General features: G+C 45.4%; 1 protein-coding gene across 10 annotated transcripts; it reads right to left on the bottom strand.

Moving 5' to 3' along the window:
• Positions 1-3,244: 3,244 nt before the first annotated feature.
• Positions 3,245-111,386, bottom strand: LOC137311025 (solute carrier family 45 member 4-like). Of its 10 annotated transcripts, none has more exons than XM_067978476.1 (9): positions 111,107-111,386; positions 109,602-109,895; positions 52,303-52,839; positions 36,220-36,408; positions 19,114-19,293; positions 15,837-16,924; positions 11,640-11,739; positions 8,093-8,304; positions 3,245-7,481 (listed from the first exon to the last, which is right to left on the bottom strand). In XM_067978476.1, the coding sequence occupies exons 3-9, from the start codon at positions 52,529-52,531 to the stop codon at positions 7,122-7,124; spliced, it is 2,358 nt and encodes a 785-aa protein (XP_067834577.1). In that variant the 5' UTR covers positions 52,532-52,839; positions 109,602-109,895; positions 111,107-111,386; the 3' UTR covers positions 3,245-7,121. The 10 variants fall into 10 exon arrangements, with proteins under 10 accessions (XP_067834577.1, XP_067834578.1, XP_067834587.1 ...); XM_067978477.1 differs by lacking the exons at positions 109,602-109,895; positions 111,107-111,386 and adding exons at positions 63,432-63,567; positions 87,810-87,885; XM_067978486.1 differs by lacking the exons at positions 109,602-109,895; positions 111,107-111,386 and adding an exon at positions 87,791-87,901 and having other exon boundaries at positions 19,114-19,206.
• Positions 111,387-144,179: the final 32,793 nt, after the last annotated feature.

Raw genomic sequence — 144,179 nt, forward strand, 5'->3', positions numbered from 1 at the left:
ATTGCTATACGGACAATTTAATTTGTTTTTATTAATTGTTCCTCTCACTTTATTTTTAAGAGGCATTTTGTACTCATGTTCTATAACTGTATTTGTTCCCAGACCATTTGTGTTACTCTTGGTCTGACCTTTACTCTCATTTTCTATTTCTTTTATCTTCACACTTATGCTGTTTTTTTTATTCATTCATGGGATGTGGGCATCGCTGGCAAGGCCAGCATTTATTACCCATCCCTAATTGCCCTTGAGAAGGTGGTGGTGATGAGCCACCTTCTTGAACCGCTGCAGTCCGTGTGGTGAAGGTTCTCCCACAGTGCTGTTAGGTAGGGAGTTCCAGGATTTGACTCAGCGACGATGAAGGAACGACAATATATTTCCAAGTCGGGATGGTGTGTGACTCGGAGGGGAACGTGCAGGTGGTGGTGTTTTTCCCATGTGCCTGCTGCCCTTGTCCTTCTTGGTGGTAGAGGTTGCGGATTTGGGAGGTGCTGTCGCAGAAGCCATGGCGAGTTGCTGTTGTGCATCATTTGGATGGTACACACTACAGCCGTGGTGCGCCGGTGGTGAAGGGAGTGAATGTTTAGGGTGGTGGATGGGGTGCCAATCAAGTGGGCTACTTTGTCCTGGATGGTGTCGAGCTTCTTGAGTGCTGTTGGAGCTGCACTCATCCAGGCAAGTGGAGAGTATTCCATCACACTCCTGACTTGTGCATTGTAGATGGTGGAAAGGCTTTGGGGAGTCAGGAGGTGAGTCACTCACCGCAGCCTCTGACCTGCTTTTGCAGCCACATTATTTACGTGGCTTGGCCAGTTAAGTTTCTGGTCAATGGTTACCCCCAGAATGTTGATGGTGGGGGATTCAGCAATGGTAATACCATTGAATGTCAAGGCGAGGTGTTGGACTCTCTTGTTGGAGATGGTCATTGCCTGGCACAAACGTTACTTACCACTTATCAGCCCAAGCCTGGATGATGTCCCGGTCTTGCTGCATGCAGGCAGGGACTGCTTCATTATCTGAGGGGTTGCCAGTGGTGCTGCCATGGCAGACTGAAGTGCAGGCAACCATCCTCCAGAACATTACTTGTGGCAGAGGGCAGTACATATCCGCTGCTAGACTCACCTCAGCTACCACAACCACCTTGCACTGTTGTATGCAAGCAGATAAGTGGCCCTTTAGTAGAGTCCTACTGCTGTATCAATCTCTTTATGAAAGCAATCCTAGAGGTTTTTAACCACATAGAATTCACTACAGGTACTATGGATCCTGGACCGCCATCTTGAATCAGTTGGCCCTTCATCCACAAACATTTCCTCAGTGCTGCTGTGAGATTCCTCATCAATCGCACTATGATCTATACTGCTGTATGATTTGGGTGCTGACAATTTGTGCTGTTTTTCCAGTTTTGGCTGCTGAGCAAATTTGCTTGTGAATTTGAAATAGAGACCATGCACGTCTGAAGAACTGGAGGCCCTGGGCAATAGATTATAATCCTATTTCCAATTGCATCATATTCAAGCAATTTCATGTTTGACATCTGCTTTTATAGACCCTAGGACCATTCAATGCTATTTACCAGTGGATATATTGAAGTGGTTTTGGTACAGTCATCTTCTGCAGAATACCACACATCTTTCCCCTTTGTTTTTATTAAAATAATTTTTTTTTCCAGGGGTCCCTGTTCTTGGCCCAGATAATCAATATCAGAGAAATTTATAGACGAATGAGAGCTACACTGCAGCCAGACTCGTTTGTATAGCTTGGCTATTCTGGTGAAATGCAAAATATACTAACTTGTGACTGTTCACTGGACCTGGTTACCACATTGTGAAATAAGACAGCCTTGTGATGAAACAATGGGCCATAGATAGTGATGGGTGAGGAGCAATGGTGAGACATATTTATGATTAACTAGATACCAAAAGGCAGTTAACAAAAAACTGGAACAGAAACAGTGGAGACACAGGAAATGAGACGTTCCCAAAGGTTCAAGATCGAGTCACATTTGAAATAAGGATAGCATGCAAGGTACACCCAACAGGGTATTACTCCGGCAACTAAATCAGAGGATTTCCCCAAGGGATGTACATCAGAAAGAAATAGGCCTGATTCTCCCCTCCGTAGCGGAACAAGATATTGTCTCCTTGGGAAGGTACAGCACCATTCTGCTGCTGTCTTCAGGATGCTATGGTTTTTTAAAAAAAAAGTTTAGGGTAGCGATCAGTGCAGCACTAGAGGTTAGTGCTAGCAAAGCTCTTTAAAATGAACACAGTTTGAAATTTTCCCCAATCAATGCTAATATAATCCAAACTGGTTAATCAGAATTTAGCAAACCAGGGTGGTAAACCCAGATGGTTCCTTGATGAGAAATTAAGGTGAAAGGTTAAGAATTTGTCAGGGTTCTGATCCTAGCAGTCTTACAGTAGGATGGGTTAATGGTGTATTTAAGATCAAGGATGTCAGATGAGAATTAAGGCCTGAAAAAAGGGCTCAAAAAGGACTTGCATTTATAAATAGACCTAACATACTGCTCAAACATCTTAAAAGCACTGTGTACAGTGAATTGTTTTGAAGTGCAATGACTAAGTGAGAAGGAACAAGGGTTGGAGGTAAGAAGTGTACACTGTTGGATTTGAAAGATAAGAAACCCAAAAGCCATGGGTTGATCAAAATCTGGTTATTTGACCAATGCTTTGCAAAGGACATGAAAAATAAAACCAATGAATATAGAGAGAATCAATATGATTTAATTTGGAAGGGGGGGTGGGGGGAGAAATGATAGATATGGAGAAGGAAGAACAGAATACAGCACCAAACTTCAGCCAATCAACAGCCAGAAGATGAATCATTAATTGTAGCACAGAGAGATTTAAAAGGGAAATGAAGTTACAAGAAATAAGATTACAATCGAGGTGCTCAGTTGATAACATAAACCAAAATGGAACAATGGCAACCAGTTAAGAATTATGATCTGAACCTTGACAGCCTGCAAATCATTCCAAGTTATATTATATAGATTGTAAACTTGATGGGGTAATTTGAGTTTTGTATTCAGGGCAACTGCCAGTGCACTTCAGGTCACTGCGTAAGGGGGTTGACATTTGTGATGCAGCTACTGCAAATTCATCACAAAATAATTTGGTCGGCTACTCTCGATTTTAAAGGGAATCTGCATTGGTCAGGCATACAATGAACTACCTAACTGAAGAGGTAGTCTGTAGTGGAAGTAAGTGCACACAGACAAAAATAAGTTTCACTGAAATTTTTATTCTTCATGAAAGAGAATATATTGAAACACGTATATGGAAGAATAGATTCTTTTCTCATTTTCTTTTAAAATCAACTGAGTACACAGTTAAAATGGAAAGTGCTGAACATAGTCACAGTCACTGTTTCATGCAATGACTCATTTTAAATCCCTCCAACAAAAAAAAGCTTGAAAATATAGAAATAAAGTCTATGCCATTAAGTCACTCGTATCATTCTATCTTAAACATTCTTTGCTTACATCCCTTTTTAAAAACTAAAGCACATGTGTTTAACACATTTAATATTTCCACTCAGCAAGAGCTACTAGTGCCCCAACTTAATAAGTTGATTTAAAAAAAGCAGTTGTCTTTTGGCCAGTTCACTATGGAACCATATTTAAATTGAGATGCCTTTATATAGCGATTGGTACAAATGGGAGGCATTTGATGTTTTTCCTCCTCCATTCTGTCTAAGTGCAGTTCAATAGTTACAAGGTGACACTAGCCTCCTAAAACCATGGATTTCTTAATATAGACAATTTTGGTAATCCTTAAATATACAGAAAAGAAACACCATGTACATGCTGTGCAAATTTGGAGCAATCACTGTGTCATTTTGGCATATTTCAGTTATGTTTTGTTGGTGGATGGGTCAAATGCAAGATCTTTGCTACATTTTAACAAAAGTTGGCAAGCAACCAGCCCATTCGCCACAATTATGAGGATTTTTAAAACAAACAGATGTGCTAAAAGTATAATTGCTTTAGCTGTAGATCTGAATGTGCAGAACATAGAGCAAACACTACAATTATATTTGGGACCTGTTCACACAAAATAAGTTATACATTGATCATTTTGTCAACTGGGCACATCATACAGGTGGTGTGACCAAGCACAATTCTTTGTATTAAATAAAGTGAACAAGTCATACCACTGAAACAAATTAAGATCTTAGTCCCTGGTCATTGTTAATATAAATAAAATTAAACTTCTTGTATTTTCTGAACAGCTTTTCCCCCAATTGACACAGAACAGACCTTTCTACAAATTGCATTGGAATATTCATAAAATACTGCACTTTCCCATTATCTTCATCCTCAAAGTCTATTATAGCATTTTTGTTTGAACAGTAAGTAGTTCCACTTTTGCTGGGAATGGGTTAGCAACAGATTTAAAACTCTGACAAGTTCAGAAAAATCAAAGACCCATTACATTAATTTTTTTTCCATACAAATATAAAATGAAATTTGAAACTTTAAAAATCCTTGAGGATAATTACCTCATCAGAACAGTTCAAATATAAACTTCACCCAACACAAGTTAACATTTTGTTAGAACAGGTCTGCTAAGTTCAGTAGTATTTTAAAATACAAAAAATAATTAATTCACAATATAATTGCAAAATAAATAGGACCTTGAAAAATGTGTTTTAAAAGTCTTTGATCTAAAACTGTGCAATTTTTTGTTGGATTGCCTTAGCATTCAAAGAACTAAGCATACTACATTCATAGAGTTTTGATTTAGTAGTCAACATCTTGATGGTATAAAACCAGTATGTTGAACTACGGAATTCCTGCAAAGTTCCTTCCTTTGCCACTTGTTGATGTCTATTTGCTTTGGTAAGATGGTGCTTTTGTTCCAAACACATACGTCCTTGCACTGCATCCACACTTCAAGTACTAATAATGGATTTACTGATGGAGTTCAGAATAGATATTACATACAATGCCATTATTATTTTTCTGGTGATGACACAGCACAGTTTCTGCATGCATTCAGAAGTCTATTTTTACAACAAAGGTAGGTAGATAAATTATTGCAACATTTGTTTGATTCGTCTGCTCGCAACAAGAACTCAGTGGTAAGTCTCAGTTTTTTTCTTCTTTTTCTTCATCACTGAGAAATGTAATTCAGAATCATTTTCACAATCTAAAACTGAGCTGAGTAAGGTCCAGGCTAAGTCTGGAAATATCAAGGCTGTGGTGAGTAGTTCTTTCACCCCTGCATTGAGAAGAGCTTCTGTACAACAGAAATGTCACTATTGTATGCCACATTTTTGCTGTCCTTTCCTGATAGTAACAGGCAAACTTAAATCCACCTCAGAAATTGTATCTATAAAAATCAGGCCACATTTAGTTTCTGGCTGCTTTGGCCCGAGCTCAATTTTCAAGACTGGCATTTTATCATGTTTCGTGAACTTTCATCCAGTGATAAAAATGCAACCCTAATTGGGCTTCTCCAATCTGTTTTCCTATAGCTATCATTCTAGGCGTTAAAACAATTCCCTCCATAGTAGATGATTTGCTAACCTGTTACTTCTAGCGCTATAGTGCTGGGATTGCCAAATAGAAACACCTTAAGTCTGAATTGCAGTCTCAAACAACATTTAAGCTCTGAAATCCTCATTGGGGGAGGTGGTGCAGATTTGACAGGCTGAAAGATGGCAGCCCTTCCCTGTGGAGGGAAAACTAGCAGGGCCAGACCCATCCTGTGGAAATGTACCTCCTGATCATAAAGCAGCTATGAGAACAGTCTTGGATGAAAGAGGAAAAAAATATATAATTAGAACATACAGAACTCAGCCATCAACCTAGCAAAGCAGAGTATGGGAAGTTCAGCACAAAGGCAGCAGATCCTTTACACAAAGGAGTGAGGATCTTGGAGGAATTTGTACACCATTTATATTTTCAGGGCAAGTTCTTTGTTTAGTCTTTGTTGATTTAATCAGTTGTATTAATTTGTAGCATTCATGTCAGATGTTTGTTCTTTGACTTAAAAGTCAACCCCAGGAGAAGATATGAAAAAAAATGAACATACAGCAAAGTTGGTATTCAAATTTAAACACTGCTTCTGCTTTCAAAATCTCAAACAACAGAAAACCTGGACGGTTGCTATCTAAAACAAAGATACTTGATAGATTAGGTTCAATATTCAGAGGCCAACAATTCTAGTTGTATACACAAATAGCACAAGACAGTTCTCAGTCATTTAATCAGGGCTTATTATACAAAATTTTATCTTGTCCAAGGACATTGCCCATTTTATATAAAGTTTTTTTTGTGACACCATAAAGTGTTTGGTGTACAGGTTACCACAAAATAGTTAACAGGGCAAGCCACTTCTAAGTCAGCTAATGATGTGCATCCTACACGAGAAAATTTGGTAGCTCATTATTTCTTACATTTTGTATGATGAACAAAGATGTTCATGGCCTAGTTGGAAACCTACCTCAAAGATATACACGTAAAAGAAAAACAATTGCATAATGCAGTTTAAAAAGCTTTAAGTTGCCCAGGAAAATAAGTTGGATCAGTCGTCTACATTTCCACACTAACAAATTAATGGCAATTTTGTTCCAAATGACCACTTTAACATTCTATTTATTTGTTAACCTAGGTCAGAACTTTTAAAGTTTCAATCAAGAGTGCCAGCAATGGTATAAATGCAGACTTAAAAGTGGCTTTTTAGGAAAGTGATTTCTATATTACCGCAAAATAGAATTTTTTTTTAAACTAACTACAATATGCTATGTTTGCGCAGTAATCAAGACAATTCTTTGTATGTACCAAAAATCTGCCTATTCACTTGATGCCTCACTGTAGCCGTTGGTACATAAAAGAAGCAAAATATGTTAAATTTGTTCTGAAGATGTTCATTTTTAAAACTTATTAAAAAATGTTACTCATGAAAATGTTTTGTTTCATAGTACACATTACCAGACAGCTGGGGCAGGCTTTTACCAGAACCTGATGTGGTTAGTTTTTGCTCTTTTTTTTTTGCAAAGTGGGTTAAGACTGCAGAAGAGAATGGAGGACAGGAAATTTGTTGCACATTTCTGATCATGCAATTTCTGGAATGTTTCGCTAATGTGTCAGTTCAAACAGCTGATTCGATTTCCACTTCAGAGATGGTGCCTTTACGCGTCAGCTTCAAAACAACTGGCTTCCCCTTATTTTTCCCACTGCTTTCTGAAGATTCCATAAGATTCTCTCTATTCTCTTCCTCCACTGGGTCCTCCTGATTCCCAGGATATATCACAAGAAATAAGGCAGACAAAAAGCCAAGAAATGAACCAATGGATGCCACAATAGGGATGACTCGAACTGAACCAACTGCTTCCACCACACTACCCAGTGCTGATGCTACCAGTATTTGGGAAATATAAACTTGACAGGATAGGATTGCGCAGTCTATCCCAAAGCCCCTCTTGGAGTTTCCAGGACTGTGATTTCTATACTGCAAAACAAAACAAAAAAGTTTGACTAGTCTTGATAATGAAGATCCCAACATATAATTAGAATTATAACAATCAGCATTGTAACATTAAAAATTAGGAATAAGGTGAAACATGTTAAAATATTGAATTGCTCTCAAACTCACTAATTGTATGCTTTACAAGAGTGCTAGCCCTTTCTCTAAAGGCTTTACAAAGAGAAAAAGTAATTCAAGTCCTTTTGTTTGAAAGCACACAGAAATTTAGATTAGTGGGATATTGGACATTTGAAAGTATGCCACACACTTCAACACAGAGATTAGTCTGCCTTTCATGGCTCATTTAAGTCACAGGTTTGAAAGTTCCCATCCCAATCTATGCCATTCTGTGTACCTGGATGAGAGAAGTGCACTCCGTTACAACGCAGCATCTGGAATGATAACTGACACTGCTAGAATAGGGGACCATCTTCGCTCAAAAGTAAGCAAGGCATACACATAATTAATTATGCTGTAGTTGGATCCCACCTTTAGTCTACATAATTTTAAGAATTTATGCTACCAAGCAACTCACTGGCTGACACAGTGGTGTCAATAGACGCTCCGCAAAAAGAAACTTCAAACATGCTGCTTACCATTTTCATTTCATGGTATTGTCCAAGAAGAGCATATGGACAGTACGAGATACTCATGGACACTATTCCCATTGTACTGATCATTATCATCGACACGTAAACATTTGGAAAAATAGCCATCACTGCAGTACCAATCGAAAACCCTAGTGTTCCCAGTATGTAGATAACTTTAATGCTCAAATCGTAGTTGTCCAGGTACTTTTGTAAAATGGCTGCCAGGAAAAGAAAAATAATCAAAGTTTACAAAAATAAATCAGTGATTTAATGAGATGTTTAATTGCTGGTATAAAATTAGTGGAGTGAATGGATTTTAAATCAAGAGCTGCAAATATCTGAAAATAAATAAATCACTATTTTCCCATCAGTTAATAATTTGGTTTATTTTAGTCCAACATTCCAAAAATACTCTAGATCGTGTAAAGTGTTCTCTCCCCATTTTTACACAATAGCCAAACTCAACAGGGTGGAGGGAGAAATTGCACACATGGCAAACCTACCGACTTTGCACACTTCAGATTGCTGCAAAGTAGCAAACCAAGTGCATCTCACTCATGTGGGCAAGCTAACTAAAAATGCAGGGGCACATCCACATTCCATAACTAAGGGCCCGATACTAGGAGGGTGGCGGGTTCGCAGCGGGGGGGGTCGACTGGGCGCGTGGGCAACGCGCCCAGTCAAATCGGGGTGCTCCGCACGCAATCGCAGGCTAATTGCAGCCACTTACCTGTGCTTCCTGGTTTCGCGCTGGAAAGCTGCGCAGCGGGTGGACTGCGCACGCGCAGCATAGGCTGTCAGCTGGAGGAGCCCTATTTAAAGGGGCAGTCCTCCACTGACTGATGCTGCAGAAAATAGGAAAAATTACAGCATGGAGCAGCCCAGGGGAAAGGCTGCTCCCAGGTTTAATGATGCCTCATTCCAGGTATTATTGGATGGGGTGAGGAGGAGGGGGAGGACAGAGATCTCCCCCCCGGCGGGCAGGAGGAAGCGGCCTGGCTCGAGGTGGCAGAGGAGGTCACCTGCACCACCAACATATCGCGCACCTGCATACAGTGCAGGAGGCGCTCCAATGACCTCAGTAGGTCAGCCAAAGTGAGTACACTTACTCATTCCCCTACACTCCGTCTGCCACATCACCGCCCCACCCCACATCTCCTTCTGCACTGCCAACACTACTCTGTCACATTACTCCTCACACCCACTCAAAGCTCATCCTCATCTTACCTGCACTTACTCACCTCGCCAGTACACATCCCACCACTACCACTCAACCCAATCCTCATACAATCTCATGGCTCGCTCTCTTTCACGGTCAGCCTCACTCAACCTGCCACTACCTGTGCTGCAGCCACAGGGCCTGCATCACATATGTGCAGTAGGAAGCATAAGGCAAATGTGTCATGAGCATGAAGGGGATGCACAAGGGTGTTTGAGGGTTTGTCATGGTGTTTACCTACATTTAATTGCTGATCAACTCACATTACATATTATATTGTCACCACTACTGCCACGTCTTTGCAAATCTTGTCTGGTTTGTGCAATAATGCCTTTTCTTGAGGATCACAATGAAGACCCACACCTGATGCCACCCATTGTGTCACTGCAGAGTGGGTGTAGGTGAATTCGCAGGGCTCTTTTGTGCAGATGACTGAGAGACTTCGGCGATGTCCCCGGTGGCACCCTGGAAGGATGGGGAGGAGAAGTTGTTGAGGGCAGTGGTGACTTTGACAGCGACAGGTAAGAAGATGGCGCTCGGGCCAGCCGGGAGCAGCTCGGCATCAAGGAGGCTGCAGATGTCCACGACTACATGTCGAGTGACTCTGAGCCTCCGTGTGCACTGCTGCTCAGAGAGGTCCAGGAAGCTGAGCCTCGGTCTGTAGACCCTATGGCGCGTGTAGTGCCTTCTGCGATGCATCTCTCTCTGCCATTGCCCTCCCTCCTGCTGTGCAGGTGGATGTGTCACAGCACTGTGTTGTGGGGCTCCACGTGTCAGAGGTGGACGCTGTGGCTGGTGATGCTGTTCGTCCTCAGAGGAGGTCATGACTCCAGTTACGGCGGCCCCCATCCGGAAGATGTACATTTGAGGGGGTCCGCAAGGTAGGTAAATGTGCCTGGACACTGGGGTAAGTGTGCAAGTTGGTGAATTTGATTGTTAGGAGGAGGGTGGTGGAGGCCAAACTTTGTCCAAAGTGACAGAGTGGCCTCCTGCAATGAGTGAGGGTCTCCCCCCACCTGTCAATTGGACCTTTGCAGCTGCCACAGGCTGATGGCTGCAACACGTCCATTTGAACTGGGAGTGCTTCCCCCAGTATGGGAAGCAGTCCCAGTTGTTTGGAAAATCCCACCCCTCCTAAAATATCATGTTAATCAGGTCTGTAAACGACTTGAAGTACCTAAATAATTACCTTAAGTGGCATCCCGCCGGCTTTAATTGCCGGCAGGTGTCCCACATGCGGGGGCTGCACGCGCATGTTAGCGTGTCACTGGGGAACCCGGAAGTGGGCAGGTTGGAGCCGGGCTCCGGACCCGCCCCGGAAATCCCCGATTTTCGCAGTCCCCCTGCCACGAACGCACCCGCTCGGGGGTGCGAAAATTGAGCCCTAAGTGTTACATTTTGCCCCTTAGTCTTCAATATCTGTACAACTTATTACTGATTGAACATTGAAGCAAAACTACTGAACATATTATAATTGGCATTTTTTCCACAAGTAATAACTACTCAATAAATAGCTAAATTTATACATTTTTAGAAAGCAATATCTGCATGAATACATTTTGTCCCCAAACATCTTTTGTCCAAAATATTCTCTCCAAAACAGCTTACTCATTTGGAAAGTTCAGCAGCTCCTCACTGAGATAGACACCTTTGATCAACCAAATAAGTTATGGCTCTTTTAGATTATAGGCAAGAGATGTCCTGGCTATCTTGGCAACATTGCAAACCCCCATCCCATTAATCTTAAATTTCATTTAGACTCCAATACCCCTCTATTCTGCATCAGAGCTATTGCTATAAAGTCAAGAGAATCAGACAGTAACTGAATTCAGAAACCGTATAAAAACCACACACTACTGATAATGAATTCGAGTGCATTTACGCAGGTTTTAGTACTTTGCTCCTCATGCCAAATTGGTCCCTGCTGTGCTAAAAACAATACCTCCTTGTTCATTGCCACATTAAAACATCCTCTTTAACAAAACACATTTTTTATGGCTCCCAAAAGCAGTATCACATAGACAAAGGGACAATCTACTGTACAGTTATGAAAACATTGGGTATCATTATGTCAACACTAAAGGGTACAACAACTAATCTCCATTCATGACCTGCATATTGTTGCCTTGTGGCCTTTCACCTACAGCTCAAGCATTTTTTTCAAGTTGACGACAGTCTAACTAGTATTAAAATGTTCTTTAAACAAAAAGTACCTGATATAATCATGCAATTGATTATATCAAGTGTGCAGCAAGACCTTGGCATTAATATAAGGACCGGATTTTATGGTAACCTTCATAGCCTGGTTCTGGCACAGTTAGCCTCAATACTAACCTGAACAGATGGCAGCAGTAACAGCATAAATAACAAGTCCCCAGCATCCCATCTGCACGCCAGTGTTATAGTTCAAGAGCTCGGTAGAATTGGAAGGACCCTGGAGAAACAAATGGTTATTTGAAGAATGTTTGATTAGGCCAGTGACATCAACACCAACAACTAATATTGCCATATTTGTCTCAATAACTGCAATGTTATTAAAATTTCAAAATACTCCATTCCTACATTGTTTTGGTCGGGGTGGGGGGGGGGGGGCAGGGAGAAGGGAAAAGGAAAGAGAAGGAATGCCAAGGCCAGAGGCAAATCAACTTGTCAGGAGTCATGATTGAGTGATGTGGCAGGGGAAATCAATCTTCAGATGACTGCTAAGTGTAGCATGTGGGCAAGTTTAATTTTTATCTGATGACAGGACCAAGATTTTGAGTATGGCTGAAACCTAGCACAAGATGAAATTTATTCTTTTATGTTTATAAACAGCTAAAGTTTTTGCTATGCATTTTGTTTATCCACAATAACATTTTATGTTGACTATAAGGATACACACACAATCCAGTTTTAAAAAGTTAGTTGAGCAATTTTTTGAAATTCAGCTCCTATAGACATCCATTTCTGTTGAAACTTTCTGGTCAGTGTTAGATGCTCACATGTAGAAAAAAAAAGTCCATAATTTTTGTCCCCCAAATGAGTTGATTGTGGGCTGGTAGTTTGAGAAATGGATGCACAATGCTAAAATCAATTAGACAAACACTACTATATATAAAAAAGTTAGAAAACACCAGTTTCCCGTGCAATTCTTATCCAAGTGTTCAGCTAGAATCTTCTGAGAATGCATTGTATGTTAGTGAGTCACTTATTGAAATAAAAAATAAGAGAATAAGTCAATCTGTAATGCTCACTAACACCTCCCCAAGCTGTCAAGTCATAGCAATATCCAAAGATGTCCAAGATATCACTGCTGCTTTCTCATTTCAGTAATTGTCTAAACTCTTTATTTTGGGTGTTGGAGTGGGGAAGAAAGACTGAGGTTAAAAAAAAGGAGAACGCAAATTAAATGTCAGGTACGTTTGAGTGAATCATTTCAGATGTTAGAATGTCCGAAGTATTAAGTTTATTTCACCCCTTAAAGAAAACAGGAATATGCAGCAGGCTCTGCGCACTAAGTTGGGATTTGAAAATCAGAAGTTTAAGAAAACAGAACAAGGATGCTTTGTGATAGAATGAAAAATTGTGTACATCTAATGTGACCTTAGCACAAAGTATGCCCATTAATTGTTTTATAGTTTATTTAGTTGATGTTTTAAGAGCTTGGATATTGTTAAAAGTAAAAGGTCAAGTCACACATTTGCATTTCATCCTGTTTTCTTAAATCATGACTGCTTCATACTCTGGCTTTCCTTATGCTGCAAAATTTAGGATAATAGAAGCTGAAAGATTAGTCATTGGTTATAAAAACAAACCTATCGGAGTCCAAGTGAGGGTGGAATAATACTATCCCAATTTGTGAATTTATACCCATTCTGAAACTGTGGTCAGGAGAACCTTTAAATCATCATCATCTGAAAACAGTACTAAAGTTTTCCAGTCCTTATTTACAAACAACATTTTAGCTTCAAGTCAAATCTGAAAATTAAGCAGCCCTTTCTTGAATCTGTACTATTTCCATAAACAGCTCTGACTGAATTAAAACATGGTGGCTTCATCAAAATTTTCTATTGAGGTAAAAGGGAACTGATTGAGTAGTTGACAAGGAATATAAAAAGATAGAAGGAAGGGGCAGAAAAACAGGAGTAGAGTTGACCATTGCAGTTGAAAAGCTAGCAATAGCATAATTGACCAAAGGGTATCCTTCTGTGCTGTCATTTCTAAGATTCCTATCTCAACTTTTTTAATCCGGGTCTTCCTTGGATAACACACCCGCTTTTCCAGCAGACTGAATTTTACACATGTTATACTTTTTCATTATAACCTTGCTACTTTATATTCTCGGTAAAAGAACAAACCATCCAATCTACTTATTTCTAAACCTATGTAGAGAGCCTGTGGAGTTTCATTTGACTTGTCCTCAGTAACATAACCGGATGTGAAAGAACCTAGAATTTCCATTTGAAATTATGCAGCTTGAATTTGGTTTTGATTAAAACCAAAACCTATTTAAAAATCAGATGAATGAACACCTACCACCAAGCTACAATGATGGGGGTTTCATAAATAGGACTAAACAGAAGATTTTTTTAAAAATTACCCTCCTTCCAAACAGTGGATATGCTAAAGAATAACATAAGCAGTTAATACTAGGTCAATTAATTCCATTTAGAAGATGATTCTACAAGGGAATGGGACTAAGCGTTCAGCTCTTTCAAAAGCCAGTACAGGTGCGATGGGCTGAACGGCCTCCTTTGGTGCTATAAATTTCTGATGCTGTGAAATCTAGATGATTATCTGGTAAACAGAATAGAAAGTTATAAAGATAAACAAAGATCAAATACTGTACTGCTCATGCTGTAGAAAATATGGAATCATCTACAGAATCTAGTTAGTCACGGTCATCTAATCTAGATGGTTAGATTTGTACTCTGGAGTATTCTTTGGGAGTGAATTATAGCAAGGCCAAATGGTTTTAACTCCACAATACTGTATATTCTGTTTCACCTGTTGGAAGAAGCAGACAGTGGGCAGAACAGCCATATCTTGTTCATACTTGATATTCTTATTATACAAGAACAAAGAAAATGGCTAAATTAAAAATTAATCATAGAAAGGTTACAGCATGGAGGGAGGCCATTCGGCCCACTGAGTCCGTGCCTGCTCTGTGCAAGAGCAATCCAGCTAATCCAACTCCCTATCCCTGTAGCCCTGCAAGTTTTTTCCTTTCAAGTACTTATCCAGTTCTCTTTTGAAGGCCATGATTGAATCTGCTTCCACCACCCCCTCAGGCAGTGCATTCCAGATCAGAACCACTCGCTGCATAAAAAAGCTTTTCCTCATATCACCTTTGGTTTTTTTGCCAACCACCTTAAATCTATATCCTCGAGTTCTTAAACCTTCTGCCAATGGGAACAGTTTCTCTCTATCTATTCTGTCCAGACCCTTCATGATTTTGAACACCTCTATCAAATCTCCTCTCTATCTTCTCTGTTCCAAGGAGAACAACCCCAGCTTCTCCAGTCTATCCACGTAACTAAAGTCCCTCATCCCTGGAATCATTCTAGTAAATCTTTTCTGCACCCTCTGTAAGGCCTTCACATCTTTCCTGAAGTGCGGTGCCCAGAACTGGACACAATACTCCAGTTGTGGTCGAACCAGTGTTTTATAAAGGTTCATGACTTCCTTGTTTTTATACTCTATGCCTCTATTTATAAAGGCCAGGATCCCATATGCTTTTTTAACTGCTTTCTCAACCTGCCATGCCACCTTCAACAACTTGTGTACATATATCCCCAGCTCTCTCTGTTCCTGTACCCCTTTTAGAATTGTGCCCTCTAGTTTATATTGCATGTTCTTCTTACCGAAATGTATCACTTCGCATTTTTCTAAGTTAAATTTCATCTGCCACATGTCCTCCCATTTCACCAGCCTGTCTATATCCTCTTGAAGTCTATCACTATCCTCCTCGCTGTTTACTACCCTTTCAAGTTTTGTGTCATCTGCAAATTTGGAAACTGTACACTGTACATCCAAGTCCAAGTCATTAATATATATGAAGAAAAGCAGTGGTCCTAGTGCCTACTCCGGGGAACACCTCCCTCCAGTCTGAAAAATAACGTTCACACTGCTGTTTCCTATTATTAGCCAATTTTGTATCCATGCCCCCTTTATTCCATGGGCTTCAATCTTGATGACAAGCCTATTATGCAGCACTTTATCAAATACCTTTTGGAAGTCCATATACACCACTTCAACTGCATTGCCCTCATCAGCCCTCCCTGTTACCTCATCAAAAAACTCTACCAAGTTAGTTCAACACGATTTGCCCTTAATAAATCCGTGCTGGCTTTCCCTCATCAATCCACACTTGTCCAAGTGACTGCTAATTGTGTTCCGAATTATCATTTCTAGAAGTTTCCCCACCACTGAGGTTAAACTGACTGGCCTGTAGTTGCTGGGTTAATCTTTACACCCTTTTTTGATCAAGGGTATAACATTTGCAATTCTCCAGTCCTCTGGCTTCACCCCCGTATCTAAGGACAAACTTACTTTTGGATCTCCTCCATAGATAACCTGCCCCATGAAGTCTGTGTAGAACACTGCAGCTCCAATCACTGAAAACCAGGTTACCAGGTGGCATATACAGAGCCTTAATAGCTCCTTTGGCATTTTCAGCATGGACAACCATAGAAGCTTCACAGTAGTCTCAGTCTCTCCTTCCTCACTCTCTGTATCACTGCTCGAATTGGTCACACCACTCTGGTTACGTTGTCTCTGTCGCTGCCTTTGTCTCTTCTGTAGATCGTACAGGTCATTCATGCTGCGTGACGATTTGATCAGCACAATGGCATTGGCACGACGGAAGCGGTAACGGTGGGAACCCATCTTGCCATAGTATGAGAAAGTGTGAGATGGCTGCCGGTAGAACATGTGCCTCCGTCTGCGCATGGAACTGCAGGTCGATGGTTTCATTCCAACCCTGCTGGTGTTATGGTTGATATTACCATTAGTCACGTCATCAGCAAGTCCGTTTGCCACTTTGGAATCAGTCTTCAGATCATCCTGAAAAACATCTTCAAACTCATGTTCCCTGAGCGAAGCAGACACGTGATTGAACCTGGATATAATCTCCTGATTGTTACATTTGGGTAAACTTGCTAAAGAGTTACACAGGCTATCACATTGGTCCTGAAAAATGGAAGGTTCAATGTCTCGCAAAAAAAACAACTCTGATTCAATTTCTATCGTTGCATCAGGCATGTGCAAAACAGAGTCACTTTTGCTACGTCCAATATTTACATCCAGGAAGTCGAGATTGACATCTTGTGCCGAGCATGTTTCATCAGGGAAGGCTGAAGCAGCGCAAGGTCCTTCCTCGTGGAGCAGGTCAGGCCGAGGGAGGGGTGGGAGGCTGTCATTTATTTTAGCAGTTGAATGTGTCTCAGTTTCATCAATGCGGTCTTGTTGAGGGTTATACTGCTCTTCTTCAATGCTGAAAAGATGTAAAGCAACAGACACAGAAAAGATGATAGCTGCAAAGAAGAAGAGGACTTGTTGTTGGGAATTGAAGATCTGGCCCAAAGCAGTCTGTGTCCAATCTAAGCCACCCAGCATATAGCCAACAGCTCCACCCAGCCCTAGGGAGAAATTAGAGGTGAAAACCAAATTAGGTTCTTAATCTGCATCTATAAATCACTTTTTTTGAATGATTTTAGATCCCTTTTAATAAATGCAAGTTCTATTCAAAATTACAGGCAGTCTCCTGATACAGTTAAAATCACTCACGGCTTGTCTACAAGAGGAGTAGGAACTTTAGGACCATACAGAATCTGAAAAGATTGTGATCCACCCCAAAAGTTCAAAAAAATACCATAAACTCTTATATTCAATTAATTCTTCCAAGAAAACAGCCAGCTCTCTCCTGAATTAGTTGAGGCAACCATACATTTAGGCAGTCTGTGTCTCTGGATTAACAATGTTGTGGTTATGTCAAACAATTTATTAGGCGTCAGTGTATCAATATCCTTTAGATTCTTGAAAACTTTGATGAGGTCTCCTGTGAATCATCTTTCCTCCACAGTAAACATCTCCAACTACCTCAAGTTCCCCCTTGTAGTTCAGGTGCCTAATTCCTGTCAGTTTAGTTGCCCTTCTTAGCATCTGCTTCAAAGCCAGGATTTCTTAACTGCAGTAAGGTGACCAAATTGTAGACAATACTCTAGCTGGGGGGTGAACAAATGTTCTATGCCTCTTGATTTTATTAACTTTTATCCACCAATACTCCCACATCCCTCTTCTATGTTGGATCCTCTAGTTAAGAAAATACAAGCTTTTTAAAAAAAAATCTTTGTGGGCAACATAGATGTGTACACCATAGTCTCAGAGGCCACATATAAAGTATAAAGCCGTATTCCTACATACAGTGAAACCATTTATTTTCATATATCTCAAGATGCCGATCTATTTAGAATTTAATCTTTGAAGCAACAGTGATAAGAACAGCCATTGCCAAACCCCAAGGCCCACAAAATTCAAACAGGATAAACTAACAAATAGGAAATATAAACATAAATGGGTCTGAGTTGCCTGGGCATCAACAGTTGGATTATCAGCACTTGAAGGCCCCTATCTGTAGCCCGTACACTGCAGTTTTGGTACACCAGTTATAGTCTACTGTTCAATTTGTATTCCTACTGCTTTTCCCCAGTCACATGGAGCGATAATATATATGGGGTTGGGGAGGAAGAAGGTGATACGTTTAATTGTGCGCAATTAAACATGTGCTTGCACATATATGCAGGGTTCTCTACCTTTCTGGCTAAGTACTATTTTACATGCCCAAATGATTGGTGACCAAGGCATTGAATTTTTTTTCAAATTTAATTAAATTCAAAGGGTCAAATACAGGCCCTTGTTTAGGAAACAAGTTGAAGAAAACAAATAAAAGCCCAAATGTAGTCAAATAACATGCATTTAAAACCTCACACCCAACAGTGCAAAAGATTATTTGTTTAAACAAAAATCATGACAGAAGAACATATGCAACCAGAGAGCGGCTTCACTTCCAAACAGAAGTGAAATAATTTACCCCAGCACTTTAGAATCACCACGCAAGCTTTGGCTAGCTGAATATTTAGGACAACAATCTCAAATAACATGCTCCCACATGGACCTTGAGGGATAATTAATTTCCACTGTCCTACCTTGTTCTATGCATTTTTCTCCTGTCACTCCCCCATCCAGTTGTGCAAAATCTAGTTGGAGTAGCCACGCTGAATTCGAGTTACATCGAAACTACAGCACAGAAACAGGCCATTCGGCCCAACAGGTCTGTGTCGCTGTCTACGCTCCACAGGAGCCTCCTCCCTCCCTACTTCATCTAACCCTTATCAGAATACCCTTCTATTCTTTTCTCCCCCATGTGATTACCTAGCTTCCCCTTAAATGCATCTATGCTATTTGCCTCAACTACACATTGTGGTAGCATGTTCCACATTCTTACCACTCTTTGGGTAAAGGAGTTTCTCGAATTCCCTATCTGATTTATTAGCGATTATTTTATATTTATGACCTCTAGTTTTGGACTTCCCCACAAGCGGAAACATTTTCTCTACGTCTACCCTATCAAACACTATTATCTTATGTTGCGGTTTATTACCTTATGCATGCATACCATTTTTGCACCTGTGCGGATCAATTACATAATCCATATCATAATCATGTAAAGTTCATGGTTTCATCAAGGTCTTCTCCCCCTCACTTTAGAGGTAAATTTAAAACAGTAAAAACAAGTAAACTGAATGAAAACCGATTATAAACTACATACCTGCAGAAAATGCATGGATATTGAGTGCCAGATCTTGCTCTTCAGTGTCTGCCACATCCAGCAAGTAAGCTCGGATTGGTCCCTCTGTTGCATCTGCGCAAAAGTCCAATATTACTACACCTAAAACAGTCAGGACTATACCAATTGGCTGATGGTCAGGGATGTCTCCAATGGCTAGACCTGAGAAACAGAATTTCTAAAAATAAACAGGACTGCCAGAAACATGTTTGTACTAAAGTTACTACACAACATCCGAGTTGGGAACTATAGGCCAGTTAGCCTCACATCAGTAGTAGACAAAATGCTAGAATCTATTATTAAGGACGTAATAACAGGGCACTTAGAAAATCATAATATGATTAGGCAGAGTCAACACGGTTTTATGAAAGGGAAATCGTATTTGACAAATCTTTTAGATATTTTTGAGGGTGTAACTTGCAGGGTAGATAAGGAGAAAACCAGTGGATGTAGTATATTTGGATTTTCAAAAGGTGCCATACAAGATTAGGGCTCATGGAATTGGGGGCAATTTATTAGTATGGATTGGTTAATGGACAGAAAACAGAGCAAGAATAAACGCATCATTTTTGGGTTGGCAGGTTGTAACTAGTGGGGTGCCACAAGGATCAGTGCTTGGATGATCCTTGATGAAGGGACAGATTGTAATGTATCCAAGTTTGCAGACGAAACAAAGCTATGTGGGAAAGTAAGCTGTGAAGAGGACACAGAGTTGGCAAAGGGATATAGACAGGTTAAGTGAATGGTGGCGGATGGAGTATAATGTGGGGAACTGAAATTATCCACTTTGGTAGGAAGAATAGAAAAGCAGAATTTTTTTTAAAAAACTAAAATGTTGGTGTTCAGAGGGCTTTGGGTGCCCTTGTACATGAATCACAAAGTTAAAATGCAGGTACAGCCAGCAATTAGGAAGGCAAATGGTATGTTAGCCTTTATTGCAAGGGGGTTGAAGTATAAGAGTAAGGAGGTCTTGCTGCAATTATATAGGGCTCTGGTGAGACCACACCTGGAGTGCTGTGTACAGTTTTGGTCTCCTTACCTAAGGAAAGATATACTTGCCTTAGAGGCGATGCAATGAAGGATCACTAGATTGATTCCTGGGATGAGGGTTGTCCTATGAGAGGTTGAGCAAAATGGGCCTTTATTCTCTGGAGTTTAGAACAATGAGAGGTGATCTCATTGAAATGGGTAAAATTCTTAGATGCTGAGTGGCTGTTTTCCCTGGCTAGAGAGCCTAGAACTAGAGGTTTCTCAAGATAAGGGGTGAGCCATTCAGGATTGAGATGAGGTTGTGAATCTTTGGAATTCTCTATCCCAAAGGGCTATGGATGCTCAGTTGTTGAGTATATTCAAGACTGAGATAGATAGATTTTTGGACAATAAGGGAATCAGGGATATGGGGATGGGGCAGGAAAGTGGAGTTGAGGTAGAAGATCTGCCATGATTTTATTGAATGGCAGAGCAGGCTCGAGGGGCCGTATGGCCTATTCCTAATGTTTGCAAAGTGGATATATTTCTATCCCAAGCTCCATTATCTTAAAATGCTGTCGCGAAGAAAAACCAAATTTGCTTAGGAGTCAAGACTTTCAGTAGAGGTGAAGGTTTAGGCCTGTAACAGACTACATACCAACATTGCATATCTTTGCATTTTAAGGTAAAAATAATCACTGGTGAAACATTCTATTTACTGTACAGAATATGGCTCAACTTTCAAAATGCTTTCAAACACAACATACACCATTAAGTGTCAAGCATAGCATTTTGTCCTTTTGAGTATTTTTTTAATATTTAGATAGGCAGCAAAACCATTTGTTTAGAATTTTGTTATGAAGCTATACCCCATATATTGGTCACTACTTCCACCATTAGTTGAGGCCCACATTTGAATTGGAAAAGGCTTACCGTCCACATATTTAAAAGTTCATAGACAACAAAAGGATTCTGCCAATGGTTGAGAAGCAGAAGCCATTAGGAAGCAAGATGATTCACTTTCCCCATCCGATCAAAAGTCCCATTCACACTGGAGAGGCAGAGCAAGTCTGCATCAACAGCACCCAAATTCTCTCTGCTGTACATATGCCAAGTAGAATTTGTTTTGCACCAACCAGCTTTTCTAAATTTGCAAATTTTCATTATGGATTAAAAAAAATTTGGGTTGAAATACTTTCCATTTTAGACTGAATGGATAGTCATGTCAAAAATTAAAAATGATAAAGAATGAGGTTGATCAATAACCCATTTCATACTGAAGTGTTGCATCAAGCTTAGACAGAAGGGAAAGATAACCCTTGATTAAAAAAGGAGAAAATAACATTTATATATTTTATAGAACTTAAAATTGATCCATGCTGCTTTGAATATAGGCAAGATTAAAAACCCAAATAATGTGTCAAATCCATAACTGGTATAAAGTGAGAAACCCAAAAGTTACACACCTTGTAGTATTCTCTTTACTATTTGAATGGAAAAATCAACATAGCATAGCTCAGACAGCCAACAGGAAGAACCACAAATATAAGTGCTTTTAAGATGTTTGACATCAGGAATAATGTCCTGGAATTTGCTGAAAAAACTGTTGTGAACGACGCTCGCCATTATTAATGTGCAAATTGGCCAGCAACTTGTGGCAAGGAAGGAGATACCCAGTGAATTGCGAATCGCACAAGTTGCTGGATGATTTGCGCAGTTCTGCTGTTAGCTTCGCGAAAACATCTCGCCCTTAACCTCTTCATGAGTTTCAAGCAGTTGCTGGATTTGCACATTAATTGCTCATTAAACTCAGCACAGACAGTCCAGTAATTAATAGCACCTATTAATGACATGATAATTGTTAATGACTGCCAATCAACCTCTGGCTCAGAAAGTGAACAATTAACAGCATGGAGTCTCATTCCATCAGGCAGTGAATTGTTGGAGATTTTAAAAGTGTCAAATTTAAATTTTTTTTTTCTTACTTTTCCTTTCTGAATCCAATCTTTCTTGCCCTCTTTCTGTATCTGATTTGACAGGGACAGGCGCTCTGGCTTTGGTTGCCCTAACTTTTCCCCTTGTGGGAATGTACCCGAACCATCTCCTCTTTAAAGGCCGTCCATTGTTTGATTACAGTTTTGCCTGCCAATCTTTGATTCCAATTTACCCGGGCCAGATCCATTTGACATCCAGATTTGGCCCGGGTAAATTGGAATCAAAGATTGGCAGGCAAAACTATAATTGAACAATGAGCGGCCTTTAAAGAGATGGTTTGGGTACAGTCTAGGTACATTCCCACGAGGGAGAAAGGTAGGGCAACCAAAGCCAGAGCTCCCTGGATGATGAAAGAGAGTAAGATGAAGCAGAAGAAGGGGACATACGACTGATATTGGGATGTTAATACGAGCGAGAACCAAGCTGAATACAGAAATTACAGAGGAGAAGTGAAAAAGGAAATGAGGGGCAAAGAGAGTATGAAAATAGATTGGCGGCTAACATAAAAAGGAAATCCAAAAATTTTCTATAGGCATGTATATAGTAAATGGGTAGTTAGGAGGAGGGGTGGGGCTGCTTAGGGACCAAAAAGGAGATCTACGCATGGAGGCAGAGGGCAAGGTTGAGGTACTAAGTGAGTACTTTGCATCTATCTTTACCAAGGAAGATGTTGCCAAAGTCACAGTAAAAAAAAAGGTAGTTGAGATACTGGATGGGCTAAAAATTGATAAAGAGGAGGTACTAGAAAGGCTAGCTGTACTTAAAGTGGATAAGTTACCCGGTCTGGATGGGATGCACCCTAGGTTGCTGAGGGAACTAAAGGTGGAAATTGCAGAGGTACTGGCCATAATCTTCCAAACATCCTTAGATACAGGGGTGGTGCCAGAGGACTGGAGAATTGCAAACGTTACACCCTTGTTCAAAAAAAGGGTGCAAGGATAAACCCAGCAACTACAGCCCAGTTTGACCTCAGTGGTGGGGAAGCTTTTAGAAACAATAATCTGGGACAAAATTAAGAGTCACTTGGACAAGTGTGGATTAATAAAGGAAAGCCAGCATGGATTTGTTAAAGGCAAATCGTGTTTAACTAACTTGTTTTGAGTTTTTTGATGAGCAGGAGGGTTGATGAGTATATGGACTTTCAAAAGACATTTGATAAAGTGCCACATAATAGGCTTGTCAGCAAAATTGAAGCCCATGGAATAAAAGGGCAGTGGCAGCATGGATGCGAAAGTGGCTAAGTGACAGGAAACAATAGTGGTGAACGCTTGTTTTTTGGACTGGAGAAAAGTATACAGTGGCGTTTCCCCACGGGTCGGTACTAGGACCACTGTTTTTTTGATATATATTAATGACTTGGACCTGGGTGTAAGGGCATAATTTCAAAATTTGCAGATGACAAAACTTGAAAGTGTAGTATACACTGAGGTTGATAGACTTCAAGAGGAAGTGGAATGGGCAGACACATGGCAGATGAAATTTAACAGAGTAGTGCAAAATGATGCATTTTGGCAGGGAGAATGAGAAGAGGCAATATAAACTAAATGGTACAATTCTAAAGGGGGTGCAGGAACAGAGACACCTGGGGGTATGTGCACAAATCTTTGAAGGTGGCAGGACAAGTTGAGGAAGCAGTTTAAAAAAAAATACAGGATCCTGGGCTTTATAAATAGAGACAGAGTACAAAAGCAAGGAAGTAATGTTGAAACTTTATAAAACACTGGTTCGGCCACAATTGGAGTATTGCGCCCAATTCCGGGCACTGCACTTTAGGAAGAATGTGAAGGCCTTAGACAGGGTGCAGAAAAGATTTACTAGAATAGTACCAGGGATGAGGGACATGAGCTATGTGGATAGACTGGAGAAGCTGGGGTTGTTCTCCTTAGAGCAGAGAAGTTTAAGAGGTGATTTATTAGACGTGTTTATCTAAAGTAAACTGTTCCCATTGGTGGAAGGACACAGAATTAAGGTGATTGGCAAAAGAACCAAAGGCGACATGAGGAAAAACTTTATGCAGTGAGAAGTTACAATCTGGAATGCGCTGCCTGAAAGGGTGGTGGAGGCAGATTCGATCAAAAAGGAATTGAATACTTGAAGGGAAAAAAAAGCAGAGGAATGGGACTAACTTGATTGGTCTTACAAAGTGCTGGCGTGGGCTCGATGGGCCGAATGGCCTCTTTCTGTGCTGTAACCATTTTATGATTCAATGAATTCATCCACTAATTCAATTCCTTCTCCGGTCCTTCCTCTAGTTAAGGAGATACTGTTGGTCCCATCGTTCATGAAGGTCCCAGATGCCCTGTTTTCACCGCACTTCCAGTGGAAAAAAAAATTGAGCTGAAGGGTGCAGGAAAAAGTCTAACAGGGCACGCAAATTCCAACTCAATAGGTCATAAGATCCTCAGGCTCTTTTCCCACACAACTATTCTGTTCTTCCGAGAAGTCCAGCAAAAGCCACAAAACAAGAAAAGGTAGTGACAAAAGCCATAAATAGCAAATACAAAAAGGTTTCTCTGATTGAAACACAGAATGGAATTAGTAGGGTGTTTTAAGGGTACATCCCCTTGAAATAGATCTACCTGAAGGCAAATCCATCTGCTGGAAGTTCAAAAAAATATTGAGTGAAAAATATGAGGATTGCTCAAAACAACAAACTTAAGGTGTGCTACTCCCTTAAGTAACCCATTTAAGGTTTTCCCAAGACATGACTGTACATTTTCTGATTCAGTTGAATCACATAATTTGCCCTGTTGTGCTCTATTGGAATCAATCTCAATATTGCTCTGGTATTTGTAATTTTTGGCAGGTCTTCCAATTGTTCAGTGACAATCCTACCTGATGTGGAGATGCCGGTGATGGACTGGGGTTGACTATTGTAAACAATTTTACAACACCAAGTTATAGTCCAGCAATTTTATTTTAAATTCACAAGCTTTCGGAGACTTCCTCCTTCCCTCCTAACTTGGTGTTGTAAAATTGTTTACAATCCTACCTGAGTAAAGGGCAGCCGAAGCAAGTCTACAGATACACTAGAAGCAGGAAGCCAGAGGCACAAGACTGCTTTCAAACAGCAATGATTTAAGGTAATGATGATTTGCAAAAGTCCCGTATCCTACAGAGTTCAGTCCAGATAGTTGAAAGCCATTTTGCCCACAGTTTAGAACCTGGCCAGCCCCTGGTGTTAAGATCAAGTATTTGGGAACAGGTCACATCTGAAGAAATCCTGTAACAAGCATCGTCAAAGCTGAATGTTCAGCTACTTGGGAGAATAGGGGGCAGGTAACTGGCTTGTTCACAGTCAATAGTACAGGTTAGCTACAGTGTACTGTGTGTCCATTTCTAGACCTATCCCTTTCATTAGGCAGGAAAATAAGGGATATATGAGGTATGTCATGGAGACAGAATCCAAGTACCACTACAGAAGGTGTCTGCATTTCAGTGTTGAACAACATGGGAGCATGGTTGATAGATGAAGACAACAGGCACTATTCACCTGCAGAATACAGAAGATTATTGGTTATACAAGCGACTATAGGTGAGATTTTTATGGCTGTAACATTTAATCCATCCTTCATACAACCTTTGAAAATAATTTCAACTTTTTGATTGGGAGAAAATGTCCACATTCTCCCAACTAAACCAAAGAGATTAGGAAAAACTTTAAAAGAAATACAATTAAAAATGGCTATTATTTTGGAGCACTGAGGGAACAATCCTGTCATGTCGTCTATAGGTTTCAATGAATTAATTTAATGCTTTTGTTCAGGTGGGAGGCAAAATGACAAAGACAGAAGAGAAAAAAAATGAAGATATCTACAGACAGCACTAGCATAATACAAGTGAGGCATTAAGGTGATGTCAACAAGCTGAACTTTTTGGTCTCATTTCTTTGGGGGAAGGGGAAAGGAAAAAAGTTACAAAAAGGTAAAAGTAATTAAACCATTTGATTTCTATGGAATTTAAAATAAAAATAGAATATTGGGGTCCTGACACATCTGCTGTAAAAAGGCCAATCGCTTTTGTCTTTCCTGTCATGTGATACTCAGCAGAAGTACAATAAAACTAATGTCAAATATAGAGATTACCTATCAGCTGCTATTTTAAAAAACATCACAATAATGGAACGAAGAGACACCCAGAGGACTGGTGCCTGTGCTCCAATTCTGAGCACAAGTGATAATACTTGATACTATCAACAATTTAGGGTGGAATCGTCATTTCACAAAGCAAACAAGATATATCCTAGGCCTGGAATTTCCTGGGTTTAATTACGATGTAAGAACAGTGTTGCGCTCCCCCCCCCCCACAAAAGAAATTTACATGTAACTGATTTACACCGGTTGTATGGTGAAACATCACTACATGCGAATTTCCTTGATTGTTTCAGAGACACGTGTGCCAAAACCATCTGCCACTCATTTACATAGCTTTGCACCTACGCGGAAGATCAGCTCAAGGGAGTTTCCTGCATTCAAGTCAGTAATGTGCTGGTCCAGGTTTATCTCCAAAATCTTAGGTGACTTTGGGTCCTGCTGTGCCTGATATCGACATAATGGCGGCATCTCATGCCTGAAGATTTACAATTTTTTTTTAAAAAGGACACATAACTATTGATGTTTCCTTGTTCAAAAATACCATTTTTATTTCCTTCTAAATAAACAATTTTAACTTATAGAAATTGCAGTGTCTGCCTTAGAGACTCAAATACAAGTTCTCCTCCAGTGCACATCAGCTTATTTAAATGAACATTCAACCCGAATAGATAAATTGCAAGATCCAGATCATTCTCCATAGTGCACCCGTGTAATTTCTAAAGAACAGTGATCATGAAGTTTTATTTTACCACTTATGTTTTGTAAATAACTAAAGCACTACTGCAGAGCTGTAGCGTTAGAATCACTTATTTCTTCGTTATTATGTGATTTGCTAAAACAGAGATTGATGCATTGGGTAGCAGAAATTTTGCAAGTATGTATCAAAAAAATAAATATTGGTCCAATTTGGCAACACGATCATAAAAGGTGGCTGTAGCTTCTATTCAAATATGCTTTTCTAAAAATTTGCATTTGTACTTCCTGGACATAGTGAACATTTAATTTATTAGCAAGTTTGATTATTTAAAACATGTTAGCATACAGGTGTATAGTTTTGATCAACTTTATTAGGATATGACTAAAACAACCATTAATAAAAGCCTCTTTCCAGCCATGCATGATATCACTGAATTTGCACTCGTTTTACACAATTTTTACATTGTGTAGACAAATGAGCTCCACGGGAAATTTGCACATGAATTACAATCGGCAAGATCAGCACAGAAACCAGTGTAAATTTCAGCGTCTACACTCTGTAGCCTGCGAGCAGAGTTATAATAAATGGATATGTTGAGGGGCAGGGATTGATAGATAGGCATAAAAGGGTGAGGAAATTTGGGCATCGCATAATTGAGAGACACACTTGCACCAGAGTTTTCCTGATCTTTTACAATGGGTATTTGCTTTACGCTCCAATTACACATACCTCTGGGCGTAAATACACAGAAGATTTTACCCCATAGTCTATTCCTGATTTTTCAAAGTACATTGTTCTGCTTAAAATTGTGACTTATCCAATAAGTTGAATTAAGTAATACAAGGTACATAGCAAAGTGGGAAATTAGTGCTTAAACAATTGAATTATCATCGGTTTTGAATAAAGCAACTTGAATGAAGGGTAGACTTTTCTTTCAAGACTATTCGATACCCAATTGCCATTATTTGTAATTGCACTATTCAGACTGAATTTTGAGGTGAAGGCAAAATTTCACAAATTATCCTCTTGCTGGTCATAAGATGTAACAAGGTAGAAGTCCTCATAAGTTACACATACCTTCATATATGTCAACCTATAAAACAAGCAAAAGCTGATATCTTAAGAGCCATTTTATAGCTAAGACATGTGCAAAAATAAGCAAGTTACACAAAGTGCAGTTGGATGCAGATTTTTTATAGCTTAAGCTGCAGAAATGCAGCTGAAGATCTGGAGGCATGTTCCTCCCAAAGACATTTTTGATTACACACCGACATTTTCCAGAATTGAATCTATTGTAATTTTGCATTTCATCCCAAAATGTGTTTCCTGGAAGGATAACAGACATTAACATAAAAAAAAAGCTGCTCAGACATCTCAATTTTACAGAATCTAGTTTCTTCCACTGGTATTTAACAGTAGACCAAGTTGATTATTAATTAGTTGTCAACTTATATCAACACTATTAGTTTTCAAGGTTAGTTTGAAGCTCCTGTTTTGTTTATCCTAGTATATTGAACAGAATTCTACTGCATTAGATTTCATTTAGCAACCAAAAAAAACTGCCAAGGATTCTTCCACACTAGAATGTTTTAGGTCTTTGACTAAACTACTTTGCATGCAAATGAGGGAGAACCTTCCTCATACTACAATTACAAATTGAATTTTTGGGTTTAATTTTTAAAAATTAGTTAGCTCATTTGGGTGAAATTCCCTAAACTCATACTGTGATTTTAAAATTTATTTTTACTTTATTTTTCTACCCATCTTCTCAATCCTCCCCCCTAAAAAAAACTTTAAAATCCTGTACTTTCCTTCTAGGCCTAGCTCTTACTGTCCATTTTGGATGTGAGAACAATGTTTGGAGATAATGAGCCAGTTTTGTCCTGTAAATATAAAATGCACTGCATATTGGGGATTACTGTAGTTGCATCTTATAAAAGGTTTCAGTTCAGAAATTGACATATCTTTGGTTAGCTTACTAGTGAAACCTGTAAAGTTGTATTGAAGTCCTTATAATTACTTTATTTTCATTTTTAAAAGTATCTAACCCCTCTAGAATAAATCTTTGTCCAAAGAGCAGAATTCCAATAAGTTCCAAAAACTTGACAAAAGCACCAAGTGTCAATCAACTATTAGAAAGTGAATCTTATGCTTCACTACTAATTCTACACCTGTAACTTCCATTCTCCTTCAGCAACTTCTAATTCCATCTTGTGTACTTCAGTTTTTATTCCTTGTTGCAAAAAGAGCGCAATTAAATCTGAGAATGTTGTGTCCTGCTGCATTTTCAGCTAACTGTCTTCAGGCCTATATTTCAGGCAATTTGAGTTGTTAGTTTTTATAGGGGGATGTGTCATCTTTTGCTAGTTTTCTAGGTTGGCATGTATGTTCTCTAATAACAGTTGTCTAGTCTTCTAGTGAACTTCACATACTAATTTTGTGGTTACTAAGTAGGAGGAGGATAGGGGCTAGTTTAAATTTAAATAGAGCGTGTGCTAATTGCTCATTTTACATGAAAACCTATACATAATCATTATTCATCCAAGTCTTCTATTTACAAGCAATGTCAAAAACTGTACTAAATATCAGGAAACGGCACTAAACTTGAAACCACGTCAGTCTTAGGGATTGGTGGAAGAAATTCAAAAGAAATAGACATATCATGGCTCATGTAATTTAAAATATTTTTTAAAAAGTAAAATATTTAACAATTTTTAAATAGTAAAATTACAGCAATATGTTTGGTAGCTGTATTTTCTTTATGCTTATAGTATCTGTATTGAGCCATAGATTTGTTGGCATTGTAAAGTACAAAACCTTTTCGAACAATTAAACCTGGAAAACATTTACACCCTAATATACCCATGTGAGTGTACCTTAGAGTGTGAAAATTTGACTGTGGGCCACGCAATCCACAAGCTTACTTCAGCAGTTTCTTTCCCCACCCCTCTTGTAATAGCTTACCCTCTTTTCTGTCAAAAGATAAAGCAACATGTCTGTGGGGGCGAGCAGAACAGTAACATTTCTTTTGAAAGAAAATATTTTACATTTTATAGCTACAGTATCTTCCAAAACCACAGCTAGGGACTTTATCAGTAGAAACATTTCCTTGAGAAAGGGGTGGGGGAGGCAGAGAAACTTAGCTGGGAACAAAGTGGAGAAATAATATTTGGATACTGCCATTCATACTTCTGCACATAAAAGAAAGTGGGTCTAGTGTCAACTTGGCTCAGTGGTGGAACTGTCACCTCTGAGGCAGAGGTTGTGGATTCAAGTCCTACTTCAGGACTGGGCACATAATCTGACAATTTACTGCAGTACTGAGGGAGTGCTGCATTGTCAGAGGTACTGTCTTTCAGATTAACTAAGGCTCTGCCTGCATGTTTAAGTGGTCACAAAAGATCCCATGGCACTTTTTAAAAAGGAGCAGAAAGTTTTTTTTCCCAGTATCCTCAACCAACACCAAAGTAGATTAATTCACTTGTCTGTGGGACCTTGCAAATTGGCTGTCATATTTGTGCGCCAAAACAGGTGCGATGTGCACTTCAAAAAGCAATTCATTTGTCCATCGCTTTGGAACATCTTGAGGATGTGAAAGATGCTATTATAAACACAGTAAGTCTTTGTTTTAGTCTACCCTCAAAAGTATTCAAATGACCCATGTATTCCAAAATCTGCAGCACAGTGGAAATATTTGCATACCCAAGTATTAGCCTACAATTCATACTTGTAGTGCACAGGGTGAAATTGAGCCCAATGTTCGATCCTATTTTATGTTCATGTGTTTGTACAATGTGTGACTTTGGGATTGGATACAGTGCAGTCCTTTTTCTGTGCCAGCTGTAAACATTGGGCCTCTTGCAATAAGAAATACTGCAAAACAAATTCAGCACAATGTTTAAGACCCATGTAGATTCTAAGACAGGTATAGTAAGTAGTAACTAGTGATTCTTTTTCTTCTGGCATCAGACTCTGTGGGATGGCACAACTGAGAGCAATACTGGCACCTTGACATTATCTCGATAAACATATATTTGTCTCATTCTTTGAAGTATTAAGTATATGAAGACAGTCATCCAGTGGATATTAATTTTAAGATTTAATTAAATCTTTTAAAATGGCTTTGTAAGGATTTCCCATTCCAACCTAGCTGCTCATATCTATGCCAAACTCAGCCACAAGAATGGGACAATCCAATTCACTTGTCCATAAATGCAGTGTTCTCCTGGTGAACTGGGCAGCAGTTGAACTTGTGCCGTTGTAGTACTAGAAGTAGACATCTATTCTATAAGTGCTAGAATTATAGAATACAGCACAGGAACAGACTATTCCACCCATCTACTGTGTGTTCATATTTTACTCAACGCAAGCCACCTAATTATACGCTCCTTACCCTTTAATATTCCTTATTTTCAAGCAATTATCCAATTCCCTTTTAAAAGAATTTATTGACCATCAGAAGTGGTCAGTAACAGAAAATCCCACATTCTAACCATCTAAGAATTTGTTCCCAACTTTTCCTTTACCTTTTAAATCTTTACAATACCTCAATATCCTTTTAACATTCTGCAAGAGGAACACCTTCTGTTTAGCTCAGCCCACCTAATGAAGCTTGCAACACTGAACCCTTAGAGCAAGATAACACTTGAAGCATACATTTACATTCATGTGTAGATAGGTCATCCACCATTAAACCTGAATTTCAGTGCCAGTCACATTGGGACTGATTCTTACCCACAGGGAAAGTAATTCTAACCCATTGCAAGAGCAATAGACAAATACTTCAGCTCATTGGTGCCAATGCTGCATGAAAAATGCTTGTTCTGTTAAAGTATTTTTTGCACATATGAAAGGGTGTTTATTCGTAAGGAAAATTAGTTTTTTTTCTTCTGAAGACCAAAACAGGAGGTGGCTTAAAGATTTGAATCTGATAAGAGCAGTGTTCCAATAATAAAGGATGTGGATCTAAACCCCTCTGACAACTGCTTGGGAATTCTTTTATTAAAGGAAAACAACAGGAAACATTTCCTCTGAATTGCTTCCTACCATTTTTCTCATGTGAAAGGTTGGATTTATGGAATTCCCAAAGCGTGTGAATGAATCAAACTGAAAACTACCAACTTGATGCATCAATTTTGTGATTTTTTTAAAATGAAACTATTTAAAATTGTAGGGAAGTAAAACGTTTCCACTCGGAGACAAATATCTAATCCTCAATTTAGGAAGAGCATCCATTACAATGTTATGCTGATACCTTAAATACTTCAACTCATTTCCTCTCTGTAGGAATTTAATGTTCTAAGTCTAGAAGTGGCTTCATTTGTTGCTACGGGAGTTGATTTGGACTAGTTCAAAAGGCAGAGCAGAATCACAGAACCTTACAGTACAGAAGGAGGCCATTCAGTCCATTGTGCCGGCTCTTTAAAAGAGCTGTTCAATTTAGTCCCACACCCCAGCTTTTTCCTTATAACCCTGCAAATTTGTCCTCTTCAAATACATGTCCAATTGCCCTTTGAAAGTTCCTATGGAATCTGCTTCCACCACCCTTTCCAGATCTTAACCTAGTGAAAAAAATTCCTCATTTCCCCTCTAGTTCTTATGCCAATTATTTTAAATCTATGACCTCTGGTTACTGACCAACAGTTTCTCCCTACTTGCTCTATCAAAACCCCTCAATTTTGAATACCCCTATTAGGTCGCCCCTTAACTGTCTCTGCCGAGAACAATCCCAGCTTCTCCAATTTTGTCACACAACTGAAGTCCCTCACCCCTGGTATCATCCTGTTAAACCTCCTCTGTACCCTGTAAGGCCTAGACATCCTTCCTAAAGTGTGATGCCCAGATTTGTACACAATACTCCAGTTGAGGCCTAACCATGATTTGTATAGGTTTAGCATGACGTCCTTGTTTTTGTTTTCAATGCCCCTATTTATAAAGCAAAATATCTCATACCACTTATTAACTTGCCCTGCCACCTTCAAAGATTTGTGAATATGCACCCCCCTCAAAATAGCACCATTTAGATTATACTTCCTCTCCATGTTGTTCTTCCCAAAGGGCATCACTGCACACTTATCTGCATTGAAATGCATCTGCCATGTAACTGCCCATTTCACCAGTCTATGTCCTCCTGAAGTCTGCTACTATCCTCCTCACTATTTACTAGGTTTCCAAGTTTTCCATCATCCGCATAGTTAGAAACTGTACTCCCTACAAGGTCTAGGTCATTTATATATAAGGAAAGCAATATTCCCAATACAGACCCCTGGGGGACCCCACTGCATACCCTTCAGTCAGAAAAACATACGTTCACCATTACTCTCTGTCTCCTATCCCTTGGCCAATTACATACTCAAGTTACCACCATCCCTTTAATCCCATGTGTTTCTGTTTTCCGAATAAGTCTATTATGTGGTACTTTATCAAATGCCTTTTGAAAGTGCATACATACACAACATCTACTGCACTACCTTCATCAGCACTCTGACTTCAAAAGAAGTCAATCAAGTTCATCAGACACAATTTGCCTTCAACAAATCAGTGCTGGCTTTCCCTTATTAACCCATCCTTCGCCAAGTGAGTTAATTTAGTCCTTGACAATGCAATGGTCTCTAGTAGTTTTCCCACTGCTAAAGTTACACTGACTGGCCTCTAGCAACAAGCTTATCCCTCTCCCCTTTTTTGAATAGGGGTGTAACATTTGCAATCCTCCAGTCCTCTGGCACCATTCCCATGTCCAAGGAGGATTGAAAAATTGTGGTCAGCGCTTCTGCTATCGCCATCCTGGTTTCCCTCAGCAATCTAGGATGCATCCCATCTGGACTGGGTGATGTTAACTGAGTAATGCCAACCTATTTAGCACCTCCTTTCTATATTTTTATCCTATCCAATATCTCTACTCCACCTCCTCTACTGCAACATTAGCTTCATCCTCTTCTTTTGTGAAGATAGACACAAAGTACTCATTCTGTACCTCGGTCATGCCCTCTGCCTCCACAAGATTTCCTTTTTTGTCCCTACGTGGCCCCACCATTCCATTACTTTTTATATGTTTAAAAAAGATTTTTGGGTTCGCTTTTATGTTACCCACTAATCTTCTCTTCCTTGTATCCTTTTTCAATTTCCCCCTGCACTCTGTATACTGCCAGGTTTTCTACTGTACTCTGTACCTTGCTTTTTTCAGCAAGGGAGTCAAAGGATATAAGGAACAGGCAGGAAAGTGGAGTTGAGGCCAGAGTCAGATCAGCCGTGATCTCACTGAATGGCGGAGCAGGCTCGAAGGGCCAAATGGCCTACCCCTGCTCCTATCTCTTATGTTCTTATGTTCCCCTGCTCTTTCTATACTATTCTTGATTGTAGCTGTTTGTCCCTCCTAGTTTTCTAGTAGTCAGCAATACTATGTTTTTTCTATCTTGGACATCTTTGGATTAATTTCCAATTTGAGGTGAAACAAAACTCCCATAAAAATGGAAAGATGTACCATGGGTGTGAGCGGAGACCCAAAATAGGGAAACGAGTCAAGACGTATAGAAGTCCTTGAAGGGAAAAGATAGTGCCTTCATCACATGTGGAGGAAGGGAGAGGAAAAGGACAGAAAAGGGTTTTGTTTGTCTCTAATCTCAATAAGATTCCTGAATTCAGGTCGGTTCTCAATCATGGATTATCAAGCTTACTTCACTTAAAATTCTTAACCAATAGCATCAGCACCTCAGTCTAGACTGGATTAACACTATTCAAATTGTCAGCATCATTGCTCACTAAACCAACTAGTTTGTTTTGGGTGTACATTTTCTATTGTAAATTTTTTCAAATTTGGTGCTCCTGTCAAATATCTGATCAGAAAAGCCCATTTTCTACTAATACTAGGATTTTACTACTAAATTAAGCTTTGACCACTATTTAGTCTAAACAATTCTTAGTAAGTCCATGAATATGTTATGGTACAGGGTTGTATGACAATTTTACATTACTTTGAAATTTTACACACAAGGCAAGGATCTATTATTGTGGAAAAGTTTTAATTTGCATATTGACAAACCACTGTTGCTCTCCAGAGGAACTCACTGCGTAAACATGACTTCCACACTATATCTAGCATAGTCAAGTTATACAGTGAAAACAAAATTCAACATTTAAGGAAAAAATATTAAGTGTATTTCACACTGGTGACAATTTCAGATGCTGACTGACCTGCTGTGTACATCCAATGTTCTGTTTGTATTTGACAATTTTACATTGTAGTTTAGCAATTACAATATTGATCAAGTGCTATTTGTTTGCTTTTTAAATCTGTCGTAATCGATTTTTTCTTAGGTCCTTAGCAACCACAGAGGAAGGTACCACGATATCTTTTTTAAAAAAAAGATAATCCAGGTATGGGAAGATATGCCAAACGGTTAATAAAAGTTTTGTTTAGCCTTATTTGGATCTTCTCAACTACTTGTCCCTTGCTGCAAAGTCTTTCTAAAAAGGGAAACTTGGACTTCCAAAACACAGGTCTTTTTATGACCTTTAGTAGCAGAGTAAATTACTGTTTTCGAAAAAGCACTTGTAGCATTTTAAGCCTAGTGGTCCAATATAGAGAAATAATTTGCTTTCAGAATAATTGAGAAGCTACTTCTTTCATTACTGCCACCCTAAGACCCACAGAGACTTCCTTGCCAAAATGCCCCCCTGGAGTCTCTACACCAAGAGGCAACTCATCTTCTATTTTTAACCAATACAATTAATTCCCTTTTCCCCCACGCCAGAGACTTCTGTCCTCAGTCTCAAACTTCATACAGACCCACCATTACCTGAAGTAGTTGCGATTACTGATAAGGACCACATCCTAGTTTCCCAAACCTGATGTCTAAAGGCGGCAAAGCTCAGACTACAGTATTTAAATTTGATATTATAGAATCGAATTGTACGTATGGGAACCAGAGGCTTTTCAGTGGGTTATAGTTCCTATTATCTTAAAACCATTTGCTGACTGTGCCTGGAAAGGCTAGAGCTTCTCTGTTCTGTTACTAAAATATATTCAACAAGTGCACAACTGACAGATTTTACACTTCAATATTTGTTGTCCATTAATCCACATTGCATTCATAAATACAGCTGCTTGCGGGATTCACAGAAGATATTCTTTCAACTTCATATAGGCAACAAACAAAACACAGGTTTCAAGAGTAAAGTGAGTGTTATGCTTCTTCTGAGACTTCTAACCAATGTTTAGACATTTTTTGGAATTATAATTTTCAGCCAATTTACTTCTGAATTATTTACAATGCTCTGAATACAAAACAATACTTACAATAACTACTAAAATAAGTGCAAAAGTCCCATATTTACCTATGAGGGAGCCATTTAAGAATAGTGCAACCCCAAAGAGAACTCCAACACAAAGAGCCAAGATGAAAGGCCGCCGGCGGCCCCAGGTCAAGGTACAGCGGTCACTAGCAGAACCTATCAGAGGAGTGAAGATCAATCCCAGGATTGGGCTAAGGAACCAAGTGAGACTGTAGTATTGTTCTGGAAGACCTGTAAGAACAAAATGAATCTTCAGATAAAGATGTCTTCTGTAAGCAGAAGCAAACTATTCAGAGATAGGAGTTACAAGCAATATCCTTATTATAATTCAAGATTACATAATTCACATACTGAAGTTATGTGTTTGGAGCTCCAAATGAGCATCTCCTGTTGTAAAGAAAGCGTGAGGTTAAGATAAAAGTCTGGCCGTAATATTGACTTTAATAACTACAAAATTTAACTTTAGCCCCCACTTTCTTTAGGACAGGAGATGCTGGCAATGCAAGATGTATATGTCTGTTTCAGATGGTGGGCGGGGGAGGAAATGAGGGAGAAGGATTGAAACTTGTGTTGGAAGCCCTCTATCGGAACAATGACAGTGTTGGCAGGGTAATCTGCACTCTTGGCATCAGCCTGCTGGATTCTGTTCCACTTTGCCAGCTTTCATTTCAGATCTTCCTTTGCCCCCACTGCCTCAGCTATTCACACACTCGACATCTCTTAAATGTAGAATTTCTTTTATCATTCTTCTGCTCATCATCATCTCGTGTATCTGCAGCCATTTAACCATCTCCTGTTTTCCTTTAAGCACTTTACAGGTCATTCTACTTCTTCTCTGGTACGAGTGTGTGAGTGAGTGTCTTTCCCTTCCCATTATTCAGTTTCTTTGTAAATTTTTTGCAGTTCTGATGAAGTGTCTATGCCTGAAATATTACCTCATCTACCACAGATGTCAACCAGTGAGCCCAAAAAGCAACCCATCAACAACCCACAATTCAGCCTCCATGGCTGGAGAGATTCTGGACACAAGAGGAAGATGGTGATCACCACAGCCCTCGGACATCACTGCAGGAGATGCATCCTTGACTTAACCATCTTTAGCTGTTTCATCAGTGACTTTCCCCCCCCCTTGTAAGTGATGGTCCTAGAAATACAACCTAAAACCCCAGTTCCCTAGGTCTTTTTTCTTGTTCTGCTACCTTTAAGGGGTACTTGTGCATGCTATACATATGCCTAGTGTTTCTTACACTGGCAGATATTTAATGTGGAAAATGCAGTCACCTAACTTAAGTTGGCCTACAATTTACCGACCTGAATTACTAACCTCTGCTCATTTTGCATCAACATAACCGAAAGAGCCTCGCCATCGTTACTGCAATTGTCTACGATCCTTTTTCCTAATGCCCATTTTACTACTCCTGCTTTTGTCCTTGCTTTAAAAAAATTCTCCTTATTTTCTTGAGAATTAAAATTTGATAGGAGTGTTCATTTATGAATATCCCTATTTGATCATTTAAGTTGCATCTTGCTATGAGCCCTTTTTTCATGCAGATATACTTCCTTGTTCAACAGCGATTTAGGAAAACAAATTTATCACTTAAGATATGAAATTAATTACATACTTATATTCCCATCCCTCATGACCAAAGAGCTAATAAAGTTTTCTATACCACACAGGGGTCAAGAAATGCAAATCCACATAAATTCTACACCTAATCAAGGCTGAGCATCACTAAATTCATGATACCTCCCTTTGTAGTACCCATGAAGGCTCCAGGTCAGGTTATAACTCAAATGATGGGCCAATGAGTCTTGTTTAAACACAGGATAGATCCAAATATGAAAATGGACTTCTTTGTTAAAATTGTTTTAACTTTTACAAGGACAGAACAAGCATGACCCTAAATGGATTAACAAATTAAGTGAAATAATGAGGGTAGGACCATAAAAGATGCAAACAAACAGGATGAAACAAGGTAGTAAATTTTTTGAATGACTTATTTCCTTCAAGTATTCACCAGAGAAGATGAGCAACAATCTCCTCAAACATAGATGAAGTGGGCAAAAAGTAATGGCTTCAATATAAAATGAGATGGACGTCGAGGGGTTAAAAAGGGCTCAAACCAAAAATCCCCAGCGACAGATGACATTTATCTGAATGCTTGGGTGAAGATTGGAAAGGCATCGGCAATTATGAGGTAATCAGTAAGACACTGGAGTGGTATCTAAATTATAAACATCACAGCCTGTTTACATTCAGAAAGTATGAGAAAATAGATGACAGCAATTACACAAAAATTATTCTTGTATAAAAGAATGGAATTGATTATTTGTAGCATAACCATCCACTAACAGTAGTCAACATGGATTCAGAATGCGAAGATCCTGCCTAATTGATCGCTGACTTCTTTAAGTGACAACTGAAGTGGGGTGTGGAAAAACTCAATACGGAATAGTTCCACATGATATGCTACTAGGCAAGATCAAAGTTGTGGATTCAGGTTAAATCTTGGGAATGGATAAGAAACTAGCTGGATGGTAGAAAACAGTGGATACTTGTAGAAGAGTTGTTGGGCAAGATCATTTTTTCATGATATCTTTGAGGTTGCCTCATTCCACACAAAATTTTAGGGCTTTAGGTTTTTATTTCTGTTTGAAGCTTGAGCTGAACACATGTGAAAATAAAAGTCCTTAATGTGTTCTATATATTACCAGCAGTTTATCAAAAAACATTTTTTGGAAGTCTTTCCATAAGTCATTGTACATAGTAATTTGATGGAAATGGAACATTCAAAGCGATCAAACAGAATCAAAGGGAAAGTCTAATCTTTTACAACAGGAAAGCAGTGGGATTAGTTGAAATAGCCTTTCTCACAACAACATACACAGGATAAATGACCATATTGAGCATCAATTCACTGATTGAAAACAATAATGTCTGCATAAATTCCACACTGCAGGAAAACACTTATTGTGTTTCTCCAGTTCACAGAGAATGACTTGAGCTCAAACTGTGACAGCCTACTCATTACAAAAGTCTGGCCATTCACCCTCACAGCTTGGTCAGAACAATGACATAATTTCCTTTGGCCACAAGAAAAGTTGCTTTTCCTGTTGCCCCCTAGATAAATGGCAGGTGGATAGTTCAGTGCTACTGGCCATGAATACAGCTAGTAATCTGAACAGGAAACATATGGATGCACCTGCTAGTGCGATATACAAAGTGGCAGAAGCATAGGGCATTTATAGGAAAGAATTATTTAACTACACTGAACTTGTTTACTTAAACTAACTGTTCATTCTTTGATGACCCAATTGTACATGGAGAATGCCCAACATATTCAAGTGAAGGCATAGAACATGTTTCACTTGAGGCCTTCTACTGGTTTTGCATCAGTTCTTCTGAAAAGACGACCTCAAGGCAGGCTCTTAAGTTTTTTGTTTAGACCATTAAACTAGTCGATTCAAATTCTCTCAAACAATTTCACTTGGCAAAAAAAACTACAGATGCTGGAAATCAAACAAGAACAGAAAATACTGGAAATACTTAGCATATCAGTCAGCATCTGTGAAGGGAACAGATGAGATAACTGCCCAGATTATCCTAGGGACTTGCACCTTTGAATGGCACGTCTACAGCGTAGGGACCCTTGAATGGTGTAAAAGAGGAAATTGTCAAGTAATTGACTTAAGCCATTAGTTGTGTCACTCCATATTTTCCTGGAACTTATGCACTGCTCTACTGTTACGCTTGCCAAAAAGTGAGAACTTAATTCTGGTGAGAATGAGGAACTGAAGGAAATTAGTATTAGCAAAAAAAGTATTAAAGAAATTAATGGGACTGAAAGTCAATAAATCCCAAGGAGCTGATGATCTACATCCCAGGGTTTTGAAAGAGATGGCTATAGAAATAGTGGATGCATTAGTTGTCATCTTCCAAAATTCTATAATTTCTGGAATGGTTCCTGCAGATTGGAGGGTAGCAAATGTAACCTCACTATTTAAGAAAAGGAGGGAGAAAGAAAACAGGGAACTACAGACCTGTTAGCCTGACATCAGTAGTAGGGAAATGCTAGAATCTATTATAAAAGGATGTGATAACAGGACACTTAGAAAATAACAGGATTTGGCAGAGTCAACATGCATTTATGAAAGGGAAATCATGTTTGACAAACCTATTCGAGTTCTTTGAGGATGTAACTAGTAGAAAAGGTAAGGGGGAAACCAGTGGATGTGGTGTATTTGGATTTTCAGAAGGCTTTTGATTAAGTCCCACACAGGAGGTTGGTGAACAAAGTTAGAGCACATGGAATTGGGGGTAATATACTGGTATGGATTGAGAATTGGTTAACAGACAAAACAGAGCAGGAATAAACTGGTCTTTTTCAGGTTGGCAGACTGTGACCAGTGGGGTACCCGCAGGGATCGGTGCTTGGGCCCCAGCTATTCACAATCTGTCAATGATTTAGATGAGGGGACCAAATGTAATATTCCCAAGTTTGCTGATGAGACAAAACTGTGGGAATGTGAGTTGTGAGAAGGATGCAAAGAGGCTTCAAAGGGATATAGACTGGCTAAGTGAGAGGGCAAAAACATGGCAGATGGAATATAATGTGGAAAATGTGAAGTTATCCACATTGGTAGGAAAAACAGAAATCAGTATTTTTTTAAATGGTAAGAGATTTGAACATCAACATTTCCCAAGGGACCTGGGTGTCCTTGTACATGAGTCACTGAATGCTAAAATGCAGGTGTAGCAAGCAATTAGGAAGGCAAATGGTAAAGTTGGCTTTTATTACAAGAGGATTTGAGTACAGGAATAAAGATGTCTTACTGCAATTATATAGGGCCTTGGTGAGACCATACCTGAAGTAGTGTACAATTTTGGTCTCCTTACCTAAGAAAGGATATACTTGCCATAGAGGGAGTGCAACGAAGGTTCACCAGACTGATTCCTAGGATGGCGGGATTGTCGTATGAGAGATTGAGTAGACTAGGCCTGTATTCTCTAGAGTTTAGAACGACGAGAGGGGATCTCATTGAAACATACAAAATTCTTTTCGGGCTCGAAAAGATAGATGCAAGGATGATGTTTCCCCTGGCTGGAGAGTCTAGAACCAGGGTCACAGTCTCAGAATAAAGGGTAGGCCATTTAGGACTGAGATGAGGAGAAATTTCTTCAGAGGGTGGTGAATCTTTGGAATTCTTTACCCCAGAGGGCTGTGGAGGCTGAGTCATTGAGTATATTCAAAACAGAGATAGATAGATTTCTAGATATTAAAAGGTATCAAGGGATATGGGGATGGTGCAGGAAAATGGCGTCGAGATAGAAGATCAGCCACGATCTTGTTGAATGGCGGAGCAGGCTCGAGGGGTCGGATGGCCTGCTCCTGCTGCTTATGTTCTTATACCACTGCCCAATTAAAAATCAATGACAATCATGATTTTCTTGGTTAATGCTAGTTTTCACACTACTGCCACTTAAGACTTAAAAATAATGGCACTGGAGGGCCCTAGGTAACTGGATAACGGTGTGAGTCATAGCTCGGAGATCAGTTAGTTACCTTTAAACAGTTGGCCTGAGCTCCTAGAGCCTGATTTCTAACTGAATGTTGCCATTTGAAGATGTTAAATCATATTAACAACTTCACTCTCCGTATCTCTCAAAACTGGAATAATTACATTTAAAAAAACAGAAACACATGACACCTTGGTCAGGGTCTCCAGTTCCTTACTGGCAATTCTATTTTCCAGGAACATCAAGATGATTCCCAGGGACAACAGTGGCCATTATTTTAGATGGCATGACCGATTCCACTTCAGATATGAGTTTGAATTATGAGAAGGAGGGGCTGCTGAGAGGGACTGAGTACTTCCAGCTTAGTGAGCTGATCAAATGTATTCATCTGAACGTTGGAAGAAAACTGCCATGTTGTTTCTGATTCGCTGCCCTGCTCGCTGCAGCGATTCTAATTAGAAATGCAGGAAAACTATGGAGGAAGTTATCGACCTTGAGATCGGCAGCCAAATTATTATGTATGCCGCTGATCTCGCTGTTGCAGGCAAATCTGGACAAATGTTTCAGGTGTAGACTGTTTAAAACGTTAACTTATCTGTTTTCGTCTAGATTCTGGTCGACCTTCCAAGTGTTTTTGTTTTTATTTTAGCGCTTATATGCTATGGAAGGAGGAGATAGGACCATGGGATTGTCTGCCCTACTTCAAGTCTGTGAATGAATATTGCTAGCCCCAGAATTTCTACTGAAAATGAAATCTAGTCATTGTATAGTAAAGGAAATTCACATTAAATTGGTCACGAACCATGGCCCCAATTTCTTGTGCATGACAGAACAGAAAGTGCATAATCCTTTCCTCCCCCTCCCTTGCAAAGGATACTCCATCTTCAGCTCACAAAAGTTTCCCTGGCCATGGATGAATCAGCACATACCACGGAACTTGATTACTCCAGGCAATGCAGAGTACCTCTGGCTTTTATTATGGTCCTTGGGGACTCCAGATAAATGCCACAGCGGGGGATGATAGCCACAGGTAATTTAGTAAATAAAAAGTTAGCCGCATGCTACGAGAGGCTCTCTGCAACCAAAACAACTGATGGAGTTCTTTGAAAGTCTTGGCTTCCTGGATAGATTCCCTTTGCAAGGCATGCATGGTAGGGTTTAGCACTTGGGACTTCTTTCTTTTGTTCTGCATTAGTGCTGATAATGACTGGGATCAAAACCAGATTTGAATCAGGGTAACTCCAACAGTCCTAAAGGCTTCTGTACTCTCGTCACATACTGAAAATTGGACTACTTATTGAACCCCAAGGCTGAGTGGGCTTGTGACTAACGCTAGAAATGGTGCATGAAGCCCAAGGATCATTTTATCTTTTTCCTAACCATGCAATACAGAATGCTGCTCAGCTAGTCTTTCTTTGAATGCTATAGTATGCTGCCTACGTTTTAGTCCTTGTTTGACATGCAGACATGTACTTCGAGTAAGAACTTTATCTTTAAATCTGGAATTGAGATTCAAAATCCTTATTGGCAGGAGACTTGCAGCAAAAAATGGTTGCATCCTACACTTTCATAGAACTTAGAACAGGCTTCACACTTAAGTCATACAACACTAAGGCATCATGCAGGTCCTGTCCACTGATTTCAATCTGTGGTACTTGATAAAATGCCTCAAAACAATCACTGGCCACTGCAAGTCTTCTGGAAATTAGACGTCTTAAATGGGCTGTTTTGCAGGAAGTTTCGGCCAAGTGAAAATTTACAGCCGAAGGAAGAATAAAACTATGTAGAACCGGTCCTAAATTAAAGGGTTCTATAAAAGATACAAAACTGTCCCTAACCCACTGTCAACAATTTGCAAAATGAAAAATACTAAGCTCAGGAAACTTTTGGTTAAATCAGTGAAACTGTAAAAACATAAGCAAGCACATTACTAATGCTGGAGGAGTGGGAAGGTGACAGAGGGAAAATGTACTAAAAATTATAGTTTCCCACCATTCTCAGGGTGTTGTGTAGAAAATGGTCTTTTAATAAAAATGACTCATGAAGAATAAAATCCCAAGGGGAAAAAATGCTAGTCAATATTATTGACATGCTACCAACATGTACAGTTAGCTAGATTCAAAAAAATGAAACAGCAGACCCATTTCACTGAAGGGTTTTAACCAATAGACCATGCAAAATGTAAATCCCATGTAAAACGTAAATTCAAGAATATATTTAGACAAATGTTTCTCAAAACAGCAATAAACATTAAACAACAGGATAGCATTGTAGGTTATAAGTACAGAATTTGAAGTCATGCAATTTTAAATTTGGTCCTTTTGGAAAGATTACACTTCTAGTGTAATCACTACTGCACATTGGACAATCCTCGATCATGGCTACACAGCTTTTCAGAATCAGTGTTAGAGTGAGAACAACAATACCTGCAGACTCAGCCTTACTGCACATTTACATGTTGGACTACAGGGTTCGAAGAGAATGGTTGCTAAATGCTAGAAATTCAAATCACATCCATTAAAGAAAATGTTGCAGTAGTGAACCACTTCATCACAAGAAGGGAAAACTAATAATCCATCAGCAACAAGCCAGTATACCAATTATCAGAATCTATGCAGTCATCTGGAACGTGTTAATCGCCTAACAAAAGAATAAAGACAAATGGTCATGAGAATGGAGTAAATTAATTCGAAACTTCTCAGATTAAAAAATGGATATTGTAATAAGTTACACTGTTAAGTGACACCCACCTCAACATTTGGATTTTCAACAGACCAACCAGACATCACTTCCTGACAGAGGAAATTATACCATTAGGCAATATCAGCCATTAATATGGCCTCGAGCACAGACATGGAGACAACCCAAAAAGTGGTTTGGGGAGGAGTGGGGTAGAAAACAGAACTCTGCTCATCTGTAGTCCTGAGCACTTTTCCCCACACTAAAATCAATTTGTAATATCTTCCTGCTAACTTGAGATAAAATCATTTGCTAACATGTTGGGATTTTATGCTAGAGATTTCATTCTGCTTCAGTGTCACTGACCACTGCCGTAAGTGACCTTGACCTATGAACTGGTGTGGTGCTTTACTTGTTAATAACTAGCTAAAAAGGTAACCAGCAAGTCAGTCAAACATATTACCCTTGCCACTGTATTCTGGCTTACTAGAACCTTGTCTTTAGTAGGCAGATGAAATATAGGTCATCAGACCAAGGCTCAGTCTTTAAACTAAATTTATTTAACAAACATTAAATCAACAGTACTCAGTACAAACAGTATATTTACAGTAGTTTACAAACTCTGCTACCTCCTCAAACTGTCAAGATGTATTTGCTGAGCTACTTCTCAAACATATTACCACTGAAGCACTGGTGCTCATTTAATGCAAAAGTCACTGATGCAGCTCAGTCTTGCTGTTGGCCTCAAGCTGACTGAGGAGATGCTAGTCCCAGACAGCACTTGGAAGCTCAGCAATAACGCGGTCTTTGATAGCTGCTGGACACTATGCAACAGATTGACATTAATGGCTGCATTCAAATGTATATTAGCATATTAACTCCTTTTTGTTCAGTAAGATTTCAGCAGGTCCCGATTGATGTAGCCACGGTTAAGTGATCAGATAATGGGACCAACTACTTGATACTAATAATATAGAAATGGATATGGATAGTATCATAGTAGGTACAGCACTGGAAGCAGCCATTCGGCCCATTGTGCCTGCTTTTTGAAAGAGCTATCCAATTAGTCCCATTCCCTTGCTCTTTCCCCATATCCCTGTAAATTTTTTCCCTTCAAGTATTTATTTATCCAATTCCCTTTTGAAGTTACTATTGAATCTGCTTCCACCAGCTTTCAGGCAGTGAATTCCAGATCATTACAACTCGGTGTAAAAAATGTTTCCTTATGTCACCTCTGGCTCTTTTGCCGATCACCTTAAACCTGCAACTTCTGGTTACTGACCCTTCTGCCACTAGAAACAGTTTCTCCTTATTTACTCTGTGAAAACCTGTCATGATTTTGAACATCTCTATCAAATCTCCCCATAACCTTCCAAGTTCTGAGGAGAACAACCCCAGCTTCTTTATAAAAAAAGGTATAGCATAACATCCTTGCTTTTGTACTCTATGCCTCTTTTACTAAAGCCCAGGATTCCATATGCTTTAACCACCTTCTCAACTTGTCCTGCTACCTTCAAAGATTTGTGTATGTGTAGCCCCAGGTGTCTGTTCCTGCACCACATTTAAAATTGTACCATTTAGTTTATATTGCCTCATTCTTCCTACCAAAATAGATCACTTCTCACCTCTACGTTAAATTTTATCTGCATATGTCTGCCCATTTCACCAGTCTGTATGTCCTCCTGAAGTCGTACTATCCTCCACATTGTTTACTACATTTCAGAGTTTCATGTCATCGGCAAACTTTGAAATTATACCCTCTATACCCAAGTCCAGGTCATTTATATCAAAAAGGAGCAGTGGTCCTAATACGGAGCAGTGGTCCTAATACTGACCCCTGGGAAAACCACTGCATGGTTCCCCTGTGGGAGAAACTAGAACTAGGGGGCACAGTTTAAAAATAGGGGGTCTCCCATTTAAGATGGAGATAAGGAGAAATTTTTTCTCAGAGGGCCGTGAGTCTGCAGAACTCCCTTCCCCAGAGAGCTGTGGAGGCAGGGTCATTGAATATTTTTAAGGCCAAGTTAGATAGATTCATGATTAACATGGGAGTAAAAGGTTATAGTAGGTAGACGGGAAAATAGGGTTGAGGTCACAATCAGATCAGCCATGATCTTATCAAATGGCAGAGCAGGCTCGAGGGACAGAATGGCCTATCCTGCTCTTAATTCGTAAGTTTGTGTACTTCCCTCCAGTCGGAAAAACAACTGTTCATCACTACTCTGCTTTCTGTTCCGTAGCCAATTTTGTACTCATATTGCCACTGTCCCTTTAATCCCATGGGCTTTAATTTTGCTAACAAGTCTATTATGTGGAACTTTATCAAATGCCCTTTGACAGTCAATATACACATTAACCACACTATCCTCATCAGCCCTCTCCATTACTTCAAAGAATGATAAACATAATTTAATAGGACAAAGTCAGCATGGCTTTACAAAGGGGAAGTCATGTCTGACAAATTTGCTTGAGTTCTTTGAGGATATAACGTACAGGGTGAATAAAGGGGAACCAGCGGATGTAGTGTATTTGGACTTCCAGAAGGCATTCGACAAGGTGCCACATAAAAGATTATTGCTCAAGATAAAGAATCACTGGATTGGGGGTAATATTCTGGCATGGGTGGAGGATTGGTTATCTAACAGGAAGCAGAGAGTTGGGATAAATGGTACATTCTCGGACTGGCAACCTGTAGCCAGTGGTGTTCCGCAGGGGTCGGTGCTGGGTCCCCAACTCTTTACAATCTATATTAATGATTTGGAGGAGGGGACCGAGTGTCACATATCAAAGTTTGCAGATGATACAAAGATGGGAGGGAAAGTAGAGAGTGAGGAGGACATAAAAAACCTACAAGGGGATATAGACAGGCTGGGTGAGTGGGCGGAGATTTGGCAGATGCAATACAATATTGGAAAATGTGAGGTTATGCACTTTGGCAGGAAAAATCAGAGAGCAAGTTATTATCTTAATGGCGAGAAACTGGAAAGTACTGCAGTACAAAGGGATCTGGGGGTCCTCGTGCAAGAAAATCAAAAAGTTAGTTTGCAGGTGCAGCAAGTGATCAAGAAGGCCAACGGAATGTTGGCTTTTATTGCTAGGGGGATAGAATATAAAAACAGGGAGGTATTGCTGCAGTTATATAAGGTATTGGTGAGACCGCACCTGGAATACTGCATACAGTTTTGGTCTCCATACTTAAGAAAAGACATACTTGCTCTCGAGGCAGTACAAAGAAGGTTCACTCGGTTAATCCCGGGGATGAGGGGGTGGACATATGAGGAGAGGTTGAGTAGATTGGGACTCTACTCATTGGAGTTCAGAAGAATGAGAGGCGATCTTATTGAAACATATAAGATTGTGAAGGGGCTTGATCGGGTGGATGCGGTAAGGATGTTCCCAAGGATGGGTGAAACTAGAACTAGGGGGCATAATCTTAGAATAAGGGGCTGCTCTTTCAAAACTGAGATGAGGAGAAACTTCTTCACTCAGAGGGTAGTAGGTCTGTGGAATTTGCTGCCCCAGGAAGCTGCGGAAGCTACATCATTAAATAAATTTAAAACAGAAATAGACAGTTTTCTAGAAGTAAAGGGAATTAGGGGTTATGGGGAGCGGGCAGGAAATTGGACATGAATTAAGATGAGGTTAGGATCAGATCAGCCATGATCTTATTGAATGACGGAGCAGGCTCGAGGGGCCGATTGGCCTACTCCTGCTCCTATTTCTTATGTTCTTATTAACTCAAATTAATCAAACACAATTTTCCTTTAACAAATCTGTGCTGGCTTTCATTTATTAGTCCATACTTTTCCAAGTGACTATTAATTTGGTCCCAGATTATCTCTAAACATTTCCCCACCATCGACATTAGTCGATCTGGCCTGTAATTGCCAGGTTTATCCCTTCCCTTTTTTGAACACGGGTGTGACATTTGCAAACCTCATATCGAAGGAGGATTGGAAGGTTGCGGCCAGAACCTCTGCAATTTCCGTACTTCCCTCAGTAACCTAGGATGCATCCCATCTGGACTAGGTGACTTGTCTAATTTGAGTACTGACGATCTCAAGTACTTCCTCTTTATTTTTATCCTATCCAATAATCGCTACTACCTCCTCTTTTACTGCTACAATAGCAGCATCTGCTTCTCTAGTGAAGACGGATGCAAAATTATTCATTTAGTCTCCATAAGATCTTTTGTGTCCCTAATCAGTGCCATCCTTCCTTTGACTACACTTATCTATCTGGTATCTAAAGATCAGAATATTACATTCAGAGCAGTTAAACTGTCAGCTAAATTATGAGGCAGCATTACCTGCATTATTTCATTTAACCATATTTCACTTAACATTTACCAGGATAGAAGAAACAGCTTTCCAGCATTGTTCAACCCTTTTCTATTGTTGAAATGCGATAGGTCAATGCAACTCTATTTCTATAAACACGTCAGCACAGTCACACTAAACAATGCTAGGAACTAGATCTTCTACTTTTCCCAGGACAAGGCTGAAGAAGTCCAGGAGGATGGTCTTATGTATTTTCTCACGTCTTAGCTGAGAATCAACAGTTTAAGTCTACATTTTGTAGGTCTACATACACCCAAAACACAAGAGGAAGTTCTGGACAAGCCTATTTACTTCTGTTTTGAAATGTTTTGCTTGAAACAGCCTAAATCGACCTTGAGTTGTAAATAAGTAAATAGATGATACGTTACTTAATAGTGGGAGGTTGCAAAGTTAAATAAAGATTCTTTTACTTAAAAAAAAGTGGAAAAAATGATACTTGTAAATACATTTTTGAAATACCATTTTAACAAAGACAAATCAGGAGTGGTCCAAGAGCCAAAAGATCACTGTTTGAGAGGCTGTAGGTGATTTTATTTAAGAAAATAACTAACTGTCGAGTTACCAATTCACTTGTCAGCACAATTACAGAACTAACTCTGCAATTCTCAGGCAGTGTAGAGACAGCTTCAGTCAAATGTCTAGGTCATGATTGAGTATGGTCACATGCACTTGGGATGAACAGATTAGATAGCAACTACCTTGATGGAGATTGTGGACAGGAAAGAATGTCAAAGAAAGCAAAAAAGTAAGCAGACAAAAAAGTAAACAATTTAGTCAGAATTATATTTTTTGCAACAGTGAATTCACCCCTGCATTTTTCCACCCTGAAAATTTAACATTTTCCAATTTTTAATCTTTTTTCCTTAAAAGCAAACTCCAGGAAAATTAGCAGAATTTTATGGGAAAATCCCTATGAATAATGGATATCTGAACTTCAAGGTAGCAACATAATCTTGTGTTATCAAAAGCTATTCGTTACTGGTTAACTATAAGGTCAGAGTTCTTTATACTATCATTCCAAATTCAAGATGTTACATTTTTGCAGCATTACTGGGTTATTTAGTTAAGGGAGCTTCTCTACTGTATTCATTAGAAGATCCTCTTTACTGAACAAACCCAGCTGATGCGCGCACCCACCACACCCCCCACCCCAACCACAAATAAAATGCCATCCTAAGCTAGAGATTTAGTTTAACCTTTTGAGGCAAAACACTGCAAAAATGTACTCTACTGCATTTGAGCTTAGTCTTTATTATGCACATTTTTCTTTGCAATTTTTTTTTTGCAAAGGAGTAACATACCGTTATCTTAGAAAAATTATCTCTTCCTTAAAAGCAGATTCAAAAGTTCGAGGGATTTTTGGAAGTAAAATTTTTCTAAGTTACTCCACTGTGCACCTAACCTATTTCCTTTGGGTTCCTTTAAAATCGGCATCTATTACTTTCCCTATGATCTACAAGGGGAAACAGTGTCAAAAACAGACAGCTATAACCTGCTCAACATACCTGAATGTAATCAGCAGCCCGGTCAGGAAAAGTGGAATTGTTGCCTCATTTATTTAAATTACATTTGAAAGAGTATTGGTAACAAAAATTAGAAGTTCAAATTAGGACTTCAAGGGTTAAGTTACGAGGAGAGATTACACAAATTGGGGTTGTATTCTCTAGAGTTTAGAAGGTTAAGGGGTGATCTGATCGAAGTTTAAAAGATATTAAGGGGAACAGATAGGATGGATAGAGAGAAACTATTTCCACTGGTTGGGGATTCTAGGAGTAGGGGGCAGAGTCTAAAAATTAGAGCCAGACCTTTCAGGAGAGAGATTAGAAAACATTTCTACACACAAAGGGTGGTAGAAGTTTGGAACTCTCTTCCGCAAACGGCAATTGATCTTAGCTCAATTGCTAAATTTAAATGTGAGATAGATAGCTTTTTGGCAACCAAAGGTATTAATGGATATGGGCCAAAGGCAGGTGTATGGAGCTAGATCACAGATCAGCCATGATCTTATCAAATGGCAGAGCAGGCACGAGGGGCTAAATGGCCTACTCCTGTTCCTATGTTCCTAAGTACTCCATGCCAATTAAAATCATAGTTCTTTTAAGCACACTTACTATATATTAAGTTTCCATTACATTATCTACCAAACTGAGGGTTACAATATAATGGATCAAAGAACATCAAAATCCTACTGCACACATTAATTTATGCAATACTACTCAAGATGGGCACCAATAGATCATTGACTGCACGTTAGCAATCACTATAATCTAAGGTATTGGACGAAAACAAGCTAATAGCAAGCAACAGAGTTTCTCTGCTTAATGAATTCAGCTGGTGTTTGTAGAAATGGAACAAGAAATTGTTTAAAAAAATTAGGTATTCATCAGAGCTGTAAATGAAATTCTATTTACAAATAAAAACAGCAGGTATGTAACAAAGGAGGAAAATTACACAGTTATGATCTTTCCAATAGTGGTATTAGACTGGTTAGCCAAATAGAAAGCACCTTCAGATGCTACCCTAAAACCTTGGAGGCATATGTACATTCAATCTGTAGATAAGGTATAACATTATAGGAATATCACCTGAAAGTTCTTGGGAATCTTATGTTCTAATCGTGCATTTTGAATAAGAACTAGGAGCAGGAAGTGGTCATATGGCCTCTTGAGCCTGCTCCGCCTTTCAATCAGATCATGGCTGATCTTCAACCTCAACTCCACTTTCCTGCCTGATCCCCATATTCCTTGATTCCCCTAGAGTCCAAAGAGCTATCTATCGAAGACTTGAAGATACGCAACAACTCAGCATTCACAGCCCTCTGCGGTAGATAATTCCAAAGATTCACAATCCTCAGTAAAGAAATTCCTCCTCATTTCAGTCTTAAATGGCCGACCCATTATCCTGCGACTATGCCCCCTAGTTCTAGACGCACCGGCCAGGGGAAACCACCTCAACATCTACCCTGTCAAGCCCCCTCAGAATCTTATATGTTTCAATGAGATCACCTCTCATTCTTCTGAACTCGAGAGCATAGACCCATTCTACTAAATCTCTCCTCATAGGACAACCCTCTCATCCCAGGAATCAATCTAGTGAAGCTTTGCTGCACTGCCTCTAAAGCGAGTATATCCTTGCTTAGATAAGGAGACCAAAACTGTACGCAGTACTCCAGGTGAGGTCTCACCAAAGCCCTGTACAATTGTAGTAAGACTTCCTTACTCTTATACTCCAACCCCCTTGCAATAAAGGCCAACATGCCATTTGCTTTCCCAATTGCCTGCTGTACCAACAGGCTAGCTTTGTGTTTCTTGTACCAGGACACCAACATTTATTAGCTTCTAAAATGTGGTATACAAATTGCTGTAGTAAGGCTGCAGATATTTACTGCATTATTCTTAATCATTTGTCCTATTACATAAAATGTAAATAGAATGTGTGTATAAATAGCCATTGCATATATAAATAACTCAATGAGAACATACCAGCCCTAGTCCCAATATTTATTTAGGTCCATATACCTGATTTGCTGAATTACAGAGACATTTGCAGAGGCATTTTATAGTCTTGCTTAAGAGTCTTAACACTCACCTATCTGCAACAATACTGGTGTTACCAAGGCAGTTTCCATAGCATAACAGAACTCCCTGCCAAACATCACTGCTCCATGCATCACCCATAATTTGATGGGAATGCGATCGATGGACCCCTCACTAACGGTTTCATCACCATTGTCCTGGTCTTCGTTTTTCTTTTTTGTTGGTAATTTTTGTGTTTGCATAGATTCTGTGTCATCATTCTGTGGAGCCATTGTTGCCATAAAAATGCTTTTTTTGGAAAAAAGCTCGAATTAAGAAGTCTTTTCCTCCAGTTTTCTGTTTCAGTTGTAGGCTTAGTACTTTTCTACCACAATTTTCTTAAAATATATTTTAAAAAACCATGCACCAAAAGAAAGCTATTTGGTAGAAACTTTGGGTTATGGCTTATTTATTGTCTATTAAAAATCCATATTAATTGCCATTCAGTTAATACTAGTTCCATTATAGAAGAGGTGTTTTCTTTGCAGTAGTGAGATGGGAAGGCGACAAAAAGAGATTGTTCTCTGTTACTCCCCATCGAGTGACTGTTCTGAAACACAAAATGGGAAGAAAAAAATGAATCTCCCAATCATACAGAAGAGGAAGCCATTCAGCCCATCATGTCTATGCTGACTCAAAGATCTGCAGCAGTTTTTTTTAAAAAAAGATACATTAAATTATAAAAGCCATTTTAAAAAGGTAACCTAGCAGCTATAGCAGACCCTCAATCCCAAAAGTCAAGTTGAAATTTTTTTTTAAAAAAGATTGACCGACAGATTGCAACTATAGCCAACCGTAATAAGGACAGGTTATCTCAAATTTGACCTCGGTAATTGACGAGAGCAGAGCATCACAAAACTGTCTTAAGGTGCCCGTGGGCAAATGAGAGGTTTCCACTGCCAAACCTGTGCTAGTGCTTATCCTTTCAGCATATAGGGACCACTCAGACAATATTATTGGGAAAGAGCTCCAGTAGCAGGAAGCAGCTTGCAAAGCTTCATTGTAGATACTCAACAAGTTGCCTAGGTTCTGTATGACATTAACCCTTTCTGCAACAAGGGCAAAAGGGTAACTAGGGAGAGAGTAGGGCCTCTTAAGGATCAACAAGGTCATCTAAGTGCGGAACCACAAGAGATGGGTGAGATCCTGAATGAATATTTCACATCGGTATTTACGGTTGAGAAAGGCATGGATGTTAGGGAACTTGGGGAAATAAATAGTGATGTCTTGAGGAGTGTACATATTACAGAGAGGGAGGTGCTGGAAGTCTTAACGCGCATCAAGGTAGATAAATCTCCGGGACCTGATGAAATGTATCCCAGGACGTTATGGGAGGTTAGGGAGGAAATTGCGGGTCCCCTAGCAGAGATATTTGAATCATCCACCGCGACAGGTGAGGTGCCTGAAGATTGGAGGGTAGCAAATGTTATGCCTTTGTTTAAGAAGGGCGGCAGGGAAAAGCCTGGGAACTACAGACCAGTGAGCCTGACATCTGTAGTGGGTAAGTTGTTAGAGGGTATTCTGAGGGACAGGATCTACAGGCATTTGGAGAGGCAGGGACTAATTAGGAACAGTCAGCATGGTTTTGTGAGAGGAAAATCATGTCTCACGAATTTGATTGAGTTTTTTGAAGGGGTAACCAAGAAGATAGATGAGGGCTGTGCAGTAGACGTGGTCTACATGGACTTCAGCAAAGCATTTGACAAGGTACCGCATGGTAGGTTGTTACATAAGGTTAAATCTCATGGGATCCAAGGTGAGGTAGCCAATTGGATACAAAATTGGCTTGACGACAGAAGACAGAGGGTGGTTGTCGAGGGTTGTTTTTCAAACTGGATGCCTGTGTCCAGCGGTGTGCCTCAGGGATCGGTGCTGGGTCCGCTGTTATTTGTTATTTATATTAATGATTTGGATGAGAATTTAGGAGGCATGGTTAGTAAGTTTGCAGACGACACCAAGATTGGTGGCATTGTGGACAGTGAAGAAGGTTATCTAGGATTGCAACGGGATCTTGATAAATTGGGCCAGTGGGCCGATGAATGGCAGATGGAGTTTAATTTAGATAAATGTGAGGTGATGCATTTTGGTAGATCGAATCGGGCCAGGACCTACTCCGTTAATGGTAGGGCGTTGGGGAGAGTTATAGAACAAAGAGATCTAGGAGTACAGATTCATAGCTCCTTGAAAGTGGAGTCACAGGTGGATAGGGTGGTGAAGAAGGCATTCAGCATGCTTGGTTTCATTGGTCAGAACATTGAATGCAGGAGTTGGGATGTCTTGTTGAAGTTGTACAGGGCATTGGTGAGGCCACACTTGGAGTACTGTGTACAGTTCTGGTCACCCTATTATAGAAAGGATATTATTAAACTAGAAAGAGTGCAGAAAAGATTTACTAGGATGCTACCGGGACTTGATGGTTTGACTTATAGGGAGAGGTTAGACAGACTGGGACTTTATTCCCTGGAGAGTAGGAGGTTAAGGGGTGATCTTATAGAAGTCTATAAAATAATGAGGGGCATAGATAAGGTCGATAGTCAAAATCTTTTCCCAAAGGTAGGGGAGTCTATAACGAGGGGGCACAGATTTAAGGTGAGAGGGGAGAGATACAAAAGGATCCAGAGGGGCAATTTTTTCACTCAAAGGGTGGTGAGTGTCTGGAACGAGCTGCCAGAGGCAGTAGTAGAGGCGGGTACAATTTTGTCTTTTAAAAAGCATTTGGACAGTTACATGGGGAAGATGGGTATCGAGGGATATGGGCCAAGTGCAGGCAATTGGGACTAGCTTAGTGGTATAAACTGGGCGACATGGACATGTTGGGCCGAAGGGCCTGTTTCCATGTTGTAACTTCTATGATTCTATAAATATAAATTCCCCCCCTATAAAATGGCAATGTGCAATACAACTTGAAAACTCAAATGGGCTTATGCATAGAAGTTACAATGGAAACAGGCCGCTTAGCCTAACTAGTCCATGTTAACATTTACCCTCCACGCGAGAAGAGTTCTAAATCTCATCCACCCTACTCCCCCCTCCCCCACCAATTCTCATACCCTTTGACTGTCTTTTCTTTTATGGACCTATCCAAATTGATCCAAGATTCTTCCTCAACCACTAACCCTGGAAGTGAATTCCATAGCCTCACAACTTTATGTAAAGATGTTTCTCTTGCTCTCTGTTCTAAATCTCAGATTATCCATGGCCCCACGTTCTAGACCCCTCTGCTAGTGGAAACAGTCTGCTTAGAATCATAGAAAATTTATGGCACAGAAGGAGACCATTCGGCCCATTGTGTCTGCACCGGCTGAGGAACGAGCCACCCGGCCTAATCCCACTTCCCCGCATTTGGTCCATAGCCCTGCAGTTCACGGCTCCTCAAGTGCACATCCAGGAACCTTTTAAATGAGTTGAGAGTTTCTGTCCCCCAGAACCCCACCACACTCGGTGAAAAAAAATTTCCTCATTTCCACTCTAATCCTTCTACCAATCACTTTAAATCTACGCCCCCTGTTTAATGACCCCTCCGCTAAAGGGAAATATATCCTTCCTATCCACTCTATCTAGGTCCCTCATAATTTTATACACCTCAATCAAATCACCCCTCAGCCTCCACTGGTCCAAGGAAAACAACCCCAGCCTTTCCAATCTGTCATCATAGCTAAAATTCTCCAGTCCTGGCAACATCCTCGTAAATCTCCTCTGCACCCTCTCTAGTCCAATTACATCCTTCCTGTAATGTGGTGACCAGAACTGTGCACAGTACTCAAGCTATGACCTAACTAGTGTTTTATACAGTTCCAGCATAACATCCCTGCTTTTATATTCTATGCCTTGGCTAATAAAGGAAAGCATTCCATATGCCTTAACGACCACCTTATCTACCTGTCCTGCTTCCTTCAGGGATCTGTGGACATGCACTCCAAGGTCCCTCACTTCCTCTACACCTCTGTATCCTCCCATTTATTGAGCATTTCCTTGCCTTGTTTGATCACCCCAAATGCATTACCTCACCTCCAGATTGAACTCCATTTGCCACTTTTCTGCCCATCTGACCAGTCCATTGATATTTTCCTGCAGTCTACAGCTTTCCTCCTCAGTATCAACCACACAACCCATCTCGGTCATCCCCAAATTTCATAAAAGTAGGGGGCGTGATTAAGTCCAAATCGTTAATGTATACCACAAAAAGCAAGGGACCAAGTACCAAGCCCTGCAGCACCCCACTGGAAACAGCCTTCCAGTGGCAAAAACACCCGATCATTACCCTTTGCTTCCTGCCACTTAGCCTATTTGCCACAGTGCCTTGGATCCCATGGGCCTTTACTTTTTTGACCAATCTGCCATGTGGAACCTTGTGAAAAGCCTTGCTAAAATCCATGTAGTCTACATCAATTGCGCTACCCTCATCGATCCTCCTTGTCACCGCCTCGAAAAATTCAATCAAGTTAGTCAGACACAACCTCCCCATAACAAACCTGTGCTGACTGTCCCTGATTAGTCCGTACCTTTCTAAATGACAGTTTACCCTGTCCCTCAGAATTGATTCCAATAATTTGCCCACCACCGAGGTTAGGCTGACTGGCTTGTAATTACTCAGTCTATCCTTTACGCCCTTTTTAAACAATGGTGCAACGTTAGCAGTCCTTCAATTCTCCGGCACTATGCCTGCATTCAGTGAAGTTTGGAAAATGATTGTTAAAAGTCTCCGCTATTTCCTTCCTTGCTTCTTTTAACAGCCTGGGATGTATTTCATCCGGCCCTGGTGATTTATTCACTTTCGAAGATGCTAATCCCCTTAATACTTCCCCTCTCACTATGCTTATCCCATCCAATATTTCACTCCTCCTCCTTAACTTCAATCCCTGTATCAGCCCTCCTTTGTGAAGACAGATGCAAAGTATTCGTTAAGAACCATACCCACATCTTCCGCCTCCACACATAGTTTACCTTTTTGGTCTCTAATAGGCCCTACTCTTTCCTTAGTTATCCTCTTGCTCTTAATATATTTATAAAACATCTTTGGGTTTTCTTTGATTTTACCTGCTAATATTTTTTCATGCTTCTATCTACCCTGTCCCTTCCTTTCATACTTTTAATTTATATCATCCCATAATCTTCATCGATCTAATGAAAAAAGCCCCAACTTTTTTTCCAAAGTTTTTATTTGCATTTGCTCACATCGGACAGCATCCTAACAAATCTGTATTGTACCCTCTCAAGCCTCAAGATCCTTCCTTTAGTGTGGAGCCCGATACTGCACACAGTACTGTGTTTAACTGGCCTTACTAACGTTTTATATAGGCTCATCTTTATCTCTTGTAATAAAACCTAGAATTCCAATTTAAAAATTAACAGCCCGATCAACGCAAGGTGCTGCATTTATTGCTGTGAACTTGTATGCATATATCCCTCTGCTTTTACAGCACTGGGCCTAATTCCATGCAAAGTATAATTACTGCTGTTATATATTTTTTTAAAACTTCACATTGATTTGAATTCCATCTGACACTTTTTAGTCCATTCCCCCACCTCAATATTCCTTTGCTGCTTCTTTCGGTCAACTAAAGACCAGAGGTAGTTATTTTGTGCACATGCATGTGAACGAGGAGTTGGTTTTGGCAGCAGCTCGAGCCCCTGATGAGCAGGAAGGAGCCACGCGATGGGACCGTGCCCCACATTGTGGTGGCGGGATTCCACAAGAAAGGCTGTGAACGGCAGGCTGGCTTGGAGCCAGAGTGGTGAAAGGGCGGAGAGATTAGAGGGAGCGGTGGAGGTTTAAGACGTGCATAAATCAGGAAGAACGAGTTCAAGAAAAGGATCTTGCTTTTCCAAAGTGACTATTGGCTTCCTCTCCGACTCTTTGACCTTGCTGGCTTCTTATAATGAAAGGTAGCTATGGTCAAGAACATAAAACGCACTGTGCAGCAGATAGAATCATATTCCATTGTCATGGTTACACACAGGCTTAGTTAGTCATGGGTAGCTGTGCCTCCCTCACCTGCCAAAAAGGTCACCAGCCACCACTGTTAGGTATAGTTTATTCTTTCCTATTTTGGCATCATCTGCAACACCATTCCTCTAAGCCTAATTCCAGATGATTGATATACACAGCAAGCAGACGTAGCCCCTGAACTGAACTCAGTGGGACACCACAACCAACCATGAAAAACTGCCCAACTCCCACTGTTTTCTCCCTTCTAACCAATTTTAATTCCAGTTTGCTATACCCCTTAATCTTCTCTATCAATCACCTGTGCGGTGTCTTGTCAAAGGCTTTCCTAAAGTCCACATACACTATTTTACTGCTCTACTATGTCAGTTACGGAATTCCATGAGGTTTGTCAAGCACAATTGTCTGCTTAAATCTGCTAAATACTTCTATTTTCTCTATCTAGATATGGGGTAATTTCAACCTTAAAGTTTCGAAAATTTTCCATACCGTAGACGTTAAGCTAACTGGCTTGTAACAGAGTAGCTGTCTAAAAACGGGTACTACATTGGTCATGCCCCAATCTTCCAGCACATAACCAACTCAATAGAACACTGAAATACAATTTATAGGTCCTCAGCAATTTCCTTCCTGATTTCCCTCAGGACTCTGGGATGTATCCCATTGTGCCCTGGTGTTTTGTCGTCCTTTAACCTAGCTAACTTATCTAAAATTTTCCTTTTATTCATCATAATTGTGCTCAATTTGCTCTCAACTACTTCAGGATTCACCTCCTCTGATATCCTTCTTTAGTAAAAGGCCAACATGAAGTACTTATTAAATACCTCTGCCAGTTTTTGATCATCTACTTCATTCCCACAATACATTCCTGAACATAGTAAGGCCCAAGCCATCTCTTGTTGGTGCTATGATATTTATTTGATGCCCAGTCCTCATTTCTTCCAAAGGAAGCTAAGCTTCAAATTTGTTTGAGAACATGAGCTCTGAGCTCCTGTTCTAAACTTTCACTCTTGCCTTTCCTTACCCTTCAGATAGTCACCTGTCTTTCCTCCTCCACTGACTGCTCCCCATCTCTGTGTGACTACCCTCACAAACACTTGTTCTAAAAAAAAACCCCACCCTCCCTGATATCGGATTGTCTCCATTTTCTTCAAGTTGAGATTGCGAGCTCAAGCAGAGATGGTAATATTTCCCACAGATGCATATGTCCAAGTCAACAACAGGTGCTCAGAACACTCACCTAGCAGGAATGGAATCACTGTCCCTTCACATGGTGTCATTTTTAGGTTGTTCTACTTTAAGAGGTTATATCACTTGTATATAATATCAGCTAGTCTACTTAGCACTTCCTTCCTGTTCTGCACCCATTCCCACACAAGTTTTCATTTTAGAAGTCCTTATACCAATCAAGTTTGTAGGTTGGGGTCGTGACTTCAGATGAAGTTTATCACAAGTCATTTTCACTAAAATTAGAATTTTTCCACTCATGATGGCACAGCTCAGGAATGAATACCAAGACAATGTCCTCTGCTTACACTGCCAATCTGCAATAAACCAGTTTAGCTGTTGCAGCACTTTCAATAGCCAAGCTTCACTTCTGTATTTGAGGATTTTTCTACAGTCAAGTCATTTTGATCAGGAGTCACATGCAAAAATATTACCACAAAATTTGTTGCCTGTATGATTAAATGGAGAAAAGCTTGTCTTAAAAAAAAAAGTTGACAAATACAACTTACAACAGACGCCAATTTTACTAGGTTAAATAGCGTAGAAAGCATTGGTTGTGATTGAATTATGTAACAATTGAGATATGCTACAAAACTATTAAAAACTTCAGTTTAGAGAAAATTTGATCTAGCTGTGATACTTTGACAGGCATGTTACACATCAGGATTCAACTGCATGCATTGAACAAAACTAGCCTAGAACTTGGAGTGGCAAGTTATTAAAAGCCTGAACCATAGCAAAAATGAAGTTTTGCAACTTGAAAACCACCTGATTTCTTGATATACATTCCCAATACTTAAATCCAGTCCAGATAAGCAAATGTAGTTCATCTGCAAGGAATAAACATACATCTTACTTAGTCATCACTTGTGCCCTCGTCATCAGGCAATGATTATCGCCTGCTAAAAAGTTGTTTTTGTAATTGATTCCTGTTGCGCTTGTTTGAGGTGTGAATGTAACTGGAGTTAGTGTATATTTACACAGAAGGCTAGTTCTTTAGTCTATAGTGAAAAAGGATATCATTTGAGATTTTGTTTAGGGCTGTTTCAGTAATGTGGAGGTTCCAAGAGGTGGAAACCTAATGAGAGATTCAAACAGGGAATTGCAGGAAAGATGAGCATGGATTTGGGAGGTAACACATTCGAGACTTGGTTCCATTTTAACTATCCAATTGTGGCCATAGCATCTCCCACAATGCTTCTCTTCCCATTCCCATTCAGTTATTTCTAGAGACCCTCCCCTACATGCTACCCCTTGGCACATCTTCCAGACACAAGGTCAGCTTCCACATGCATGCCGACAACACCCAGCTCCACCACCCCCTCTCGATCTCTCCACTGGTATGGATTGGAAGGGCAAGAGATAAACCAAGAGGGCAGTTCCACCAAACTATACAAAGTAGGATAGGTGTTGGAGGAGAATATTATGGTCGACTGTGTCAAAGGCTGCAGAGAGGTCAAGGAGGGATAATGTACCACGGTCACATTCACAGAGTATGTTGCAGGAAAGACAGGTACAGATCTGGGAGGTGACAACAGATGCAAGGACTTGAGATGAAGGAGGAGTTAGAGATGGGGTGATAGTTTCCAAAGGCAGAGGGATGGATAGTGGATTTTTTGAGGGGAGGATGGAGGCTTTGAAAGGCTGGGGGACAGTACTTGACAAGAGGGAATCATTTACACCTAGTTTGGGAAATAACCTGACCGCTTTGAATTTAAATATACAATTCAAACTACTGAATTGGACTGTTTTCCAAGAAAACGGGGCACACACACTTTAGTAAATGACAAGGGAAAATTGAAACACAAGGATGTTCTTCTAGTGTTTTGTTTCCATTCAGCTCTCAGTGGAACTGCTAGAACATGGAAAATCATGAAGATTACATTTCATAGCTCATAATGCAGAACTGCTTCTATAAAATGTGCCGAGGATATTAGTCCTCTGGAATCTACACTTAGTTGCACAGTGCTGACAGCTAGAGCATTTGTTTAAAATCTCAACTTTTCTACCTGCAAAGCTTCCCTAATATCAAGGAAGGTCCATATGAAGCAGCAACTCAAGAACTACATTGCTGGCCAGCAGGAGTAGGATAAGAGCTGAGCCCATGTGCAGCCTAAAAAAAAGCCTGTGGTGTCCAGTAATATCACAGGGAAAGCTACCTGCCAGAAGTACGAGCAGACCCTCAATTGCATTACAGTACTGCCACGAGATGGGGCCTGCAGCATTGGAATGGAACAGTATAATGTTTTGTCATACGAAAATTTTGCATAAAGATCTGATAGTTTAGTGAGCAAGCCTATTGCTAGGGTGGTACAAACCCATATTGGATGCACTAAGTTATCTGATCTCAGCCAGAGTGGCAACACAACTTTAACACAAATTACAATTAACCTCTGATCACTATCCAATAAACCCCAAGTAGAAATGTAAGGAATCTTACAACACCAGGTTATAGTCCAACAAATTTATTTTAAAATCACAAGCTTTCGGAGATTATCTCCTTCGTCAGATGATTCAATCATCTGACGAAGGAGATAATCTCCGAAAGCTTGTGATTTTAAAATAAATTTGTTGGACTATAACCTGGTGTTGTAAGATTCCTTACATTTGTCCACCCCAGTCCATCACCGGCATCTCCACCCAAGTAGAAGTTCACTTTTGGTGAAGATTGAGCCCTGCAGCAATGCAGACCTGTGTCTGACAGCCTGCAAACATTCAGTCGGTCTTCTTTAGGCTTACATTTGAAGACCAACCAATTGGGCAAGCTACCAGAGGTCACTTGCCAAGTTTAATCTAACTTTACAGTGTGCAATATATCCTTAAAAGATTTCCATAGGATAAAAAGCAGTCAGCCACAAACATACACAATGCTGGCCTGCTGATTTTCCACATAATTAAATAGCTAAGTTTCACTTAACTCAAAATAGTCATAATAGTCAAATGATAATCAGCACTGGGTTTTACACACTTCTCACAATGCTATACTACCACAGTGGAATAAATTGTTTTTATGATGTCATAAAAGAGGAAGAGAAAACACATCTAAATTTACAATGACTGCAATGGCTTGAGCCTCTCGGCTAAATCACATACCTTTCCTCAGTTGAAATGCGTAGACAGCCTTTAGCAGATCTGATTAAATATTTGAAACTCCAAGTTACAGACTTCAAAACAGCTTGGAAATTTAAAATGGAGGGGTTGGAAAGCAAAACATTCCACAACATACTCAAGTTTTGCTAAAATACCAATGTTTTCTTGAATATATAAATAAGTATGTATAAATAACAGGGTGCGAGTAGGTTGCTGCAGAACTGTCAGCCACCTAAAAGGAGTTTTAGATTACAGCGTTGGAGCCTTAACCTAATCCAGTTGCAAAGATGATAGACCAAGAGCTGCGAATGCACTGGAGCTATCAAGTTCTTAATGTGTTTTTATATACATCACCCCAGGGATCTGTTCACAAACACGTCAGCAGAATTAGAGGCTTAAGGGAACCATTTCCTGGGTTTGTGATGAAGACTTAAAAAAAACCTAGAAAAAAAGTGAGCGGAGGTATCTGTACAGTACATACTCAATGATATTAAATTTGTACAGGCTGAAAACCAAGTCAGTCACAGAAAATTCATTCCTTGTCTCATCTTCCTTGCTTGTTCATTCTAACCAGTGGTTAGACCTGTTCATAAAACACTGGTATTTACCAGACACTGTTGAAAATTGTCCAGGTGTCCTACCCACACAAACAAAAACAGGATGAATCCAACCCAGCCAATCATCCCTCTCAATCAACAAAGTGATTGGAGGAATCATAATGCCATCAAGTAGCACCTGTTCACCAATGATCAGTGTGGGTTCTACCAGAAGCACTTGGCTCCAGACTTAATCACAGTCTTCACCCAGACATGGGCACAAGAGCTTAATGCAAATGGTGTGAGAATAGCAGCCCTCAAAATCAAAGCAGCAAAACCAACCTGGCTAGTCTGTTCTCTTTACAAATGCTGATTAACCTGCTGTGTGTTTCCAGCATTTTCCGTTTATGTTTCACATTTCCAGCATCTGCAGTATTTTGCTTGTCGGGCAGTAAAGTTGCCTTGACTTTGTCTCATCCTGAGAATAAATAAACAACAGATGCACAATTGACAAGCAAAATACTGCAGATGTTGGAATTGCAATCCCTAACTGCCCTGCAGGTGGTGGCCTTCTCTTTGAGCTGCTGTTGTTGTTCTTGTGCTGATGGCCCAATGGTGATGTTAAGTAGGGAATTCCAGGATATTGGTCTAACAATAAAGAAAGGGCGATATACTTGATGTGCCTTTTGGAGGCGATGGTAGTCCATAACTTTACTGCTGTTGTCCTTCTCTGTAGTAGAGGTTGCAGGGGAGGGAGGTACTGCACTATATCCTGTACATACTGCAGCATAGTGTGCTGATGGTGGATACTGAGTCTAAGTGGCACCAATAAAGAACAGATTTGTCCTGGATGGAGTCAAGCTTCTGTAGTGTTGTTGTGGCTGCACTCATGCAAGTGAGTGGTGAGTATTCCAACACATTCTTGATTTGAGCCTTGCAGACAGACAATGGCAAGGAAGTGCCAGGAAGTGAGGCCTTGTCACAGATCACCCAGCCTCTGCCTTGATCTTGTTGCCATGGTGTTGATATGATTGGTCCAGTTAAGCTTCTGGTTAAGCATGACATCCAGGATGTGATGGTGGAGGATTTGATGATGGAGGTATTGTTGAAGGTCAAGGGGAGATAGCAGGTAACATTTTCTAACCAGTCACTTGTCAGCCCAAGCCTGGATGTTATCCAGGTCTATCTGTAGGCTGGCAAGGGCTGTTTTATCATCAGAGGAGTTGCAAATGGAGCTGAACACTGAAATTATGAACAGCCCCACTCCTGATAGAGTAACGGTCACTATTGAAGTAGTTGAAGATAGTTGGGCCAAACACACATCCCTAGTGAGATGGAATACTTGCCATTTCCTATACGGATGCAGTTGCAACACTCGAAGCTTGACACCATTCAAGATAAAGCAGTTCACTTTATTGGCACTTCACCACTGACCTCAATGTCCACCACCAGCACACTATGGCTATAGTATGAAACATCTACAGAATGCATTGCAGGAACTAACCAAGTTTATTTCAACAGCACCTTCCAGCCCCACAAAGCCTAAGTAGAAGGACAAGAGCAACAATATCAAGGGAACATCAGCACCAAGTTACCTTCCAAGCCACACAGGATTCTTACTTAGAACGATCTCTTCTTTCATCATTGCTCGGACAATATCCTGGAATTCCCTACCTAACACCATGTTGGAAGCACCATCACCACAGGGACTGCAGTGGTTCAAGATGGCCCACTACCGTTTCAGGGTAACGAAGCATGAGCAATAAATGAAGCCTTGCCAACAGCACCCATGTTCCAATTTTTAAAAAAATACCCATGGCAATAGGGATGTTATAATTGACATCAGTTCCTGTGTTAGACAAAAATCAATCTTTCAATACCATCCAGTGATACATTCTGTAAAATTGCATGTATACATATCAGGACAGGCCAAAACTCAGCACGATGTGTAGCATGGCCAGCAGAAGAAAAAAATTGAATAACCCACGTTGTCTAATTTATTGCATTGCTCTACGATCCAATGCACTAGGCATTTAGGTCCTTCCATTTTGGTACTCCCACATCCTTAGCAATGTCAGACACCAAAAATGCAATGGTTTTCATAGCGCTGCTGTAGCTGTAATGACAGGAAATATGTCCATTAACGTTGTATCTATTCAAATATGGGCAGATGTATTAAATATCTGCCATCACCAAGTGGAAAATCTCAGATCAGCCATTTCTGCTGGAGCATTTTTAAACAGATAAATGCTTTTTCAGTAATAGTGCTCACTTCACTTAGTGTTGGGTGGGAGCAGGGAGGAAAATCATGTCAGGGTGCAGCAATTATTTTATAAGAGACTGAGTGGTAGATGTTGGGGAACAGTTGGTCCCTAGCACAATTCCCTTTTATTCTGAAAGTAGCCCAATTTCTTTTTTTTTTTGGGGGGGGGGGGGAGGTGGAAATAAAGGGCAAAAAAACCCATATATTTAAAACACATGTAAGAGTAATTCAGCTGACATGTCAATGCAAATTTACTACATACAGTTACAAAAATTGTATCAAGACGTAGAGAAGATTTTGAGTATGGCCAAAGTAGAAAATACTTGAATCAGCAACTATGAACTCTAGATTCTTCTGCTTTTACAACACTGGCCACAGCATACTTAAGGATATGGATTTCAAGCTCAGACAGCCCATGGGCCCATGCTCCACAGAAAAACTAACACGTGGCTTGGAACATTTAATGTCTCATGCAGAATATAGATCTGTCAATGACTGCAAGTCAATCACTTGCATGCAGTCTACAATTAAAAACTTGAAATTGATCGATCACATGGGTATTCAAGGTGCCTTGGACATCTTGAACCAAAAAAAGATGCAAACATCCTTGATTCACCAAGTTAAGCTCTGCAGTAGAATTCTTAACTTCAACTTTACCTACTAAAGCATATTAATTAATTAGCACTCTCTTGACTTAGCACATTTCTTATTTAAGTATCCACTGAATGACATAGGAAGTAAGTCTACTTCAATTACACTGTGCCTTGCCAGAAAGTAAAACAGAACTTATCCTTCAGTAACCCATTTTCCATTCTACAGATCATGTAGCTTGCTCAAACATAGTTCAATCCCTTTACTACCTTATACCACAACTTATGTACATTAGCTAACATTCCAGTTAGACAGCATGCATTAAACTACCTCTTCAAATCATACATAAGGATTTTTAAAAAAACAGAATGAACCTGGGAGACAAGAGTCAGAGTTACATAGAATATGCAGCACAGAAACTGGTCTATGCCAGCGTTTATGCTCCACACTAGCCTCCTCCTACCCCTCTTCATCTAACCCCATCAGCACATCTATTTGTATAGATGTCACTCATCTATACAAAGCTTGGCATAAAACAAAAACCCATGAAGTGGAAATGTATATGTTATTTATACATTACAGTATTATTAAACTAAAGTTGTTTTACAATAGTATGAGTTATGACATCAGAATAAAGTGATAGCATGTCTGCTCCAATACCATCAGGTTCAGGGAAATCCCTGCTTACTTTTAAATACAAATTAAAGAGATGCAGTCATCGTGTATACTGATATTAGTGTATCAAGCCTATCTGGATCCATGTTACACTCCAATTGGCTTATCCACAAAAATATAGTTGGAAAAGGTTACAAACTGCAACTCTCAGTTTTGCTATCACAATAGATTACCAGAACTCCTCCTAAAACCTCGTTAATATGCAAATCTTTTATGCAAGAAATTTACTAACTGAATCTTCCTTAAAGTTACTGCCAGGTTTTTCCACTTCTGCAACTTAATTCACTTTTCCCTCCCAGTCACTTTAAACAGACAGGAAAATCACAGGCACTGAATCCAGTAGCTACTCAATACAATTCTCAATTTTTCAAACTTTTATGGTATTCGACAGCACCTCCCAAACCCACGACCTCTACCACCTAGAAGGACAACGGCAGCAGGCACATGGGAACACCACCACCTGCACGTTCCCCTCTCACACCATCCCGACTTGGAAATATATCGCCGTTCCTTCATAGTCGTTGGGTCAAAATCCTGGAACTCCCTTCCTAACAGCACTGTGGGAGAACCTTCTCCACACGAACTGCAGCAGTTCAAGAAGGCGGCTCACCACCACCTTCTCAAGGGCAATTAGGGATGGGCAATAAATGCTGGCCTTGCCAGTGACGCCCACATCCCATGAACGAATAAAAAGACTAATTTCTTGCAAGCCAACAATTTTTAAGTTGCATACACACGATTTGGTCAAGAACTACAATAAATTTGTCTTTCCTCTTCACAGGTGCTGACTGATCCCTTGTGTATTTCTAGCATTTTTTTTGCTTTTACTTCAGATTTCTAGTTTTATTTTCTTTTTGTAAAGATTGAGAAAATTTGGCTGAAATAAGTTTTGGGGAAAAATACTAAATATGGTGATCAGGCCATATATAGACATTAAAAGGGGAGGGAGTGAAAAAGAAACTCTTAACGATCTTGGTAGGCAACACATCAAATGAAGTCTTCATATTTTAATTACCCAGCATGATGCACAAACTTTCTGTGGAGATAATCAGACTTGAACTGGCAAACCATTAGCAGTTTTCACTAACAGTAAAATGAACCATCAGGGTTCCAGTGCCTAGGCATCGGCATAGTTAATATCTTCTGGTACCTAGTCTATAATAGCAAAAAGGGCAGAGTCTGGAACCAATTTGACCTCAATTTGCCATCAATGTTTGAACTAGCAATTTAGACCCACTGCAGGTAGTTTTCAGTTCTGTGCCAATTTGGATACAACATCACCATAAAACTAGCAGCAGGTTCATAATCTCCCAATATGTCTTACCAATACACTCCTTATCCTATTACCTCAGGCCATCACCATAGGCTTTTCTATGGAGACTTTCATAACCTCAGGAGCATCCCAAAACAGCTAGTGAATTATTTTTGAAATGTAGGGAAATGTCGGATGTATGTATCATTCTTCATGCAAATTAAGGCTTAATGTTAAAAAAAAAGGAAAAGGCTTACATTTCTCTGGTGCCTTTCATGACATCAGGACATCTGACGCCCCTTCATGGGGTTTTGTTTTACAGCCAATTAAGTACTTTTGAAGTGTACTCACTGTTGTGATGCAGGAAACGCAGCAGCCAATTTGCATACAAGGTCCCACAAACCGCAATGTGATAATGACCAGATAATCTTTTACCCCCCCTAGGTTTTGGGTGAGAGATAAATATTAGCCAGGACACTGGGGAGAACTCCCCTGCTCTTCTTCAAAATAGTGCCATGGGATCTTTATGTCCAGCTGCAGATATGACCTCGGTTTGATGTCTCATACGAAAGACAGCACCTCCGACAGCGCAGCACTCCCCTGAAGCGTCAGCCTAGATTTTGTGTTCCAGTCCCTGGAGTGGGACTTGAACCCTCAACCTTGTGACTCAGGTGAAAGTGCTACCACCAATATTAACAGTACCTCCAGTGACCCCCTAGGCAACAGGTCTTGGGCTGTAACAGCCAGCTTAAAAGGCTATTCATGGGACTCTAATTGCCCAAGTTTCTTTCCCCCTCATTCTCAGGGTGTGGGCTTCAGTGGCAAGGCTGGCATTTATTGCACATTCCAAGTTGCCTTGAAAGTGGTGGTGAACCTTCTACTTGAACAACTGAGTGGCTTGCTAAGCCACTTCAGAGTGCAGTTAAAAGTCAACCACGTTGGCGTGGGACTGGAGTCACATATAGGCCAGACTGGGTAAGGTCTGCATGTTTCCTTCCTTAAGAACATAAGAAATAGGAGCAGGAGTAGGCCAATCGGCCCCTCGAGCCTGCTCCGCCATTCAATAAGATCATGGCTGATCTGATCCTAACCTCAAATCTAAATTCATGTCCAATTTCCTGCCCGCTCCCCGTAACTCCTAATTCCCTTTACTTCTAGGAAACTGTCTATTTCTGTTTTAAATTTATTTTTATTTATTTATTTAAAAAGGGCACTAGTGTACCAGTTGGGTTTTATGACAACCCAATAGCTTCGTGGTCACTTTTACTGATTCCAGCTTTTTATTTTAAACTGAATTCAAATTCTCAAACACTATAGTGGGATTTGAACTCCCATTCTCTGGAGTGTTAGTAAGGTGATTAACTGAGGCCATTTATGGCCTTCCATGCAAATGAGTGTTGAATAAATAATTTGAAATCTGACATCAAGGGCTGCTCATTAAAATAAAAATTTAAATTGATATCATTCCATTCCACTAACAGCTGTACATGCCTAAACTTTGTTAGACTAGAAAAGTATATATCCGGCAGAGATTGACCCTGTGTCCAACCCATTGCATATGAACAATGTCATGCAGAAAAAAAGTTACAAGAACAGTACAATTTAACAAAAACTAAGACCACTCCAAACCATCTGGTAACTATTTTCATTGACCACCTACAGAATTTATTGGAATCTATCTGGAGATGACTGTATAGATAAGGTATAAAAATCTGATTGCTGGAGGTTGGATTAGATAGAGTATAAATAGAGTATTAATTCTGACAAAGACTGCAGAGGTCGAAAATGGATAATGTACCATGGCCAGTCAGAATGTCATGTGTCACCGATTAGGGCAGTTTCAGTACTGTGATGAGCAGAAACACGAGTGGAGGGCTTCAAAGAGGAAAATGGGTCATTTAACAACTGATCAGCATGGATTTAAGCTTGGGGTTCAAATCCATGCTGCCCAGTTGTTTAATGATCACTCGTAATTATCGTCCTTGGAAGAGAGAGTTTGAAAAAGAGGTAAGGGTGTTTTGGGCGTGGAGCTATGAGTTGCCTGAAATAGAAGCATAGATCAAGTCAACCCTCTGTGGCAGACCTGGTAATCCAATACTGGAGCCAGATAATACCACTGTATTCCAGGACACTGTTTGACTAGTGAACCTAGCTCACGAGGAGGAAGACGTGGTCGCCTGCTGGGGCACATGAACTTCTCACCAAAAACTTCAATATGGTATCTTGCTTCCATTTTGATTATAGTTTCAGGCATCCGCTACTCATGTGAAAAGAGTCTCTGATGTTTAAAAGGCAAAAGAAAGCATAGATGCTATTCATTGGTGTCCTTCAAGGCATGTACCCATCTTTAGGAACCAACATACTGCAATTTATTTATACCAGTGTAAGGAAAGGGTTAATCTTTATATTGTACTATTAGCTTTTAGCTTTTGCTTGTTAGAAGAAAGTGTAAACAAGACAGACTTGCTTTATTTTATTAAGGGCAAGGGTCAGTTTGGACAGTAAACAATTAAAAAGACATTCTAGTAATTAGTTGAAGTATTTGCAGATGTATCCTCCTGCAGAACTTATCATCCATTTCAGAAGCAGGAGATTTGTATGGGAAAAGAAATTGTTAAAACTATAGCAGTCAGAAAAAGCTCCCTTTATTAGGAAGGCATTGAAGAAACACCTGACTGAGAAAGACCACCGATCTGGAAAGTTAGGGAGAGCAAGACAAGTTAGAGAGTACAAACTAGGACAGGACCGGCAATCAGTGTTGAATGATAACTGTGCATTAGATAATGCTATGGTACATCCGAACTGTCACATACCACTTGTGAAAAAGGGTATAAAAATATCCTGGAATAAGAAGGTCTGGCCCATCAAGTAAACAGAGTTTGGAACTGTAACGAGTTTTGGTTTTTCCAGCTAAAACTTGCACGGTCTTGTTGTAAGTGTATGTTTAATTCTGGTCAACAATAATTAATGTTTAATAAATCTGTGAATGTCTGACATTAAATGCTGTGAACCCCATTATTTTGAAGAGTAATTTCTAAGAACACCCGTCCTCTAACACCAGTAAAAGGATCACACACTGCATTGAACATTCTCCAGGTGTTCAGCAGCATACCATGCAGCTATAATTTACCCATTTATTTAAAAAGTGCTTAAAATATAGTAAAAAAGAACAATTAGGTTCTTGGGTAGCTGAAGATTAATGCAGCACCCCCTCCCTCCAATATATCATTCCCATTGTTAATTAAATGGGAGCACGTTGGGAAATGTTACAATTTTTCCTGATGACTCTCACGTGTGTTGCAAGAGAATTTTCCTATACCTGATGCTGCATAATTGTTAAGAGACTTCAATGCGTTCACATTTAAATACATGATTAAAAAAAACATTAAAAAGGTCTCTTTGCATTGTAGTACAAGAGATAAACCAAGACAATAGGGTCAGCAGGCAAATAGGCTAGTGCAAAGTAAATTTACAACCTATTTATGCTTCTGATAAATGTTTGGAATAATCTACCAAGCCAGGTGAGAGAGAAAACAATGATATATTTAAAGTACAATTAGATGCAGGATTCAGCTAGATAACCTACTAGAGGGAAGGGCTTCAAAGAATCAAATAGCTTATCCTACGTATAAGTTTGCTGCATCAAGATAATGTCACTAAAATTCAGTTATAAATGCTTAATTGCTGCATTAGTATCATTTTTATCTTGGGAGCATACATCAACTAACATTTATATAGCTTCTTTAAATAGAGCACATCTCAAGGGTGGCTGTAGGAAAACAAATATAGGAACAGTTGCAAAGGTAAGGTGGGGAGTTAGGAAAGGTGACTGAAAGCTTGGAGAGATGAGTTTTGAGAAGTTTTTTTTAAAAAAAGTGACAGAAGCAGAGGGGTTTAGGGAGGAAGTTTGAGAATAGGACTGAAGTGGTGCTGCGAAATGTGGGTTGAATACATAAAAGGCAGTTGAATGACTAAAGGTTTTGTATATAGGCTGGAATAGATCGCAGTAATAGGGCAGGGACAGAGTGGAGGAATTTGAAGACAAAGATTTTGAATTAAAATGTGTTGATAGGGTGAGAGTGAAAGTCATTTCTAAACTATATGTGTAATCATATCTTGTGTAGAAAAACAATCTAGTACTCCCATCCATTATTCCAATTGTTGCAACCTATAATCATCAACTTTTGGTTTTCTATTTAGGCACAGGATTCTTCCATAGTATATATTCCAACACCGAGTGCAGACTAATGAGGTTGTATTCAAGTACTGAAAAAGGATTAAAATATTTCACATTCAACATGCACCTTGACTTATGATCAATTTCCCAAAAAAGTGTAGAAAAAAAGTTATAAAATAATGGGGGTAAAAAAAAAACCTTCTATAGTTCTTGTCCCAGGTTTGTACAAATACAAGATCCTGAACTTGACTTGATTATTACTATGATGGTACTAATATAAAATTAACTATACAACTGCTTTGGAATTACATGGCATTCATAGGGCACTTTTGAACCTAAATACATGTCATGCCTATAAAAATGAGAAATGAAGATTGATAATTTATATTTTGGGCACATGACTCTTAGAAACACAACCAGTTCAGGACCATCAAGAGCTGTTGCAAGTTAGTCTTAATGTGGCCAGAAAGGATAAAATTGCATCTGCTCATTCATCCATTTCAGTGCTTATAATAGCTTTATATAACTTGTGCAAACAAACTGGCTTTAAAAACTTATGTAAATAATCCAGCATTATTAATTTTGCCAGTTTTCAGCCATTTCTAAACATTAAATCTTTTAATCTATGTACAATACTTCAGTGATGGGAAACAGAACCCCCCATTATGTGGCAAGTCGGCTCATGAGCTGGCTCAAGGTTTTGGGACATCTTTATGTTACGTGGAAAACAGTGAACAAACAAGTGAAGTCTGTAGAGGCCGGCTTCACTGGCACTACTCCAATCATGCAGGCAGTGAAATGACTAGTGTCGCCCCAGAATAAATAATAAACAAAGCAAGTTCAATTGGTGTCTATTAATTGAACTGATTAAACCAAAACTCATCTAAAGGTCAATGTGGCTGTTATGCTTCTAGAAAAATTCTCTATTTTCACTTTAATTCAAACAATACTAAAGTGCAGACTAAAATTGTAATTATAAGTTATGTAGTGCTGGTAGTTGATACTTCCTAAAAAGCAGAGTTCGCACCACCAAAACAACACCACTAGTATGCAAAAAATGAATGGCAGTGTATTAGTGAGTGTGTTAGGTGTCTCCAGCTGTATTATAGTATACCACCATATGAAGAACAGAAGACTTATATCTGTCCCTAGAGGTTGCTCAGAGCACAAGAAAAACAAATTGTTCCAGGGTACCAAAACAAGCCAAATCTCCCATTGTCTAATTATTGTTCTGCAGCCCTAGTGCAATAAGTGATTAATTCTGCTTTTGAACTGCCAAGGAACAAAGTGCCAGGCAACAACTTCACCAGTGGCAGTCGCCTGCAGACAGGAGAAATGATGCTGCTGTTATTCCGTACTCTCTTTTTGGATTACTACACAATATTGGAGGTGCAGCTGTAACAGCATGTGTTCATGGCACAAATGTGGAACTCTTGAGCACTACTACTCCATTCTTTCAAGGACTTGCAACCCACAAAAATCTATGTTGCAGAGATAGGCTCCAGGATTGAATATACCAGGGATGTTCAAAACGTGACCTGCGGGCCACATGCAGCCCTCAATCCCTGGCAACCAAGCCAGGTAACTCAGTCCTATTCGCACTTATATTTCTTATTCCGTGATTTGTTCTATTTGAACTTTATGGTTTTAACTGTTCTTAGCATTGTTGCTTCATTGGTACTTGATAAATCCTAAATCAGAACACAAATCAGCAATTTGAAATATATGCAAATAAATGGGACCATGGATTTCACCTTTGTAGGTGACCTTTAAAGTTTTGTGGTATGCACTTATGCAGACCAGTGACAAAAAGCTGGCCAGGCTGCATTTAATGACCATCCCAAGTCATTCTGAAGATTATGGTGGGTCTTCTGTACTGATTGTTTTTATGGCTGTGCGGCTTGCTAGGCCATTAAGAGTCAACTACATAATGTGGGATTGGAGTAATATTTAGGCCAGATCTGGTAGGGGTGACATGTTCCCTTCCCTAAAGAACATCAGTAAATTAGTTGAGTTTTTATAACAATTAGCAGCTTTCATGGTCATTTTCTCTTTCCTGTTGCAGGTTAACAGTTTTATCTAATTCAACTTGGCATGGTAAGACTTGAACTCAATCTCTAACAGTTATACTTGTGCACTTAATAGGAGTCACTGGATAGTATGAGCAGGAACCTTGGACTTATTTTTCTACTCAACCAATTGTAGCACCCTTGCTGCCATCTCAGCTGAGATAAGCCAACTTAGCACAGTTAAGGACTTGTCCTTACTGGACTGAGTTGAAGAATAGGCAGAGAAACATTTGTGAAAATTCCCTCTGGTGGCAGAGTCTTAGGTTGTTGGGGGGGGTAGTAGGGGGCAAAAAAAAGGAAAAAGTAAAAAAAAGCCACTATATCTGTTTACCAGCAGGAATAAGTTGATATGAATGAATATACTTCTGTTAAGAAACTTATCTAATCAAAAGTATTAAATTAAAAAAGGTTTAATAGTGTTTTGAGATGAGGAAAGAACAGGGGAGTGGGACTAATTATAGCACCAGGGTTGCCATTAGATGCACTATGCATATTGCTGTAAACAGGCCATTTAACCCATCAAGTCTGCCAGTGTTTTTCTCCACATGACCATCTAGTCTAATCCCATTCTCCTGTTTGCACCCCATACCCTTAATATTCCTCTTTTTCAAGCAACTATCCAATTCTCTTTTAAATGGATATGTACACTGCTTCAACAATTTGTGGCAGAGAATTCCAAATTAACCATATTCTGTGTAAAAACATTTATAAACTTTCCCTCTAATTCTTTTTGATCTTAAAGTCTCCCGTTACCATTTCACAAACCAGTGGAAGCAATCCATCCCAATTCACCTCAACCCTTTACAATCTTGAAGGCCTCCATCAGGTCACCCCTTAACCTGCTCGACTCTAGTGACAAAGTCTCAACATTTAATGTAATTGGCAAAAGAACCAGAGGCGACATGAGGAAAAAAAATTTTATGCAGCAAGCGGTAATGATCTGGAATGCACTGCCTTAAAAAGGGTGGTGGAAGCAGGTTTAATAACTTTCAAAAGGGAATTGAATAAATACTTGGAGAAAAAATTTGCAGGGCTATGGGGAAAGAGCAGGAGAGTGGGAAAAGTTGGGTAGCTCTTTCAGAGCCAGCAGGCATCTTGGGCCAAACGACCTCCTTTTGCACTGTCTCATTCTATGATTCCATGATGTGGAGACGCCGGTGATGGACTGTGGTGGACAAATGTAAGGAGACGCACAACACCCGGTTATAGTCCAACAGCTTTATTTGAAATCACAAGCTTTCGGAGCTTTGCTCCTTCGTCAGGTGAAATGAAGAGATGCATATAGGCACAGCATATATAGTCAGAGAACAATGCCTAGTGATTACAGATAATCTTTCTAAATGCCCTTTATCGCACCTCGGCAGAGAGATAATCACAGCAATCAAAGGAGTCCATTCATCCAAGAATACTGAGGTGGGGTCACAAGGGGTCAAATGTAGCAGATGCTGGGGTTTGTATTAAAACATAACTTTTTTGCTGGAAATCACAGCAGGTCTGGCTGCATCTGTGCATGGAGAACAAGCCAACTACGACTCGAGTCTGGATGACTCTACGTCAGGTGGGGTTACATGTAGCGTGACATGAACCCAAGATCCCGGTTGAGGCCGTCCTCGTGGGTGCGGAACTTGGCTATCAATTTCTGCTTGACGATTTAGCGTTGTCGTGTGTCTCGAAGGCCGCCTTGGAGAATGCTTACCCGAAGATCGAAGGCTGAATGTCCTTGACTGCTGAAGTGTTCCCCGACTCGGAGGGAACCCTCCTGCCTGGCAATTGTTGTGCAGTGTCTGTTCATCCGTTGTCACAGTGTCTGCATGGTCGGGCCAATGTACCATGCTCCGGGGCATCCTTTCCTGCAATGTACGAGGTAGACAACGTTGGCCGAGTCACAGGAGTATGAACCTTGTACCTGGTGGGTGGTGTCTGCCAACGTTGTCTACCTCGTACATTGCAGGAAAGGATGCCCCGGAGCATGGTACATAAGTGAGACCATGCAGACACTGCGACAACGGATGAACGGACACCACACAACAATTGCCAGGCATGAGGGTTCCCTCCCAGTCAGGGAACACTTCAGCAGTCAAGGACATTCAGCCTTCGATCCTCGGGTAAGCGTTCTCCAAGGCGGCCTTCGAGACACACGACAACGCTAAATCGTCAAGCAGAAATTGATAGCCAAGTTCCGCACCCATGAGAACGGCCTCAACCGGGATCTTGGGTTCATGTCATGCTACATGTAACCCCACCTGACAGTCATCCAGACTCAAGTCGTAGTTGGCTTGTTCTCCATATGCAGATGCGGCCGGACCTGCTGCGATTTCCAGCAAAAAAAGTTATCTGTTTTAATACAAACCCCAGCATCTGCTACATTTGACCCCACCTCAGTATTCTTGATGTAATGTTTCCCTGACTAACCTGTTTGAACACCATTCACTCCTTTGATTGCTGTGATTATCTCTCTGCTGAGGTGTGATAAAGGACATTTAGAAAGATTATCTGTAATCACTAGGCATTGTTCTGACTATATATGCTGTGCCTATATGCATCTCTTCATTTCACCTGACGAAGGAGCAAAGCTCCGAAAGCTTGTGATTTCAAATAAAGCTGTTGGACTATAACCGGGTGTGTGTCTCCTTACATCTATGATTCCAAGTTTCTTTTCATCCCTGGTAATATCCCAGTGAATCTATACTGCACCTTTTCTTTCCTATAAAAAAAGGGGTGCGCAAAATTATAAGCAATATTCAAATTGAGCAGCTAAGATCTTGTAAAAATTCAATATAAGCTCCTTGCTTTTGTATTCTATGTCTCTAGTTAGAAAACCAAGGATTCTATTTGCTTTTTTGTGGCCTTTTCTACTTACAATGCCACCTGCGTATCTGTATGCCAAGTTCCCTCCACTTCCCTACTTAATTTAAAATCTTACTTTAAGATTACTTCCTTTCTCTATTCTTACTTCCAAAATATATTACTTTATTTCACATTTTTCTATAAATGAACAGCATCTGCCACCTACATACTTTAAAAAAAAAAATTGTTCATGGGATGTGGGCTTCACTGGCAAGTTCAGCATTTATTGCCCATCCCTAATTGCCCTCGAGAAGGTGGTGGTGAGCCACCGCCTTGAACTGCTGCAGTCTGTGTGGTGAAGGTTCTCCCACAGTGCTGTTAGGTAGGGAGTTCCAGGATTTTGATCACACTTGACAGGTGGAAAACAAATTCATTATAAACACCTTTAAACTGACTTAAGACAGACAAGTTCAGAATTAGTCATATACATGTAACTTCTATGTATTTCTAACATGGAAAGAAGCCATTTGGCCCAACCAGTCTGTCAGCGTCACCCTCCACACATGCAACTAGCCCTGGGCCCGAGCGCCCAATTAAAAAAAAAATCAAAAAAGCTAGTGAGGTTGCAGAGGAGCGCCGAGGGTAAGTCAGTGTAAGTATTTAGTTTATTGGTTAGTGCTTTTAGTGTTTAATGTGTTTAGTGATGGTTATGTTTTTAATGGTTAGTCTGCTTGTTTAGTTTTAAACTTTTTAACTAACATTAAAAGTTAAAGAGAACAGGAAACTAGTTTAAACTAGGTAAATTAGTTTAAAAACAAAAATAAACCAAGTCAATTATTTACATAAAAACTTTAAATAAATACAACAAGGTTAGATAGGGATGGCAGTGCAGGTGGTGTGCCATAACTGCAGCACGTGGGAGTTTGTGGAGAGCAGCGCGGCTTTCAAAAGGGAATTGGATAAGCACTTGAAGGGAACAAATTTGCAGGGCTACAGAGAAAGTGGGATTAGCTGCATAGCTCTTGGAGCGCCGGCATGGACTCAATGGGCTGAATGGCCTCCTTCCGTGCTGTAACCATTTTAATTCTATGATTGGATGAACTAAAACGAGCCTTCCTTTCAGAAATATCCTACTGTCTCCTCTCCTCCCAAATGTCACATCCAATTGTTTCTTAAACTATTCTAGCATTTGCACCTCAATCTGGGTGTCCATTCCATATGTTGATCACAAGAACTGCACGCCAATGCAAATTTAAACTTGTAAAAACAAAAACAGCATACGAGACCGCAGGCTTTACAAATAGAGTGCCCCAATCACTCCAACGGAGGCTAAACTTCATTCTTCACTACTCTTTCAATGCTCAAGTCTCAAATGTAATCCCTCTAAAACTCATTGAGCCCACGGTTCTTATAAGTGCCACTTGTGCACATCAAAACTTCATACTCTAGACTCATTCCATTTCATTTCTCAGCTGCTTGTTCTGGCTGAAACCTGTTGGGGCACAATCCACATTGCGTTTCAGTGAGCCAAGCCTCAAACCCCACAACCCACATTTTTGCTTCAGTTAAGATCACCTTTGCAACACTGGACATCTCCACCATCATCTTATGCCCTTTTAATGAAACATTCATCAACACTGTAGTCACTTCCAGGCATAATTACTGAAATTTTCCTCACCAACCTTCTGAATTCCACCTTGCATAAACTACAACTTATTCACATCCTATCCTAAAATAAACACTGCTCCTTTATGATCCCTGTCCTCCTCACCACATTAAATTAAAACTGCCCTCATCTACAGGCTCCTCCAGTGTCTCCCTGATTTTTGCAACCTCCTCCAGTCCTAAGTGCCAGGACCTATCCTCTTCCAAATCAGCTTCCTTTGGTCCCTCTGCCATTGGCCTCTATTGTATCTTTTCTCTCACACTCCATCCATATTTAGTGAAAGAGTTTTGGTCACCCTATTCTTTTCCACCTCCCCACTTCAAAAGCTACCTAAAAACCTATCTCTGATCTCACTATCATCTCCCTTAACTCTTCTATTGTTCAGTATTCATTTTTTCTCCTCTGAAGTCCTTTGGGTGGTTTATTATGTTAAAAGGATCTATGAACATACAAAAATGAAAGGCAGAAAAAGACCAGCTGGTCCATTAAGCTTGCCCCACACACGATGGCTGAAGCATCTTGCACACACAATCTCCTGGGAGGGGGAAAAACAGGGCCAATAAGGGTAAAAAAAAAACTGTTTTCAGAGGCAGTTAAGCCTGAGCCTATTCATTTCCATGCAGTGCAGATAGCTTTTGAAGTTAACTGTTCTCACAAGATTATAATGCTTAAATGCTCTTTTATACTTTAAAAGACTTGCATTTGTATAGCACCTTTCACAACCTCAGGATATCCCTAAGTGCCTAACAGTCAATGAAGTACTTGTGATGTGTAGTCACTGTTGTATAGGGAGTGTTGTTTATTTACCCACCAGTGCACAAACCACACTGGCACATATTGCTAATAGTTTCTGCACCTTAAACCCTCAAGTCCTGAAGCTGCATGCCAATAACGTTCTGCCGACCCTCTGCAGATGAAAGTAAATATTCACAGCAGCAATGTGTTAAAAATGAGTCCCAAAGACAGTAAGATTTTTGTTCCAGAACAGAAATTATATTTTAACTGGCCTTTAGGAATTGGGCAATAATTATTGAGAAAAAAAGTGAACAATAGAGTTTGAAAAGATTAAGAGTCAAGATGATTCAGAAAATATTGATTAGGTAATGCCAAGCATGAATTTTAAAAGCCAGAAGTTGACTTGTCTATTTTCCCTATTTCTGCTGGAGAGGTACCTATCCCCAAAAGATCTTATTCCGATTAAGAAGTCATCTTGTAAAAAGCCCTACAGTACTCTGCCATCAATGTGATGCCCTACTTGGCCAACCCAGTAACGTGATCTTTGGATACAAGACTGGGATAAAGATGCTCCTTTTACTTCTGTTGTGACTAAAATACATCACCCCAAAAATTACAGTCAGGTTTTTTCTAAATGCTTAAGCTGTGGGTTCAGTGAACATATTTGTAAAACTTACATGCAATACTATATAGGATCTATAATTCTCGTAACAAGGGCCCTAAAACAGGCTGATACATATCGGCAAGATTTTAATGCTGTTACTGGTTACAATTCCAAAAAGGTATGGGCATTTGAGAATTCTTCCCTCCACTACTGCACATTTTCCAGATCACCCACAAGGATCAGCTGTGCATATATTCCTACTGAACAAGGATTTACTAAAAAAATTGCCTTAGTTTTAAGAAAAAGGGATCTGTCTATGGAAATTGCCTACAACACAATTTAAATTTAATGCAAGTAATTTGTTAATTTATCACTAGCTGCTTACTGGAAGACATGGTGGTTCCAAGTCTGAGGATCATTTGCAGGCAGAAGCTCCAGGGATTTTGTTTTGTGGTAAAATCCTTACCATTCATCTGAACCATCAGGCACAAAGAAGCCCTTGTGCTCCTTTCTGGACGGCAGTTCCTTGTTTCAGGAAACACCAAATGTTTATTCAGTGTAACACGTCCACAGAGCCCTCCAGAATTCCTAAAAAAGGGCTTCTAGCACTTATCCAGGCAGCAAAAAAAAAAGACTAGTTAGAGCTGGAGGACTCCACATGGCTTTTTAAAAAAAAATCTACTTTAGTCTCTAAAATAACCTTCACTAGTTAATCCATAAATTTGCTTCTAAATTAACATTGCTTATTATACAGCAAGGATTGGATGCATTTTAACACCAAAAATTGGATATAATAAAAATTAATTCAGTTAACTGCATTTCTTTGATTTATTTACCTTAATTGGGAAGCTTACAGAATAGAGTCAACCGAAAGGCCAGGATGAAAATTTGTCTATTACGACAGTTGCAGAACAGCGAGAACGCAGCATCATATTCGAAGGCACCTACAGCTAAAGCGATTAATTACGTTATCTGTTTAAAAAGGCACCAAATAGACCTTGTCTATTAGGCTTTAAAAATAACGCACTACAAAAAGATTTCTCCCCCCCCCCCCCAATTGTGTTCACTTTTTTAATTAAAAGTGATTACAAAATGACCCGATCACCTCTCTTCTCCGCTCCCCCCCCACCCCGCGAGTTACCCGTCTCACCTCCGGCGGAGTCCAAATTGCATAAAATCGCATATCTACAGCCTGCAGTACGTAACATCAATTTCACGTAATACCAGCAGATTTAAGTAAGATTTGGAACCAGGAAAACTAGTCACTGATAGTAAATGATCGTGCAACCGTAAATGCGACATTATGCAATCGCGTCCTGACCTTTATGGCTGAACGGTTTAACCTAATCCTAGTCAATGTCAATGTGGCACAAATGAGAAAAACGCAAGGATCACTGACGGAAACGTTTTTAAAAAATTTAAAAACGCACCCAACGATTAAAGGGACGCATTTTATGAAGCTGAAGAGTAATTTCATTTCTTCTAGTTTCTAAAAAGGCTCTCAAGGCCAACATGCTTCCTGTCACTTTCATTTTAGGAGGCATAAAAACAAATTTCCTATTAAATAGCCGCCAACTCCTCTGGGATTCTGGTGATCGGAAACGCGAGTTTCACTCCTACCCTATTACTCTGAAATCAATGCATTTGCCTCTACAAAATGGGAAAATAGACAGATCCCGGGACGGGATGTGGATGGAAATCACGAAAGCCATTTAATATGCTGAAACATACAGAAACCATGCATAATCAGGAGACCACCAGCAGACCGATACAACAAACCATAACTCAAAACCATACACAATCAAAATTGGGATCGGAGAGAATCAGACAGGAATGGTTAAAAAGTAACGATCGATTAAAAAAATAAATCGCGACACCTTTACTACAGCCCAGCTGTCAAACGATCGAGTGGATTACCCTGGATGCGATCATATTTCAATTGTAAACTCGTAGGACAGGACGTCGTTTTAATTTTAATAGGCGCAAGAGATCGTTGAAAGCCTGTAATAAATATCTGGAGTTTGCAAACAGACGCCTGTTCTATATGCACTATTTAAGACATTGGGCTCCAGCACATGCAGCAACATTTAACATATTCCAGACACACATTTAATCAATCTGTATTAGTTTCCCCACCCTACCAACCCACCAATCCCACTGCGGCCCCGAGCTCAGCTTTGCGGTGCCCCTTACTACAGGTTGTCGGAGGGGCTGGTGCGAAGACAGGTCCCGCTCGGGAACAACATCGCTCACCGCCTGATGCGGCCAGGTCCGGGTCTCTCTGTTGCCTCACCGGGCGGAAAAGGAAAAAAAAATTGCAGCACTCTTCTCGATACCGGGTTATCCCAACCTCCGCCTCGGTGCCCGTCAGAAACTTCTCTTTGCCCTCCTCCACCGCTCTACACCCTCCCCCGGTACCAGGTCTGCATCCTCCCCCAGTATGAGATCTGCTGCCTCACCCCTCCCCCGGTCCTCCGCCTCCTGGCTCTGGAGGCCTCCCCCGGGTCTGCCGGTCCTCCTCCTCCCGGCTATGGAGGCCCCCTCCCCTCCGGGTCCGCCGGCCCTCCCCATCCCTCCTCCTCCGGGTCTGCCGGCCCTCCCCCATCCCTCCTCCTCCTCCGGGTCTGCCGGCCCTCCCCTCCCCCTCCTCCTCCTCCTCCGGGTCTGCCGGCCCTCCCCTCCCCCTCCTCCTCCTCCGGGTCTGCCGGCCCTCCCCTCCTCCTCCTCCGGGTCTGCCGGCCCTCCCCTCCCCCTCCTCCGGGTCTGCCGGCCCTCCCCTCCCCCTCCTCCTCCTCCGGGTCTGCCGGCCCTCCCCTCCTCCTCCGGGTCTGCCGGCCCTCCCCTCCCCTCCGGGTCTGCCGCCCCTCCCCTCCCCTCCGGGTCTGCCGGCCCTCCCCTCCCCTCCCCTCCGGGTCTGCCGGCCCTCCCCTCCCCTCCGGGTCTGCCGGCCCTCCCCTCCCCTCCCCTCCGGGTCTGCCGGCCCTCCCCTCCCCTCCCCTCCGGGTCTGCCGGCCCTCCCCTCCCCTCCCCTCCGGGTCTGCCGGCCCTCCCCTCCCCTCCCCTCCGGGTCTGCCGGCCCTCCCCTCCCCTCCGGGTCTGCCGGCCCTCCCCTCCCCTCCGGGTCTGCCGGCCCTCCCCTCCCCTCCGGGTCTGCCGGCCCTCCCCTCCCCTCCGGGTCTGCCGGCCCTCCCCTCCCCTCCGGGTCTGCCGGCCCTCCCCTCCCCTCCGGGTCTGCCGGCCCTCCCCTCCCCTCCGGGTCTGCCGGCCCTCCCCTCCCCTCCGGGTCTGCCGGCCCTCCCCTCCCCTCCGGGTCTGCCGGCCCTCCCCTCCCCTCCGGGTCTGCCGGCCCTCCCCTCCCCTCCGGGTCTGCCGGCCCTCCCCTCCCCTCCGGGTCTGCCGGCCCTCCCCTCCCCTCCGGGTCTGCCGGCCCTCCCCTCCCCTCCGGGTCTGCCGGCCCTCCCCTCCCCTCCGGGTCTGCCGGCCCTCCCCTCCCCTCCGGGTCTGCCGGCCCTCCCCTCCCCTCCGGGTCTGCCGGCCCTCCCCTCCCCTCCGGGTCTGCCGGCCCTCCCCTCCCCTCCGGGTCTGCCGGCCCTCCCCTCCCCTCCGGGTCTGCCGGCCCTCCCCTCCCCTCCGGGTCTGCCGGCCCTCCCCTCCCCTCCGGGTCTGCCGGCCCTCCCCTCCCCTCCGGGTCTGCCGGCCCTCCCCTCCCCTCCGGGTCTGCCGGCCCTCCCCTCCCCTCCGGGTCTGCCGGCCCTCCCCTCCCCTCCGGGTCTGCCGGCCCTCCCCTCCCCTCCGGGTCTGCCGGCCCTCCCCTCCCCTCCGGGTCTGCCGGCCCTCCCCTCCCCTCCGGGTCTGCCGGCCCTCCCCTCCCCTCCGGGTCTGCCGGCCCTCCCCTCCCCTCCGGGTCTGCCGGCCCTCCCCTCCCCTCCGGGTCTGCCGGCCCTCCCCTCCCCTCCGGGTCTGCCGGCCCTCCCCTCCCCTCCGGGTCTGCCGGCCCTCCCCTCCCCTCCGGGTCTGCCGGCCCTCCCCTCCCCTCCGGGTCTGCCGGCCCTCCCCTCCCCTCCGGGTCTGCCGGCCCTCCCCTCCCCTCCGGGTCTGCCGGCCCTCCCCTCCCCTCCGGGTCTGCCGGCCCTCCCCTCCCCTCCGGGTCTGCCGGCCCTCCCCTCCCCTCCGGGTCTGCCGGCCCTCCCCTCCCCTCCGGGTCTGCCGGCCCTCCCCTCCCCTCCGGGTCTGCCGGCCCTCCCCTCCCCTCCGGGTCTGCCGGCCCTCCCCTCCCCTCCGGGTCTGCCGGCCCTCCCCTCCCCTCCGGGTCTGCCGGCCCTCCCCTCCCCTCCGGGTCTGCCGGCCCTCCCCTCCCCTCCGGGTCTGCCGGCCCTCCCCTCCCCTCCCCTCCGGGTCTGCCGGCCCTCCCCTCCCCTCCGGGTCTGCCGGCCCTCCCCTCTCCTCTCCTCCTCCGGGTCTGCCGGCCCTCCCCTCTCCTCTCCTCCTCCGGGTCTGCCGGTCCTCCCCTCTCCTCTCCTCCTCCTGGTCTGCCGGTCCTCCCCTCCTCCTCCTGGTCTGCCGGCCCTCCCCTCCCTCCCCTCCGGCCCTCCCCCCCCTCCCCTCCGGGTCTGCCGGCCCTCCCCTCCCTCCCCTCCGGCCCCCTCCCCTCCGGGTCTGCCGGCCCTCCCCTCCCTCCCCTCCGGCCCTCCCCCCCCTCCGGCCCTCCCCCCCCTCCGGCCCTCCCCCCCCCTCCTCCGGGTCTGCCGGCCCTCCCCTCCCCTCCTCCGGGTCTGCCGGCCCTCCCCTCCCCCGGGTCTGCCGGCCCTCCCCTCCCCTCCCCCGGGTCTGCCGGCCCTCCCCTCCCCTCCTCCGGGTCTGCCGGCCCTCCCCTCCCCTCCTCCGGGTCTGCCGGCCCTCCCCTCCCCTCCTCCTCCGGGTCTGCCGGCCCTCCCCTCCCCTCCTCCGGGTCTGCCGGCCCGGCCCTCCCCTCCCCCGGGTCTGCCGGCCCTCCCCTCCCCCGGGTCTGCCGGCCCTCCCCTCCCCTCCCCTCCCCCGGGTCTGCCGGCCCTCCCCTCCCCTCCCCCGGGTCTGCCGGCCCTCCCCTCCCCCGGGTCTGCCGGCCCTCCCCTCCCCCGGGTCTGCCGGCCCTCCCCTCCCCTCCCCCGGGTCTGCCGGCCCTCCCCTCCCCTCCCCCGGGTCTGCCGGCCCTCCCCTCCCCTCCCCCGGGTCTGCCGGCCCGGCCCTCCCCTCCCCCGGGTCTGCCGGCCCTCCCCTCCCCCGGGTCTGCCGGCCCTCCCCTCCCCCGGGTCTGCCGGCCCTCCCCTCCCCCGGGTCTGCCGGCCCTCCCCTCCCCTCCTCCGGGTCTGCCGGCCCTCCCCTCCCCTCCTCCGGGTCTGCCGGCCCTCCCCTCCCCTCCTCCGGGTCTGCCGGCCCTCCCCTCCCCTCCTCCGGGTCTGCCGGCCCTCCCCTCCCCTCCCCTCCTCCGGGTCTGCCGGCCCTCCCCTCCTCCTCCTCCTCCTCCTGGTCTGCCGGCCCTCCCCTCCTCCTCCTCCTCCTCCGGGTCTGCCGGCCCTCCCCTCCTCCTCCTCCGGGTCTGCCGGCCCTCCCCTCCTCCTCCTCCCCCTCCTCCGGGTCTGCCGGCCCTCCCCTCCCCCCCTCCTCCCCTCCTCCCCCTCCTCCGGGTCTGCCGGCCCTCCCCTCCCCTCCTCCTCCCCCCCCTCCTCCCCCTCCTCCGGGTCTGCCGGCCCTCCCCTCCTCCTCCTCCTCCGGGTCTGCCGGCCCTCCCCTCCCCTCCTCCTCCTCCGGGTCTGCCGGCCCTCCCCTCCCCTCCCCTCCTCCTCCTCCGGGTCTGCCGGCCCGGCCCTCCCCTCCTCCTCCGGGTCTGCCGGCCCTCCCCTCCCCTCCCCTCCTCGTCTGCCGGCCCTCCCCTCCCCTCCTCCGGGTCTGCCGGCCCTCCCCTCCTCCTCCTCCGGGTCTGCCGGCCCTCCCCTCCTCCTCCTCCGGGTCTGCCGGCCCTCCCCTCCCCTCCCCTCTTCCTCCTCCTCCTCCTCCGGGTCTGCCGACCCGGCCCTCCCCTCCCCTCCCCTCCGGGTCTGCCGGCCGTCCCCTCCCCTCTTCCTCCTCCTCCGGGTCTGCCGGCCGTCCCCTCCCCTCTTCCTCCTCCTCCGGGTCTGCCGGCCCTCCCCTCCCCTCCTCCTCCGGGTCTGCCGACCCGACCCTCCCCTCTTCCTCCGGGTCTGCCTCCCCTCCCCTCTCCCCTCCCCCCTCCTCCTGGTCTGCCTCCCCTCCCCTCTCCCCTCCCCCCTCCTCCTGGTCTGCCTCCCCTCCCCTCTCCCCTCCCCTCTCCCCTCCCCCCTCCTCCTGGTCTGCCTCCCCTCCCCTCTCCCCTCCCCCCTCCTCCTGGTCTGCCTCCCCTCCCCTCTCCCCTCCTCCTGGTCTGCCTCCCCTCCTCCTGGTCTGCCTCCCCTCCCCTCCTCCTGGTCTGCCTCCCCTCCCCTCTCCCCTCCTCCTGGTCTGCCTCCCCTCCTGGTCTGCCTCTCCTCCCCTCCTCCTGGTCTGCCTCCCCTCCCCTCCCCCCTCCTCCTGGTCTGCCTCCCCTCCCCTCTCCCCTCCTCCTGGTCTGCCTCTCCTCCTGGTCTGTCTCCCCTCCCCTCCTCCTGGTCTGCCTCCCCTCCCCTCCTCCTGGTCTGCCTCCCCTCCCCTCCTCCTGGTCTGCCTCCCCTCCCCTCCTCCTGGTCTGCCTCCCCTCCCCTCCTCCTGGTCTGCCTCCCCTCCCCTCCTCCTCCTGGTCTGCCTCCTGGTCTGCCTCCCCTCCCCTCTCCTCCTCCTGGTCTGCCTCCCCTCCCCTCTCCTCCTCCTGGTCTGCCTCCCCTCCCCCCTCCTCCTCCTGGTCTGCCTCCCCTCCCCCCTCCTCCTCCTCCTCCTCCTCCTGGTCTGCCTCCCCTCCCGGTCTGCCTCCCCTCTCCCCCCCTCCTGGTCTCTCTCCCCTCTCCCCCCCCCTCCTGGTCTGCCTCCCCCCCCCCCCTTCCTGGTCTGCCTCCCCTCCCCCCTCCTCCTGGTCTGCCTCCCCTCCCTCCTCCTGGTCTGCCTCCCCTCCCCCCTCCCCTCTCCTGGTCTGCCTCCCCTCCCCTCTCCCCTCCTCCGGGTCTGCCCGCCCTCCCCTCCCCTCCTCCGGGTCTGCCGACCCTCCCCTCCCCTCCGGGTCTGCCGACCCTCCCCTCCCCTCCGGGTCTGCCGGCCCTCCCCTCCGGGTCTGCCGGCCCTCCCCTCCGGGTCTGCCGGCCCTCCCCTCCGGGTCTGCCGGCCCTCCCCTCCGGGTCTGCCGGCCCTCCCCTCCGGGTCTGCCGGCCCTCCCCTCCGGGTCTGCCGGCCCTCCCCTCCCGGTCTGCCGGCCCTCCCCTCCCGGTCTGCCGGCCCTCCCCTCCCGGTCTGCCGGCCCTCCCCTCCCGGTCTGCCGGCCCTCCCCTCCCGGTCTGCCGGCCCTCCCCTCCCGGTCTGCCGACCCTCCCCTCCGGGTCTGCCGATCCTCCCCTCCGGGTCTGCCGACCCTCCCCTCCCCTCCTGGTCTGCCGACCCTCCCCTCCTGGTCTGCCGACCCTCCCCTCCTGGTCTGCCGACCCTCCCCTCCTCCTCCTCCGCCGACCCTCCCCTCCTCCTCCTCCGCCGACCCTCTCCTCCTCCTCCTCCTCCTCCGCCGACCCTCCCCTCCCCTCTGGGTCTGCCGACCCTCCCCTCCCCTCTGGGTCTGCCGACCCTCCCCTCTCCTCCGGGTCTGCGGGCCCTCCCCTCTCCTCCGGGTCTGCGGGCCCTCCCCTCTCTCCTCTCCTCCTCCGGGTCTGCCGGCCCTCTCCTTCTGCTCCGGAGCCCCAGCCCTCACCCCCCGGTACCTCTTCTCACCAACCTGTTCGGCGGCCTCTCACCTTTACACACGGATCGAGTGGTAAAGCGGGGCCTCAGAAAGGAATCGGTCTCTCGCAGTCGGAGTTCGGTTCTGGCCCCGGGTCGGGCAGTGAATCGGGCAACCGTACGGTAACTCCCACGGTCGGAGCCGAGCTCTCGTTCGGGGCCGCGCAGCGCGATTCCTGAGGGAAGGGCCGGGGGAGGATTTTTAAATTGAAGAAACAGCCGTTAACGACAACATCCGGTGACGATCCACCGGCTTCTTAAAGATACCGCGCGCCACGGGAGAGCTGTGCCCGCCCCTCCCCCCGCTCAACACCGCCCCTCCCCCCGCTCAACACCGCCCCTCCCCCCGCTCAACACCGCCCCTCCCCCCGCTCAACACCGCCCCCTCCCCCCCTCCGGCTCAACACCGCCCCTCCCCCCGCTCAACACCGCCCCCTCCCACTCAACACCGCCCCCTCCCCCCCCTCCCGCTCAACACCGCCCCCTCCCGCTCAACACCGCCCCCTCCCCCCGCTCAACACCGCCCCCTCCCACTCAACACCGCCCCCTCCCCCCCCTCCCGCTCAACACCGCCCCCTCCCGCTCAACAACGCCCCCTCCCGCCCACCACCACCCCCCCCCCGGCCCCTCCCCCCGCTCAACACCGCCCCCTCCCCCCGCTCAACACCGCCCCCCCCTCCCGCTCAACACCGCCCCCTCCCCCCCTCCCGCTCAACACCGCCCCCTCCCCCCTCCCGCTCAACACCGCCCCCTCCCCCTCCCGCTCAACACCGCCCCCTCCCCCCCCTCCCGCTCAACACCGCCCCCTCCCACCGCTCCCGCTCAACACCGTCCCCTCCCCCCTCCCGCTCAACACCGCCCCCTCCCCCTGCTCAACACCGCCCCCTCCCCCCTCCCGCTCAACACCGCCCCCTCCCCCCCCCCGCTCAACACCGCCCCCTCCCCCCTCCCACTCAACACCGCCCCCTCCCCCCTCCCGCTCAACACCGCCCCCCCCTCCCGCTCAACACCGCCCCCTCCCCCCTCCCGCTCAACACCGCCCCCCCCCTCCCGCTCAACACCGCCCCCTCCCCCCTCCCGCTCAACACCGCCCCCTCCCCCCTCCCCCCGCTCAACACCGCCCCCTCCCCCCACCCCCTCAACACCGCCCCCTCCCCCCCCTCAACACCGCCCCCTCCCCCCTCCCGCTCAACACCGCCCCCTCCCCCCGCTCAACACCGCCCCCTCCCCCCCCGCTCAACATCGCCCCTCCCCCCGCTCAACACCGCCCCCTCCCCCCGCTCAACACCGCCCCCTCCCCCTCCCGCTCAACACCGCCCCCTCCCCCCGCTCAACACCGCCCCCTCCCCCCCCGCTCAACACCGCCCCCGCCCCCGCTCAACACCGCCCCCTCCCCCCGCTCAACACGGCCCCCTCCCCCCGCTCAACACCGTCCCCTCCCCCGCTCAACACCGCCCCCTCCCGCTCAACACTGCCCCCTCCCCCCGCTGCCGCTCAACACCGCCCCATCCCCCCGCTCAACACCGCCCCTTCCCCCTCCCGCTCAACACCGCCCCCTCCCCCCGCTCCCGCTCAACACCGCCCCCTCCCCCCGCTCAACACCGCCCCTCCCCCCTCCCACTCAACACCGCCCACTCCCCCCGCTCAACACCGCCCCCTCCCCCGCTCAACACCTCCCCCTCCCCCTCCCACTCAACACCGCCCCCTCCCCCCGCTCAACACCGCCCCCTCCCCCCTCCCGCTCAACACCGCCCCCTCCCCCTCCCACTCAACACCGCCCCCTCCCACCGCTCCCGCTCAACACCGTCCCCTCCCCCCTCCCGCTCAACACCGCACCCCTCCCCCTCCCGCTCAACACCGCCCCCCTCCCGCTCAACACCGCCCCCTCCCCCCCTCCCGCTCAACACCGCCCCCTCCCCCCGCTCAACACCGCCCCCTCCCCCTCAACACCGCCCCCTCCCCCTCCCGCTCAACACCGCCCCCTCCCCCCGCTCAACACCGCCCCCTCCCCCCGCTCAACACCGCCCCCTCCCCCTCCCGCTCAACACCGCCCCCTCCCCCCGCTCAACACCGCCCCCTCCCCCCCCCGCTCAACACCGCCCCCTCCCCCCGCTCAACACCGCCCCCTCCCGCTCAACACCGCCCCCTCCCCCCGCTCAACACCGCCCCTTCCCCCTCCCGCTCAACACCGCCCCCTCCCCCCGCTCAACACCGCCCCTCCCCAATCCCACTCAACAACGCCCCCTCCCCCCGCTCAACACCGCCCCTCCCCCTCCCAATCAACAACGCCCCCTCCCCCCGCTCAACACCGCCCCCTCTCCCGCTCAACACCTCCCCCTCCCCCTCCCGCTCAACACCGCCCCCTCCCCCCCCCGCTCAACACCGCCCCCTCCCCCGCTCAACACCGCCCCCTCCCCCCGCTCAACACCACCCCCTCCCCCCCCCGCTCAACACCGCCCCCTCCCCCCGCTCAACACCGCCCCCTCCCCCGCTCAACACCGCCCCCTCCCGCTCAACACTGCCCCCTCCCCCCGCTCAACACCGCCCCTCCCCCCTCCCACTCAACAACGCCCCCTCCCCCCGCTCAACACCGCCCCTCCCCCCTCCCACTCAACAACGCCCCCTCCCCCCGCTCAACACCGACCCTCCCCCCGCTCAACACCGCCCCCTCCCCCTCCCGCTCAACACCGCCCCCTCCCCCCGCTCAACACCGCCCCCTCCACCCCCCGCTCAACACCGCCCCCTCCCCCGCTCAACACCGCCCCCTCCCGCTCAACACCGCCCCCTCCCCCGCTCAACACCGCCCCCTCCCGCTCAACACCGCCCCCTCCCCCCGCTCAACACCGCCCCTCCCCCCTCCCACTCAACAACGCCCCCTCCCCCCGCTCAACACCGCCCCTCCCCCCTCCCACTCAACAACGCCCCCTCCCCCCGCTCAACACCGCCCCCTCTCCCGCTCAACACCTCCCCCTCCCCCTCCCGCTCAACACCGCCCCCTCCCCCCGCTCAACACCGCCCCCTCCCCCCCCGCTCAACACCGCCCCCTCCCCCCGATCAACACCGCCCCCTCCCCCGCTCAACACCGCCCCCTCCCGCTCAACACCGCAACCTCCCCCCGCTCAACACCGCCCCTTCCCCCTCCCGCTCAACACCGCCCCCTCCCCCCGCTCAACACCGCCCCCCTCCCCCCCCCGCTCAACACCGCCCCCTCCCCCGCTCAACACCGCCCCCTCCCCCCGCTCAACACCGCCCCCTCCCCCCCCGCTCAACACCGCCCCCTCCCCCCGCTCAACACCGCCCCCTCCCCCGCTCAACACCGCCCCCTCCCGCTCAACACCGCCCCCTCCCCCCGCTCAACACCGCCCCTTCCCCCTCCCGCTCAACACCGCCTCCTCCCCCCTCTCAACACCGCCCCTCCCCCTCCCACTCAACAACGCCCCCTCCCCCCGCTCAACACCGCCCCTCCCCCCTCCCACTCAACAACGCCCCCTCCCCCCGCTCAACACCGCCCCCTCTCCCGCTCAACACCGCCCCCTCCCCCCCCCGCTCAACACCGCCCCCTCCCCCGCCCAACACCGCCCCCTCCCCCCGCTCAACACCGCCCCCTCCCCCCCGCTCAACACCGCCCCCTCCCCCGCTCAACACCGCCCCCTCCCCCCGCTCGCGCTCAACACCGCCCCCGCTCCCCCCGCTCCCGCTCAACACCGCCCCCTCCCCCCGCTCAACACCGCCCCCTCCCCCGCTCAACACCGCCCCCTCCCCCGCTCAACACCGCCCCTTCCCACTCAACACCGCCCCCTCCCCCCGCTCAACACCGCCCCTCCCCCCTCCCACTCAACAACGCCCCCTCCCCCCGCTCAACACCGCCCCTCCCCCTCCCACTCAACAACGCCCCCTCCCCCCGCTCAACACCGCCCCTCCCCCTCCCACTCAACAACGCCCCCTCCCCCCGCTCAACACCGCCCCCTCTCCCGCTCAACACCTCCCCCTCCCCCTCCCGCTCAACACCGCCCCCTCCCCCTCCCACTCAACACCGCCCCCTCCCCCCGCTCAACACCGCCCCCTCCCCCCTCCCGCTCAACACCGCCCCCTCCCCCTCCCGCTCAACACCGCCCCCTCCCCCTCCCACTCAACACCGCCCCCTCCCCCCGCTTAACACCGCCCCCTCCCCCCGCTCAACACCGCCCCCTCCCCCTCCCACTCAACAACGCCCCCTCCCACCGCTCCCGCTCAACACCGTCCCCTCCCCCCTCCCGCTCAACACCGCCCCCTCCCCCCGCTCAACACCGCCCCCTCCCCCCTCCCGCTCAACACCGCCCCCTCCCCCCCCCGCTCAACACCGCCCGCTCCCCCCCCGCTCAACACCGCCCCCTCCCCCCGCTTAACACTGCCCCTCTCCCCGCTCAACACCGCCCCCTCCCCCCGCTCAACACCGCCCCCTCCCCCTCCCGCTCAACACCGCCCCCTCCCCCCGCTCAACACTGCCCCCCTCCCCCCCCGCTCAACACCGCCCCCTCCCCCGCTTAACACTGCCCCTCCCCCCGCTCAACACCGCCCCCTCCCCCCGCTCAACACCGCCCCCTCCCCCTCCCGCTCAACACCGCCCCCTCCCCCCGCTCAACACCGCCCCCTCCCCCCCCGGCTCAACACCGCCCCCTCCCACCGCTCAACACCGCCCCCTCCCCCCGCTCAACACCGCCCCCTCCCCCGCTCAACACCGCCCCCTCCCCCTCCCGCTCAACACCGCCCCCTCCCCCCGCTCCCGCTCAACACCGCACCCTCCCCCCGCTCAACACCGCCCCTCCCCCTCCCGCTCAACACCGCCCCCTCCCCCGCTCAACACCGCCCCTTCCCCCCGCTCCCGCTCAACACCGCCCCCTCCCCCCGCTCAACACCGCCCCCTCCCCCCTCCCGCTCAACACCGCCCCCTCCCCCTCCCCCTCCCGCTCAACACTGCCCCCTCCCCCCGCTCCCGCTCAACACCGCCCCCTCCCCCCGCTCCCGCTCAACACCGCCCCCTCCCCCGCTCAACACCGCCCCCTCCCCCCGCTCCCGCTCAACACCGCCCCCTCCCCCCACTCCCGCTCAACACCGCCCCCTCCCCCGCTCAACACCGCCCCCTCCCCCCGCTCAACACCGCCCCCTCCCCCCTCCCGCTCAACACCGCCCCCTCCCCCCTCCCCCTCCCGCTCAACACCGCCCCCTCCCCCCCTCCCGCTCAACACCGCCCCCTCCCCCCCTCCCGCTCAACACCGCCCCTCCCCCTCCCCCCGCTCAACACCACCACCACCACCCCCCCCGCCCCCCACCCGCTCAACACTGCCCCCTCCCCCTCCCGCTCAACATCGCCCCCCTCCCCCCTCCCGCTCAACACCGCCCCCTCCCCCTCCCGCTCAACACCGCCCCCTCCCCCTCCCGCTCAACACCGCCCCCTCCCCCTCCCGCTCAACACCGCCCCCTCCCCCCTCCCGCTCAACACCCGCCCCCTCCCCCTCCCGCTCAACACCGCCCCCTCCCCCTCCCGCTCAACACCGCCCCCTCCCCCTCCCGCTCAACACCGCCCCCTCCCCCTCCCGCTCAACACCGCCCCCTCCCCCCTCCCGCTCAACACCGCCCCCTCCCCCTCCCGCTCAACACCGCCCCCTCCCCCTCCCGCTCAACACCGCCCCCTCCCCCCGCTCAACACCGCCCCCTCCCCCCTCCCGCTCAACACCGCCCCCTCCCCCCCCCCGCTCAACACCGCCCGCTCCCCCCCCGCTCAACACCGCCCCCTCCCCCTCCCGCTCAACACCGCCCCCTCCCCCTCCCGCTCAACACCGCCCCCTCCCCCCGCTCAACACTGCCCCCTCCCCCCCCGCTCAACACCGCCCCCTCCCCCGCTTAACACTGCCCCTCCCCCCGCTCAACACCGCCCCCTCCCCCCGCTCAACACCGCCCCCTCCCCCTCCCGCTCAACACCGCCCCCTCCCCCGCTCAACACCGCCCCCTCCCCCCCCGGCTCAACACCGCCCCCTCCCACCGCTCAACACCGCCCCCTCCCCCCGCTCAACACCGCCCCCTCCCCCGCTCAACACCGCCCCCTCCCCCTCCCGCTCAACACCGCCCCCTCCCCCCGCTCCCGCTCAACACCGCACCCTCCCCCCGCTCAACACCGCCCCTCCCCCTCCCGCTCAACACCGCCCCCTCCCCCGCTCAACACCGCCCCTTCCCCCCGCTCCCGCTCAACACCGCCCCCTCCCCCCGCTCAACACCGCCCCCTCCCCCCTCCCGCTCAACACCGCCCCCTCCCCCTCCCCCTCCCGCTCAACACTGCCCCCTCCCCCCGCTCCCGCTCAACACCGCCCCCTCCCCCCGCTCCCGCTCAACACCGCCCCCTCCCCCGCTCAACACCGCCCCCTCCCCCCGCTCCCGCTCAACACCGCCCCCTCCCCCCACTCCCGCTCAACACCGCCCCCTCCCCCGCTCAACACCGCCCCCTCCCCCCGCTCAACACCGCCCCCTCCCCCCTCCCGCTCAACACCGCCCCCTCCCCCCTCCCCCTCCCGCTCAACACCGCCCCCTCCCCCCCTCCCGCTCAACACCGCCCCCTCCCCCCCTCCCGCTCAACACCGCCCCTCCCCCTCCCCCCGCTCAACACCACCACCACCACCCCCCCCGCCCCCCACCCGCTCAACACTGCCCCCTCCCCCTCCCGCTCAACATCGCCCCCTCCCCCCTCCCGCTCAACACCGCCCCCTCCCCCTCCCGCTCAACACCGCCCCCTCCCCCTCCCGCTCAACACCGCCCCCTCCCCCTCCCGCTCAACACCGCCCCCTCCCCCCTCCCGCTCAACACCGCCCCCTCCCCCTCCCGCTCAACACCGCCCCCTCCCCCTCCCGCTCAACACCGCCCCCCTCCCCCTCCCGCCTCAACACCGCCCCCTCCCCCTCCCGCTCAACACCGCCCCCTCCCCCCTCCCGCTCAACACCGCCCCCTCCCCCTCCCGCTCAACACCGCCCCCTCCCCCTCCCGCTCAACACCGCCCCCTCCCCCTCCCGCTCAACACCGCCCCCTCCCCCTCCCGCTCAACACCGCCCCCTCCCCCTCCCGCTCAACACCGCCCCCTCCCCCTCCCGCTCAACACCGCCCCCTCCCCCTCCCGCTCAACACCGCCCCCTCCCCCCTCCCGCTCAACACCGCCCCCTCCCCCTCCCGCTCAACACCGTCCCCTCCCCCGCTCAACACCGCCCCCTCCCCCTCCCGCTCAACACCGCCCCCTCCCCCTCCCGCTCAACACCACCCCCCCCGCCCCCCACCCGCTCAACACCGCCCCCCCTCCCGCTCAATACCGCCCCCGCTCCCGCCCACCACCACCCCCCCCGCCCACCACCACCCCCCCCTGCCCCCCACCCGCCCCCTCCCCCCCCTCCCGCTCAACACCCCTCCGCCCCTTCCCCCCCACCACTACCCCCCCGCCCCCCACCCGCCCCCTCCCCCTCCCGCTCAACACCGCCCCCGCCCACCACCACCACCCGCCCCCTGCCCCCCCGCCCACCACCACCCGCCCCCCTCCCGCTCAACACCGCCCCCTCCCCCTCTCCCGCCCACCACCCGCCCCCTCCCCCCCTCCCGCCCACCACCCGCCCCCTCCCCCCCTCCCGCCCACCACCACCACCCGCCCCCTGCCCCCCCGCCCACCACCACCCGCCCCCCTCCCGCTCAACACCGCCCCCTCCCCCCTCTCCCGCCCACCACCCGCCCCCTCCCCCCCTCCCGCCCACCACCCGCCCCCTCCCCCCCTCCCGCCCATCACCACCACCCACCCCCTCCCCCTCCCCCCTCCCGCCCACCACCACCACCCGCCCCCTCCCCCCCGCCCACCACCACCCGCCCCCTCCCGCCCCTCCCGCCGACCACCACCCCCCGCCCCCTCCCAACGACCACCACCCGCCCCCTCCCCCTCCCCCTCTCCTGCCCACCACCACCGCCCCCCCGCCCACCACCACCCGCCCCCTCCCCCTCCCCCCCACACTCTCCCGCCCACCAGCACTACCACCACACCCACACCCTCCCCCGCTCCTGCCCACCACCACCATATCCTCCCCTCCCCTCCCCCTCAGTCTGCCGCCCACCACATCTGCCCCCTCCCCTACACCGTCCCGCCCGCCACCACCACATCCTCCCCCTCCACCACACTCTCCTGCCCACCACCACACTCACCCCCTTACCAGATCCTCCCCTCCCCTACACCCTCCGCCCACCATCACACCCTCCTCCTTAACACAACCTCCTCCTGCCCACCACCATACCCACCTCTTACCGACACCCTCCCCTCCCCCACACTGTCGCACCCACCACCACCACATCCTCCTCCTCCCCTACACCCTCCCGCCCACCACCACCACATCCTCCTCCTCCCCTACACCCTCCCGCCCACCTCCACACCCCACCCTCCCCCTTACCGCAACCTCCCCCTCCCTTACACCCTCCCGCCCACCACCACACCCTCCCCCTCCCAACACAACCCAACACCCTCCCCCCACCCTTCCCCCTACCCAACACAACCCCCACCCCACGCACCTCCCCCCTTACCGACCCACCTCCCCAAACCCTCCCCCTCCACTACACCCTCCCGCCCACCACAACCCTCGCCCAACACAACCCCACGCCCTCCCCCACCCTTCCCCCATCCAACACAACCCCCACCCCACACACCCTCCCTCCTTACCGGCCCACCTCTCCAACACCCTCCCCCTCCCCCACACCCAACATAACCCCACTCCCACCACAACCCCTACACAAACCACATTCTCCCCCTCCCCCACACCCTTCCGTCCACCTCACACCCTCCACCACACCCAACACAACCCCGCACCCTACCCCATTCCCCCACCCCTATCACAAACCCCCACCCTCCCACCACTCCATGCCCAACGCATCCCACAACCTCCCCCTCCGCCACACCCACCACCCACCCCACACCCACCCCCTCCCTCACACCCCACAACTCCACACCCTGCCCCCCACCCCATATCCAATACAACCCCTGTCCAACCCACCCCCTCCCCCCTCCCACACATCTAACACAACCTCTGCCCACCCCACATGCTCCCTCCTCACCCACTCCCACAACTCCAGCGCACCACACCCCCACCTCCCCCACACGCAGCCCCTCCCCGCCCCTCTCACCACCCTGCCCCTCTCGCCAGCCCTCTCACCCACCTCCACTCCCCCCCGCCCCCTGTCTCCCCCCACCACGCTCTCTCCCCCCCCACCATGCTCGCTCCCTGCACCTCTCCCCTCACCCCGTCCCTCTCTCTCCCCTCACCCCGTCTCACCCGCTTCTTTCCCTTCACCCCCTCAACCTCGTTTTGCCACTGGATTCAGATGTGGGGGGGTGGGGGCTCAGATAGAGTGAGGCAAACTGTGAAAATTTCCCCACTTAAATCAACTGCACAAGTGCCATTCATCTCTTATCTCTACTCATCATCACCTTCAATATCTTCATTTCACAAGCCCTGTGGCGATGGGCAAGCAGTGAAGCAACAGGTGAGGTTACACTGGAACCTGTAGTTACAGACCTGCACACAGGTGGCTCAGGGCATACGGTTGCTCCCCACTGAATGAAGCGGTAGTGGAGTTTGGCTGAGTAGCCCTCTTTAGGACAGCACTGTTCACTTCCATGGCATGAAGAAGGGACTTAGAAAAAGCCATAAAAATTGCCCACTTCTCTGTTCCCTGGTCAGCATGCCGCAGTGGTCGGGCAGTCCATATTTGCGGTTGAAAAAATCCAAAATCAAGAACCAACTCTTTCCCTCTTAGCATTGCTGCCTGGGATGTTCGAACACTCATGGATGGTGACTCCATGGATAGACCTGAACACAACTGCACTGATTGCCAGAGAACGGAACAGATATTTTCCACTGAAATTGTGGACAGAAATTTCTAGGTTTTAATGATTCACCATCCACTTGGGGGACACCCACCATTATAATCCATTAGTTAGCCCATGGGTCAAAATGGTGAGTAGAGTGCAGTAAGTTGGCAAGACAGTCAATCAAAACACAATATTAACTGCAAAAGGTAGTGCTGCAATTCTTTCATAAATGATTTCAGACACTGGAGTAGAATTTCTGCAGGGGTTTCCTAATCTACCACAGTAACTTTGACAGATGTAACCCCAGAGAAATGGCGTAAAAGGGCAGATGCAGCGGACGATCAGGAGAGCCGCTGCAAAAATTACTGGCATCTCAGACTATCCCTTCCAATGCCTATCTCATTCAAACCGTCATTGATGAAGACTTTGAATAGGATGGGTGACAGTTGATAGCCTTGCCTCACTCTTTCAAGAGAAATTGGGTCAATGAGTCTTCCATCTACTCTTACATTAACTGCAGTAAGGATCCAGGACAAAATCCAAGATCTGTATTCTAGCATGGGATAGTATCTTCAAGAGAGGAGAAGAGAAAAGCAGAGAAAGTTTAGGGAAATCTCCTCTTCCCCCCCCACTCCCCCAATTCATACTAATACTATGCCTCTCCCACTGCTAGTGCTGTGTTCCTTCCCTCACTCGATGCTGGCATTGTTGTCCCCTCGCACCCCTGTGTCTGCAATATCTCCTGCCCCCTCACACCCTGCTGGCATTGTGTTGCTCTTCCCCCAAGGTTGGCAATGAATCCCTCCACTCCTCCAGTCAACGCTACCACTGTGTTCCTCCCACCATCCAGCAGCCCATGCTGGCACTGTTTCTCTTTTACCAATGCTGCCATTGTGTTCATCTCACCCCACACCCTGCTGGCAAAGTATCCTTCCCTTCCTGATCCATGCTGGCACCGTAGCCCTCCCCCTCCATTAGAACTGTGGCCCTCTCCCAATGCTGGCACTGTGATCACCCCCATCCTAGCATTGTGGGCCTCCTCCCATGTTGGAATTTTTTCTCCCCCTCCTTGCTGGCACTTGTCCCTCACCCCCTCTCTGCTGGCACTGTACACCCATTCTTCAAAGTGCTGATCCTGAATTTCCCCTCCTCCCTCTTTGCACCCCCTTGCTGAGTCCTACCAGTTCCTATTGATATTTTTGTTGCCAAAGTGGAAATGTAATCAAGATTCAATAGGAGCTGCTAGGACTTAGGTAAGTGTTGGGGATACTAGGCCTGCGAACCTTTGGTTCTTTTATTCTACTGTATTACCTCCATTTTTTGTCCATCTTCTGACCGTAGCCAGAGATATGTGATGTTATAATGTCAATATTTTCACTAATTGAATCCAATATATTATTCATAATTTTTTTGAATTACTACAAAAGCATTTTAGCTTATCCTTTAGTTCCTTTCCTTATTTTAAACTATTATCATGATGCTACCAATCCTTTGTCTATTCTGAGCAGTATATATTTCTATCTCTGTCAGCGATAACCAGCTCATCAACTGTCTTAGTCTCATCCCATTATATCTAACATAAAAACAGGAAATTCTGGAAATACAAACCAGGTTAATCAGAATCTAAAAGAGACCGGTTAATGTTTTGGTTGGGACCCTTGATTAGAATTGGAGCTTTCTCCACTTTCTATTTTTAATTTAGATTTTGAACTGTCACTTTTTTTTAAACCATTAAATTTATTTTGATTATGTTTTGAGGCATCGGCAACAAGAAAATAAATCTGGCAATTTGCAGATGAGCTTCTCTTATAATTTAGAAAAAAAGAACTTGAATGTCTTAGAACATTCTAAAGGGCTTCACATCTATTAAATTATTTTTGAAGTGTAGTTACTGATGTTATGCTCAGCAAACAAAGCTGCCAGTGTACATGCAGCAAGATTCCAGAGGTACGTCGAATGGGATGAACGGTCAGTTCATTTTGATGGTTGGGGTTTGTTGGAGGGGTGGGTTGGCCAGGACACCAAGAGAACTCCCTGCTTTTCTTCGAATAGTACCATGGGATCACTTGAATAAACATATAAGGCCTCTGTTCAACATCTCATCTGGAAAAACAAACAGACAGCACCTCTAAAAATACAACATTGCAATGTCAGCTTAGATTACATGCTCAATTCCTGGAACGGATTGAACCCACAACCTTCGTGACTCAAAGGCAAGAGCACATCAAGTGAACCAAACTGACATTTATAATCAGAATCTCTTTAATTTATGTCCACCCTCAAAAAACCTCCTAGCTGAATTCAAGATCAGCTCTCCACTCCACTTGTCATTTTAGTAACCACTGACTGAATTCAATTATCATGGTCTTTCTCTCCATACCTTCACCAAATTACCAAGATTCCAAGGGAGTCCAGAAAGAAGTTCTGACTGACCAATAAGTAAATGTCTCCTTCAGTGCATTTCTGTTAACGACAGAACCACTGTCATACAAATATTAATTCCTTGTTGAGTGTAAAAACTCAAGAGAAGTAAGAAGTCTATAGCAATGCTATAGTATAGAAAATGCACTCATTATTTTAGGAAATGGAGCTTTTAATTTACAATGATGAGACAATTTAAGGTTAATCTAAGTGTTTATTGTTCCCCATCTTTTTCCTTATATTCTGGAAATTCTGTGAGTTATGTTGTCATATGAACATCCAGCACAAATTATTTCAAACTACTCAATGCTTCTATTAAAATAGTGGTGAGAGAGGTTTGATACATTAAGGGGGGAATTTTAACCCCCAGGACAGGTGGGAGATGGGCGAGGGGGGGTTAAAAATTCAAAATTGGGAAACCCAACCTCAACCCGTCTCTAACGCGGCCACTTACGGTTTTAATGGAGGTGGGCGACCAAACTGGTCTCCATAGGCAGGCACATCATTTCAATATTTTAATGAGGCCGTGCCTCAAATTTTAGGACACTTTTAAATTAGTGGCTGGGGGCTGGGTTTCCCAGGGCCCCAAGCTAACTGCTTCCCTCCCCATGATCCAATCTCTCCCCCACGATCTGCCCCCCCCCCCACCTCCAATTATCCTCAGCCTGCAATGTCTTCTCCACCCTCCCCCCCCGATGTACTCCCAGCCCGCTTTATACTCTCTGTGCCCCCCCCCACCCCCCCCCGCACTCCCCAATCTCCTCCAGGCCCGCGTTGTCCTCTAAGACCCTCCCCATCTCCCCCCAGCCTGCGATCACCCCCTCCCCCCCTCCCTCCTCACCGCTCCCCAGTTGCGGCCTGGTGGTGCAGGCCTTCCCGCTCGACAGCCAGCCAGCCTCTCAATCTGGCTGGCTGCTGGCCGGGAACTGGAAACAAACAATTTAAATGAGGTCCTGTCGTTAAATTTGGCAGGACCATTGGGTATACCTGTATTTAAGGGTACGGTAACATAGTAATTATGTTATTGGCCTAGTAATCCAGAGTCATGAGTTCAAATCCTGCCATGGCAGCTGGGGAATTTAAATTAATTTAATTAAAAGTAAAATCTGGAATAAAAAAAACTAGTATCAGTAACGGTGGCCATGAAACTCCCGGATTGTTGTAAAAACCCATCTGGTTCACTAATGTCCTTTAGGGAAGGAAACCTGCCGTCCTTACCTGGTCTGGCCTATATGTGACTCCAGACCCACATAAATGTGGTTGATTCTTAATCGCCGTATGAAATGTGGTGCCCTAGCAAGCCACTCGGTTGTCAAGAAGGCGGCTCACCACCACCTTCTCAAGGTCAATTAGGGATGGGCAATAAATGCTGGCCTTACCAGCAACGCCCACATCCCATGAATGAATAAAAAAAAAATTCCGTATTTCCTGGCTACTACGCCACCCCCCTGCTCCCTCCCAATAAATATTGGGGCCTAAGTGTCCATACGGTGACCTCAGTCATTTCCAGGCTAATAGATTTTTCCCATGAGCCTATGTCAAAATTTATTTCACTTTCTCACTTGCAGATTCAACTGTATTTATATGATATTCATTTTTAAAGTGCTATTCACTGACCACATTTTTAACTCCATGGTAAAGTATTAACTGCATTGTGGTTAGTGTTATTACAGTCATGATCCTGTTAAATCTACAGGATCAAACAATCATTTAAGTAATGCATTGTGCTTAAACAATAGAAATGAACAGGTGCGTACTCAACCCATGTGAGCATGTGACTGCAGGACTGCCACATATTATTTTTAATGCATCGTTATGAATTCATCAGGTGCAAAACAGATCCTCACACTTGTGCTGAAATGTGTCAATTTTTATAAATTTCAAAAACGTTTTGTGTTTTTCTCTCCCTTCCTGAAGGAATGGACTCGTGCTAGAAGCTTCCCAAATGGCAATTTTTTTTATATGAAACGAGACAGTGAGTATCAGCAGGCTATTCAAACGTGGGGGGAATGACATCACAGCTATGCCTAATCCAGTCCTCACCCAATGACCACACCCACACTGGCAGGAGTAAATAAATAGCACGCGGGAATCCTAGCTAATTCTTGAACCAACTGTAGCTCCCTGTGGCTGTGCCAAATGAGGTCAGCTAACTCAACACAGCCCAAGGATCACACATAGAAACATAGAAAATAGGAGCAGGTGTAGGCCATTCGGCTCTTCGAGCCTGCTCCGCCATTCAATATGATCATGGCTGATCCTCTATCTCAATACCATATTCCCCGCTCTCTCCCCATACCCTTTGATGCCTTTTGTGTCTAGAAATCTATCTAACTCTTTCTTAAATATATTCAGTGACTTGGCCTCCACAGCCTTCTGTGGTAGAGAATTCCACAGGTTCACCACCCTCTGAGTGAAGAAATTTCTCCTCGTCTCAGCCCTAGGGCTCGATATTAGCAGGGCGGCAGGTGAAATCAGTGTGCTCCGCACGGAATGGCAGGCTAATTGGAGCCACTTACCTGTGCTTCCGGGTTTCCCGCTGGTAAGCTGCGCGGCGGGTGGACTGCGCATGCGCAGTAAGATCTGTCAGCTGGAGGAGCCCTATTTAAAGGGGCAGTCCTCCACTGACTGATGCTGCAGAAAATAGGAAAAATTACAGCATGGAGCAGCCCAGGGGGAAGGCTGCTCCCAGGTTTAATGATGCCTCACTCCAGGTATCATTGGATGGGGTGAGGAGGAGGGGGAGGACAGAGATCTTCCCCCCGGCGGGCGGGAGGAAGCGGCCTGCCTCTGCCACCAAGGCGGCCTGGCTCGAGGTGGCAGAGGAGGTCACCTGCACCACCAACATATCGCCCACCTGCATACAGTGCAGGAGGCGCTTCAATCACCTAAGTAGGTCAGCCAAAGTGAGTACACTTATTCATTCCCCTCCCCTCCGTCTGCCACATCACCGCCCCACCCCACATCTCCTTCTGTACTGCCAACACTACTCTGTCATATCACTCCTCACACCCACTCAAAGCTCATCCTCATCTTACCTGCACTTACTCACCTCGCCAGTACTCATTCCACCACTACCACTCAACCCAATCCTCGTACAATCTCATGGCTCTATCTCATACTCACCCTGTCATGCATCTCTTTCACGGTCAGCCTCACTCAATCTGCCACTACCTGTGCTGCAGCCACAGGGCCTGCATCACATATGTGCAGTAGGAAGCGTAAGGCAAACGTGTTGTGAGCATGAATGGGATGCACAAGAGTGTTTGAGGGTTTGTCATGGTGTTTACCTCTATTTCATTTCTGATCAACTCACATTACATATTATATTGGCACCACTACTGCCACGTCTTTGCGAATCTTGTGTGGTTTGTGCAATAATGCCCTTTCCTGAGGATCACTATGAAGACCCACAACTGATGCCACCCATTGTGTCACTGCAGAGTGGGTGTAGGTGTATGTGCAGGGCTCTTTTGTGCAGACGATTGAGCGACGTCGGCGATGTCCCCGGTGGCACCCTGGAAGGGTGCGGAGGAGAAGTTGTTGAGGGCAGTTGTGACTTTGACAGCGACAGGTAAGAAGATGGTGCTCAGGCCAGCTGGGAGCAGCTCGGCATGAAGGAGGCTGCAGATGTCCACGACTACATGTCGAGTGACTCTGAGCCTTCGTGTGCACTACTGCTCAGAGAGGTCCAGGAAGCTGAGCCTCGGTCTGTGGACCCTGTGACGAGGGTAGTGCCTTCTGCGACGCATCTCTTTCTGCCGTTGCCCTCCCTCCTGCTGTGCAGGTGGATGTGTCACAGCACTGTGTTGCGGAGCTCCACGTGTCAGAGGTGGATGGCGTGGCCGGCGAGACTGGTAATGCTGCAGCTACGGCGGCCCCCATCCGGAAGATGTACATTTGAGGGGGTCTGCAAGGTAGGTCCATGTGTCTGGACACCGGGGTAAGTGTGGAAGTTTGTGAATTTTATTGTTAGAAGGAGAGTGGTGGAGGCCAAACTTTGTCCGAAGTGACAGAGTGGCCTCCTGCAATGAGTGAGGGTCTTCCCCCCCCAACCTGTCAAATGGACCTTTGCAGCTGCCACAGCTGATGGCTGCAACACGTCCATTTGAACTGGGAGTGTTTCCCTCAGTACGGGAAACAGTCTCAGTTCATTTCAAAATCCCAGCCTTCCTAAAATATCAGGTCAATCAGGTCTGTAAATGACCTGAAGTACCTGTTTAAGCACTTTAAGTGGCACCCTGCCGGCTTTAAGTGCCCAGCCAGGGGAAACATTCTCCCTGCATCCAGTCTGTCTAGCCCTGTCAGAATTTTATACGTTTCAATGAGATCCCCTCTCATTCTTCTAAACTCGCGTGAATACAGGCCGAGTCGACCCAATCTCTCCTCATATGACATGTTTTCAAGAAGAAAGTAATTTCCACCCCATTTGCAATAGTCCTAGAAATACTTTTGTACCTTAATTGCGTATTTAGTTTATATCAGCTGGTGAACAGTTTTTTCATCATGACAATATTTTTTTGAAAATGCTGATGACTAGCTACCATTTATAAAGTGCATGTTTGCAAAGAACACAGAGGCAGGAATTGAAAGTGACTTGTTGTAAATTACTACAACTATTTTACTGACACAGCATTAGACATAGTCATACTTCCATGGATTCAAATTTCTGATTGTTGGTGGTTAAGAACTTTAATAAAGAAATTGTTTGTAATAATCCTGTTTTCATTAAATTGTTAAGAGGCCTAAATTGCCAAGAAGAATGATGGGAGTCGCAAAGAAAAGAAAGGAGGTAAAAAAATAGCTTTCAAAGTAATTTTTAAAGTTAGAAAAATAGATTTGTTTAGATTAGGCAGAGAAAAAGCAGAACTAAATTTTAAAAAAATAGGGATTAGGAACAGCAGAAAGTGCAGAATGAGTCCAACTGGATGGTCCCAGAGTCTAGGAAATATCATATCCCACAATTCCTCTCACACCCATTTCAAATTTTTCCTCTAAGTACTTATCCAATTCTTTTGAATTTGCATATTTAATCACCCACACGGCCTCATTTAATAGTCCATTCCATGCATTCTTCACCTTCTGCATAACGAAGAGGGGAAGATGTGAGAATGAGAAGAAAGATCAATAGAGTGTGGGGAAGTTATATAGGGCTATAAATTCGGCTACGTAATGCCCATTGTTTCGACGCTATGCGGCCTCCTGAAGTTCCAAAATGTGTCTGGGATGCGCACGTACCTTCTAGCGTGGTAAAGCGGTTTGCACAGGCGCAAGATAATCAACACCAGCAGCATGTAAAGTATGGAGAATATGCGTTAGATCAGTGTGCAACGCTGATTTAAAGGCATAGACACCATTTTGGCACTTAACGTTACTGCCAACATACTGTCTTAACCACAACCAGCTAAACATGTCCTAAATGGCCTGGAGGACCCCGTACTAGTGCTATTTAAAGGGACTATGCAGGATTTACAGGTTAGTTTCTGCATTATTGCTTCTGGCTGCTGATGCATTTGTACCTGTTTGTGGAGGTCTCCTATACTTGAATACAAGGACTAGGGGATATAGCCTAGCATTTAGAGCCACGACATGCAGGAGCGAATTTAGGAAACGCTTCTACGTGCAAAGGGTGGGAGAAGTTTGAAACGCTCTTCTGCAAACGGTAGGTGATACTAGCCCAATTGTTAATTTTAAGTCCGAGAATGATAGACGTTTGTTAACCAAGGGTATTAAGTGATAAGGGGCTACGGTGGGTATATGGAGTTAGGTCACAGATCAGGCGTGATCATATTGAATGGCGGAATGGGCTCGATGGGCTAAATGCCACTGCCACTCGCTACCTCCTCTTGTGCGCCACCTTCTCCTGCAAGAAAGCAGGAACTGTATCAGTGAGTGTCCTGCAGGATGTTTGGGTGATGTGCCTGTCATGGTTGAATAGCAGCCAGTGTGTGTGACCTGTGAGCTGTGGGCGTGCGGCTTGCAACAGTGGTAATGTGTGATGGTGAGAGGAAGCATCTGATTGGAAGAGTTGAGTACTGATGGAAAGAGTTTGTTGGTATGTGGGTGATGGGGGGTGTAGTGCGTGGAGCAGTGGATACGACTAGTGGTGCATTTGGTAGGAGACGCCACTTGACAGTTGACGTCACTCACCTTGACCACTCATGTCAAAGCATTGAATTTATTCCAGCACTGCATCCATGTTCGTGGTGCTATGCGCCTGGCATTGACTTTGCCCCCTACTGCCTCCCACTGCGTCGGGAGCATATGTCTGGAGGGCCTCTTGCCCTCCTGTGGATATAGGGTGCCCCTCCTGCTGTCCACCTCTTGCACCAAGGCCGCTAGAGCATCATCAGAGAACCTTGGTGCACACTCTCTCGCAGGCCTGGTACAAACTCAGATCGGCAGATTGGTAAGGTCTAGTGTGCAGAATGGAGGTTGTGGGATTTAGTAGTGTGCATCCTTTATTCAATGTTTTAACATAATTCAACAGTTTGTAAATATAGGGACGGGACCTGCATCTGTGTTTTATGCGTGCGATATCTGATCTCTGTTCAGACTCCTTGCGGATCCATATCTTATTTTTTGCAACTAAGAGGTGCAGCTTGCCTTTAAGAGGTGCGAACAACTCGACTGAGATTTGGGCCCCCTGCTGGTGAGAAGTGGAGAGAACGGAGAAAATAGAGAGAAGAACACGACGCGGGCTCCACGCTGCGCATCTATCAGGTAAACGAAGCTGCAGCACCAATCTAACGTGTTGGCTGCGTTGGTACCACCGGGCGCAAACTGTGATGCTTGAAGGGCCAAATGGCCTACTCCTGCTCCTATCTCTTATGGTCATATAGTCGCCCGCATTTGGGGGTTAACCAATTTAACCCCCATAGCTTTCTTGGTTAGACTGCACCTTGAGTACTGTGTTCAGTTATGTTCACATGCTCTGTATGTGGTGCAGAGAAGGCCAAGATGGCTGATCTATAGCGGTAGAGGACTGAGATGTGAGGAAAGTTTAGAAAACATTGGACTATTCAGCCTTGATAAAAAGGGAATGAGTGGGAATTATTTCAAGTTAAACCACGACTTCAGGATATAGCTACAAACTGATAAATGGCAGGTTCAGGACTTACATTAGGATATACTCCACATAAAGAGAGGTCAATCTCATCCAAAAAGAGCAAAAAAAAGAAAAAGAGCAAAGCAAAAAAGAAGAGACAGGCAAGAGGACGAGAAGAGAACGAAACAGAAGCAAAAGAGTGAGATAGGGAAGTGGCAACATGAAGGCGACAGAAGCAGGCAAGAGAGAAACTGTATGCTCTGATTTACTAATGTACGTAAATGTACAAGATGCTCATCAAGTTGAGAGATGTCAGTGGTGAGAAATTGAGTGTTTTTTGACCTTGTGTACTCAGGTCAGCTTCAGGACTGCCATGTCAGTTATAGAACAGCCAGATGTAGATAACGTGCTGAAACTCGATCCAAAACTCTGCTGCCCGTATCCTAACTCGCACCAAGTCCCATTCATCCATCACCCCTGTGCTCACTGACCCAAACTGGCTCCTGGTCCGGGAACACCTCGATTTTAAAATTCTCATCCTTGTTTTCAAATCCCTCCATGGCTTCACCCCTTCCTATCTCTGTAACCTCCTCCAGCCCCACAACCCTCCGAGATCTCTACACTCCTCCAATTCTTGCCTCTTGCGCATCCCTGATTTTAATTGCTCCACCACTGGCGGCTGTGCCTTCAGCTGCCTAGGCCCTAAGCTCTGGAATTTCCTCCCGAAACCTCTCCACCTCTCTACCTCTTTCTCCTCCTTTAAGACGTTCCTTAAAACTTACCTCTTTGACCAAGCTTTTGGTCGTCTGTCCTAATATCTCCTTGTGTGGCTCAGTGTCAAATTTTGTTTGAAAATCGTTCCTGTGAAGCACCTTGGAACATTTCACTATGTTAAAGGCGCTATATAAATACAAGTTATTGTTGAGAAGAGTATTTACTATTCCACTAGTGTCTACGTAAGTGAGATTTCCAGTTTTGATTGTCAATTTAAGTCAGTAATTGGGTAACTATCACCACTGATAGATACCTGATTATTGCATTCCGCCAAGGTTCCACACCTTCTCAGATCTCCTTGCTCTTACTTCTTGGTCTCCTCAGAGCCTCCAATCTGAGGAGGTCCAGGTGCAAGACATAACACCAGCTTCTTCAGGTGCCTTTCAAAATGGATGTCCTTCAATCACACATTAACGGAACTAAGGCACCTGTTGTAGGCATTGGCCTAGGCCTTAAGTTTTGGGAAGTCTTGGAAATCCTGGGGCATTGTAGAGGGCTGGCAGATACCTGATGTATTGGTTCTCCACCTACTTTTTCTCTCCATAGTGCCAGGGAACTGAGTGGTCCCTAGGTGCTATGGGGAGGTATTTTGGAAACATCTGTCTTCAAGTTCTCAAAATTTATAGAAGTAGAAGATAATTTTCTGTGGGTATCTATGATGTTTATTTAATTCTACTTCGTTATGTTTTAGGAAAAATGCCCCGGATTAAGGTTTTCCATTGTTCCTCTGGATACTGCAAAGGGTCCAAATTCACAAACAGGTTGTCGTAGCTCTGTACTCTATTGTTAAAGCACAATATCCAGACTAATACCATAATGTATGGCCAGATTATGCAGGAGACAGCACATGATGGATGTTTTACATACCTCATTGGGTGGGGGTGGGGGTGGGGGTTAGATTGCAGGGCCTTCCATTCAGTCCAGGCAAAAGAATCAAACTTTGGGCAGATCAATGCCATTTATGATCACTGACCCCATGGTCAGCTGTTTTGTATCTATGCTAGTCAGGGTTTTGTAGATCACATAATGGCATCATTCGCCATGTGACTTGATGTCGTATCAGTAATCACCCAGAAAACAGTCACAGGGTCTAGCACCTCTCTTGAATAATTTGATCAGTGTAATTAGCTTAGAATGAATGACTCAAACACTAGCTCTGAGTAGCTGGCATGAATTTGTGTGATGACATTTTGTACATGACACATACCTTAGTCACATCCAATTTATGGGCACAAAATCAGGGTTGGGGGACCAATTTTGGGTGGTGGTATCCCGTACCTGACCCCCACCCCCCGCCCCAGAAATGCGCTGGCTGGCAAATTGGCAGCTGGCAATTTCTGTGCACCTGGCCACCTGCCTAAAACAGGCATTATGCCCCTTGATTTTGCTAATCAAGGGCCGAATGCCTGATTTAGGACCCCAGTGGCAAATTGGGCAAAAAGCTGAGTGCAGCATGAGAGATTGTTGGAGTTATTGAGGGAAGTGCATAACAGTCTCCAACTCATGGTGGCTAGTGTGGAGGAGTCCACAACCTGCATGTGCAAAGTGTTCATGCAAGGTAACGATAGCATGCAGGCAGCCTTGGAGCAATGGGCAGGTCCAAGACCATCTGCAGCACAGCCCTTAATGCAAAGACGATTGCGCCAATCTGTCCTGAATGCTCAGAATGCAACTACACAGGCCTTGAACTGCAATGTTATCTCCTACCTCAACGGCTCCAATAATCTCTCTTGCTCAGAAGACACTGTTCTTGCAAGGCCCCAGAGAACAGATTCCTTGGCCTCACTTCCAGCAAGGTGCTTCCTGTTCCTCTTCTTCCACTTCCAGCTGTTTCTGCAATGTGCTCTGTGCATCACCTGGTGAGCTGCCCTCCAAATGACTATTTGAATTCCCCAGTGTTGATGGATCTCTGCCGGTACTTGAAAGAGTGAGAAGTAGTGATGCAGTGCCAGCTTTGTGATTGCTTCTGGGAGAAACCTACTGGTTCTTCTTCAGCTATATCTGTAGAGGCAGAAAGAAGCTACTGTTATGCAAAAGGAACTCAGAACAATTTAGTGTAGAACTGCCCTGGGCAAGCAACTAACATGATGCTCCATTTGCTGTCAGCTTGTCGTACTTGAAGAAGGATCATGGATAATTTGTAGGAAGTGTCTTTTCTGTACAAAGCCTGAGTAGGACCATGTCTTCCTGTTTTTCTATCTCTGTCCTCCTCTGGGAACTCTAAACCCTGGGTTTGTAGCACCCTCTCCTCAAATGGGGCGAGCTTGTGGATTGCCACAGGCAACCTTCCAGTTGCAGCTTTCCCCCTTCTATTCGGCGCACACTTCTACTACAATCGAAGAAGCAGAATTAAAGAAGGTACCAATGTGGGCAGGAATCTGCTTAACCCCATGTGTGAATGTCAACCCCTGCAAGATAATGAAGACAAGCATGTACAGCATGTAATGTTGTAATGGAAGGTAGCTTCTTTTGGGCTAGTTTGTAGTGAAAGATGGTTAAGGAAGCTGGTGGAAAAGGCACAGCGGAGGTCATGGACAACTCATGAATGGTGGAGAGATACTTTTACAATCAGGACTAAGCAGCCCGCTTGATTGGTACCCCATCCACCACCTTAAACATTCACTCCCTCCACCTCCGGTGCACCGCGGCTGCAGTGTGTACCGTCCACAGGATGCACTACAGCAACTCACCAAGGCTTCTTTGACAGCACCTCCCAAACCCGTGACTTCTACCACCTAGAAGGTCAAGGACAGCAGGCGCATAGGAACAACACCACCTGCATGTTCCCCTCCAAGTCACACACCCTCCCGACTTGGAAACATATCGCCGTTCCTTCATCGTCGCTGGGTCAAAATCATGGTACACCCTCCCTAACAGCACTGTGGGAGAAACTTCACCACACGGACTGCAGCGGTTCAAGAAGGCGGCTCACCACCACCTTCTCAAGGGCAACAAATGCTGGCCTTGCCAACGACGCCCACATCCCATGAATTAATTAAAATAAAATTGTTCCGGGATGTGGGCAGTCTGGCCAGGCTGTATTTCTTGCCCATTTCTAGTTGTTCTGGAAAGGTGATTGTTTATAAATTACATGGCTTGCTGGGCCACTTCAGAGGGCTTCCAGGTTTAATTCTCAAGGAATAAAAGGAGGTGCTAGATCATGTTTCTCATAGTTAATGGAGATCAAGAAAGAAGACCAAGTAGCTACCTACCTTGCCCTCCTGGTGAGATCATTGAATTTCTTGCAGTTCTACAGCCAGGTCCTCTGCACTGTGCTGCTGCCACTTAATGACTGGGCCGACTCCTACCATATTTTTCGTGCCACAGCCTTTCGCACCTTGCAGCCATCGCAAGGAAAGAGGACTTCTCTCCTTTCCTGCACTTCCTACAATAACATTTCTATTATGTTCCATTCATAGCAGGGTGCCCTGATTCTTTCTGAAGTACTGCTAGACATAACAACCCGCTTCCTAATTCAGGGCAACAATAAATGCTGACACACCAATTTCTCCAAATACAGCTAGAGAAAGGAATAAAACTGCAGAAAAACAACACTGCTGGAATGGAAAAAAACAACCCTGGAACAAAGCCAGCCTGGCACAGAACCACTGCTACAGGCCTTTAAGGCCTATTGCAACACAGCAACTTCCGCAGGTGACTGGGTGTGCAGCCAATTAAAGGATATCACGTGCCCGGCACATGCCCAATCCATGCAAATGAGCCTGACGTCAAAAAAAGAGTGAATTGTTGATTCCTCTGACATGGCGCACTTCTGGTGTGTTGTGTTGGTCACGTGGTCAGATGTAGGTCCCCACCCAGCCCTAATTGTCAATAGACAGTCAAAGACAGAATTGGCTTAAATCCTCAGAGCTGTTTTGCTTGTTGTGTACTTATGTCACGCTAGATTTGGGGGGTTGGACAGTTGAAAAATTAAACCAAAACCTGTAGGTATGAACGAGTTAGTTGTGTGAAGGAGTGTCGCAAATCACGTTACCAGACTATTGATGAAGGTGAGCACAATGCAACAACTCGTGACATGGTGATATCATTGCATCAAACATTACAACAGCCCATATGATTTATCAGCTTGGTGATATAATTAAGAAAATCTGCACATTGAAAAACCTCATTTTGCAGCTACTATAAGGGGTGATTTTCCACTCCCATACACGTACGATGCATGTGTGCACCAGGCAGAGGGGAAGTATGAGGTGGAGGGGGAAATCAGGTGTTGAGTCAGGACACCAGAAATTTGACGGGATTAAACTTCCTGGTAGCTTGCGACTGGGCAGCACTGGAGACTCATGATGCTGGATGGACATAGAATTGCCTTGAGAGACAGCTCCCTCATCTATACCTACTCTGTCATGTCCTTTGTGTAGGTACTCCACAGCATGTCCTACCATTTGTAGGAGCAGACTGCAGGGCTACAATGAGGTCAGTGAAGCAACGCATCAAGTTACTGTCTAGACGATTCACTAGCATGGTGAATACAGACAGTATAGACATTGGAGTCCAAGAACTCTATAACATTGATTATGACATTCCCAGAGAATGCACAGCTGCGTTTAGGAACTCTGTTAAGGAAGGTTCTGTTGCAGATGTCCATGGAGGTGCCAAATGCTCTAGGGTGGACCTCAGTTCTGTGAATCAGTCAAACACCACTGAACAGACACGGTTAATGAATTCCTCCCTACCACCCATCACACTCTCGAAGGACTCAGTACACTGATGGGAGTCGGAAAGCAGCATTCTTTTGTATGGAGGTCCTGGAGGACAGCATTCCTGCGTCTTGGCAGCGGAGAATGGGCTCAAACTAATACTATGGCCCACTTCATCCTGCTCCTCTGCTGCCACTTGCACCTACTCATCACGTGCTGTAAATTTCACTCAGGCCCTCTACTCTTAAGTCTAACTCTAAATCTGAATCCCTGAAGTGGGTTTTCCTGGGCTGATGCTTGCTGCAGATGAATTGCCACTGTAGCTTGTGAGATGGAAAGCCCCTGCATGCTCAACCCTGTAAGGTACTGTTTCTGAAGTCATAGAATCATAGAATCATAGAAAGGTTACAGCATGGAAGGAGACATTCGGCCCATCGAGTCCGTGCTGGTTCTATGCAAGAGCAATTCAGCTAGCCCCACTACCCCACCCTATCCCCGTAGCCCTGCAAATTTTTTCCTTACAGGTACTTATCCAGTTCCCTTTTGAAAGCCATGATTGAATCTGCCTCCACCACCCCCTCGGGCAGTGCATTCCCGATCCTAACCACTCGCTGTGTAAAAAAGAATTTCCTCATGTCACCTTTGGTTCTTTTACCAATCACCTTAAATCTATGTCCTCTGGTTCTTGACCTTTCCGCCAATGGGAACAGTTTCTCTCTATCTACTCTGTCTAGACCCTTCATGATTTTGAATTCCTCTATCAAATCTCCTCACAACCGTCTCTGTTCCAAGAGAACAACTCCAGCTTCTCCAGTCCATCCACGTAACTGAAGTCCCTCTTCCCTGGAATCATTCTAATAAATCTCTTCTGCACTCTCTCTAAGGCCTTCACACCTTTCCTAAAGTGCGGTGCCCAGAATTGGACACAAAACTCCAGTTGTGGCCAAACCAGTGTTTTATAAAGGTTCATCATGACTTCCATACTTTTGTACTCTATGCCCCTATTTATAAAGCCCAGGATCCTGGCCTTTATAAATAGAGGCATAGAGGTTTAACCACTTTCTCAACCTTCCCTGCCACCTTCAATAATTTATCCCCATATACCCCCAGATCTCTCTGTTCCTGTACCCCTCTAAGAGTTGTGCCCTCCAGTTTATATTGCCTCTCCTCGTTCTTCCTATCAAAATGTATCACTTCGCATTTTTCTGCGTTAAATTTCATCTGCCACGTGTCCGTCCATGCCACCAGCCTGTCTATATCCTCTTGAAGTCTATCACTATCCTCCTCACTGTTTACTACCCTTCCAGGTTTTGTGTCATCTGCAAATTTTGAAATTGTGCCCTGTACACCGATGACCAAGTCATTAATATATATCAATAAAAGCAGAGGTTCCAGCACCGACCCCTGGGGAACACCACTGTGCACCTCCCTCATCCGTAAAACATCCGTTCACCACTACTCTCTGTTGCCTGTCACTTAGCCAATTCTGAATCCATGTAGCTACTGCCCCTTTTATTCCATAGGCCGCAATCTTGATGATAAGCCCACCATGTGACACTTTATCTAACGCCTTTTGAAAGTCCATATACACCACATCAACCGCATTGCCCTCGTCTATCCTCTCTGTTACCTCATCAAAAAACTCTTTCAGGTTAGTTAAACATGATTGGCTTTAACAAATCCATGACAGCTTTCCCTAATCAATCCACACCCGTCCAAGTGACAGTGAATTCTGTCCTGGATTACTGTTTCTAAAAGTGTATCCACCACTGAGGTTAAACTGACTGGCCTATAGTTGCTGGGTTTATCCTTACACCCTTTTTTGAACAAAGGTGTAACATTTGCAATTCTCCAGTCCTCTGGCACTGGCCCTGTATTTACGGATGTTTGGAAGATTATGGCCAGCACCTCCACAATTTCCACCCTTACTTCCCTCAGTAACCTAGGATGCATCCCATCCGGACCGGGTGACTTATCTACTTTAAGTAGAGCTAATCTTTCTGGTACCTCTTCTTTATCAATTTTTAGCCTATCCAGTATCTCAACTATATCTTCCTTTACTGAGATTCTGGCAGCATCTTCTTCCTTGGTAAAGACAGATGCAAAGTATTCATTTAATACATTGGCCATCCCCTCTGCCTCCATGTGTAGATCTCCTTTACGGTCTCTAACTGGCCCCACCCCTCCTCTCACAACCTGTTTGCTGTTTACATGCATACAGAAGATTTTTGGATTCCCTTTTATGTTGGCTGCCAGTCTATTCTCATACTCTCTCTTTGTCCCTCTTATTTCCTTTTTCACTTCCCCTCTGAACTTTCTATATTCTGCCTGGTTCTCACTTGTGTTATCAACCTGACATCTGTCATACACCCCTTTTTTCCCTTTCATCTTACTCACTATCTCTTTTGTCATCCAGGAAACACAATAGGAAGAAACATTTATTGATATCAGTGACACATTTCTTTAATATTTTTCGCTATTCGAACACATGATTTTGTGGTGCCTACAAGATTACCATGCCAAATTCATAGAGGGAAGAAAATAGTGGACATCTAGTGGGGATGCAGATTGGAAACCTATATGGCCCTCTCCACTGGGCTTTATGAAGCGTCACCCCATAATCTCCAACGTTAATTCATCCAAACAGGCTGGGGGCTTGAGGTTAGGTATGTTGCCTCTGGTTGCTATCCTTCTCTTTCGTTGGGGGCTTCCTTTTCCTGTAATCAAATTGGTGAAGTCCTCTCTGTTTCAGGAGCCCTGCCATTTTTATGAAATTAGTCACTGTGCCATCCAAGAGTGCAAGAGACGCATCATGAAAATGGATGTTTATGAAATCTTTTGCAACTTACTCACTGCCATTGATAGTTTTCCTTGAAATATGGACAGTGTGTCATCTAAGAATATGGTTGCCTTGTGATAGTTTAAGATAGGTCTGAGTTCCCTAATGGCACGTGCCCAATGTGTAGACACAGTTGGTTACATCGAATTACATCGAATTCCCCATTGGGCTATTCAGCCCAACTGGTCTATGCTGCCATTTATGCTCCACGCGAGCCTCCTCCCTCCCTATTTCATGTAACCCTACCAGCATATGCTTCTATTCCTTTTTCCCTCATGCTTATCTAGTTTCCCCTTAGATGCATCTATGCTATTTGCCTCAACTACTCCTTGTGATAGAGTGTTCCACATTCTTACCGCGTTTTGGGTAAAGAAGTTTCTCCTGAATTCCCTATTGGATTTATTAGCGACTATTTTTATATTTATGACCTCTAGTTTTGGACTCCCCCACAAGTGGAAACATTTTCTCTACATCTACCCTATCAAACCTCTTCATAATCTTAAAGACCTCAATCAGGTCACCCCTCAGTCTTCTCTTTTCTAGAGAGAAGAGCCCCAGCCTGTTCAGCCTATCCTGATAAGTATATCCTCTCAGTTCTGGTATCATCCTCATGAATCTTTTCTGCACCCTCTCCAAGGCCTTCACATCCTTCCTAAAGTGCGGTGCCCTGAATTAGACACAATACTCTACTTATTGCCTCCTGTTATGCACCTCCTTCTCCTGCAAGAAAGCGGGACGTGTGTCTGGGTGATGTGACTGTCATGGTTGAATAGCTGCCAGTGTTTGTGGCCTGTGAGTTGTGGGTGGGCAGCTTGCAACAGTGGTAATGTGTAAGGGTGAGAGGAAGCATCTGATTGGTAGAGTTGAGTGCTGATGGAAACAGTTTGTTGGTATGTGGGTGTTGGGGGGGAGTAGTCCATGGAGCAGTGGATGCGGCTAGTGGTGCAGTTGGTAGGAGATGCCACTTGACAGTTGACCTCACTCACCTTGACCACTCGTGTCAAAGCATTGAACTTCTTCCTGCACTGCATCCATGTTCATGATGCTGTGCGCCTGGCATTGATTTCGTCCTCCGCTGCCTCCCACTGCCTTTTGGGTATATGTCTGGAGGGCCTCTCGCCCTCCCCTGTGGATATAGGATGCCACTCCTTCTTGCAACAAGGCCTCTAGTGCAGCAGCAGAGAACCTTGGTGCACACACTCTCGCAGGTCTGGTACAAAGTCAGATCGGCAGATTGGTGAGGTCTGGCATGCAGATTGGAGAATGTGGGATTTAGTAATGCGTAACCTTTATTCAATGTTTTACCATAACTCAACAGTTTGTAAACATTAGGACGGGGCCTGCACCTGTGTTTTATGTGTGCAATGTCTGATCTCTGTTCAGACTCCGTGCAGGCAGCAGACTGTTATTTTTAGCAAATTACAGGTACCGGCTACCTTTAAGAGATTTTAAGAGACATTCTCCCTTTAAGAGATTGGGGCTGCCCCTGCTGGTGGAAAGTGCACATGTCCTTGAATCCTCGTGTCAGGCCTAGTTTTTAATGCTGCTGTCAGGAAGATACTCAGGCCGGATGAGTGTCTCGTCCTGCCTGTGCAGGAAGCACCGGGCGTGGGATAGTCGCGGATCGTGGTACCCGTACCCGATTATTGGCCTTGTCCAATTTAACCCCCATCAATTCTACGTTATACCCTGCAATATTTAACTGCCAGTCTTGTTCCTTATGTAGCCACGTTTCAGTTATCCCACTCTCATCTGGGTCCTCCCTATGAATTATTGCCTCCAGTTCACCCGTTTTGTTTCAGATGCTGTGTACATTGCTGTACAAGCAATTTCGTTTGTTTTTAGTGATTGTTCCCCTCACTTTATTGTTAACAGTCATTTTATACTCATGTTCTATAACTGTAATTGTTCCCTGACCGTTTACATTACCCTTATCCTTACCTTGGCCTGACCTTTACTCTCATTTCCTATTTCTTTTTTCTTCAGACTTATGTTATCTTCACCAGACTGCCTCCTGCTCCATGGTGCTATTGTTAACATTCTGGCTGTCCACCCCACAGCCTCAATCCTTATCCTCACAGGTAGAAAGTACATTGTACCTGATGGACAGGACCAGAGTCTGCGGGGCCTCTTTCTCTTCCTTCCCTTGGTTTATCCTGCTGAACTATGTGTCAGAGAAGAGAGAAGTGGAGATGCGGAGGGGTTTAGAGAGGGAAATCCCAAGTGTTGGGCCTAGGTGGCTACAAGTGGTAGGATGCAGGGAGGCAGGATGTACAAGAGGCCAAAGCCAGAAGAATGGAAAATTCTAGAGGGTTGTCGGTGCCTCTCCCCGCTATCTCCTTATTTGGCTTGGTATCCATTTGTGTCTGATTATGCTTCTTACTAGTTCAAAGTCCTATCAACAGCCGTATTTATCCTTTCCGCTAGGACACTGGTCTCATTCCAGTTCAGGTGGAGCCCGTCCCAACGGCACAACTCCTTCCTGTCTCAGAACTGGTGCCAGTGTCCCATGAAATGGAACCCCTCTTTCCCACACCAGACTTCCCAGCCACGCATTCACCTTCCTGATTTGCCTATCCCTATGCAATTAACCCATAGCTTGGGTAGTAATCCCAAGATTGCCACCAGTGAGGTCCTGTTTTTTAATTTAGTTCCTAGCATCTGATATTCCCTTAGCAGGACCTCCTTCCTTTTCTTCCCTAGGTCATTGGTCCCAACGTGGACCATGACAACTGGATCTTCTCCCTCCCTTTCCAAGTTCCTCTCCAGTTGCTCCGAGATATCCTTTACCCTTGCACAGGTTAGGCAACACACCCTCCTGGACTCTCAGTCGTGACTGCAGAGGACGCTATTTATCCCCCTAATTATCGAATTCCCTACGACTACAACCTTTCTATTCTGCTCCTCTCCCCTTTGGACTGCCTCCTGCTCCATGGTGCCATTGTTAACATTCTGGCTGTCCACCCCACAGCCTCAATCCTTATCCTCACAGGTAGAAAGTACATTGTACCTGATGGACAGGACCAGAGTCTGCGGGGCCTCTTTCTATTCCTTCCCTTGGTTTATCCTGCTGAACTATGTGTCAGAGAAGAGAGAAGTGGAGATGCGGAGGGGTTTAGAGAGGGAAATCCCAAGTGTTGGGCCTAGGTGGCTACAAGTGGTAGGATGCAGGGAGGCAGGATGTACAAGAGGCCAAAGCCAGAAGAATGGAAAATTCTAGAGGGTTGTCGGTGCCTCTCCCCACTATCTCCTTATTTGGCTTGGTATCCATTTGTGTCTGATTATGCTTCTGTGAAGCACCTTGGGATGTTTGCTACGCTAAGTTACTGTTGTTGATACGTCAGTGAAGTACTAGGAGAAAGTTGCACTGTCAACAGTACTGTCTTTTGGATGAATTGTTCTCCCAGAGTCTTGGCCAACATTCATCCTTCAACCAACACCACCAAAAACAGATTAACTGGTCATTTATTTCACTGCTGTTTGTGAGGCCTTGCTTGGCACAAATTGGCTGCTGTATTTGCAATAGTGACTGCACATAAAAATAATTCTTCGGTGGTGAAGCACTTTTGGATGTCTTGAGAATGTGAAAGGTGCTATAAAAATGTAGGTTTTCAGTTAAGGGCCACTTTTGTGTTCCCATGCTCGTAGCATGGAGTGGCACTTGCAGGGAGTGTGTTACAGGAGTTACAGGGAGGGGAAGGGGATGGATAGGAGTGTGTCAACATTTACAGATATCCCCCACAGAGGAAAACTTGAAAACTACTAATATAAACAACACGAAAACATATTCACAGACTTTATGGGTTTATGAAAGGGAAATCATGCTTAACAAATCTACTGGAGTTTTTTGAGGAGGTAACTAGTAGAACAGATGGGGGAGAACCAGTGGATGTGGTGTATTTGGATTTTCAGAAGGCTTTTGATAAGGTCCCACACAAGAGGTTAGTGTGCAAAATTAAAGCACATGGAATTGGGGGGAATATACTGGCATGGATTGAGAATTGGTTGACAGACAGGAAACAGAGAGTAGGAATAAACGGGTCTTTTTCCAGGTGGCAGGCAGTGACTAGTGGGGTACCGCAGGGATCAGTGCTTGGGCCCCAGCTATTCACAATATATATCAATGATTTGAATGAGGGAACGGAATATAACATTTCCAAGTTTGCAGATGACACAAAGCTGGGGTGGAATGTGAACTGTGAGGAAGATGCAAAGAGGCTCCAATGTGATTTAGTTGGGTGAGTGGGCAAGAACATGGCAGATGCAGTATAACATGGATAAATGTGAGGTTATCCACTTTGGTTGTAAAAACAGAAAGACAGATTATTATCTGAATGGAGATATATTGGGAAAAGGGGAGGTGCAATGAGACCTGTGTGTCCTCGTACACCAGTCGCTGAAAGCGAGCATTCAGGTGCAGCAAGCAGTTAGGAAGGCGAATGGTATGTTGGCGTTGATTGCAAGAGGATTTGAGTACAGGAGCAGGGATATCTTACTGCAGTTATACAGGGCCTTGGTGAGACCACATCTGGAGTATTGTGTGCAGTTTTGGTCTCCTTATCTGAGGAAGGATGTCCTTGCCATGGAGGGAGTGCAATGATTCCTGGGATGGCAGGACTGACGTATGAGGAGAGATTGGGTCGACTAGGCCTATATTCACTAGAGTTTAGAAGAATGAGAGGTGATCTCATGGAAACATATAAAATTGTAACGAGACTAGACAGACTAGATGCAGGGAGGATGTTCCCGATGGCTGGGGAGTCCAGAACCAGGGGTCACAGTCTCAGGATACGGAGTATGCCATTTAGAACCGAGATGAGGAGAAATTTCTTCGCTCAGAGGGTGGTGAACCTGTGGAATTCTCTACCACAGAAGGCAGTGGAGGCCAAGTCATTAGATATATTCAAGAAGGAGGTAGATATATTTCTTAATGCTAAAGGGATCAAGGGATATGGGGAAAAAGCGGAACAGGGTACTGAATTCGACGATCAGCCATGATCATTTTGAATGGCCCGAAGGGCCGAATGGCCTTCTCTTGCTCCTATTTTCACATCGTTCACCTGACGAAGGAGGAAGCCTCCGAAAGCTTGTGAATTTAAAATAAAATTGCTGGACTATAACTTGGTGTTGTAAAATTGTTTACAAGTTTCCTATTTTCTATGTTTCTATGTTTAACAGAGACCGAACTGGGGTGGGGGGAGGGGGAGGATATTGGGATGCCTACAGTTTCCTACATAGCGGGGCCAATATTATGATGCTTGTCACCTTCTAGCATTAATGTATGTAAGTCGACTCCCCGCATTATGTGTGCTGAAGCCTGTAGCTTGCTCTAGCTGACTCACTGCAGTGCACATCCAAAGTGCCTATGGGAGCTCAGAGGCTGTGCATTTCCTACGCGTGAAGCTTTTATGTTAATAAGCGGATCCCGCACCAAGAAGGAACTTTTGACCTGCAGGATGGTTCTTTCTTTCCAATAGGGCCGGTCTTCTGTGAGGAATGAAAGGAGTTGTTGTGCTTCAATCCACTTATCCACTTATCACAGGAAAGATTGACACCATTAACTAGGCAACCACTAAAGTGCCTCTGGCACTTGACATTCCAGCATCCAGCATCTGACATTACTGCCTCTGACTCCCATGGCACTCCTAGTTGCACCAACCACCGTGAGCACCACTAAAAAAATTAAATAAGCTGGTCTTGCATTTTTGTGCCTACAGTCAGCTTCTCAGGGCGACCGTGGTTGGGAAATGAATGAGGCTTTGCCTTACCAGCATCACCAAGATCCTGAGAGCAATTTTTAAAAAAGCACCTGTTGGAAGGTGCACCCCTCAGTTTTACAGAAATCTAAGGTGAATTCTACACAATCTAGCAGTTGTTATTAATTTCAGTCAGTAACATTCTAAAAAAGACATTAGAGTTTGAAGACTGCTCTTCATTTTAACTAACCACATGCAACTGTAAATCATACAAAAAACCTCCAGAATAGAGGGAACAGTCAGGATGCTTTCTGTACCTGACTGTAGATGTAAAGTTATACTAATATTCATACATCTCTCTCCTCTAAAGAAAATAAACTTTTAAATGATTTGGACTAGGGAATTGGAAGTACAATATCAAAATTTGCGCAAGACACCAAATTGAGTGTATAGGTAATACTGAGGAAGACAGGGACAGAAAACAAGAAAATATTAACAAATTTGCAGAATGTGTAAATAGCTAATGAATTTCAATATAGGTATGTGTGAGGTAGTGCATTTTGGCAGGAGGAATAAGGAGGCCACCTACTCCTTGGAAAATAACAGTCTAAATGGGGAAGAGGCACAAAGGAATCTAGGGGTACAGATTGACAAATCACTAAAAGTAGCAACACAGGTTAACAAAGCCATAAAAATTGCAAAAAAAGCAATGAGGTTCATTGAGGAATAGAATTGAAAAGCAGAGAAGTTATGTTAAACATGTAGAACCTTGGTTAGACCACACTTAGGGTTCGATTTTGCAATGGTGGCGGGTTGGCAGCGGGGGGGCGGAAGGTGCGCATGGCAAACCCGCATGAACAAAACTTACCGTTTCCGACTCTATCGCATGTTGATTGCTGATGATTGGCGTCCTCTTTGGGTATCGTGCCCTGATTGACAGGCTGGCTGCCGTCTGGAGCTGCAACGCGAGGTGGTGGGGGTTGGGCGGAGAGAGCGAGATATCATCTGGCGCTGGAATGGAAGATCGGGGGGGGGGAGTGGAAGATCCGGGAGGGAGGGGAAGATCGGTGGGGGGAGAGGGGAAGATCGGGGGGGGGGGAGAGGGGTCATCGGGGGGGTGAGGGAAAGATGGGGAGGACATCGGGGGTGAAGAGGGCGATGGCGGGGGGGCTGAAGAGGGGGAGATCAGAGAGGGAGACATCAGACATCGGAGCAGGGTGCAAAGGTAGGTTCATTTTGTGTTTTAACTTCCTTCTGCGGTGTTTTATGTAATTTATTTAATTTCTTTTTCCCTGATCCGGCCCTTCATGTCTGGTTTCACCAGGCGTGAATCAGAAGCGGTGGGCAAGCCGCCCAGGTAAGTTAAAAATCATTACAATTACTTAATCTGTCACAGGTAAAGTGCCTTAAGTACCTCAATGAGGTACATTTGGCTCTTTAACTGTCATTCCGCCGGCTTTAATTGCCGGCGGGACTTCCGTTTTCAGTTCGCCCGCGCGCACACAGGTGGATCCCTGGGAAACTCGGAAGTCAGCGGGTTGGAGCCGGCTTCCGAACCCGAACGGGATTTCCGCAATTTTTGGAGCCCCCCCCGCCCCCAAAGCACCCACAATTGCCTGCTAAAAAATTGAGCCCTTAGAGTACTGTGCACAGTTTTGGTCTCCATATTACAATAAGTTTATAGAAGTGCAAAAAAGATTTACACGGATGATATCAGAACTGAGAGGTTGCAACTATCAGGAAAGACTGAACAGGTTGGGGCTCTTTTCTCTAGAGACGAGAAGACTGAGAGATGACCTGATAGAGGTCTTTAAAATTATGACGGGGTTCTATAGGTTAGATGTAGAGAAGATGTTTCCACTTGTGGTGGAGTTCAAAACTAGGGGCCATAAATATAAAATAGTCACTAATAAATCCAATAAGGAATTCAGGAGAAACTTCTTTACTCAGAGAGTGGTGAGAATGTGGATCTTGCTATAGCATGGAGTGGTTGAGGTGAATAGTTTAGTTGCATTTAAGGGGAAGCTAGATAAACACGTGCGGGAGAAAGGAATAAAAGGACATGTTAATAGGGTGAGACGATGTAAGGTGGGAGAAGGTTCGTGTGGAGCATAAACACTGGCATGGACCTGTTGGGCCGAATGGCCTGTTTCTGTGCTGTAAAATTCGATGTGAAATAAGAACACTTCGTCATTAACATTAAAATTTATATCAACTACGACGACTAACAGTTTCAGTATCTACAATTCAAATGAAATCGCCAATAGATAAGATCATTTTTATGTGGTTTTTACACAATTCTAACACTCCTCATAGCTAGGATAGTGGGCTTGTTATATGTAGTGTTGATGGGAGCCTTTTTCATCCAAAGTTCCAGCTCACTATTTAGTTTATTATCGGCCACAGTCTGATCTTCTGTTTTAATTTGTTGTTATGGCTGTCTATGTGCAGCATGTAACTGAACTCTGGATTCTGTCCACCAATGATGGTTCTGTTTTCTGCAGGTGTCTCGAGTTCCTCCCAAATACCTTCCCATCTTCAGCTATTACATTGCAGGATTTTACATCTACTTGCTGTTGTATTTGTGCTGGCATCCATTTCTCTTTACCTGCTGATTGGATTCTGGGCAACTTCTTTTCTGAATTTATCAAGCCCTTTGGTATCTTTATTGTAGAATTGGACTGTTTAACTTTTCTGTGGCGTAGCTTCTCTTTTCCATCACTTACTGGCCTCGGTTTCAGAAATTGGCTCGTTGTAGGGAGGATCGTCTTGGTTCGCCGGCCAAACAGTTTTTGAGTGGAGAGCTGTTCAATATCTCACTGGTGTATTAAAGCCCCAAGCTCTAGAATTCCCTCCCTAAACCTCTCCGCCTCTCTACCTCTCTCTCCTCCTTTAAGACACTCCTTAAAACCTACCTCTTTGACCAGGCTTTTGGTCACTGTCCTAATATCTCCTTAAGTGGCTCGGTGTCAAATTTTGTGTAATAACACTCCTGTGAAGCGCCTTGGGACGTTTTATTGCTTTAAAGGTGTTTTATAAATGCAGGTTGTTATTATTGTTGTTGTTGTATTGTACCAGTCAAGAAGAGTGAGATAAGAACATAAGAACATAAGAAATAGGAGCAGGAGTAGGCCAATCGGCCCTCGAGCCTGCTCCGCCATTCAATAAGATCATGGCTGATCTGATCCCAACCACAAAACTAAAGAACACACAAAGTAGGAGCAGGACCCGGCCACTCAGCCCCTGGGCCCTCTCTGCCACCCACAGGGCATTGACCGATCCGAACTCAGCTTCATGTCCAATTTCCTGCCCGCTCCCCATAACCCCTAATTCCCTTTACTTCTAGGAAACTGTCTATTTCTGTTTTAAATTTATTTAATGATGTAGCTTCCACAGCTTCCTGGGGCAGCAAATTCCACAGACCTACCACCCTCTGAGTGAAGAAGTTTCTCCTCATCTCAGTTTTGAAAGAGCAGCCCCTTCTAAGATTATGCCCCCTAGTTCTAGTTTCACCCATCTTTGGGAACATCCTTACTGCATCCACCCGATCAAGCCCCTTCACAATCTTATATGTTTCAATAAGATCGCCTCTCATTCTTCTGAACTCCAATGAGTAGAGTCCCAATCTACTCAACCTCTCCTCATATGTCCACCCCCTCATCCCCGGGATTAACCGAGTGAACCTTCTTTGTACTGCCTCGAGAGCAGGTATGTCTTTTCTTAAGTGTGGACACCAAAACTGTATGCAGTATTCCAGGTGCGGTCTCACCAATACCTTATATAACTGCAGCAATACCTCCCTGTTTTTATATTCTATCCCCTTAGCAATAAACGCCAACATTCCGTTGGCTTTCTTGATCACCTGCTGCACCTGCATACCAACTTTTTGATTTTCTTGCACGAGGACCCCCAGATCCCTTTGTACTGCAGTACTTTCTAGTCTCTCGCCATTAAGAAAATAACTTGCTCTCTGATTTTTCCTGCCAAAGTGCATAACCTCACATTTTCCAATATTATATTGCATCTGCCAAATCTCCGCCCACTCACCCAGCCTGTCTATATCCCCTTGCAGGTTTTTTATGTCCTCCTCACTCTCTACTTTCCCTCCCATCTTTGTATCATCTGCAAATTTTGATATGTTGCACTCGGTCCCCTCCTCCAAATCATTAATATAGATTGTAAAGAGTTGGGGACCCAGCACCGACCCCTGTGGAACACCACTGTTTACTGGTTGCCAATCCGAGAATGTACCATTTATCCCAACTCTCTGCCTCCTGTTCGATAACCAATCCTCCACCCATGCCAGAATATTACCCCCAATCCCGTGATTTTTTAATCTTAAGTAATAATCTTTTATGTGGCACCTTGTCGAATGCCTTCTGGAAGTCGAAATACACTACGTCCACTGGTTCCCCTTTGTCCACCCTGTACGTTATGTCCTCAAAGAACTCAAGCAAATTTGTCAGACATGACTTCCCCTTCGTAAAGCCATGCTGACTTTGTCCTATTAAATTATGCTTATCTAAATGTTCCGTTACTGTCTCCTTAATAATAGACTCCAAAATTTTACCCACCACAGATGTTAGGCTAACTGGCCTATAATTTCCAGCCTTCTGCCTACTACCCTTTTTAAATAACGGTGTTACATTAGCAGTTTTCCAATCTGCCGGGACCTCTCCTGAGTCCAGGGAATTTTGGAAAACTATCACCAAGGCATCCACAATCCCTACTGCCACTTCCCTCAAGACCCTAGGATGTAAGCCATCAGGTCCAGGGGATTTATCCGCTTTGAGTCCCATTAATTTACTGAGTACCAATTCCTTAGTGATTTTAATCGTATTTAGCTCCTCCCCCCGTAGAGCCCCCTGTTTGTCCAATGTTGGGATATTCTTAGTGTCCTCTACTGTAAAGACTGAAACAAAATATTTGTTCAGCATTTTTGCCATCTCCATGTTTCCCACCATTAATTTCCCGGTCTCATCCTCTAAGGGACCTACGTTTGCCTTCGCCACCCTTTTTCTTTTTATATAACTATAGAAACTCTTGCTATCTGTTTTTATATTTTTTGCTAATTTATTTTCATAATCTATCTTCCCTTTCTTAATCAATCCTTTAGTTACTTTTTGCTGTCTTTTGAAGACTTCCCAATCTTCTATCCTCCCACTAAGTTTGGCTACCTTATATGTCCTTGTTTTTAGTCGGATACTATTCTTGATTTCTTTACTTAGCCACGGATGGCTGTCATTTCTTTTACACCCTTTTTTCCTCAGTGGAATATATTTATTTTGAAAGTTGTAAAATAACTCCCTAAATGAACACCACTGCTCATGTACCGTCTTACCCTTTAATCTATTTCCCAGTTCACTTTAATCAATTCCGCTCTCATACCATCATAGTATCCTTTATTCAAGCTCAGTACGCTTGTTTGAGATTCAACCTTCTCACCCTCTAATTGGATATGGAATTCAACCATGTTGTGGTCGCTCGTTCCAAGGGGATCCTTAACTAGGACATTATTAATTAATCCTGACTCATTACACAGGACCAGGTCCAGGGTTGCCTGCCCCCTTGTAGGATCAGTTACATACTGCTCAAGAAATCCATCCCTGATGCACTCAATGAACTCTTCCTCAAGGCTGCTCTGCCCAATTTGATGTGTCCAGTTACTATGATAGTTAAAATCCCCCATAATTATAGCTGTTCCCTTATTACATGCCCCGACTATTTCCTGATTAATACTTCTTCCAGCAGAGTTGCAATTATTAGGAGGCCTATATACTACGCCCACTAGTGTTTTTTTCCCCTTATTATTCCTTATCTCTACCCAAACTGTTTCATTATCTTGATGCTTTGTCCCAATATCATTTATCTGTATTACAGTGATTCCTTCCTTTATTAACATAGCCACCCCACCTCCCCTTCCTTCCTGCCTGTCCTTCCTGATTGTTAAATACCCTGGCATATTTAATTCCCAGTCGTTGTCACCCTGCAGCCATGTTTCTGTAATGGCCACAAGATCTTACCCATACGTAGTTATTTGTGCCGTTAACTCGTCCATTTTGTTACGAATGCTACGTGCATTCAGATAAAGAACTTTCAAATCTGTTTTGTGATGCTTAGTTCCTGCTTTTTCCTTTTTTAACACTTTACCTATTACTCCATACCTTCTGTCCCTTCCTGTTACGCTTTCCTCTGTCTCCCTGCTCAGGTTCCCAACCCCCTGCCACTTTAGTTTAAACCCTCCCCAACAGCACTAGCAAACACTCCTCCTAGGACAGCGGTCCCGGCCCTGCCCTGGTGCAGACCGTCCGGTTTGTACTGGTCCCACCTCCCCCAGAACCATTTCCAGTGTCCCAGGAATTTGAATCCCTCCCCTTTGCACCATTCCTCTAGCCACGTATTCATTTGAAATATCCTCCTATTTCTACTCTGACTAGCACATGGCACTGGCAGCAATCCTGAGATTACTACCTTTGAGGTCCTATTTTTTAATTTACATCCTAACTCCCTATATTCTGCTTTTAGGACCTCATCCCCTTTTTCACCTATATCGTTGGTGCCTATGTGCACCATGACAGCTGGCTGTTCGCCCTCCCCCTCCAAAATGTTCTGTACCCGCTCCGAGACGTCCTTGATCCTTGCACCAGGGAGGCAACACACCATCCTGGAGTCCTCGGTTGCGGCCGCAGAAACGCCTGTCTATTCCCCTTACAATTGAGTCCCCTATCACTATAGCTCTTCCACTCTTTTTCCTCCCAGCCTGTGCAGCAGAGCCACCCGTGGTGCCAGGAAGTTGGCTGCTGCTGCCTTCCCCTGATAAGTCATCCCCCCCCAACAGCATCCAAAGTGGCATATCTGTTTGAGAGGGGGATGGCCACAGGGGACCCCTGCACTACCTGCCTGCACCTCTTACTATGCCTGGTGGTCACCCATTCACTTCCTGCCTGTATACCCTTTACCTGCGGTGTGACCAACTCGCTAAACGTGCTATCCACGAGTTTCTCTGCATCGCGGATGCTCCACAGTGAATCCACCCGCAGCTCCAGCTCCGAGATACGATCGGTCAGTAGCTGCAGGTGGACACACTTCCTGCACACATGGTCGGCCGGGACACTGGTAGTGTCCATGACTTCCCACATCTTGCAGGAGGGGCATATCACGGGTGCGAGGTCTGCTGCCATGACTTGCCTTAGATTAGTTACCCCTTTTAAATTACGTTGAAATTAGAAAATGTTAACTATACTAGGGACCTCGATTCACTAAAAAAACCCCACTATCTGCTATAAAACCTGCAGACCTTCCCTTTCTTATTACTTTACTTACAGTAAAACGGTAGAAATACTCACCTGAACCTACTCACCAATCAGCTGCCTCCCCTGTGCCGCGTCACTTTCTGACTGGTGACGTCACCTCGAACTCTGCCGCTGGTCTCAGAGTCTCGCTCTCAGAGTAAGCTCTGGTCTCGCTCTCTCGCGCCGCTCACCGACTGGACTCTCGCTCTCTCCGCGCTGTTTTTATCCCCGCTCTGGTCTCGCTCTCTCGCGCCGCTCACCGACTGAACTCTCGCTCTCTCCGCGCTGTTTTTATCCCCGCTCTGGTCTCGCTCTCTCGCGCCGCTCACCGACTGGACTCTCGCTCTCTCCGCGCTGTTTTTATCCCCGCTCTGGTCTCGCTCTTTGCCGCCGCTCACCGACTGAACTCTCGCTCTCTCCGCGCTGTTTTTATCCCCGCTCTGGTCTCGCTCTCTCCCTCCGCTCACCGACTGAACTCTCGCTCTCTCCGCGCTGTTTTTATCCCCGCTCTGGTCTCGCTCTCTCCCGCCGCTCACCGACTGAACTCTCGCTCTCTCCGCGCGCTGTTTTTATCCCCTGCAGACCTTCCCTTTCTTATTACTTTACTTACAGTAAAACGGTAGAAATACTCACCTGAACCTACTCACCAATCAGCTGCCTCCCCTGTGCCGCGTCACTTTCTGACTGGTGACGTCACCTCGAACTCTGCCGTTGGTCTCAGAGTCTCGCTCTCAGAGTAAGCTCTGGTCTCGCTCTCTCGCGCCGCTCACCGACTGGACTCTCGCTCTCTCCGCGCTGTTTTTATCCCCGCTCTGGTCTCGCTCTCTCGCGCCGCTCACCGACTGAACTCTCGCTCTCTCCGCGCTGTTTTTATCCCCGCTCTGGTCTCGCTCTCTCGCGCCGCTCACCGACTGGACTCTCGCTCTCTCCGCGCTGTTTTTATCCCCGCTCTGGTCTCGCTCTTTGCCGCCGCTCACCGACTGAACTCTCGCTCTCTCCGCGCTGTTTTTATCCCCGCTCTGGTCTCGCTCTCTCCCTCCGCTCACCGACTGAACTCTCGCTCTCTCCGCGCTGTTTTTATCCCCGCTCTGGTCTCGCTCTCTCCCGCCGCTCACCGACTGAACTCCCGCTCTCTCTGCGCTGTTTTTATCCCAGCTCTGGTCTCGCTCTCTCCCGCCGCTCACCGACTGAACTCTCGCTCTCTCCGCGCTGTTTTTATCCCCGCTCTGGTCTCGCTCTCTCCCTCCGCTCACCGACTGGACTCTCGCTCTCTCCGCGCTGTTTTTATCCCCGCTCTGGTCTCGCTCTTTGCCGCCGCTCACCGACTGAACTCTCGCTCTCTCCGCGCTGTTTTTATCCCCGCTCTGGTCTCGCTCTTTGCCGCCGCTCACCGACTGAACTCTCGCTCTCTCCGCGCTGTTTTTATCCCCGCTCTGGTCTCGCTCTCTCCTGCCGCTCACCGACTGAACTCTCGCTCTCTCCGCGCTGTTTTTATCCCAGCTCTGGTCTCGCTCTTTGCCGCCGCTCACCGATAAGGGTCTGTGTTGGACTTGTGCTTTTGCTAGGATGCCTTTGCAATTTCAACAGCGTTCTTTGCCTTGCCGTTGGATGTTTTTTCAATTTGTTCTAGGGATGTGGGCGACACTGGCGAGGCAGTATTTGTCGCCTCTCCCTAGTTGCCCTGGTGCCCAAAAATGACCAGATTTATTGAATTCATTTTCACAACTTGCCATGGTTTGGATTTGAACTTATGACCTCTGAGTTGCTAGTCATTGTTACATGCAAAAATGATGGACAGGAGAAGACCAGCTGGATCATCGAACCTGCCCCATACAGTAAAGTTGCAATTAAGCATCATGACACCCAATGCTCCCACCCACCAGCATCATGTAATCTCCTGGGAGAGTCAAAGAAAAAGAAAAAAAATTGTTGATGAAGTGTTCTTATTTAAAAGTTTTATTTTCTTTAGAGGAGGGAGATATATCAATATATATGTCGTATAACTTTGTATCCATTGTCAGGTACAGGAAGCTTCCTACCTGTTCTGTCTGGTAACTTTGGAGCAAACTGATGCAGATAGCTGGTCATTCCAAAAATGCCCTAGGGTGCGTTTTGCATTTTTTCTGGTTCAAAATGGGTAGCACGAATAGAAATTTTGCAGCGCGATGCCTTGTGCCAGAACGCCACCAGGAGAACAACCAACGCCATATTGGTTCGGACGCTGGATAGGCATCCTTGGTGGCCACCTGAAACAAACGTAGGCATTGATAAAATGTGTCAATAAGGACCCTACGTCTGAATCAGGAGCCTTTTGTGAAACTGATGTCCACGCACGCCTGAAACGACACTTCCTAAACCCGCCCAGCAAAATCTGTCGGGAACAGTCAACAAGCAAACTTTACAAGCGGTATTTGTTGCAGTTAAGAATCTTAAAGTAAAATTGCTGGAGCACAGGTAGTCACTGAGCTTGACAAGAAACGTGCATGATGGTGGTGCAGTCCTTTATTCAAGTGAGGATGTTGGCCGGCATTTTTGATCAATTGTAGGTGAAAGTGGAGGGACTGACAAGACAATGCCGTACAAAATGAATCTTGAGGTGATAAAAATAAAGGGCGCTTTATTTTTCAAGATGATTACAAAGTCAGAAAACAGAAAATGCTGTAAGTGCACAGCAGGACAGGAAGAGAGAGCCAGGTTATTGTTCTGGGTGGGAACCTTTTGATCCATCTGATCTCACCTGAAACATTAGTTTATCTTTCTCTTTCAGATGCTGTGTGACCTGCTCTGCATTTTGCATTTTATCTCCAGCATTTGCTATTTTGCTTTTCATTCAAATCACTTAGCACTCAGTGTGGTAAGTAGGTGTGCAAGAATCAATAAAATACAAAGTTAAAAATTGAATTTCAAAACAGGAGGAATGGTACAGTCTGAATATAGTAACAGTTTCTCCTTGAGAATAGTACAGGTAGCCTTGGGATGCTCTGCTCAACACAGCTGAAATTATTGGTCCCCAGAATCACAAAAGCGATATAATCGGGTCACCACTGAAATTATTTGTTCTTCTCTGAGGAAAGGATACTGTAGCACCAGCGTTCTGGCCATTTTTATGAATCATATTTTAAATCCAATACCCCCCCAAGTAAGAACTGTACTGTTTGGCAAGCTTGTGGGAGTGGCTTAGAGAACAGGATTGACTGGCGGGAGTTTCGAGCCAGGCTAACCTGACTAAGGTACATTCATATGCAAATGGACATTTCACACTGACAGGCTGGTTGGAAGGGAACCCAGGCCAATTGACGTCATCACCATTTAATATGATTACTGGAAACAATACCCCAAGAGGTAACTCAGAGACACTCAGTCTCCTGGTGGAAGGCAGGAGATGGCTGGGCCACTGTCTTCCAGGAGAGAAGCCAGTTAAGCAAGCAGGAAATGACAGACACCCAGTAATCAGCTCCCATTGTCTCTCCAGGTGCAAGGCCTGGGAGTGGGATAACGAAATAGCATTTTTCACAAAGATTTCAAAGGTTATGAGTCACTCCAGGCCTCGGTGGGGGGACAGATCACCTGAGTCAATGCATCGATCAGATCAGTATCGTATCGGTTCTGCTCTCTGGTCTGTGCTCTGCTCTCTGCTCCTCGGTATCAATCTATAGCGAGTCTTCCGAGTGCGTCTCTGCTCGATTCAACGGAGCACCGCCAGAAGCTGAGCGCTGCTCTTCATCCCTCATCAACGGACCTCGACTCAAACTGGAACTTGGATACTGCGTCGGCAGTACGGAACCAGCAACGAGACGTGCAGGAAGAAGCTGCAAGCAAGACAATGGGCAATCGGGCTGAGAATATTGCCTGCGCCTACACATCCACAAGACCACTTAGCTGTGTGAGGGGGTGATTGTAAGTCCCAACCAAACCTTAGAGGGTTTTAGTGTGGGGGGGGGGGGTCCTGTGTTAGTTGATTTCACGGGGTGGGGGGGTTTCTCTTATAAGGCCGTGGTAATTGAGCATGGTAGGGCTTACTGGACAAGCCAGGGTTGTATGGTTTGTACTGTTTATTAGTGTCATTGTTAATCTTATTAAACACAATACGGTCGAGCCCGAAAACATGTGTCCGAGTCTGATCTGTCCCCTAAAATCCCTATCGTTCCAGAACTTATAGTAAGAGGTGTGTTTTCGGTAGGTCCGAGAAAACCACTGACAATACCAAAAATTAAACTGTTTAGCTTGTCTTGAAATCACTCTGCACATTTGCATAATGTACCAATGAATTTAGGGCTGATATTGTAAGAGGGCTTTGTGAAAAATGCTGATCTGCATTTCTGAATTTTGTGCAAAACTAAATCAGAGTCTGAGCGATACAATGGAAGAAGTCATTAGTGCAGTGCTACTCTGACACATTTTACATACAAATTCATCCAGAACAGTTAATGACTTTTCAGTGAACTTCTGAGTACTGAATTTCTTTTCCGTTTTAGAAGATGGGTGGGTGGAGAGCCACTTTAGGTCAATTTCTTTCACTACTGAAAGAAAAAAAATCTGCTAAACATTCTCTGCCATATTATTTCCCACAAGGACACAAGCTTCAGCCTCATTTTAACTCCGGGCCAGTTTTCAGGTGTAAGGAACTCACCTGCTGCTCCAGGAATGAGGCCTGGGGTGTTTTTATTCCTGGGCCTTATTTAATTCCTGCCAGCCAACTTTTCCCACAGTTTGCAAGTGGGTAGTCATCAGGAAATGGCGGAAGATCGTGTTGGCCTGACAGGAAACTCAATGCCGCTTCCCACTCAGGACACCGAGTTAAAATTGCAGTCGGGTTCCGATGATGTCATATGTTAAAAAGAACCTTGCCGGCTTTGGCCAGGTATTCTTGCCACCTGCTCAATTGAGCAGGTTAAAATTGTGAATGGTTGGCTCCCAGCCGTTCCAGAGCGGGTAAGCAAACAAGGTTTCTGCTGGGCGGGTAGGGTTAAAATCGCCCCCAAGAAATTCCCGGGTGGTGGAAAAAAAGGTGTAATTTTCAGAATTATTGGTAAGTGATGGGAGTGTCAGAGACGCTGAGCAGATGTGGGACAATCAACTTGCAGAATTCTGGAAACCTAATTTTTCATTCTTTGCACAGTGCTGCTTAATAATGTTAGTCTGGTTCAGTTGGTAGCATTCTTGCCTCAGAGTCAAAAGGTTCAAGTCCTACTCTAGATCTTGAGCTCATAGTCTATGTGGACACTCCAGTGCAGTAGTGAGGGAGTACTGCATTGTTTGAGATGCTGTCCTTCAGATGAGATGTTAAATTGAGGCTGGCAGATTAATGTCCCCTCCCAACCGACGAGCTCTATCGCAGCGCTGGATTGGCGTGCGCACCATGCCGGATCCATGCAAATGGAGCCGGGGCCTCAAAATGGCTCAGGCCTAACAACGGGCAGGTGGTGAAAACAGTCCCCCGATTTGCACCAAATCAGCCTCAGGTAGCGTCAGTCAACAAAGGGGACATCACTGTCAGGGTAAACTGTGTATAAAAACCGAGGTGGGCATGGTGACACGAGTAGCAAATTAACTTTGTCACTAATCTCCTTGCAATACAATCATATCTGCTGTTACTGTTTAATATTAAAAACTTTTAAATAGTAGCCAATTCAAAGTATTTTAAAGCATTGAAAAAAGTTCATGCTGCGGAAGATATAAGGGCTGTTTTTTTTCAGTGTCAGTGAAGTGGAGCCTGAATGGTTAGCTGGTAGCACAACACAAAGGTGGCCAAAAGCACATTAAGCTGACTGCTCGCAATCTTCAGGGTTCAGCTTATTTGAATAATTAGCATGAGTTCCATGAACAGATTTGGCCTTGTATTGGAAGCTAGCCTAATTGGACTCATGGAGAATCTGGCTTGCAGCTCTAAACAAAATGAGCCACTTAAAGGTAAATGGCTGCATATGAGAGTAGGGATTGTTCCAGCCATTTTTAACGGTTACAATCATAGAATCATAGAAAGGTTACAGCACGGAAGGAGGCCATTCAACTCATCAAGTCCGTGCCGGCTCTATGCAAGAACAATCCAGCTAGTCCCACTCCCCTGCCTATCCCTTTATCCCTGCAATTTTTTTGCCTTTTAAGTACTTATCCAGTTCCCTTTTGAAGGCCATGATTGAATCTGCCTCCACCACCCCCTCGGGCAGTGCATTCCAGATCCTAACCACTCGCCATGTAAAAAAGTTTCTCCTCATGTCATCGTTGGCTCTTTTGCCAATCACCTTAAATCTATGTCCTTTGGTTCTTGACCCTTCCGCCAATGGATATAGTTTCTCTCCATCTACTCTGTTTAGACCCTTCATGATTTTGAATACCTCTATCAAATCTCCTCGTAATCGTCTCTATACCAAGGAGAACAACCCCAGCTTCTCCAGTCTATCCACATAACTAAAGTCCCTCATCCCTGGAATCATTCTATTTAATCTTTTCTGCACCCTCTCTAAGGCCTTCACGTCTTTCCCAAAGTGTGGTGTCCAGAACTGGACACAATACTCCAGTTGTGGCCGAACCAGTGTTTTATAAAGATTCATCATGATTTCCATACTTTTGTACTCTATAGAATCATAGATGAATCACAATGGATTTGAAATATTTGTCAGTCTTTGCCAAGACTATGGGCAAAAGTGAAGTGAAAGGAAACCCACTGTGGAGGCATAAAATAAAGTTTGTGGGCAACTTATAAGCCACAAGCATTCAGCCCCCTCCCCGTTTAATGGTTAGCAGAGTGGACATGCTGCAGCATAAGAACATAAGAACATAAGAAATAGGAGCAGGAGTAGGCCATACAGCCCCTCGAGCCTGCACAGCCATTCAATAAAATCATGGCTGATCTTCGACCACAACTCAACTTTCCTACCCGATCCCTGTATCACTTGATTCCCCGAGAGGCAAAAATCTATCTATCTCAGCCTTGAATAAACTCAATGACTCAGCATTCACAGCCCTCTGAGTGAAGAAATTCTTCCTCATCACAGAGTTAAATGGCTGACCCCTTATCCTGCGACTATACCTCCTAGGAGTAAGCCTAGTTCTAGACTCTCCAGCCAGGGAAAACAACCTCTCAGCATCTACCCTGTCAAGCTCCCTCAGAATCTTATATGTTTCAATGAGATCACCTCCCATTCTTCTAAACTCCAGAGAGTATAGGCTCATTCTACTCAACCTCTCTTCGTAGGACAACCCTCTCATCTCAGGAATTAATCTTGCACACACCCTGAGTGCTGCCCTGCTTAACACTCCAGGGGATCATCCCTAGAGGAATGTATTGCACCATACCTGTCAGGAGATGAAGGCCAAACTCGACATTCTGTACAATAGCTGCAGGATCGGGGAACAAAAGCAGGTAAAGACGGAACACTTTAAGGAATGTGTCAAGGTAACCAGCACCATTTACCGTTTTCAAAGGGCAAAGATTGCACCACAAATAATTGCCTGTCAACTTGTTCCACATCTACTGTTTGTTCATGGCAAGCCCTCCCCTTTTAGAACCTTTATGGCTCTTTCATTGCATCTCATACCCATACCTCAGCAGAGCACATACTCAAGATGCAACATATAATTGATAGCTTTGCCACATTCACAGGAACATAGGAACAGGAGTAAGCCATTCAGACCCTCGAGCCTGTTCCGCCATTCAATTAAATCATGTAGACTAACAGTCCAGGGATTCCAGTTTGAAAACCCACGATTTACATGGCCCATTTCATATAGTCATGGAATTAACTACAACAAGAAGAACAACTTGCATTTATATAGCGCCTTTAACATAGTAAAACGTCCCAAGGTGCTTCCCAGGAGTGATTATCTAACAAAATTTGACACCGAGTCAAAAAAGGAGATCTTAGGACAGGTGACCAAAAGCTTGGTCAGAGAGGTAGGTTTTAAGGAGCATCATCAAGGAGGAGAGAGAGGTAGAGAGGCAGAGAAGTTTAGGGAGGAAATTCCAGAGCTTAGGGCCTAGGCAGCTGATGGCACCACCGCCAATGGTGGAGCGATTAAAATCGGGGATACGCAAGAGGCCAGAATTGGAGGAGCGCAGAGATCTCGGAGTGTTGTAGGGCTGGATGAGGTTACAGAGATAGGGAGGGGCGAGGCCATGGAGGGATTTGAAAACAAGGATGAGAATTTTAAAATTGAGGTTTTGCCGGACCGGGAGCCAATGTAGATCAGCAAGCACAGGGGTGATGGGCGAACAGGACTTGGTGAAAATTAGGATATGGACAGCAGAGCTCTGGATGAGCTCAATTTTATGGAGGATGGAAGATGGGAGGCCAGCCAGGAGAGCATTGGAATAGTCAAGTCTAGAAGTAAGAAAGGCATGGATGAGGGTTTCAGCAGACGAGATGAGGCTGGAGCCGTAACGGACAATGCTACGGAGGTGGAAGTAGAGGCAGACTTGAAGTAAAATGCAACATATAAATTGAGTTTAACTGACTGTTCGCTGCTCCTATGCCTTGTAATTATTATTTCTGTCTACATGATATTCTCTGTGTTGTATTTTTCTCTCTCTCATTCTCTATCTCTTTCCCTCTCCCCACCTTCAAAAATCTATCTCTTCGATAGTGCTTTGGTTAACTCTTGTAACTGTTATTCCAGTTCTTGCTAAGAGTCCTTTCCCCTCTGATTTCTATTTGCTCATTGTTTGGCAAAGTGAGAATTCAGGCACAATGAAATGCTTCTGGCTCAAAGCCACATCTGACTCATCAGCTAGCTGTTGCATCTGTATGCCAGCTCCTCTCTCCTTAGAAGCACATTTCCATCACAAACCTGGCTGTGGGGATGTTCGGATGTTGCTTCTACCAAATCATATTTACAAGTTGTTTTTCATATTTAATGTATTTTTATGCATTATCAAGTTGGAGCTTTTCAACAATAGGCTGATATTTTTAAACTATCTTTAAAACATTCTGAGAAATCAAAAGTCATGATTCCTCACTGGGAGTGATATTTTCAGTAGAAAGACTGAGACCCATTTAAATACATTGGACTGTGTTTTCGTTCAAAGAAATAAAAGCTATTTACACCATTACTTTGTTGAATTGTTTTTATTTTACTGTTTATTTTAAAGGTGTTTTATGCCACAATTAAAATCAATACAGATTTACTTTGGGAGCAGTATCTCATTTCCTCTGGACTGGCTTTAAGTTTTTGGCAGGACCTGTCTAGTAACAGATGCTCCACAGATTTTTACAACAACTTGTACTTATTTAGTGCCTTCGCTAAGAGGGTGGGGGAAAGAACTCTTAGCAAGAACTGGAATAACAGTTACAGGAGTTAACCAAAGGCACTATCGAAGAGATAGATTTTTGAAGGTGGGGAAAGATGGAGCAAGGCAGAGACATTTAGGAAGGAAATTCCACAGTCAAGTACTGTAATGGCTGTAGACTCGATAAGCAAAGGTGATGCTTGGCGGGGGGGGGGATTTAGAGTACACTGCCGGCCTGAGTTGGAGGCACAGTGACTGCACACTGTTAGGTAAAGCACCTAGCTCTACCTCCCCACAATGTCTCTCGACCTTTTCACTGGCTCTGTGTTGTCAGACTGCTTTTCTGACATCCAGTAGAATGATCCATAATTTCCTCCAGTTAAATATTTAGAAGACCAAAGTTATTGTCTTCGGCCCACGCCACAAACCTGTACCCTTGCCACTGAGTCCATTCCCCTCTCTGGCCACTGTCTCAGGTTGAACCAAACTGTTTGCATCCTTGGCATCCTATTTAATCACAAGCTCAGCTTCTGACGCCATATAATCTCCATCTCAAAGATTGCCTTCTTTCACTTCCATAACATCGCCTTCCTCTGCTCATACCTCAGCCCATCTCCTGCTGAAACCCTCATCTATGCTTTTGTCACCCCAAACTTGACTATTACAATGTCCCCTTGGCTGTCCTCCCATCCTCAAGCCTCCATAAAGTTCAGCTCATCCAAACCTCTGTTGCCGGTATACCACCCGCACCAAGTCCAGCTCAAGAAATCATTTGTTACCTTCTGGACTCTATTTTGCAGCCTTGCTGAGGCAATGTTTTATGTCACATTCATCTACATACACATGACGGGCCTCACTGGGGCAAAAGAATTGAATAATAACAACTAGCTTCTAATTGGCTGTCCTAACGTACTGCCAGTGGAAACTTAATTCAATGATATGAAGGAATTGCTGCTTTAATGGTTGCGCAGTAACTATGGCCCATCACTGCCAGGATGGATTCTAAAGGACCTTAACTACAATAACAACTTCCACTTATAAAGTGCCCTTAATGTAAAAATGTCCCAAGGTGCTTCTCAGATAGGCTTCTGAAAAACAGACGCTGAGCAGGAGAGATTAGGAGGGTGACAAAAGAAGTATGGTAATACTAGATGTGGTTGAGTTAGATCTGCAAATTGATGACTAGGCCAGTTGTGACCAAGGTATGTTCCAGTTTGCAGGAGTAAAGATAGGGAATATACTAGGGTGGGCAACAGGGCTGGGGGAAAGTGCCGGGAACAATGGCATTGAAAACAGGCAAGGGTGCAGTTAAGCAAGTTGACAATAACAATTGTGTCAGGTAGAGGACCAAAGTTGAGGGAGTTGAGAATTTTTGAGTGAGTTTGTGAGAGAATTGCTGGAGATTTTTTCCCATGGGCAGATGTTGAAAGAAGTGGGTTTAAAGGCAAGTTGGGGGATATGGGTGATAAGTGGTAATGATTGCCTTGTCAGTCATTGAGATCTTGTGAAGAGCGGCTGCATGAGATGGCAAGGTTGAGGGGGTGATCAAAGATATGAGTAGGGAAGTTTAATGTGAAGGGTGAGATTAAGGGAAGACAGGATAGTGGTGAAGTCAGAAGAGAGGGCTAAGGGAGTTGAGGTGAAGTCTGAAATCACCGAAGATGATGACTCGCTTGGTGCAGAGTCCGAGGAAAAAGAGAAGGTGAAGAAGACAATGTGCGGCTTGGTGGGGAGGAGGTAAACAGCAAGGATTTTACAAAAGAGATCGGAGGTTCTCAAAGGAAGAGAAGGTGTTGGAGGAATAGGAGATACCTGCAACCTCTGATTTTAATAACTGCAACCTCAGATTTTCACAACGTATATATATTTAATAATAATGCAAATCCAGCAATACAAATAGAATTACAAAAGTAACATTGAAACCAGTTCACTCACTAGCACAGACATTACTCAGAACTAGTTTCAGCAAATGCATACCCTCCGCTGCAGTGATGATGTACTTTCCTCCAATTGCCAAGTCTGATAACGTACTATTTCTGGATCTGGTTGTTTTTAGGGAAGATCAAGAATACACATAGTTATCTGAGAGATACACTCATTGAAAACAGGTCATGATTAACTGGAATGGTGCCTCAATGACCTTCATGTAGCCATTCAGCAAGAGACAGAAGGGCAATCAGGTGTTTTGCTACACATTGGCCAGGAAACAAAAATTCCTAAAGAAGTTTGCTTTTTAAGGCTAGCACATTTAATCCGTTCGTTATATTTGTTTTTTGCTCATCCTCCTTTCAGCAGCTGGAAGGATTCTGTGGGAGAGGCATATTTCCACTCTTGCTAGATTGTTGCAGTGCTCATTGTTGCTTTCAGAGTAGCAACTTGTTTAACTTAATGAGTCACATTTCCGCACTTTTATCCTGAGACATGTGAGTTAATTTAGTAACCTTTCTTAAAAAAATACCGCTCTGTCTTAACGAGATAATCACTATTGAACGTGGTCCCATCAATCTTGATGTTTACAAATTCTGTGATGTGACTATAAGTTCTGGTTCATTGGGCACGGCATCTTTGCTATGTTATTAGCAGTGAAAACTAGGTTGAACTCATCAATAAAGGCTGAGTGGTGTATTCAAATAGTTAAGGTGGTACGTTTGCCTAATTTCATAAGAACAGTTATATAGCATCTTTAACATCTTTAGTGTCATAGAATTACATAGAAGTTACAACATGGAAACAGGCCGTTCGGCCCAACCAGTCCGTGTTCGTGTTTATCCTCCACAAGAGCCTCCTGATCCCATGTGCTTGCTCTGTTCTCATATCCCTTTATTCCCCTTACCTTCAATCACCTAGCTAGCCTATTCTTAAATGTTGTCACGGTCTCTGCTTCAATCACTAACTCTGGTTGTGTATTCCACAGCCTCAAAAAAAAGTGGTACTTTCTCACCACCGAGTCAGAAGGTTGTGGGTTCAAGTCCCACTCTAGAAACTTGAGCACATAATCAAGGCTTATACTCCAATGCAGTACTGAAGGAGTGCTGCACTGACGGAGGTGCCGTCTTTCGGATGAGATGTTAAACTAAGGTCTCTTTAACACCCACCCATCTGCCCTCTCGGGTGGGTGTTAAAGATTCCATGGCACTACTTCGAAAAAGAGCAGCAGAGTTCTCCCCAGTGTCCTGGCTAACATTTATCCCTCAACCTACATCACTAAAACAGATTATCTGGTCATTATCAATTGTTGTTTGCTGTGTGCAAATTGGCTGCCGCATTTTCTACATTACAACAGTAAGTACACTTAAAAAGTACTTCATTGGCTGTAAAGCGCTTTGGGAAGTCCTGAGGTTGTGAAAGGCGCTATATAAATGTAAGTTTTTCTTTCTTTCTTTAACATAGAAAAACATGCCAAGGAGCTTCACAAGAGGTGGAGAATGAACACTGAGCCAGAATTGGGAGAAAGGATAGGCCAAAATAATTTATATGGTTATAAGCTAGGTTTTGAGGTGGCTTTTGAAGGTATAACAGATATAAGGAGCTGGACAGGTTTGCAAATGTTGGGTAGAATGAAACCATTGAGAGATTTATAAACAAGAATGAGGATATATGAAAGAAAGATGAAAAACTTGTATTTATATAGCGTCTTTCACGACCTCAGGACATTCCAAAGTGCTTCACAGCCAATGAAGTACTTTTGAAGTGTAATCCCTGTTGTAATGTAATCTAATAAATGTTTTCTACAATGTTAACATTTAGGACAGGCGGTGCTAGGGATTGTGTCAATATTTGCAGAAGATCGTTTAGAGTGAGACTGTATTGCAGAGGATAGCCTACACAGGACACTGGTGTCGTGGGATAGCAAGGGTGGCGAGGATAGTGATGAAAGATGAGAACATAGGAAAGCAGGAAACAAGAAACCCCATCAAGTTCATTAAAACTGTGACTGAGAGAGAGCGATTCTACACCTGATTCTTCAGATCATCTTTTACTAGTGCAGGTTACTTAACCTCTTAGCAAGTTTCTGCCTGTTGACTGATTTCTGATTGTTGACTTGTTGCTGTTCCTGGCTGTCATATTTTTGCATCTACCCGCCTTGCCTGTTGCTTCTGATACTCTTGGCGTTGGCCTCACTGGCGTTGGATGCTGTTCTTCTTGTCACAAAATCTTCCCGGGTTAAGGTTGGGGTAACTTGGTCTTAGGTTTAAGGTGGGGGTAAGGGTTGGGCTGAGGACGAGGGTTAAGGTTGGGCTGACGGTTTGAGTTGGGCTTAGACCATATTCTCCTCTGAAAGTTGGCAAAATTGTGACAATGTCATAAATGTTGCAAAATATGCCATCGAGAGAAGCCTTCCAATGAAGTTTCATGAAGGCAAGAAGAAGAGAAGGAAAAGTAGGTACTAAGGTAACCAGACACTGCAGGTTGTGAGCGAGGTGCAGCAGAGCCATTACTATTCAGAGGAGCCTGCAAATGATTGAAATCAATAGTTATTTTGCTATTTGTATCTGAAGACATAAGTCCTTTTTAGGTCTTTTAAGAGCTGCATTTTTATTTTATTTTTTGAATTAGTCCAGTCAATTTTCTTCTCATTAAAAAATAAATGAAACTTATACTGAAAGTGATGCATTTTTATTGATCTTTTCTGTACATGCTAGTGTCTAAATGCATTTTCTGTGTATGTGGTGTTTAAGTGCATCTGGTGTCTACGTGCATATGGTGTCTGAGTTCATGTGGTCCCTGAGTGAATATGTGTTACCTGCAAAATGGGTTTTCCTAGTACGCTTACCAACTTGAGCAGGAAAAATTCCACCTCAAGTAGGGAGAGCAGAGGCAGCTAACATGACAGACCTCCACCCTATACCAGCTGGCCAGTCAGAAGCCCATGCCTCTTCTGCCTCTTCCTCAGTACTGTGTTAAGCTTCCTCATATCTCCCATTCACTGTGAATCTCGAAATGAGCTAGAGCTAGTGTAAGTCTTAATGATGGGTGCTAAAGTATACTGATGCTCTGACTTACATTGCAGACAATTAAGTTTACATCATTACCTGTGAAGAGAAAAATATGCATTTATAACTGCATGAGCACACTTCTCCAACTTGATATTATCTTTGAATAACTTAGATTTTAAAATTATTATCCTAGTTTTCAAATCCCTCCATGGCCTCGCCCCTCCCTATTTCGGGGTATGCCATTTAGAACCGAGATGGGGAGAAATTTCTGCACTCAGAGGGTGGTGAACCTGTGGAATTCTCTACCACAGAAGGCAGTGGAGGCCAAGTCATTAGATGTATTCAAGAAGGAGATAGATATATTTCTTAATGCTAAAGGGATCAAGGGATATGGGGGAAAAGCGGGAACAGGGTACTGAGTTAGACAATCAGCCATGATCATTTTGAATGGCGGAGCAGGCCCGAAGGGCCGAATGGCCTACTCTTGCTCCTATTTTCTATGTTTCTATATTTCTATAACCTCCTCCAGCCCTACAACCCTCCAAGATCTCTGCACTCCTTCAATTCTGGCCTCTTGCGCATCCCCGATTTTCATCGCTCCACCATTGGCTGCCGAGTCTTCAGCTGCTTCGGCCCTAAGCTCTGGAATTTCATCCCTAAACCTCTCCATCTCTCTACTTCTCTCTCCTCTTTAAGATGCTCCTTAAAACCTATCTCTTTGACCAAGCTTTTGGTCACCTGTCTTAATACCTCCTTATGTGACTCGGTGTCAAATTTTGTTTGATAATGCTCCTGTGAAGCTCCTTGGGACATTTTACTACGTTAAAGACTTTTTTATGTTGCATTGTCTTTCTTGTACTGATCATGGTGTTCAGTATGCAAATGTGCTGAAAGTTCAAATCTCCACCTGCATTAGGACAAACTTATTTGGGTATAGAAGTACGCCTTAAGTTTGGAATGCCTCAAGCTATCACATTCAAATATACGCTTTCGGTCTATATTAGGGCGTGCAGCACTTGCTTTTCCATTTTCACATTACTTTGGTAGCTATTCTCGTCATGGTACATTTTTTAATCTAATCTCCTTCCAAGATCTTTGAGTTTCAAAGATAGCATTGACATGCCAGTCAATCAGTCCGTGTCCAGGGAGCTTGGCACCAAACTTGATTAGTGAGTCACCCTCTGGACCCGAATGATCAGGCCATGGTGAGAAAACTAGGGTTTCCATATAACGCTTTCGACCGTTGCTTGAGTATTCTGATATCCTCACTCCACAACTAGCATTTACAGCTCATTTGCAAGAAATTTTGGTTAAACAACTCATTAGTTGCTTGAGAAGTCTGGAACTGACCATCAGTTCAGGCCCACTTTAACACCAGGATCAACTGAAGGGAATAAAATCGAATGGGAAAGATTCTGAAAATAAATGAACACCATACTATCAACAGTTTGATCACTATGTTTGTAGAGAACACACTGCCTATGAGGGTCATCTAATAACATCATGTCATTCAGAAGGACAGATTATGGACTTTAGTTCCAAACCGCTTTACTTTAATTACTGTATTCAGGCCACAGTACAGTTCAGTGGGCAAAAGAAATGCTAATGCTTTTTTAATGAAAAGGGAAATCATA

This window comes from Heptranchias perlo, chromosome 3 (assembly GCF_035084215.1).
Source record: "Heptranchias perlo isolate sHepPer1 chromosome 3, sHepPer1.hap1, whole genome shotgun sequence".
NCBI classification, from domain to species: Eukaryota; Metazoa; Chordata; class Chondrichthyes; order Hexanchiformes; family Hexanchidae; genus Heptranchias; species Heptranchias perlo.

Bases quoted from the DNA above. Each gene is read 5' to 3' on its own strand.
- LOC137311025 (XM_067978476.1), bottom strand. From the start codon at position 52,531: ATGGCAACAATGGCTCCACAGAATGATGACACAGAATCTATGCAAACA. The intron at 11,740-15,836 runs GTAAGTTTGTCC...TTGTTTCTCCAG, and splicing joins TCTATGGAGGAGATCCAAAA to GGTCCTTCCAATTCTACCGA. The intron at 8,305-11,639 runs GTTAGTATTGAG...TTTTCCTGGCAG, and splicing joins TACTGCTGCCATCTGTTCAG to CCATTTTACAAAAGTACCTG.